At 28.4% G+C, this 144,179-nt stretch overlaps 8 protein-coding genes and 2 long non-coding RNA genes across 20 annotated transcripts; 4 read left to right on the forward strand and 6 right to left on the reverse strand.

Moving 5' to 3' along the window:
- Window positions 1–2,644: 2,644 nt before the first annotated feature.
- Window positions 2,645–4,239, forward strand: LOC132951166 (uncharacterized). The gene is made up of 5 exons (XR_009665308.1): window positions 2,645–2,813; window positions 3,300–3,406; window positions 3,746–3,787; window positions 3,903–3,983; window positions 4,070–4,239. It is a non-coding gene; the product is annotated as an uncharacterized LOC132951166 (long non-coding RNA).
- A 2,895-nt stretch (window positions 4,240–7,134) lies between these two features.
- LOC132951239 (uncharacterized) lies at window positions 7,135–8,755 on the forward strand. The gene is made up of 5 exons (XR_009665312.1): window positions 7,135–7,329; window positions 7,816–7,922; window positions 8,262–8,303; window positions 8,419–8,499; window positions 8,586–8,755. It is a non-coding gene; the product is annotated as an uncharacterized LOC132951239 (long non-coding RNA).
- A 6,380-nt stretch (window positions 8,756–15,135) lies between these two features.
- Window positions 15,136–27,742, reverse strand: LOC132950298 (uncharacterized). 4 transcript variants are annotated; one of them, XM_061021692.1, is made up of 4 exons: window positions 27,589–27,742; window positions 26,736–26,855; window positions 24,837–25,089; window positions 15,136–15,903 (listed from the first exon to the last, which is right to left on the reverse strand). In XM_061021692.1, the coding sequence occupies exons 3-4, from the start codon at window positions 25,077–25,079 to the stop codon at window positions 15,523–15,525; spliced, it is 624 nt and encodes a 207-aa protein (XP_060877675.1). In that variant the 5' UTR covers window positions 25,080–25,089; window positions 26,736–26,855; window positions 27,589–27,742; the 3' UTR covers window positions 15,136–15,522. The 4 variants fall into 4 exon arrangements, with proteins under 4 accessions (XP_060877675.1, XP_060877676.1, XP_060877677.1 ...); XM_061021693.1 differs by lacking the exon at window positions 27,589–27,742 and adding an exon at window positions 26,962–27,056; XM_061021694.1 differs by lacking the exons at window positions 26,736–26,855; window positions 27,589–27,742 and adding an exon at window positions 25,819–25,960.
- A 3,464-nt stretch (window positions 27,743–31,206) lies between these two features.
- On the reverse strand, window positions 31,207–40,416 carry LOC132950297 (protein halfway). 2 transcript variants are annotated; one of them, XM_061021690.1, is made up of 9 exons: window positions 40,122–40,416; window positions 37,899–38,111; window positions 37,264–37,590; window positions 37,020–37,195; window positions 35,122–35,292; window positions 34,875–35,033; window positions 33,995–34,102; window positions 33,388–33,465; window positions 31,207–32,303 (listed from the first exon to the last, which is right to left on the reverse strand). In XM_061021690.1, the coding sequence occupies exons 2-9, from the start codon at window positions 38,107–38,109 to the stop codon at window positions 32,097–32,099; spliced, it is 1,437 nt and encodes a 478-aa protein (XP_060877673.1). In that variant the 5' UTR covers window positions 38,110–38,111; window positions 40,122–40,416; the 3' UTR covers window positions 31,207–32,096. The 2 variants fall into 2 exon arrangements, with proteins under 2 accessions (XP_060877673.1, XP_060877674.1); XM_061021691.1 differs by lacking the exon at window positions 40,122–40,416 and adding an exon at window positions 39,665–39,843.
- A 5,824-nt stretch (window positions 40,417–46,240) lies between these two features.
- LOC132950079 (alpha-tocopherol transfer protein-like) lies at window positions 46,241–57,092 on the forward strand. The gene is made up of 6 exons (XM_061021299.1): window positions 46,241–46,545; window positions 53,149–53,302; window positions 54,435–54,687; window positions 55,850–55,960; window positions 56,328–56,430; window positions 56,590–57,092. Exons 1-6 carry the CDS (start codon window positions 46,404–46,406, stop codon window positions 56,727–56,729), a joined length of 903 nt encoding a protein of 300 aa, XP_060877282.1. The 5' UTR covers window positions 46,241–46,403; the 3' UTR covers window positions 56,730–57,092.
- Window positions 57,093–57,556: 464 nt separating this feature from the next.
- LOC132950080 (uncharacterized) lies at window positions 57,557–61,439 on the reverse strand. Its single transcript, XM_061021300.1, has 4 exons — window positions 61,244–61,439; window positions 60,659–61,151; window positions 58,506–58,699; window positions 57,557–57,964 (listed from the first exon to the last, which is right to left on the reverse strand). Exons 2-4 carry the CDS (start codon window positions 60,959–60,961, stop codon window positions 57,847–57,849), a joined length of 615 nt encoding a protein of 204 aa, XP_060877283.1. The 5' UTR covers window positions 60,962–61,151; window positions 61,244–61,439; the 3' UTR covers window positions 57,557–57,846.
- Window positions 61,440–61,566: 127 nt separating this feature from the next.
- On the forward strand, window positions 61,567–67,106 carry LOC132950078 (proton-coupled zinc antiporter SLC30A9, mitochondrial). 2 transcript variants are annotated; one of them, XM_061021297.1, is made up of 3 exons: window positions 61,567–61,895; window positions 62,745–62,835; window positions 64,754–67,106. In XM_061021297.1, exon 3 carries the CDS (start codon window positions 64,761–64,763, stop codon window positions 66,402–66,404), a length of 1,644 nt encoding a protein of 547 aa, XP_060877280.1. In that variant the 5' UTR covers window positions 61,567–61,895; window positions 62,745–62,835; window positions 64,754–64,760; the 3' UTR covers window positions 66,405–67,106. The 2 variants fall into 2 exon arrangements, with proteins under 2 accessions (XP_060877280.1, XP_060877281.1); XM_061021298.1 differs by having other exon boundaries at window positions 62,745–62,826.
- A 4,404-nt stretch (window positions 67,107–71,510) lies between these two features.
- On the reverse strand, window positions 71,511–82,354 carry LOC132951036 (facilitated trehalose transporter Tret1-2 homolog). Of its 4 annotated transcripts, XM_061022719.1 has the most exons (4): window positions 82,145–82,352; window positions 73,902–74,046; window positions 73,101–73,215; window positions 71,511–72,960 (listed from the first exon to the last, which is right to left on the reverse strand). In XM_061022719.1, the coding sequence occupies exons 2-4, from the start codon at window positions 74,001–74,003 to the stop codon at window positions 71,687–71,689; spliced, it is 1,491 nt and encodes a 496-aa protein (XP_060878702.1). In that variant the 5' UTR covers window positions 74,004–74,046; window positions 82,145–82,352; the 3' UTR covers window positions 71,511–71,686. The 4 variants fall into 4 exon arrangements, with proteins under 4 accessions (XP_060878702.1, XP_060878705.1, XP_060878703.1 ...); XM_061022722.1 differs by lacking the exon at window positions 73,902–74,046 and having other exon boundaries at window positions 73,106–73,215; window positions 82,145–82,354; XM_061022720.1 differs by lacking the exon at window positions 73,902–74,046 and having other exon boundaries at window positions 82,145–82,353.
- Window positions 82,355–86,082: 3,728 nt separating this feature from the next.
- Window positions 86,083–106,330, reverse strand: LOC132950313 (uncharacterized). Of its 3 annotated transcripts, XM_061021714.1 has the most exons (30): window positions 105,932–106,330; window positions 105,544–105,823; window positions 105,363–105,476; window positions 104,968–105,051; window positions 104,677–104,879; window positions 104,423–104,591; window positions 104,158–104,336; window positions 102,573–102,813; window positions 102,306–102,515; window positions 101,360–101,545; window positions 100,660–100,833; window positions 100,457–100,592; window positions 100,191–100,385; window positions 99,873–100,116; window positions 93,429–93,586; window positions 93,237–93,346; window positions 93,045–93,171; window positions 91,197–91,399; window positions 90,965–91,122; window positions 90,783–90,876; window positions 90,624–90,714; window positions 90,417–90,549; window positions 89,716–89,885; window positions 89,451–89,645; window positions 87,782–88,002; window positions 87,500–87,704; window positions 87,032–87,225; window positions 86,810–86,944; window positions 86,602–86,722; window positions 86,083–86,530 (listed from the first exon to the last, which is right to left on the reverse strand). In XM_061021714.1, exons 1-30 carry the CDS (start codon window positions 105,937–105,939, stop codon window positions 86,298–86,300), a joined length of 4,971 nt encoding a protein of 1,656 aa, XP_060877697.1. In that variant the 5' UTR covers window positions 105,940–106,330; the 3' UTR covers window positions 86,083–86,297. The 3 variants fall into 3 exon arrangements, with proteins under 3 accessions (XP_060877697.1, XP_060877698.1, XP_060877699.1); XM_061021715.1 differs by lacking the exon at window positions 105,932–106,330 and having other exon boundaries at window positions 105,169–105,476; window positions 105,544–105,560; XM_061021716.1 differs by lacking the exons at window positions 105,544–105,823; window positions 105,932–106,330 and adding an exon at window positions 105,169–105,225 and having other exon boundaries at window positions 105,363–105,451.
- On the reverse strand, window positions 94,680–96,040 carry LOC132950314 (probable enoyl-CoA hydratase, mitochondrial). The gene has a single exon (XM_061021718.1). It carries the CDS (start codon window positions 95,674–95,676, stop codon window positions 94,798–94,800), a length of 879 nt encoding a protein of 292 aa, XP_060877701.1. The 5' UTR covers window positions 95,677–96,040; the 3' UTR covers window positions 94,680–94,797.
- Window positions 106,331–144,179: the final 37,849 nt, after the last annotated feature.

The following is a 144,179-nucleotide window of genomic DNA, read 5'->3' on the forward strand; positions in this document are numbered from 1 at the left end:
AAAAAAATAAGACAATTTTTTTTAAAAAATAAATACTCAAAATCAAGCATACATACTTTGCGCAATGCTATTGTCCCATTTGTTCATGTCTAACGTAAGTCCATGGGGCTAACCTAGGACGGTGTAAAACAACAAGTATGAGAGGTCAGAAACTGATATAGGCTCTTTTTCCTATCTCGGATGTTTGTGGGGACAACAGGTTAGAGATAACAATACAATTGGTGTAGTAGATGCAGGTGTGACACCAAGGACATATTTTGAGGGAGGGGCCAAGGCTCCTAGTAAAAAACGTACAAAAAAAAACATGTATAATCTATGTGTAAATGTGATTATAATTAATATAAATTTATCTATGAGCATTTATATTAAGTCACCGGTACCTACTACGTCTGGACTGTGAAACAAAAGCAATCATTGCTATTTCAATATCGCACACACGAATAGGTACTCAATATTTATGATATGAACTATTTGATTAAAACTTACATAAATGTATATAATTTTTGTTGTATTGATGATTAAATTATAAAAATAAAGAAACTATAATCACCTATACACTATCACCTATTCACCCCACTCCCTAGAACCTCCCTTAAGTGGACGGCCGAAGGAACGGTGTGATGGTTACCAGCCGGATAGCAAGTGCGGTAGCTGTTGCACCAATTCTATGCGAGGGCCTACCCAACGCTCGTGATCTCAACGGTTTAAGGAATGCACACACTCCCCCGATTTTGAGTTTGAAGCTGTGATAATTTGTAAGCAAGAGGTATAAAGCAAGAGTATATTATGTATGTAGATTGTAGGAACATTAACTGGTAGAAGTATTAAAGAGTTATTTGGAGTATTGAAAAGAAGAAATCTGAATATTTGGCGTATAAGGAAACCAAGTGAAAGGAATATAAAGCAAAAGAAATTGGGGAGGGGTATATGATAATATATTCAGGTAAGATTACTACGATGAATAGAGGATTTATTCAATCTCTATCCATTCGTACCTCATTATAGTCGCAATCACCCCATTGACAGGCTAATGCGTCTGGCAAATGAGTCAACCCCCTTTTCGTAGGTTAGTTCTGGTTACCAACACTGCTACATATTATCCAAATGATACTATGTTCTGTGAATTATTTCGAAACAATTGCCTAAAAAAAAAATAAGCTATTGTAATAATAAGTATTTCAAAAATTACTTTTACCTTTGTAAAATTGCCCTAACAGGCGTTAATTAATAATAATAATATTATATTTTCTTTTGCGTACAATATTTAATTAGTACCTAATATTAATTAGAATAATACTATAAATGTATGGTGAAAAATAAGAGCCCCAAAAAAATTCAAAAATAAACACAAATATCATTGAGAAACATGGTATTAATTCATAGGCGTTTGCCGAGATTTATATTGTTATAAAGTTACTATACAAAGTTTAAATAAAAAAAAATGGTGGGTAAGTGGATGTCACTCTGCTGTACAGTAGATTACAAGTGGGTCACTGTAATGGATGGTGTTAAATTTGAGTTCAATTAATATCATTGTATAAGAAAAACGATTCTGAGCGAAAACGGACATTCAGCCTATGGTATTACTAATATATTTGATGATATTATTGTGAATAAAGTAATTTATATATAACCTATTTACGTGGAACCTTGTTTTAAATTTTCAATCCTTAGCTATAAAATTTGAATATTTTATAAATTTTTTACTACAAAATAATTATTAAATTTGAAATTTGAAACATTTTGTCAAAATTCGAACTTTAAATCCTTATAAAAAAATTGTGCCTACGTATTTTTAATATTTTTCAACTGCTATTGTAAAAATATATCAGGAGCCTGGCATTACATTTTTACGCTTTTTTACCCGACAAATAAAACTTTATTGATATTTATTGAAAAATAAACTAAAAAAATTGAAAACTGAAAATGTCCGTAAACAGCTCAAAAAGATTCAAAATATTTTCAAAATTGTATGGTGTATAGAAAATGCTAATATAAACATTCAGTAAAATTTTCATGTATCTACAGTTATTCGTTTTTGAATAACAATAAAATAACCAAACCGCTACATGAGAAATCGAGTGAATATCCAATCTTGTGAAAATATGAACTTCAAACGCTCGTAAAAATTTAATTTGACTTTCTTATAGACATTTTTTTTTTTGATAAAGGTATATAATCTTATAAGGAATCTTGTATTACATTTTAAAATCTTAGATTTAAAAAGAAAAATTGTTATGAATTCTTAACTCAAAATAATTTGCTAATTTTCGTGATTTTTTCGTATTTTGTCAATATTTGAACTTTAAATGCTTATAAATAAAAACTGTGACTAAGGATTCTTAATTTTTTTCAAATGTCATTGTAACAATATAGTAGGAGCCTTGCATTAAATTTTCAAGCTTTTTCACCCAACAAATAAAATTTTATTGATATTTATAAAAAAAAAAAAAACTAAAAAAAAATGGAACTAAAAATTATAGAAAAATTTGTTTTAGAATTGTTAAGCATGAGCATTCAAAATGGCATTATTTAGTGAGTAAATGCAAACAATTCATATTTACACTTTAATAAATATTATTGGTTATAATGAAAAAAATCAATAATAGTATACAAAGTAGTGTTGGGTATGAGTAGGGATGTTCGATTGTTTCGACCAATGCTACAGTCGTTTAATCGATTATTTTTTTTTAAAGAAGTCGCCACATAATATAACCGATTAATCGAAATACGACTGTACATTGTAAAATACTAAAATGTATTAGGTAATGTATTAGGTAATACTAAAAACATAAATAATTTCAGGTATAAAGGTAAATAAAGTATTTTTTATACGATTAATATTTTTATTTTAGTGTTTTAATATTTTAAGTATAAACATAGATTCACAATAATTAAGATTTTCCAAGATGACTCACGAGTCGCGGTCGAATAGATATTAAGATATACATTATAATATTATATATTATATTTATTGCTATAATTATACTATGGTTTAAAAATTGCATTCTGCCTAGGTACCTTACCTACATGATCATATTTTCCAAACCAAACATTGATTATTGCATAGAAATATTTTATGCATGTATATAATAATGGTTTAGTACATTATTATTGACTACATTTTAGTAATGCATTTATTAATAATGAAATATATTATTTTATTTAAACTACATATTGAGTTAATTTGTCGCAAAGTTAGTTATGCATTACATCATATTGTATTAAGTATTTTTAACCTTATTACTATTAGTTAGGTAAATGAAGTCATAAAAATTTATTTTTTATTTGTTTTATAGAAACTAATACCAAATCGAAATACTTATCATGTTCAAGTTTACATGGCTTTATGTTCTTTTCATATTAGCAATGTTTGTGTCTTCATCATTTTGTATGGACATATTTAGTAAGTATTGATACATAATTTTGACGATGAAAAAATCTGGAATTATATGTATATGTAACTCGAGGACTTAGGACTTCCCATTTTTTTTCATTTTGTAAAAATAACCAACACCGTCTCAGTATAAATTAAATCAATGTACCTATATACTTACTACGTACTGTGAATTAGGCTTTGTTTTTCATAAATAACAAGAAGTCTACCGATAGGTTATTAATAATTCAGGCACTGTATGACGGATATCAATAAACGACTTTTTTAAAAACTTCATTGCTAAATCTGTGTATAACACCAATATAACACCTACCAATACTACATTGAACCCAAAATGTTAATTTTCAGAAGCCCAAACGTCGTTGAATATGGTCAACAAATATTCCAATAGTAAGCAAATTCTTTATATAATTCATCCATTTAATATAATGAAGTAGTACATAATTGTATTGATACATAATCATAATGTTTTATATTGTATTATTTTAAATTACATTATTTTCAGATTTTCAACCGATTTTACAAATTGAAGATAAAAGTATATTACATGAATCAGCAGCCGTATAAATAATTATGTAATAATAAGGTTAAACAAATTATTTTCTATTTAGATAATACCATGTCATAAGTGATTTAATTATATATTTACTTAGAAAAAAAATATATTTACAGATACCGTAAATTTTTAATTTACCTCTTATGGAAAAATCAAATCAATGGATGTACGGTGTACCTAATAGAAAAGTTAATTCAACACAACGATATTAATAATGTTCTGTAATAGAATTATAAAAAAATATATATTTACCCAAAAATAAACTTGATTAATAATTATTATGAAATGTTTATTGCATCTTTATTATATCAAATAAAATTGTACTTATTCAATATACATTCTTAAGATGATAAAATAAAGGCAATATAATTATTAGAATATTTCGATACTTAAACGTTGGTTCTAGACTTCTGGTATTGTTAAAAATTACACAACTGTATTATAGCCTATACGCCCTACAAAATACAACCCATTTTGCTAACTACCAAAACAACTAACTGCCATATTTTTGTTTTCAAACAAAATGTGTAGATGTAAATTCAAATGAAAAAAAAATAGTAAAATAAAAAAATAAGACAATTTTTTTTAAAAAATAAATACTCAAAATCAAGCATACATACTTTGCGCAATGCTATTGTCCCATTTGTTCATGTCTAACGTAAGTCCATGGGGCTAACCTAGGACGGTGTAAAACAACAAGTATGAGAGGTCAGAAACTGATATAGGCTCTTTTTCCTATCTCGGATGTTTGTGGGGACAACAGGTTAGAGATAACAATACAATTGGTGTAGTAGATGCAGGTGTGACACCAAGGACATATTTTGAGGGAGGGGCCAAGGCTCCTAGTAAAAAACGTACAAAAAAAAACATGTATAATCTATGTGTAAATGTGATTATAATTAATATAAATTTATCTATGAGCATTTATATTAAGTCACCGGTACCTACTACGTCTGGACTGTGAAACAAAAGCAATCATTGCTATTTCAATATCGCACACACGAATAGGTACTCAATATTTATGATATGAACTATTTGATTAAAACTTACATAAATGTATATAATTTTTGTTGTATTGATGATTAAATTATAAAAATAAAGAAACTATAATCACCTATACACTATCACCTATTCACCCCACTCCCTAGAACCTCCCTTAAGTGGACGGCCGAAGGAACGGTGTGATGGTTACCAGCCGGATAGCAAGTGCGGTAGCTGTTGCACCAATTCTATGCGAGGGCCTACCCAACGCTCGTGATCTCAACGGTTTAAGGAATGCACACACTCCCCCGATTTTGAGTTTGAAGCTGTGATAATTTGTAAGCAAGAGGTATAAAGCAAGAGTATATTATGTATGTAGATTGTAGGAACATTAACTGGTAGAAGTATTAAAGAGTTATTTGGAGTATTGAAAAGAAGAAATCTGAATATTTGGCGTATAAGGAAACCAAGTGAAAGGAATATAAAGCAAAAGAAATTGGGGAGGGGTATATGATAATATATTCAGGTAAGATTACTACGATGAATAGAGGATTTATTCAATCTCTATCCATTCGTACCTCATTATAGTCGCAATCACCCCATTGACAGGCTAATGCGTCTGGCAAATGAGTCAACCCCCTTTTCGTAGGTTAGTTCTGGTTACCAACACTGCTACATATTATCCAAATGATACTATGTTCTGTGAATTATTTCGAAACAATTGCCTAAAAAAAAAATAAGCTATTGTAATAATAAGTATTTCAAAAATTACTTTTACCTTTGTAAAATTGCCCTAACAGGCGTTAATTAATAATAATAATATTATATTTTCTTTTGCGTACAATATTTAATTAGTACCTAATATTAATTAGAATAATACTATAAATGTATGGTGAAAAATAAGAGCCCCAAAAAAATTCAAAAATAAACACAAATATCATTGAGAAACATGGTATTAATTCATAGGCGTTTGCCGAGATTTATATTGTTATAAAGTTACTATACAAAGTTTAAATAAAAAAAAATGGTGGGTAAGTGGATGTCACTCTGCTGTACAGTAGATTACAAGTGGGTCACTGTAATGGATGGTGTTAAATTTGAGTTCAATTAATATCATTGTATAAGAAAAACGATTCTGAGCGAAAACGGACATTCAGCCTATGGTATTACTAATATATTTGATGATATTATTGTGAATAAAGTAATTTATATATAACCTATTTACGTGGAACCTTGTTTTAAATTTTCAATCCTTAGCTATAAAATTTGAATATTTTATAAATTTTTTACTACAAAATAATTATTAAATTTGAAATTTGAAACATTTTGTCAAAATTCGAACTTTAAATCCTTATAAAAAAATTGTGCCTACGTATTTTTAATATTTTTCAACTGCTATTGTAAAAATATATCAGGAGCCTGGCATTACATTTTTACGCTTTTTTACCCGACAAATAAAACTTTATTGATATTTATTGAAAAATAAACTAAAAAAATTGAAAACTGAAAATGTCCGTAAACAGCTCAAAAAGATTCAAAATATTTTCAAAATTGTATGGTGTATAGAAAATGCTAATATAAACATTCAGTAAAATTTTCATGTATCTACAGTTATTCGTTTTTGAATAACAATAAAATAACCAAACCGCTACATGAGAAATCGAGTGAATATCCAATCTTGTGAAAATATGAACTTCAAACGCTCGTAAAAATTTAATTTGACTTTCTTATAGACATTTTTTTTTTTGATAAAGGTATATAATCTTATAAGGAATCTTGTATTACATTTTAAAATCTTAGATTTAAAAAGAAAAATTGTTATGAATTCTTAACTCAAAATAATTTGCTAATTTTCGTGATTTTTTCGTATTTTGTCAATATTTGAACTTTAAATGCTTATAAATAAAAACTGTGACTAAGGATTCTTAATTTTTTTCAAATGTCATTGTAACAATATAGTAGGAGCCTTGCATTAAATTTTCAAGCTTTTTCACCCAACAAATAAAATTTTATTGATATTTATAAAAAAAAAAAAACTAAAAAAAAATGGAACTAAAAATTATAGAAAAATTTGTTTTAGAATTGTTAAGCATGAGCATTCAAAATGGCATTATTTAGTGAGTAAATGCAAACAATTCATATTTACACTTTAATAAATATTATTGGTTATAATGAAAAAAATCAATAATAGTATACAAAGTAGTGTTGGGTATGAGTAGGGATGTTCGATTGTTTCGACCAATGCTACAGTCGTTTAATCGATTATTTTTTTTTAAAGAAGTCGCCACATAATATAACCGATTAATCGAAATACGACTGTACATTGTAAAATACTAAAATGTATTAGGTAATGTATTAGGTAATACTAAAAACATAAATAATTTCAGGTATAAAGGTAAATAAAGTATTTTTTATACGATTAATATTTTTATTTTAGTGTTTTAATATTTTAAGTATAAACATAGATTCACAATAATTAAGATTTTCCAAGATGACTCACGAGTCGCGGTCGAATAGATATTAAGATATACATTATAATATTATATATTATATTTATTGCTATAATTATACTATGGTTTAAAAATTGCATTCTGCCTAGGTACCTTACCTACATGATCATATTTTCCAAACCAAACATTGATTATTGCATAGAAATATTTTATGCATGTATATAATAATGGTTTAGTACATTATTATTGACTACATTTTAGTAATGCATTTATTAATAATGAAATATATTATTTTATTTAAACTACATATTGAGTTAATTTGTCGCAAAGTTAGTTATGCATTACATCATATTGTATTAAGTATTTTTAACCTTATTACTATTAGTTAGGTAAATGAAGTCATAAAAATTTATTTTTTATTTGTTTTATAGAAACTAATACCAAATCGAAATACTTATCATGTTCAAGTTTACATGGCTTTATGTTCTTTTCATATTAGCAATGTTTGTGTCTTCATCATTTTGTATGGACATATTTAGTAAGTATTGATACATAATTTTGACGATGAAAAAATCTGGAATTATATGTATATGTAACTCGAGGACATAGGACTTCCCATTTTTTTTCATTTTGTAAAAATAACCAACACCGTCTCAGTATAAATTAAATCAATGTACCTATATACCTACTACGTACTGTGAATTAGGCTTTGTTTTTCATAAATAACAAGAAGTCTACCGATAGGTTATTAATAATTTAGGAACTGTATGACGGATATCAATAAACGACTTTTTTAAAAACTTCATTGCTAAATCTGTGTATAACACAAATATAACACCTACCAATACTACATTGAACCCAAAATGTTAATTTTCAGAAGCCCAAACGTCGTTGAATATGGTCAACAAATATTCTAATAGTAAGCAAATTCTTTATATAATTCATCCATTTAATATAATGAAGTAGTACATAATTGTATTGATACATAATCATAATGTTTTATATTGTATTATTTTAAATTACATTATTTTCAGATTTTCGACCGATTTTACAATTTGAAGATGAAAGTTCATTAGATGAATCAGCATCCGTATAAATAATTATGAAATAATAAGGTTAAACAAATTATATTCTATTTAGATAATACCATGTCATAAGTGATTTAATTATATATTTACTTAGAAAAAAAATATATTTACAGATACCGTAAATTTTTAATTTGCCTCTTATGGAAAAATCAAATCAATGGATGTACGGTGTACCTAATAGAAAAGTTAATTCAACACAACGATATTAATAATGTTCTGTAATAGAATTATAAAAAAATATATATTTACCCAAAAATAAACTTGATTAATAATTATTATGAAATGTTTATTGCATCTTTATTATATCAAATAAAATTGTACTTATTCAATATACATTCTTAAGATGATAAAATAAATGCAATATAATTATTAGAATATTTCGATACTTAAACGTTGGTTCTAGACTTAGAGGATCTACTCAATCTCTATCCATTCGTACCTCATTATAGTCGCAATCACCCCATTGACAGGCTAATGCGTCTGGCAAATGAGTCAACCCCCTTTTCGTAGGTTAGTTCTGGTTACCAACACTGCTACATATTATCCAAATGATACTATGTTCTGTGAATTATTTCGAAACAATTGCCTAAAAAAAAAATAAACTATTGTAATAATAAGTATTTCAAAAATTACTTTTACCTTTGTAAAATTGCCCTAACAGGCGTTAATTAATAATAATAATATTATATTTTCTTTTGCGTACAATATTTAATTAGTACCTAATATTAATTAGAATAATACTATAAATGTATGGTGAAAAATAAGAGCCCCAAAAAAATTCAAGTCTTGTGCCTTGGTGGCCATGCCCCTCTTCCTTAATCCAGGCTTCCGCATGAACATACCAACTGAAATCGTTTAGTTAGTAAATACAAACAATTATGTAAGTGTTGCATAAAAATATATTGGGAATGGTACGTAAAATACTAGGTAGTTGTGTTTGTCTGTGCTCTTGCAGTACCTTGAATAACTCGAACCACACCTATATTCTCTATTAATTGTTAAAAGAACATAAATCATTTGACTATTTGGGGTAAAGGTAAGTAAAAAATTCTGTTGCTTAGAAACATTTAATGGTTTTGTATCTACTAAATTTTAATAATATACTATTTTATTTTATTTGACTTAAACTATTTAACTATTAAGTTGATTTGCCATACTAAAGGAGTTGTGCATTAAGTTGTGAATTTATTACAATATTTTTTCAAAGCTTGTTATTATCTTGGTTTATAATAAGTCATCGAAAAATTAATTTATGTAGGTATTTATTTTATAGAAACTAATAATATCAACAATGATTGGATTTAAGAAAACATGGCTTTACGTTATTTTCGTATCATCGTCGTATGAGATGAATATATTAAGTGAGTATTGATATAATTTTGACGATGAAAAAGTCTTGAGTTACTCTAACTTGGTTTTCTCTGAAAGTAATCTAGAGATCAGGACCTCCTATTTATTCCTTCCAAAAAAATTATCAACACCATCTCAGTATAAATTAAATCATTATACCTACTACTGTTCGGTAGGTATTCCGACCAGTCCAACTTACTTAGGTCGGGTCGACGGGTCACTGGGACAGTTGGACAAGATAACTCCATTTCAGTACCGGTTAGTCTGGTTGGTGCAGTAGAACACACACTACACGACACACTACCTACTCACAATACGATAAAAATAGGTTGATCACGTTACTAAGGTTTCTAAAAAATAAAGTTATGTAATGTGAATCAAGCTATGTAAAAAATAAAAAATAAATTACAATAACATAAAGTCTACCAATAGGTAAGTGTAATAGTCCAGACATTGTATTTTATAATATTATGAATACCAATAAACGAAATTATAAAAACTTCATTACTAAATCTCTGAGTACCTATAAAATCAATTGTATCTAACTTACACCTCCTAATTCAATGTTAAATCCAAATTTTTAATTTTCAAAAGCTCATACGTCGTTGAATATGGTCAGCAAATATACCAATAGTAAGCAAGTTATTTTTACACTACGAACGATCAGCTTTATAAATATTAAATTATGACTTTAATATCTTAATTGTATGTAGGTCTATCTCTATCAATTATATAAATATTACAGTTCAACACTGAGGAAATAATATCAGATAATAATTATTCCATTTATTTTGTATTATAATTATTTAAATAATATCATTACAACAGTCCTTCGTATTTATATTTTAAAACTAATATCCTAAATGAAAAGATTGTTAAGACTATTAAAGATTATTAAGAATTTTTACATAGTTTGTATGCACTTACTAGAAAATTCGCATGTTTAAAATAATGAAATATTACATAATTTTAATACACAGTAATACTTTGTAAATTGTATTTTAGATTCGAATGTATTTAAATTATAATCTTAATGTCTTATATTATACCTATTCAAAATAATTAAACTATTTTCAGATTTTCAATCGATTGTACAACTCTATTTATAGAAATCAACAGCAGTATAAAAATTTAGAAAATAATAAGGTTAAATAAAATATTTTCTAGTTAGATAATAATAATAATATTACCTACATATTATATGTCTTAAGGGGTTTAATTAAATAGTTAGGTACATACCTACTAATTGTTAACACATTTACAGATTCGATTACAATTAAATCAAATAAATTGTTGAAATAGAAAAGTAAATTCAACTCATCAATATTAATGTTCTATAATTTAACTGTAAAAAATATTGATTTACCCAAAAATAAACATGATTAATAATTATCGCCCAATATTTGTTGTATCTTTACTATAGTAAAACAATTGATATACCTATACGGATATACTTATTACTTATGTATTAACGTTAAAGATTGAAGTCAGATTTTATATTTTTTATAAACAAATTTAACTGTTTGAAAATAAGATTATAGCCCGCTTATCTATAAAAACGTGAACGACATGTAGAAGTAAAATGTTATAATAAATAATAATAACCATAATATTTTAAATGAGGAAATCAACGTAAATGGTTGTTGAAATGAATACATTTAGTATTTTGAATGGTGAACGAAAATTGAGACGAATATTAATTATACCGCGGGAGATGTATAGTAATTAGTAGGTAGTATTTTGCCGAGCGAAGATGTGACAAGAATAAAACTCTACAATAGAGAACTATATTCGGGGGCGCCATTTGGGGTATCGCAAGGTATACATTGGCGGCCCTATTTTTCGTCGTATCGTATTGGCCTGCCTTAATTTCATGCTGGCGCCGATGCCCGATTTATCAGTTAAATTGAATTAATTGAAATAATTAATATAAGATAAAGATATTTTATAAATAAACGGATACACATAGATATTCTTAGATATTAAAGATATAGAAAGAAAATGTATATTAATGAATAATGATATTATAATTTTAACAGTGTTATCAGTTATAATATTAATTATTTTTCATCCCTAATAATATGGTTAGAAATATCTCCAACATGGCTACATTTCAATTTTCATTGTTATAACTTATAACTGTGGCCTGGTAAAAAATTTGGCAGCCCTATTTTATAACTGAAATGGCGCCCCTGACTATATTATGGACATTAAGAAATCTTTTAGTAATAAAAGTATAAAACAAAACAGTGTTCGTTGTTTCATTTTTTAGGTATAGAGTCAAAACGTATTCTTAAGACTTCAAACTAAAAATAAAAACATTTTAATTTTGAATTGGCTTAACAATTACCTATATTATTCAAAATGGTATCATTTACCAATTTAACGATAGCTAATTGATAATCTATTGTTAATGTGCTATTACTTAAGAAAAATTTTAGGAATCATAGGAACCTATTGGCTATAATGATTGACAATTGTCCATTGTTCTATAACACTTTTCATACAAATTATTACTTATTATGAATACAGCGTTAAAAATTACTAAAAACCATTTTGAATTTAACTATATTATTATAATAAATTTACAAAATTATCATCTAACGCATGATTGATTTTAATTTATATTATTTTTTTAACTGCTGTAATAGCTTGTACAATAATCAATAATGCATAGATATTATCTATATATATAAAAAATGGTGTGAAAAATGTATGGTAAGTCATCAATTGAGAACGGCTACGCCGATGGAAATTTTTGTTTATAAATGGTTGATATTGGTTATAGGAGAAATAATTAGTAGAAATTAGTGTTTATTATTTTATTGGTTGCAATTGGTTATCGGGCAGATCAGTTACAAGCATGCATCAAATCGAATTTTCGCACATTGCCTACAAAGGTGGCTGAGTTGCACGATCTTTGGCGTTTCTGCAATCCACCGTAGGTGGATTGCCTACTTGATATGCTGTCGCACTTTGTCCGCGATCCGACATAGGGTGTCTGAACCACACTTGCTGCAACGAGTTACACCCAAAAGGAGTTGAACTATCACATTTTTTTAAGAGTTGTCATTTTTTACGGGATCAGCTATAGCTGATAAATATATTTTATTTGATATACAAAATAATTTGTACATAATTCGAAAAATGCAAGACAATGATTTTAATATTTCGATATTTCAAAGTTCTGCAGGTATTGTTCAAATACACACAAATGCCGAACACAACACATTTCTTTAACTATATAAACAACAACCATGTTGTTGTTTTCTAACAAAATGTGTACGTGAATCCATAAGAAAAATATTAAAATAAAAAAAAATATATAAACGAATGATTTTTTAATATTTAAAAAAATTTATCAAAATCGATTGTTCCAATTTTTCATATATATTTTGTACTATATACCTACTGCTATATTTATTCCATTATCTATATTATATGCATAAGTTTTTTTTTTATTCGTCGGATTTTAGTTCAGTTAGGTTAGGTTGGATTAGGATTTTGTGTTAATTGATTATATTAATCCACCGTAGGAGGAAGTAAGTAAAAGCCACAGACTTGGTATACATTTGATACTTAAATTAACGTACAAACAGCCATATATGACATCGGCACCACGATACGATTTTGGCGCTTTCGTACGATACAACTTTGTTTTTCTTATCTCATTTTGGCGCTTATATGTTCCACGGTAAGAAACAACGGGGTTTAGTAAGTTCCCACACAAGACATAGCAGGTAAGCGGGTACATATTATGTAAGTTCCCTCACGGAAAAAAATTACACCCGTACGTAAGTTCCCACACGAAAATTTATTCAGACTTAGGACTTATAACTTAAACGTCGTTGGTCCAAATATATAATAAAAATTAATAATATTAATAATATAATGTGTAGGTGTGGTCCACATATTATTTGTACTTTCGCAAGCGTTTGTAGTAAGACTTGTATCAGAACTAGCACTAGCCTAAATACTAGGGGGGGGAACTATATCAATAACAAAATATCAGATTATAACTCAAAAATAATTACACAGTATGACCATGTGAAGGGTTTGAGCTTTCGCAATAAGCCAAATATGAAATAATATATAATTTAATTTTTTCTATTACTATTATTATAATTATTATAACTATTATTATTTTATACCTATACAAATAATATGTGGACCTACATATTATATTATTAATTTTTATTATATATTTGGACTAGATTCAATTAAAAAGTTGATTGTACTTTTTTTTGCAACACAAAAACAAACACATTTTAACCAAACCAACTACATTTAAGTTGTCAGTCCTAAGTCTGAATAAAGTGGGGAGGAAGTTTGTATTCGGTGTATTTTTTTTCGTGTGGGAACTTAAGTATGCATACCCGGGTGTAATTTTTACCTGCTATATCTAGTGTGGGAACTTACATTCGTTCCAAACAGAACGGGGTCCGCTATCTACCTCATACTATACTGTTGCGAATCTCACGGACGGCGTTGGTAGAGATGGCTGAACATTAAAATATAATATCATTTACACTTAAAAAGACATTTCAAGCATTGTAATAATAAATAGTCATGTTGGTTATATTAATATCCTGGATCCCGGATCAGATAGTTATATATTATATATTATCTATTGTTCCTCTGAACTGCAAGTACACGTAACATTATTGCTATGGAGACACATCAATTTTAGAATATGTTGAACATTTTTAAATTTTAACGAATCAGCATTTTTTATTTAATATACATATTTTAACATATACCAATAACATTTACCAATGCTAATCACATAAATAAAATTATTCCCAAATCAAATAAATTGAGTTATCAATTTTTCAACCAAATTATTTCCATTTTGAATGTCGGTGTAATTGGTAATTTTTTAAAATATACATAACAATAACGTAGTTTAGAAAGAAATGTATAAAAACAAGTACTCTATACTATAATCAAATTATATAGGTAAGTACCTATTTAAAGTAAGTATTCATAAATTGTTGTGGCAAAAGTTAAATAAACATTAATTTATTATTATTTCATAGGTATAATATACTAACCACACTCATCGCTATAGATTTGTCATTTAAAGTCTGGGAAAAAATTGAATTTCAGATATTTTGATTATAATATGTATTTGATTTACTTATGTATTTCAACAACAAAATTAATCACCAACATTATTAGGAAATTGAGAACAAATTTCAAAACTTCCAAATTCTTTTTTAAACAACGATAAGTACTTATACAAATTATTGTATATAAACCACAGTATAACTATAATAATAATAATAATAATAATAAAAATAATAATGAAAATAAAATTAAATAACAATATAATATAATATGATGATATTAGTTAAGTTAACTGGTACCTGGTACCTACTATAAATATTTTTTTAACGATTTTACAAATAATTATTTGACAAATATTAAATGCGGTACCTATGTAATCATAATAACAATAATTTTTATTATTTTATTCTAAATAATCATAATAATTCAGTTAAATAATTTAAGCATTAAAAATATAATAGTTAAGAAAATTCAATTATCTAAATTGTCTGTGTTAAGTACCCTGACAATTCAGATTACCATAATTTTTAGGATTATCTTAGTTAAATCGGTTGTCCTTATAATCCTGCAGATTTTCGTCAAACTCAAATCCTGACACTCTGTATTAGACTCCCAACTATTATTATTTCATTACATTTCAGTTGGATGTTGATCATTGTCCAACGTTATGGTCACACTGGGAATATTTTGGATTGTAGACTTGTGCGACGACGTGCAATCGTCTTGGGTCTGATTTTGTGTGGTTGTGGTCACAGCCGGTATACCTCTGTGAACACTTGACATGGTATCGTTGTACTGGTACTCAACACTGAACACAGTGGGTATTGTTGAGTGACCACTGCTGGTATACCCGCTGCTAGTCGAAGGCAACCACGATTGTGGTTGATAGTAATGGTCGTTTCGCGTCGCTTCCTCGTACGACGGCGGCGGTGTCGGACTGTTCGGGTATGGGAGGTCGGGAGTTTTTAGGACTTGTTGGTTGTTTTCAGAGTTCATTGTCGAGACTTCTCCCTGAAAAATAAAATTACATTTAATATAAGCAAGAAATTAATATCAAAATACAAAGTACTCGCTTTTGCTATTTAGTAGAATAGTAGATTTCAAGGGTAATTGAGTAAGTTACATGCGGGTGCACCTATGCCTGTGCTGCACCTGACATTTCAACCACTACTTTATTTTATTGGTTGAAATCATAAAATTATTCATAACTCTAAGATAGATATTTTATAATTTATATAACTTTGTTATTTTACGATCATAGTCATTTCTGATCATGAACGTAGTTGCTAGTTGCAGTGTTGGTTAGTAAAGTAACGAAAATTACAAATTACTGTAACAAAATTACTATTTCAGTCGCCAGTAACGCTGTAGTAATTTCATTATAGTTTATTTAAATTAACGCAATTGTAACGAAATTTCTATTAAAAGTAATTTCTATGGAGTAACGTGTTATTTTCCACGTTATTAAAATAAGTTATGAAAGTAGAGTGCATGACATAAACTTAGGGTTAGAATATTCGAGAAAAATTAAAAATCTATAAAATGTATTTACTATTCTGAAAGTTTTAGATAATAATGATGAATATTATAAAAGATGCAGAAATTTCACGCATTTTATTCATGCGTATTACATTCAGCTATTATCAATATAGTGTACCTACTTAATCAATGTCTTACATATACTACTATACAATTTATATATAATAATTAATAGTATACCTATTACTTATTATATTCGTTATGGACTGATTTTTGTCGTTAAATTTTGAAAAAGTAACTATTCACGACGCATTACTTTTTGAATGAAAAAGTAACATAACGTGATAAAAATAATGACGGGTAACGCGAATGTAATTTAAATAAAAATATTTTATGTAATGAGTAACGTAATTGAGTTTTTTATCCAAAGTAATTTACCCAACACTGGATAGTATCATAGTTGTTAGCTCGTAGTTCTGATGATCAAGCCAGGATTAAGGGGAAGAAGACTAACAGCGGTATTTATATAATCACGATCACATCTATAATCATCATATGAAGAAAAACCAAGTTCGGAGGAAAGGAAATTACTAGTTAACTAGTTTCAATAATTATATATAATAGTCTAAAGTAAATTATGGTTCGTTGATACTCAGTAAATCTAACTTCGTACACATTCCAGATACCCCTAATATTTGAAAATTAGCCATCTATGCTGCACCTGAAGTAAGATCTTGGGACCGCCTATGGTAAGTTACTGTAATCGCATAGACGTAATAATTAAAGTTTCACGCACTAGGTAAAATTTTAATGTAACCCGAATTCCCACTTAAAAAAATGTGCCACTGATCTATTTAAATACAAAAAGTTTTCAAGAACTTACAAGCTACCAACCCTGTTACTATATACATGTCAAACCTTCTGATTTCTTGATTATAATTTATGATTCATAAAATTATGTTCTAATTTAAGAACTTAATAGAAATAAGTAATAACAAGTGTATTTTGTAAATTATTTGTTTCTATGGCTAATTTTCTAGATGCTGTGCCACTTAGTTTTATTATTTTGTCGGTCAATTTAATATGCTATTAATTTTACAATATTATAAAATTATTAAATTGTATCAAACTTAGTCCAAAACAATGAATACAATAATCAACAATTATAAACTATATTATATGATCACATTTTAAAATATCAAAGTAGTAACTGGTTATAAATTATATTCATAGAATTAAATAAATAGGTACCTAATTTCGAGTGATAATGCCTGCAGATACTGTGATATGAATTATCACACTATATTTAAGTATATAAATTATTAAGTTATCATAATATATTTTGTAAATAACATGACAATAAATATATATATTACAATCTCAAGTATCTATCAATATCTTAAATTCTATAGGAAAATCAGTTCCCCTAATGACTGTCCTCTTTTGCAGAATGACCTTATTTTTTTCTATAATTTATTTTTTTTCGAGATCTATATACCTACCTAAGCTATGTAATTTTGCAAGAACCACACAACTCTTCTCTACTCATATACCCTTAATGAATCTTCACTCAAGCGTGTATATCTTGCGTCAAGGGTCTCGGCTTTTACTTTACCCTAACCACCCCAACCTCTCATTCAAACACCATATAAACATATTCATAACTGTCGGTAAAGCCGTGAAAATCTTAATTTCTCGTGTGGTATCTTTACTTTATCTCTCCCCCGTTTGATCCGTTTTGGAATATGATTTTGGTGTGGCCAGGAATTTTCAATTGCGGGGAATGTTAACACTAATAATACATTTAAATGAATTGTGGTGTAGTAGTACCAAAGGCACAAATAAAGGAATTTATCAGACGATGGTGGGGGGCTATAACACGTAACCTCCCCCCCACTGGGCATTCCACTGATTTCGATGGTTAGTTAGGATGGATGGTCGTATTCCATCCATATTTGACTCGTGATCAACTAGGTACAAGGTCCAGTGGTGTACTTACGAGAGGGGTGAGTCTAAGTGGTCCGGACCTCACCTACCCCTAGCCATTGGTCCATAATGATGAACAATTTTTTTTTTATGTGTTAATATAAAATGATTAGAAATGTAACCCACTGCAGCTTTGAATAAGGAAATTTATGTGAAACCCCTCCCCCCCATGAACAATTATTCCTATATACGCTACTGAGTATTCCAAAAACCCTTATTTATCATGAGTTACTTTTTCTTAAAATCTTCTCTTACCTAATGACTACACAACTATTCGCTCTATTCTATTATTCCTACCCTTGTCTCTCACTGTGTTGATCCAGATACTACTTTTGTTTATTTCCCTCCAGCGACGCAGTTCTCCTCGCATCAATCTGATCCAATGACCCTGCTGAAAAATCCAGCAATTATATTCAAAATGAATACATTAATACTTGATTAATGCCTGTTGCATGCCATAACATTAAATGCACAAGACCGTATAAAAGCAGTCTTAATACTAATAAAAAAAATAATAACAGTTTTAAAAGTGTAGGTTAGTTGTATTACCTAGACCAATCGTCCAATAATATTAGTAAAAAATCAACAACGAAAGTCACAACAGAAATATATACCATAACGGGCCTTAATGCCATGACGAGGAATTAAAATCACATTCATGAATAATTGTGCACATGATTATTATTTTAAGTGACAACTATAAAAAGAAATAATTGTTCGGAAAACATTATAATTAAAAAACGAATTTAAAGGCTATTCAATTAATTTGTTATAAAGATTATTTTCACATACCTACCTAAACATGCGGTAATAAAATACAAACCAATTTTAACGAGTGCTATAATATAAACTCTATAGTCTATTGTCTATAGTAAAATTTACGTTAATTTACGTTTTAGAATTAGAATCAAGAAACGCATTAGATAAATTCTTTAAAATGTCCGACTTTATCATACTTACACTGTAATATAAGGTGCAAAGTGGTCATTATGCTGGGAGAGCCTCACCATAAGTTTTTTTATAAATATTATATTAACATTATTCAACAATATTATATAATCATTAATATCATTGATTATACATAGTACTATGTATAATGATAATAGTAAGTATATAAAATATACTTGGAATTTCAGTTTAATATTTATATAGGCACGGGTTATAATAATTTTAAATTTAAAAATAATAAATAAATTTATTTTTAAGTTTTATTCAATGAATACAAATTATTTATCTTTAATGTTAGAAAATATACTAAAACACTCCTCTTGGAAGCTTTGATGATAATCAATTATCAAATTCAATATAAAAAGGTACATATCCACAACCACTGGTCACGCAAAACAGTGGTCTGTTAACTTTTAACGAGCAAGGAATGTTTGATTTTTAATAATTAATAGTACAATAAGTTTTTTTGCTATTGTCATCAAAACATTTTATATACGATAGTAATTTATAGAAGACATTTTTTCAATACAATTTTTTGCATAGATCTTAAGACTCGTTCAATTTTGCATACCTATGAAAAATTCCTGCACGCGCCTATTTATGAGTTTGCTGTGTCAGTGTAGCGTGTTATCACCTTATATTTTATAATAATGACGTTATATATCAATGTATGACTACATCAATCGGAATCAATATAATATACCTACGCTCGTATGTCACTAAAATTAAATATAAAAGCTGGGAGGGTTTAATAAAGTGTAATGTGTATTACAATACTATTACATTATAATAATATAATATTATTGTTGTGTTATTATGTTATTATAAACAGCAACCTATGTGCAGTCTCATTAATATTATTAAACGTCGTGCATTTATTTTATTGTCTACCTATAATATACAGGCTGTAACAGGAAAACCAGACAAATTAAATAATTTTTGTACTAATCAATATTTTTGATTATTAAATTTTTTAAATATCATTTACAAACGCTTCCACTAAAGTATAATAGATACCTATAACAATTTTTGTTTTTATTTTTTAATACTGTAAGTAAAACAATTTAAATTTGATATAAATTCATTTTTTAAAAACTCAAAATAGTTTAATAGTCAATTTGTAAATGTTGTTTTTAGAAAAATTTAGATTGTAAAAACATTTATTTAACTTATGAAGTTTATTTTTTACAATTTTTTGAAATCTTATTATTTTTGATAAGTTAACTTCATCAAATCGTAAAAAAACGTTTTAAATTTTTTAACTCAAAAAGTATACACTTTTTTAAAATATTTTACGAGCATTTTTAAATAGGTACTTGTTAAAATCTAAATATTCTTTTAAAAAGTTATAACTTTTAAAAAATAATTTAACATTTAAAAAAACCATGATAAATAAACTACTTGACTTAGATAAATGTTTTTATAGTCAATAGTTTTCTAAAATCAAGATTAACAAATTGGCTATTTTAAAGTTTTCAAAAACAATAAAAATAAATAAAAAATAAAAAAAAATGTTAGGTATATTTTATGTGTAACGCATGAGTCAATAATTTGTATATAGACGGAAACATTTTTAAAAATATTGATTAGAACAAAAGTTATGACAAATAATGTTAGATCATCCTGTTACACCCTATATATATAATAATATAAATATAAATTATAATTAATAATATTATAATTCTAAAATGATGGCCATAGAGCTGCAATAATTGTGATTTTTGAAAGTCAACAAAATAAAATACGATCGAAAGAAATATGAAATAAAAATGACAGCTGTGTTTGTCAAATATGCTCTTGCAAACACGATTTGTGTAAATCTACACAAGGTTGCAGCAGTTTCAGCTGTACACAATAAAAGGCGCTATAGGTAATGGTAAAAAACAAAAATTACAAACTATACATTTCATAGAAAACAACGATTCTTACAAAGAATTTTCAAAACATTTTGACAGAAAAACAGTATTACCAACTTATAAACCATTTTTATGAAAATAATTGAATTATTATTCCACAACAATAATATATTATAATATATTTTAATATAACTTATAAGCCTTAGCTACATCAATGAAATTTCAATAATTGTATACTTAATAGGTATTATTTACACTCCGAAGTTGAAAATACAAATTATATACAATATTATATGTACCATGTACGCATTTACAAGCCCTCTATTTCACTCAAATTTAAAATACATAATTTCACGTTATGGACCCTCCTCACACATCGGGATATCTAGAAACGAGAAAGCTGACAAAACAGCCTACGAAGCCACCTCATCTCCATTATCTATGAAAATGAATACGTCATCCTCATTCGAAACGTTTAACATAATCCATAACAAAAAAAATGGAAGACATTTTGGAAAAATTTACCTCTCTCCAATAAATTGAGAAATTTTAAATTGTTTAAAAAAAAATTAAAATATCCTCCTGATACGAATTATCAACTGATCGCATTATCGTTTTTTTCGTTTTTGATTATAACTAGTCGATATAATATTGAAGAGCTTATAGATATCACAAGAGATAATTTTTGAAGAAGGCTCTGATATTGGTACTTAATTAATCTCCTGATACGAAAAGAAGAGAGCAATTGTAACCATTACTCGAGCTAAAATAGGCCTGCCTTACCTAACAAATGTATATCTCATCAGGAAGGAACCAGCACCAGTACTATACAATACCTCTTATAATGTAACTCTAACAATAGAACATAATATAGTCATCAACTGCCCCAAACACACCGAATCCAGCAAGATTCTCAATAACCATATCACACTTCACCAATCACCAACCCTTAGATGAAGAGAACATCGTCACAAATCACACGCAGTGCATTTTTTCCGCTGTACAAACCTTTGTCATAAATTGTAAATTACGTATTTGTATTAGGTAAGTGTTTGTATTTTATTTATTTGTATTGAGTTTTAATGTATACCACTACCTCTTTGTTTAAATATTAAGTTAATGTAGACTGAAAAACTATATAGTTGAAGCCTTTTACCATTACCGAATATATAAAAAAAAATGTATAATTATTAAAATATAAAACTATCATATAAAACTTATTAACCCCGTAAGTATGACCAATGACCATATTATATTATGATTTACTGTACATCATGACGTATGCAATTTACGAGTAAGTTTATACTTTTATATCAGAAAAGTTACAGATAATACATTTTCCTTATTATCTCTAAAAAGAAATAAATGGTATCGTATTTTTGTCGCAAACGATTAATATATTTTAGTTCAATCGGACGAAAATCTGTTTTTAAAAATACGAAAAAAACTTTATAGGTAACAGCAAGGTCATTGACGTAATTTTTATATCAAATATAGGTATATAAATCTTATTTGATGATTAGGATTAATTAAGTACCAATATCAGAGCCTTCTTCAAAAACTATCTCTCGTGATATCTATAAGCTCTTCAATATTATATCGACTAGTTATAATCAAAAACGAAAAAAACGATAATGTGATCAGTTGATAATTAAAATGCTTTCGATGTCTGATAATGTAATATAATATTTTTACCAAAATAAATCGTTTAATAATTCAACTAAACTGTTACAAGTATTTATGTAGTATTATAATTAATAATATCATTATGTATTTAAAACGGTAGTCAGAAAAAAAGCCATAAAAAAGCCACGGAAAAAAAAGTCAAATAAAAATTAATAAATATATAATAAAATTACCTATTAAATAATTATTTTTAATTTTGAACATCGTTGTTCATAAAATTAAAGATTGGGAAAAAAATCCAATTTATTTATTTAAAAATTTCAGTTGTTGTCAATTATATTATTAATTTTATAATAATAGCAATAGTATTCGATCGTAATGATGTGTTTTTAATTTTTTTGTATGTCTGTCGTCGCCTTTTGGGGCAGTAAAAGATTTACACCTATAGATATGTATAATATTATACTAATATTATCTATGTATATACTTTGTACTGAGTGATTCTTTTTAAAATGTACATGTTGCACTGTTGCAGTATGAACTACATAATATGTATTATATATTATAGTAAATTATATTATACTTACTGACTTATTAATTAACCAAAAAGACGGTTAGCGGTCAGCCTAAGATATTTTATATTTTATTTATATTGTTATTATTAATACGGTAGACGGTTAAGTTGAATTATTATCATTTGTTTATAATAATATGATGTATATAATACATTTTTTAAAAATTTGAAACTGAAAATGATTTTGTAGAAAACCGATGTTGCTTAAAAATTTCCGTTTTTTCTTGGTTATTTTTTTTTTGGTTTTTTCTCTTGCTTTTGAAAACTACTAGGAATTTTAAATTTTGACATCCTTAATTCACCTACCCACTTCCACTATTCACTTTCCAATCAAACAAGAAACTGAAGTTGAAAAACCTTTTTTATTGCCCCCTAACAGGCACACAAAAAAAAATAAAAAGCACATTACATCCATAGAATACTATTGCTATTATTATAAAATGAATAATATAATTGACAACAACAACTGACATTTTGAAATAAATAAATTGGATTTTTTTTCTTAAACTTTAATTTTATGATCAACTATGTTCAAAATTAAAAATAATAATTATATATTTTTTTATATTTATTAATTTTTATTTAACTTTTTTTTCGTGGCTTTTTTTTTGGTGGCTTTTTTTTCCTATATTCATTTAAAACAATATATATGCGAAGGAGAAAAGTTCATGCATGCTATTTGATAGACATGTGTTTCTAGTTCAAATTTATAGTCAATTTATTAGATGATTGGTAGGTACTGCGTTTAAGTCTAATATATTATAAGTGATATTGATTTTTTAATGAAATGAGACAGTAATAATTATTATTATTATAATACTATTTAATAATCAACAATTCGTAAACGTTTAACGCTTTAAACATTTTAATTGCGTCCTAGTAATTTTTTTTATATTTTACCGCGATTTCTACTTTTTTTTAAAAACATGCAATTATTTACCTATAGTTCAATATTAAAATTTAAAAAATGCCGGTACTGAATATAATTATTTTTATGAGTTTCATGTTGAGATTCACAGCGAAATTAGTCGACGGCCGACTCAAAAATTCAGTGAATTCAGTGAATTCTCCTAAAAAAAAATGTCTTATCATCCAACTACGCTTAGCCTCCCGAACAAAAAAATGTACTGCAGGCTACACAGTACTGAAATGATTGATGAAATTCAGATGTATAAATACGGTTTATAATGTATAATATTATTGTATTACCGTATGTGCTGCATAATATACCTACCTATACTAGGTAGAGTGTATAGTCCGTGATAAACAGGAATAAAAACCAGTAACCACCTGTACGATATAGGCGCAGTATGTGGTATATAATATTATATGATGAATACCCTTGAAATACTTTTGCATAATATTACGTACGGTTTACTGTTTAGCCAGTATTTACTATATTATACATTGGCATGTCAGCTAGAACTGACATACAAATCGATTTTATAACACGTATTGTATTTAATCATACTCACGACTTGATTCGAAGCAATTACGCTGGTGCTGAACTTCAAAACGAGAACGGTTGTGTAGTAGACGGCCGGCAACAGTACTAACGTGACGATGATCAGTGGTACGACATGTACTGAAAACTTGGAGAAATGAAACACCGATAACAGCACCAGTAGAACGATTATGAATGCGATTATGTATTTCTTCAGGTGGTTAATCACAGACAGCAACTCGTCGATGTTACCTCGATAAACTGCGTCAACCATGGCAGCGGTTCTGTAAAGGAAAAAAAAATAAATGCATAATATTATATTTAAGTACAATTATAATATTTTATACTACAGGTACGATGGATAAAACGGATCGATAAAATTTGTGTTTCAATAACAAATAATGTGACGGCCACGTCGTATGTCGATATGATATTTACTGTACCAGCTATTATAGGTATTATTATAACAGTATTAAAATATGTATACAATATTTTAATTTTTAATGAAACAAAATATTGTGCTAGTTGTGCGAAAAATTGTTGAGTGTAATCAACCAAATATAAATCATTTTTTTACATCATATTAATTATAATGCGTTTACTTTCTTTTTATTATTATTATTACTATTCAACTGTCTATATAGAACGTTATCGAATGTCGGCGCGCCCATGTACAATACGACTCCTATTGTCTTATAATATAATATAAAACATTTTTTCTCGAGTAAGTATACGTTAAATGTAATACTTTTATAATTTTTTTTTAATACCGATCAGAGATCTGGTACCTATACTTATTTTACTTCGCTCGCCTCGTTGATGCGGTGTTATATAGAAATTTAATAATATCTAAGATGATAAATCACGGCAATCGAAAAACGATTTCGGGTTGAGCAGTTCAAACAATAACACTGGCAGGTGACATTTCTTCAAAAATATTCGACGGTCGTCCGTGTTTTTTTTTCTAACTTTTGAGTAAAATTGAGAAGTTACAACTCCAATAATGCACCTACCATTTAGAAAATAATTTTATTGTTTTCATTGAATATGTTATACATGAAATAATTTACGAGCACTTCATACATCCGAAAACAGTGTTCACGAAAAGATACAATATAGGAACCTATATAGGAATAAAAAAAAACATCACTAACTAGCATTCTTCGCTTCACTCAGAATCTATGAAAATAGAGAGCCGTAAACGTCAGTAAATATTTGCACTGTAGATAAACAGATAATACGATATATTATATTATTACAGAGAGTGGAACTGCTATTTAATTTTCTATTTAATAAACGTTGTCTAATATGTCTTACACCAGCGTCAACAGCAATTGCATCATTATTATTATAATCATATTATATTGATACATTCAACAGTAGGTGTATTATATTATAAAACATTTGATAATATTATTATTATATATAATATTATTAACATATTAGAATATAGTTGTAACGACAATTAATAATATAATCATTTAATATACGTACATCGCGTGCATGTAGCAGTATAAAAATAATGATTCATAAAAAAAAATTTTTTCCATTATTGAGTATAATTTATTTAAATCGATTAAAACGGTCATCATGCGCGCGTTATCTGCAATTATTACGCTTATATTCACAATAGTCTATTGCGCAAGACTTCTAATTTAACACATGCGGATAATGGGTATACCTACAATACCTAATAATATATTGACTGTTGTACACTGGCCGCCTAAAGGTTAGATAGGTAAACGTTATTATTACTATATATTATAACATATTATACACTGCGTATACGTAGTTGACAAATAACAGCTCGCGTGTAGGTAATAGGCTTAGACATAATATTCACGTGCGAAACGCGAACGTTTTTGGGGATCTAAGAGAGATGGACTTTAGGGGAAAATAATAATCATAAATTATGCATGGATATACTTACCATTGTTGTAACTGTAATAAACGAATAACGTGTATGTGTACGTTGTGCGCTCGCGAAGAGGGCAGGTTTGAATCCCTGCACAAGCGAGCGAGTGTCTGCAGTGTAGTGTGTTTAATGAACCTATAAAGTAACATATTATTATATTACGATAACTCGCCTATTTAGTAGTGTTACAATAGTATGTATAAAATAATGTACGAATAGATATTATAATATAATGACTAACGAGGATTCAAATTTAATACGTCTGATTTAATCATCTATATCGTTAAGTCTCGTTAACAAATCTTGTAGCCGAGTAATATAAGTCACGGGCTATTATTTTTATAATACTGTTATTGAAATACACACACACACACACACACAACACACACGTACACACACCTACACACACACACACACACATGAACTAAACGTACTCCCATACATACATACATACATACATACATACATACAATAATACAACACTCGACTAGGTACGGCTATTTACCAGATGATAAAAACCGTGTATTTACTCTAGAGATACTATTGTAAAACGGCGACAACCAAGTAGGTACTCCAGATAATAATAGACGATAACCACGGAGAATTATCATTACCATAATTCATAGTAATCATCGTCATCATCATTGTAATATTAACTGTATATAATATTATACAGCTATAAAACACATTACGCAAACGGTGTATAGGGTGTTCGCGCTGTTGTCGGAAAACGCTTATTATTATTATGATGATGTATAGTCGTATAGATCAGTGAAACTGTGGTCCACGAATTATTATTAAATTTTATTAATGTTAGATTAAGTTATTTTTATTACAGGGTTCGCAATCATTTTTATTTTTTACTTACCTCGAGTGGTCCGGCGGTGAAGAAACATTTTGGGTACCTAACGCTGATGTAGATTATTCGTGTCGATCGACAGTAATACGGCCGAGACACGCGTGGCACTCTGTGCGAATATTGTATGACATCGAGAAATAACTCAAATAGGTATTCTTCTTATGAAATCGAAAAATATATCGGTTTCGACTTTGAATCGCTGCCGGATTAACTGGGTATAGATAGACTGCACTACGTTGGAACGTGCAGACCACAACATTGAACATTGCGTACTTATAAAGATAAAAAAAAAATTTACTTTGTTAAATTTTTGAAAAAATGTAGGTGTTTAGGCCTTGTTAAACGAGTTTTGATAACCGTCCGGTGGTATAGAATATAATATATAGGTACATATTTGATTTAATATTATTTGGATATAGTGGATACTGTACTGGGTACCTATATGATAATTGCTGGCGCCTATACGCCCAACCTGTAACCCAGTAACACCCCAATTATTGCACAATACTCGTTTAAACTTTTCAAGGTATATATTTTATTTGACTGAATAAACACGTTTATATAATATTATAGGTACCGGCGCGGTTACTCAGTGGGGTTTTAAAATTTAATTAGGAATTACGGGAAAAAAAATAAAAATGTAATAGGTATACTTTTAGTTACGTAATATTGTACCATGTTATGAAAACTTGAGTTTTAATTAGTTCAATAAGAATATAATATCTAAGTTAAAATACATATACTGCCGTACTGGTATATACTTATACTACTCGTATATACTCGTATTACTATATATATATACCCGTAAGGGAAAAATTAGTAAAATGATTCAAATACTTTTTAAGAAATCAAATATCAACCTATTTTAAATACTTTTGAAAAAATCAACTGTAAAAAGTATCTTAAATACTTTCTGAAGTGGGCATTAGAGTCAGAAAATATATTCTATACAAAAATGTTTAATATCACAAGTTGTCTAGGAGCAACTATACCTAATATTGTATACATACAATAAGATAGTACCTATATTTTTAAAAACAATTATTAGTGTCATTAGTGAATAGTGAATATTTAATACGGTACCTGGGCACTTTGATGTATAATGCACGTAATAATACACGAAGTCACGAAATGCGTATTTTGACTTTTGAGTGACTATAAAAAAAATAGTTTTTATGAGTAATGTATTAATAGTTATACAAAATGATTCGGTGTAAAATACTCTATAAAATTAATGTCAATCATGAAAAAACCTAAAAAAATAAACGGTTAAGTTGATTTAGAAAGTAAAATGAAATTTTGTCTAAAAAATTTGAAAATATTTGAAAGTATCTATAAATACTTTTTACCGAGTTATTCAAGTACGTATAGGTATGCTTTTCAAATTTCAAAATAATAGTTTCTGTATACTTGAATACCTACTTATAAAAAGTATCTTATCACATATTTTCACAAGACAGGGGAATAGGCTAATGGGGATAATGGGACATCCCCCATATAGGCACCAGTGCACCACACACTTTAATTTATGTTTCATTTTCAACTATTAGGTAGGAATTAGGCGTATAGCTAACGTTTTGAATAACTCCTACTCAAATGGTGTGAACAATGAAACAACATTCTTCAGGGACATTCTTCAATAAATAATAAGACTTACTATCTGTAATTCAAAAATCTAAATGCATTATGGGTAGTACCTAATTATAATAAATGTATAAACATATCAAATTATATACCTATTATGAGTTAAGGGTTGAAAATATACCTAACTCAAAATTGCTCATAACTTTTTCTTACTGAAATTAAAAAAAAGCTTAAAGTGTAAGGCCATATTCATTTTGTGATGAGTATTTGAAGTTCAAATTATTATGAATTTAGAATGCCTATTTACGAAAATAAAGATTTTTACTAAAACGCTAAGGCCAATGTTTGCATGTATAATATAGTAGGTACTGATACAAATATTTTCTATACCTACATACACCTACCTATACACATGATCGATCTGAGTATTATTATTTAATCATTTAAATCAATGGTACCTAAATTGGTATTCATATAAAATTAATTAATTACGCGCCGCCTCCCTTTTAATTGAGACTGGAGTCAGGATAGGCACCTACATTTACACTCTACAGCTTTATCTCTCTGTCTTATGACAAGTCGCAACAATTGTCATCATTTATCAGTAATATGGACAGAGAGGCGGACTTGGAGTTTTGACGATCTGGTAAAGGTTCGATAATAACCATGTAACCTATAACTTGGTTTTAAGTATGAAAAAAATTTTAAACCGTGGTGTGGTTGGTCTTACCACTAACAAAACAACCCATCTAAACGCAGATTCCACGTACAGGTACCTCAGCTGTTGGGCATTTTATTAGGTGTACATATGCAAGTCATTTTCCATCTGTATTCTATACTTGTATAGTAGGTAATCTAGATGGATGTGACAATAGAACATCTTAAACATATTCTATAGTTCTATCCGAATACTGTCTTGCCGATTGTATACCTAACTCATTTAAATCGAAACTCATTGAATAATGTGAATAAGTGCATTTTTAGAATAATTATTAATGTAGGCCCTACATAAGTAGGTATAGGTACTTATGGTTTTATAAACACAAAACTACCCCTAACACACTGTCAAAAATAAAAATTTATTGGATTCATTCAAATAACATATTGTATAGGTGTTAAGATAATGGTGTGGAAATTATTTTTTTTAAATTATACTTGACAGATACTCGTGAAGTTCACGACGTGAACTGGGTATAGTAGGTGGCTTGGTAAAATGGCTACCTACTACTAATATTAATAATAATTAATAAGTAATAATTTGTATCACTTTTGATACGTAATTACTAATTCAAGATTTAGGTAAATGCAAAATACTTACAAATTTGAAAGTATTTTTAAAAATATTGACAACGATTTTAAATAGCACGGCATGCACACCTACTACAGACGCCTCTGCTTTGACTTTCACAGTTTCACTAGACTTTTAGTTCTCTTTTTTTTTGTCATATATTATTACCTACTTTTTTTTTAGATTGAAAATCGATATTATTATTAATTTTAAATTACCGATTACCATTAGTAAAAAAAGCGAACAAGGGGAAGAACTCGCCAGCGGTGGTTATACATAGTAAAGAAATATATTTCAGATACCGATGAGTCAGAGCGACCGGAGGATGCAATGGAACGAACTACTAAGTGTATGGAGAAGTTTGGTTGAAGCGTGCAAAAGGTTAATGGCCTAATGCCTAATGCTTAATGGCCTATTGGCCTGTTAGGATTAAAAAAAAAATATATTAAAAATATTCCAGTGTTCCATAATAGTCCATTCAATAAATCCGGTGATTGATGAATCGGGCTACGTATGAGGTAGGTACTCGAACACGATGCCATACCAAAGATACCAAGAATACACTAATTTAACACATGAGTATTGGGTATGATGAAAATATGTTGAATTCGTCAGTGTTCCGTCGACCGTGACGATAAGTATGTTACATGTAGGTACCTCACTCAACACTCATCAGTCATCATATTATTATTATTGTGATCATTTGTTTACTCAAGGTATCGCCCGTCGCACGTGTTTAAAGTTGTAAGCCACTGAACGTTTTAATTAATTTATTAAAATGAATTTACATTACCTATTACACATTTCCGTATTTTACGTTATTACTTATTACATTATATTTTATTACAGAGTAATCTGATGCACCACGCGTCCACGCACACACACACAAGTTAGGTAATAGATAAAATCGAAAACGTACCTAAAATAATGATAAATAATGACAAAAGTACTATCTAATAATATTTAAAGCATAACATATTTTTAGTTTTTATTTCACGCATTGAAATATTATACATAAAAAGTAATTTAATATTGTAAAGGTATCTATTTCGTTACAAGTTGACTTTTATTAATAAAAATATGGTTACAATAAAATATATAAAACAAACAAAAAGAATCTATTAATTAATAATGCAATCACAGCCTGTAAATAAAAATATATCAAATTACATGTAAACATTTAACATAAAATATAATATAACACACGGTAGCCCACTAAAGAGATTTTTAAGTTACAATTACAGAGAATTTTATCAATCTGCTAATTTATTAATATCTTTGGTGTGAACCCCACTGCGTACATAAATATAAAATAAGATCTGAACTTGTTTAAGTAATTTAAAACATTTACAATTTTGATAAGTCTCTTTGAACATTTTAATTTGATCAACCATACTAAAAATGAATAATAATAAAAATAATTTTTGTTCGAAAAACATCTCAAACAGTAATTAAATTATATAAATAAAATAATCTTATATAATAAATAATATATCAAGGCACAATGTTTAAGGCACTAAGGTAACTTATTGTTAGCATATGTAGCGTTTGTATATGTTATTAATAGCTCATAATAAAACAGTCTTCTTATAGATTACTAACGTGTATTACAATATTTTTTTTAAGCCCATGAAGCAATACTTCATTACTCAAATATCCAGTCACAAGGGAGCTTTGGCATTTTGGATGCAGGCCATGGCAAATATCCAGCCGTTTTGAATACCCAATAATCATATGAAACTTTTCCAATCAACAGAAAAAGTACCGACAATTCAGCAATAATCACATAATACATATAGTGTGTCCAATCAGCTTTTTTAATGCACACTAATTGTTGATCCAAGTCTATTACCTATGAATTATTCAATACAAATATTAACTAATTGAATTTATATTCTTTCATGACTAATAAGCAAGGCTGGGAAAGTTAATGATTTTTTTTAACCCAGTTAAGTTAAATTAATATGCACCAATAACAAAAAGTTAGAGTAACTATAGGTTAACTCAGTGAAGTCAAAAGTTAATACACACTTTTTGTTAACTTTTTATTAAGTTAAAAAAAAGTTAATTTGTTTATACAACGCTAGTGTACTTAATTTTTTTCCAACCCAAAACTAAATTATAGGATATAGTGTTTATACTTCATACAGTATTTCCATACAAGTTAGATTCGAATAATATAAATTTTTAACTTCAAACAATTTACGATACATATTTTTTGACATGAAAACGAAATAGACTGAAATATTGAAATATTATAAAATTAAAAACAAAATAATTTAACTTAACTTACTTCTTAAAATGAAAAATTAACTCGTTAATTTCACGTTAATTAAGAAAGAAATTTAGTAAATTAACAGTTAAGTTAATGAAAAGCCATAAGTAACTAGTTAAGTTAAAAAGTTTAAATTAAATTAACTTTTTAACTTAACTTTAACTTTTTAACTTGTTAATGCCCAGCCTTGCTAATAAGACAATCCGAGAAACCAAAAATGATATTAAACCATAGGCGTGTCTATGAGTCATATGTGAAATTACCACTGAAGATATCATATATATTTTTATTGTTTTCTCAGAAATAAATATATTACTGGCTTCTAATTACCTTTGATAAAAACAAATTTTCAATACTTCAAAAATTATTTATATTCCTGCAAACTGTTATAAGGATTTTAACATTTTCAAAAATCTTTGATAATCCAAAATGTATTTACAGTTTTTAAATTTTTTTTACATTAATTTGTTGACAAATACACAGAATATAAAACAACATATACATTTTACATGAGAAGAGAAAAGGCAAAAGAACACCTCTTTTTTAGGTATATTTACCATGCTATCAACTAAATATGGACACGCCTATAAATTAAACACTCGCCACTTCAAATTAATTCAAACACTAGATATTTATAATAATAATTTTAAACTGGATTTACTTTTACTTTGTACTGCATATTACTGCATACAATTTCATTGTAGTCTGGAATATGCATATGATTTGTTAATAACCATATCTGAAATTACAAAAACTTAAATCAATTCAGATTTCTTTCATAACATTCATAATAAAGATGAAATAATGGATGATAATTTTATTTTATTTACATAGTTCATACCTATTGGCTACACAATAATATTAAAATTAAAAATAAATAAATTTTAAAGTAGGAATTTATAGTAATGAATTGAGTTTTTTAATATCCAATAAATTAGCTATATTATAATAATTGAATAGTGAATACCATTAACTATAATTCATAAGATAAATAGCATATTATTTTTTAAATAAATATACAATTTAAATAAATTTAGCACCATGAAACAGCTATGTTGTAAAACCAATTAAGTTAGCTGAATATTATATTTAAAAATTATAAGTTACGATCAACATAATTGATATAATATTGTAATAAAATATCTTGAACAATGAAAAAATAAATTAATAATGAAATCTAAAATAAATTTTACATTTTTATTTAAATATTTAACACTATCATCATCATGACAAATTGCATTTCCATTTTTTTATAAATTATAACAAACCTTTAATGATTTTGCAGTACTGCAGTCACATTGAAGTTCATTTCCACCCAAGTTCACAATATGTCCCTCAAATCTAGTAAAGGAATTTTGAAGTATATACATAGGCAACTAAAAAATAATAATAGGCAATGACTATAACAATGTATATATTGAAATAAAAAAAAAACAGTGGATGTCGCTCTATTGTATAGTAGGTTTTAAGTATTGAGTAGGTCACAGTAATGAATTTGATAAATTTTAATTCAATGATAAATATTAAATAATATAAAAACGATTCTGAACAGACTATTAGCCTCTACGTCTAAGAATATTTTACAATTTATTTATATTACTGTAAGTATAATGTTGAACTAGTTTTTGCCAATAACATAGCATATATTTATTTTTAAATTATTATTATATCAAATATTGTTGTTATTTTTTAGGTATATTATACTGTAGTTAAGTAGAACAGTATAAATAACTTAAAGATAGAATAAATATTTTGAAAATTTCATTGTGAATAGAAAATAATAATAAATGCAATTTAAAAAAAGTTTTAAGGAAATATTGTTATTTATTTATTATATTTATATAATTAAAATGTTGTACTTAAAATATCTATAAAAATGTGTCAATGAATTTAAATATATTTAGATTCCTCTAAAAAACTGAAGGAAATTTTCTTATTTTTTGAATAGGAATAAAAAGAGAACTATATACACAATTTGCTACCAGAAACCACCACTTAACGTTCAAGATTAAAGCTTTTTTATTGCTCCTGATGTCAGACATAAAAAACTAACACACTTAATTGTATAACTAATAAACTCATCACTCAAAATTCAAAATCAGTAAGTTAATTAATAAATTATTATTATTATTATAAAACTATACTCACTGTCTTCAATTGATTTAGTTTCAAACTCAAAACAGCATAGTTTTCTATAAAAGTTGAACCTTCCAATGACAAAAGGTTGGATATTTTATTTTCATCAGCATAAAAAAATCTCAATGTTTTGTATGTTTGATCTGTTACCAATACATCTATATTAGTAATCTATAAAAAACAATGGTTATCTATAAAACAATAACGCTCAAAAATATAATATTAATGTTAAATATTTGCAATTTTTTATGTTTTTTACATTATTATTAGTGACATTTAATAGCACAGTGTTTTCTGGCAGGTTTTCTGGTAAACTTGATAATTGTTTATTTGAACAATCTACTTCTACAGTATGCCGTGTCTTTGTTTCTTGTATCATTTCTATGCCATGCCATTTACAACTACAATTCCACGGACAGTCTTCATATAGCTAAATTATTAACAGAAATTAAATAGGTAATTGTTATATTCTGTTGACTACAAATGTAAAATCAAGATAATTATTGTTGACAGTTTCAAATTGTTCTTCTCAGTATAACAGAAAAAAAACACTTTGTCAAACTATGTGTAAATAACAGTTAAGTAAAAAAAAAAAAATAGATCTTTAAGCACTACCTATACAGATGTGATATCATAAATATATGCTAAGTAAATTGAATTAAAGTACACATATTTTGTTTCAATTATTTATTTACTTGGTGAGAAATTATTTTAATTATTTTGAGTAGAAATGTACATTATAATATTTTAAATTATAATGAACTTCTAATGTCTTTTGTTTATTTTGTTCACGTTACTTTGTGTGCCGTGTGACCCGTGTCATATAAAGTATATAGTTTCTTGCCAAGTAAATAAATTATTGAAACAAAATAAGTGTACTTTAATTAAATTTACTTCGCATTAATTTATGATATCACATATTTATAGAGTTTAAATATATTTTTTTTTTACTTATCTGTTTTTTACACGGAGTTTGATGAAGTGTTTTTGTAGTGATATCACCAATTTTTTAGAAAATTGTCAAGACAACAATGTTTTTGGGGAATTTATTTTATCACAAATTTTCTTTTTTTATGCAATAAGTATTTTTCTTTATTTTTTATTCTTTGTTTGTACACTTTAGTTGGCTGCATATTTATAATTAAATAATACTAATATATTATCGTACGGGAGGTGTGAACACAGTAAGAAACTAATAACTAACAACAGTAATAACACACTAATACACTAATAATAGTAATAATTACAATTCAACAAATTACATTAAATACAATTTAATAAATATGTAAAGTCGTGAAATAGCAATAATGAAATGTGTTGTAATTTTCTCTAACCCTTACGTGCACAAAATGGAGTGGCGGAACCAGTAAGCACAACTCGAGATGCAAGCGCCGTGATTCCAGATTTCATTATGTTTTCTTTAATAACTTAATTTCTAACCGTATGATTTTGATGATTTTTGCAAAAGGATCATCTGTACAATTTGTCTGATTTTTTCCAATTTACTAGGCATTAATTGATTCAGTAGATAATTAGTTAGGTCCGGTTAAAAAAAAACCCCAAAATGTACACTGTTTAAATGGGCCACTCCTGCTTCAAGATAATATACACTGCCGTGCCGCCACTATATTTTTTTTTCTTAGCTCACGCAACGACCTTGGCGCTGGATTCTACAATATCTCCTATATTAGCAACTTATTATGTTATTATTTTTATTCAGTGCTTGTATATACTCGGGCCACCGAGAGAGCACTACTCGTTGGCGCATCCAAATGACAGAGCTCCGCGTTCTCGTAAAAATTTCTCCCACTCTACCCCTTAGTCGCCGCCGTAAATTATCCCACTCGCTACGTGCCGGCGGTGGCGGTGGCCAGAGTTGGTGGCGGCCAGCTTATGGGTAGATTTAGAAGTAAGAATGCGCGAGATCGGACGAGTATAGGTCGCCGCCCAGTAGCAGTTTCTCGGTGGCCCGAGTATAGTGTAACTTTATTTCAATTATAGCTGAACCAAATTAAAATTAAACAACAAATTGTAAAAATTGAGCATATTGTGTAACATCCACTAGATTTAAAATTTCTTGTAAATTATATTGGGCACCTGGGCTATAAAAAAAAAATTATGTTTTCAATTAAATAATAGTTTAAGAACAAACGTTACCTTGTTAATAATTTCCACTTGATTTAATGCAACCTTTTCAGTAGAATTAAACCAATGAAATGACAGCGATGACATACAAAATGTTTCATTATATTTTTTAAAGTACAATTTATACTTGGCATTTCTTGATCTTTCCATAATATCTAGAAGACTGGCACAATGAATCTTTATGTTATCTAAAAATAGTTGACAAATAAATGATTAGTAAATAATTTCAGTTTTCATATGAGTTTAATGTAATTACTTGAAACATCCAGCCAAAACATTGGCACTTGACTTTTTATGGTAGGTAAACTTGATATATTTACATTGGAAAAATCTAACATAGCTAACATTTTAAGATTTTCCAATGCTAGAGGATCTTGCCATTCTGTACCAAAAGCATTGTTCGATAAATTTAAGCAAGTGATTTGATGCATGTACTCCAAACGACCAAGTAGTCGGTTAATATAACTATTTGTTATTGAAAATGAGAGCAAACGGCTTAATTCCGGTGAAAATTTTCCAAAATTAAAATTGTCAGCTGTCATATTGTAAATGTGTAAGGCTGTGATTGTTGATAATTTAGCACCTAAAATATTTAGAAATAAATAATTATCTATATACTATACTCAACAGATTTAACATAGGTACTACAAGTGAACATTGATGTGAAATGAGTCAAGCCTTGAGGAAGGTATGTCACACATTTTGTATGAAGACTACATTTTAAAATTCAGATATTTTAAATAAAAATTAGAAATCCTTAATCCTGAATAATTATGTTTTTTTCACTATAATATAAAATAATTAATACAAACAACTCAAATGAGTATTAATTTTAATTCAAGTGCATTAAAAATAGTGTAACTAGTAATAATTTGTTTTTTACGAATATACCTGAACACTCAAAGTTTTTTATCAAATCTTCATTTGACTGAACTTGGCAGCAAAATAATGCTGAATCACCAGTTTTCACGCATTTACATTTATTTTGTAATGGACAAGATTCCGCAGGCTGGTTGTAACATGGTGGTAATTCATTACATTGAATTGTTGTTACATAAGTGTAGAAAATAAATAGTATTAGAAATAAACTTCTTTTACTCATATCTGAAACAGTTGTTAAGTAAGTTAGCAACTTATTAAAACCTAAAAATCAATATAGATACATATATGTTTCAACCATTTTGTTCGGGTCTCATTAATAATGTTATTTATGAATTATGGGTTCATAGTTGTTTACTTGTTATAAATTATATTGACATTTAAATTTAGCATTTAGAGAACTAGAACACCTTTATCAGCAGTACCTACCAAGTTATTTATTAGTTTATTCTTTACCTATTCTATTGATATAAGTACTACTATGTAGGTAGGTATTGAGATCACTAATAAGTAGAGACCGGAACTTGATAACCTAAAAATATTTAAAAAATACATACAAAAAAAAAAATGTTAAATAACTTATAAATATCAAAAAATGACTTAAAAAATTACCACAAAAATACCCAAAATATGTTTTACAAAAAAAATTGTTTTATATAATTCATTATCATAAATCGTAATTATTATAGGTGCTAGCTCCTTAAAAACTTTTAATCCCAAAGTCAGAAGTAGTCTTTAAAAATATTTTTTTTGCAGTTTGAAATAAGTTGATAGACTTTTGAGAAATTTTTTCTGATTCATCAGGCCTAAAATAGTATCTGCCTACAGTTTATTAAATAATCGTAGATTGCGACAACAAACGATAAAGATAATGAACATTGATAATCGACAATCTAATGGAAACTGAATGTGATACAATAAAGTGTAACTTTCAACAAAAAAATGCAAATATATGTAAAAAAAGAACAAATATTATTAAAATGCGCCAAAAATACTAAAAAATAACCTTAAAGCAATAAATTCCCTAAAAATGCAAAATAAAAATTGTACCATTAAATTCTATATTCCATGAACCAAATTTCTATAAAGATTAAAGATGAGCCTCGAATGTAATTAGAAAAAAAGATGCAAATGCAGCAAGTTCCGTGCCCTACTAATAAGTAATAACTATACTTATACTTTGAACAGTATAACACTAGGAACTATGTAGATAAAACCAAAATAGTCACCCATAAGTTTTTTACTACCTATTCATACTGAGGGAAGTTCTAGAGAAGTAATTTGTTTGTTTTTAAACAACGTAAGTTATAATTATCTGTGATTATTTTTAATATAAATACTATATATCACTTACCCCTAAAAACCAAAACTTCTCATAGGTACATAATTATATACCTAACTAGAAAAAAATAAAACTAAAGTAATTTTTTGATTTACCATAATATAATAATAAAAGGTATAATCCGATTAGGTAAGTACCTAGATAAAGGTTAAAATAGGACGGTTTTTTATATTTTTATAGATAGGTACCTATTATTTTAAAATCCTAATGTATACCCAGATACCTAGTACAATTAACTACCTATTAACTATTGTCTATAATTTAAATTTCAAAGTATTTTTAAATTATTCATGTTTCTAATTGAAGTTATTAAAATGGTCGTAGGTACCTACCTACCTAATATTAAATATTTGTAAAATGTAATAAGAGTAAACATAGCAACAATGAATACAATAAATAAAAAGGTATATTGCAATATACTTAATCTACTATTTACCTAGTTAGAGGAATGCAGGTACTATTAAATATGCAAGTTTATATAGGTAGACCTAAATATTTGTTACAACCAACTGAATTATTATAAATCTATCAATAAAAAGAAAAAGAAATGATAAGTGCATTCAACTAGTGTTCTAACATCCGTTATTTGTAAGAAATTAACAATATGAGCTATACCGTTTGCACTACACACAAGTCTGTAACTAAACTATAGTTTAGATAATATTTATGGTAACATCTGATCAATTATTGTGTTTTCTTGTTTAAAATTGATTTATGAAACTAATAAAAAACAGTTTATATCACATTAATGGTTAACAATTGGTCAATATATCAGTAAAAAATAACCTTCAACCACTTCAGCCACCTTGTTGACAAAATATAATAAGTAATAACCGGTAAGTAATAACAATAACAGAAGCAATGACTAATTGTAACATAATTATATTTCTTACCTAAATACCAAGTTGCGCTGATTTATCTTAATTATAATTAAACACCAACATATTATTTCTTAAACTAAATCAGTCGTTGTCATGTAAAAAGTAATATAATATTATAGTAGGTAATATATAAATTATAATTTACTTTTAAAAATATAATTAACACTAACAGCAAAATACAACAAATTGTAATAACAATAACAAAACAATATAAACAAAAACGAAAAAAATGTTTAAACAACAATATTATTTAATAATATTGGGTACGAGGTACCCAGTGGCCAGTCTATTCACTTGTACCCACATAGTATTTGGTTATCATTGATTGTACACGGTTTGTTTTATCAATAAATGTATCGAACATTCAAAGTACAGTGTAGACATTATAATAACAATTCATAAAATATAATAATAACTACATTATTATTCATTAATTAAAATTATTATTTATTTATATTAGAATATAAACGCCAAACGACTATTAAAAATATAATGGTCAATGACTAAGATAATATGATAAACTTAATACAAACAGTATGTATTATATATATATTTTTTTAAATTAATTTATTACGGATTCGACATTATAGTCATTAGCCGGGAACAAAAACATATTTACATGTTATTTACAATCATCATAATATTTAAATAAAGGTAATACAGTTCAACGGAAATGGTAATAATAGTGTAAGTAATAGAACATATTTTAAGTAACTATTTAAATTCTATTGTATAGATTGGTTATTTTAAGGAATGTTATTAAACAGTTAAAATTGTCTATACTTAAAATATCTTTTAATGTTAGATGTGGAAAAATTTTTTTTCTTCAGTTAGATTTGGGCATTCTAGGAGGAGGTGTTTTATGGATATAAGTGAGTTGTTGCAGAGTTCGCAGGTTGGTCTCGGTTCTCTTCTCATTAAGTGGACGTGGGTTATATTTGTGTGGCCAATTTTTATTCGTGTCCATATCACTTGTTGTCGTCTTGTACTTAACGGAGAAGTCGGGTTTTTTGTCAAAAAAAGGTTTTATTTGGTATAACTTGTTATTCTGTTCCTGGTCCCAGAGTCGTTGGTGAGCCTTATTGCTACGTTCTAAGGCGGTTCGAGCAGTGTACTTAAAATATGAGAGTTCTATTTTGGGGGTATTGTTGTTGGTGGAGGCTTCTTTAGCTGCTACATCAGCTTTTCCATTTCCTGGTATGTTTTTGTGGGCGGGTATCCATATGAAGAATACCGAACGAGGGACAAGGAAAGAGGCTCTTTCTTCTATGTTTTTTGTTTTCCATTTTTGAGGACTTCAATCTTTAGTAGATACATAGGTACATTAATACATTTTAATATGTAATAACTCAGAACTACTATCTAATTTGAATTTTGATTTAGAATTTATAGATACATCAAAACTCAAAAATATCAAAAAAATCACAAGCTTAATAATTTACAGTTAAATAATGTCTTCTTTTAAAAAATAAGCTTAAAGACACCTTTTAATGGTATAAAAATCTAAATAATTGAAAATAATATTATATATTATGGTACGTAATAGTATATAGGTATAGCGTATATAGGTACTTACAAATATTACAAAAATCAAAATTTTATTAAACTCATTATTAAAGAAAAAAAGCAGGTAAGTGCATGTCACTCTGCTGTAAAGCGTAGGTTACAGTCACTGTAATGAATGGTGTATTGGTGTTAATTATTGTTAAATTTGAATTTAATGATAATATTATGATATCATTATATACGAAAAACGGTTCTGAGCGGAGATGGGTTGTCAGCCTAGGATATTTTATTATATTTAGGTATATTATATTGTTATTATTAATACGTGGTATCCGGTTAAGTCGAATTATTATTATTTGTTTATTATCCCATATTTGTATATACTAATATACTTTAGAAGTTTAAAACTTTCAAGTACCCACGAATAGTATTTAACACAAAACTATAATAATTCTTCTTCGGTTATGAACTACTTACGTGGAACCTTGTTTTAAATTTCTGATGCTTAGCTGTAAAAGTTGAACATTTGATAAATTTTTAATATTTTTCAATTACTATTTTAATAATTGTATTCGATGTTGACGCTTTTTGACCCATAAAATAAAATTTTATAGACATGAATAGAAAAAAAAAACTAAACAAATTTAAAATATCCATAAACAGCTCATAGCGAGTCGAAATATTTTGAAAATGTTATCAAGTTATATAGGAATTGATAAAATAAACATAATATGGTGTAAATTCAAGTATCTACGGTCATTTTCTTAGAGTTAAACACCAAAAACCAAAATCATTTGAAAACTGTTTTTGCGTAAAAATTCCGATTTTTCCCGGCGCTCTTAATAACAACTGGGAAAGGTTAGATTTACTTTCCAATCGGATAAGATACTGAAGTTGAAAATCGAAGTATTATTTTGACTACTATTATCATGAACACAGATACAAACAAAACATACATTATTGTAAAATCAATACATTAATCACCAGGGGCGGAGTGGGAACCAAATCCAGGCCGGGAGTTTAAAATTTATCCAGGCCACCCATCAAAATTTTTTTTCTCGCTACGCTCGAATTTCGTTTTTCCATTCACCTATTTCATAACTATTATATAAGTAGATTTAATTCTAGTGCAATTTATAACTTGAAAAAAAAATTTATTTTTTTCAATGAGTTAAGTTAATTTTTTTTTTTTTTGTTAACTTTTAAATTTAACTGAAGCCTGAAGGCAATTTAATTGAATTAACTTAACTAGCCAGACTTAATTATTTTCATTAAATTGCCCACCTTTTATTAATATACTACTAATACCTGAATGTCTGAAAAATAACATGTGTAGGCATAGTTTAATAGTTGAAACCAACGAAATATTAATAATTAATAATTATACATTGTGTTTTCATGGTTTAGGTATTGTAGGTATAAGGTAATAAGTAATAAATAAATACATAAATTATAAACAATATTATAAAAATTAAAAATGGTTTATACATTTATAATAATAATTTAAATAATAGTTTAGATTTCTCACCAACTGCATCTATGATAATATTATTATCAATTTCCATGAGAATTTTATTTTCAATGGCCATTAGCATAAAAGACTCAAGATGTTGATTGGTCATTGAATTTCTCAGCCTGTTTTTTAAATATTTCAATGTTGAGAATGACCTTTCACAAGCAACTTGCGTAACAGGGAGGGTTAAAATATATTGATATGCTATAGGTAGTTAATGTCGGGTAAGCATTTGCAAATAAATTATATTTAATTAAAACATTATAACAACATATTACACAGTTCTTAGGTAGGTGTACCTTTTAGAAAAAATTAATCTAATTGATAACATTTTTCAGCACATTTTGCAAGTAATTTTTTGTTTTTTTCGCGATCTCTTTCTGCCCCTCCTTTCCTTTTTTTATTCATAATTACAATATAATATTGTACGATCAATAATATAAAATCTTAAATTGTCATTAGAGAGCAAACAAATTAACATGTTAACAACAACTGGATTAATAAAAGGAAAAACGTGGATAAACGACACTGTCGACACGCTCAACACCAAGTGATTAGTGTACAAATATCAAACACTAATGACTAATTTGTTTGGGTTTATTACAGATATTATTTATAAAAATAACAATGACCAAAGTAAAGGGACCAATAATACAAAATTAATATGTATTATCATTTATCATTAATATTGATTATATTATTATAAATACTAGTATTTTAGACATTATTAGTATTATTAGTTATTATTAGCCATTAGGCATTGGCGCATTGCTATATTCGTCGCCACTCTGCAGTCCTACTACAGTCTACAGATAAAGGGTACAGATAAACAACTTGTCGGTTCAACAGGTGGAAATGCGTCAAATCTGGGTGTCATTTTATAAAAATAACCAGCCTATATCAATATAATATTGCTTTAATTTTATTTAATGTCTATATTTATGTACCAAATATTTTGTAATTTTATATCCAAAGCTTTCTCATACGAGTATACGATTGTACAATGTACGAGGCTATTACAATGTTCTATTATTACATTAATAATATTTGTAATACAATAGTTTAATAGACACACATTTTTGACACATTTAGCATTTAGCATTAACTAATATTTTGTAAATTAAATTAAATTTAAAAAAAAAAATCTAACAAAATGGCCAGGCCACCAGGCCATAGTATGGTCCAGGCCATCTGGAAAATTCCCATTTCCAGACCGGCCACTCCGCCCCTGTTAATCACCCCGCTCATTAATTTAAAGGATTGAATCTCAGAACTGATGCTGATCACCTGATTTACATTTTTATAATAATTTTCAAATTAATTTTGCTCTATAAATAACTAAAACGATGCCATTTAGTTAGGGTCCTTGCACAGTGGCGTCATTGGGGGGGGGGGGGGGCAAGGTGGGCATTTGCCCCTGTCTGATTTTAAAAGCAGCCCTATGGGCCGGTGTCCAGTTGTTGCCGTTTTACCATTATTATATTTTATTAGTGCAAAAACGTGCCTATAATAATGTTATAATAATATTTTTAGTCAAACATTTGCTGTCTGGGAATTTTATAATATTTTCAGAAAATATTATAGTATGTACTAAGAAATTATTGTCACAATGATACATTTTTACTAATTGATAGTTCGAATATATTTAGACGTATGCGGGGACGTACACATTGTATGTATGTATTTATGTATGTTTGTTTGTGTGAGTGTGTTTTGTGAAGGAAAATGAACAGTTAGTATCATAATCTCGTATAGTTTAATTTCTAAAATCTAAAATGATTACAAATTATAAAAACAACAACCGATTGACGCTCTTATTATTTATCATTGATCACGGACTTCATAACTTGCGACAGTCGTGTATGATTCAACTATTCTGCGTATTGTGTCAATTTAGTTGAGTACCTAAATTAAAATTAATTTTTTTCGTGACGCATGTTTACATTAATCTTTTAATTTGGGAAAAATATGATCTAAAAAAAATAGATGGGTGGTTAAGGGGTGCGACTAAAAATATAAAATTACCGCAAACTGCTCGAAAAGTATTGAAAATAATTTCTAGCAAGTTAATAAACAGATAAAACTTGAGCCGGTAAGCAAGCAATAAAAAAAAAATATATTATAATTTAAGATAATATTAATTTGTAAATATATCATATACTTATATAAGATATATATATATTATATAATATATACTTATATACTTATAATGAATCAGGTAAAATTGATTTATAGATAATGCTGTTAATAGATTTTCAAAAATAAAAAAAAGAAGATATCTTAATAAACTATTAATATTTTTGCGGTTTTTTTTTTACCCATTCGGGCCGGTCTAAACCTTTGCCCCCCTCTATTGAAAACTGAAATGACGCCACTGTCCTTGCATACCAATATTATCTACTTACCATAGTATATATATATATATATATATATTGGGCGTAAACGGCATAGGTAGACCGTTTCAACAAATTTACCCAAAACGTGGTCTATTGGTGCGAATGTAGTATGATTATAATAATTATTTAGATTAACAACCTGCAGACAAATAGCGATTGTAAATCATGAAAATTACAAAGAGAAAAAAACATTTTTAACCATATCTGTAATAAGTTATAACTATAGATGTTAAGATACAGACAGTTCGTAGAAATGGGAAGGAAATGTTGTTTTTTAGGACCCTACATCCAACTGGTACAGTATGATTTTTAACACGGGACTCAACTATAGTAGGTAAGGCATACCTAGTTTATAACACTGAACCCAACTAGTACAGTACGACTTTTAAACCGGACCAAATTAGTATGTGCCGTCCCTGACGTAGGTAAAAATAATTTCAACTCACTCAAACAATATAAAATATAAATTATAGTCGCCCAAACAGACTATTAATTTTTTGTTCAAAATTATTACATTCGCCCAGTTTTTTACAAACTTGAATGTGTAACATAATATGATGTACCTACGAACGATTGGGCACATCATTTGCCCCTCCCCGGTAACGATTAATCTTGGCTTTTTATATAGATCGACAATAACAGGTAGGTTAAATAAGACAAAAAAAAAACTAGAATCGTCTAGAAGGTTGGCGGGTCTATATGATTATGTGGATAGTTGGTATATATAATGTATAAGTGAATGTTTTTAAAACATTACATGCCGCCTACTACTATACAACAGTGTTCGACTCAATACGTTGTTTGAACTGCAACTCTGGCAATTTAAAAAATAAACGAAAATTTTACATAATATAATATATTATTATATTCATATACAATATGTACCTCATACCACCGAATGAGACGCAAATCGCACACATAAAGAATGAAGATTTCTATCAACCATTACACAGACTCGAAGAAGATGTCACTCAGCTCATGGAATGGTTGACCAAACAACCACATTTACCTAATATTACTGGTGAGTTAGTATAACTTAGTTTAAAGTTTTATGTAAATATTAAATTTAATAGTTCTAAAGGCTACAAGACCAGATCCATTAACACAATTTATTAAAAATATAACTTAAATTTGGCTAAACGTATTGAGAAAATAATATTTTTAATAAAACTTCGCAGCACTTTTTTTAGTGTGCAGTACGAGAATGCCAATGTGCAGTTGTACTAACTGCTACTTGTGTCAAATATGGTAATAATGCAACTATAAATATTTTAAATTTCTATATTACTTAGCTATGTTTTTAATGATTATTTAAATACATGCAAACTCCTAGACGTCCCTAGTCATAATAATAATATATACCTATTACCTATACCTATAGTTACTAAAAAAAAACTACTTAACTTTAGTAGCTCGTGGGAACTTACCTTTTTCTAAACTCTGAATCACGCATATAATTATATTAATATAGGTATGTACAATGTACCTATACCTACCCTTATTATAGATGAAATATTCACTAAGTTAGGCTATAATATAGATAATATTAACATCATCATCCTCCTGAAAAATATTATTTCTTTTTCTGTTTTGTGACCATTAAGTTCCAAGCATACAAACCTGAATATATATTAGACTCAGTAGGTAAGGCATTACTCAATATGTTATACATATTAATATATTATACCTAACGATTTTATTATATTTTATATTTTGAACGGAGTGATAAATGTATTAGTTTAACATATGTGTGTTTCTTTTGTGTCTGAAGACACTTTTTATAGTAAAAAACGATATACTCCAATTTTTGAGTGGTAGCAAATTGGATCTAGTTTGCAAGGGAGGGGGGATCGAATATATAGTCCCAGTACTTTTAAAAATAATTGAGAAAAACAATCATTTAGAATTCTGGATGTACAATATAGCTAAGGCTATTAAAATGTTTTACAAATAAGTAGGTCGGTAACCTAAATCAAGTTTTACTTACACCAACCAAAAAATATCTAAAATAAATATGCACAATACGCCTTTATACTGGAGGCTGGCTTCATTATATAGTATATAAGAATTTAATATGATGTTAACCCTAATTTTGTATTGTTTTATTTTTATTATGCAATTGTCAAGCTATCATACTAAAGGCTTTACATAAAAAAAAAATAAATAAAAAAAAGCTGGGTAAGTGGATGTCGCTCAGCTGTACAGTAGGTTACAAGTGGATCACTGTAATGGATGGTGTTAAATTTGAATTCAATGATATAATATCATTGTATGTGAAAAACGATTCTGAGCGAAAACCGTCAGTCAGCCTATGATATTACCAAGTATATTTGATGATATTATTGTGAATAAAGTAATTTATATATAACCTATTTACGTGGAGCCTAAGAGCCTTGTGTTCAATTTACAATCTTTAGTTATAAAAGTTGAACATTTTATAAATTTTCAACTACAAAATAATTATTAAATTATAAATTTGATAAATGTTGTCAAAATTCGATCTTTAAATGCTTATAAAAAAAAATTGTGCTTATGTATTTTTAATATTTTTCAACTGATATTGTATTAATATATCAGGAGCCTTGTATTAAATTTTTACACTTTTTGGCCCAACAGATAAAACTTTATTGATATTTATTGAAAAAAAAACTAAAAAAATTGAAAACTGAAAATGTCCGTAAACAGCTCAAAAAGATTCAAAATATGTTCAAAATTGTATGGTGTATAGAAAATGCTAATATAAACATTCAGTGAAATTTTCAAGTATCTAAATTCGTTCGTTTTTGAATTACAACAAAATAAGGAAATCGCTACATGAAAAATCGAGTGAATATCCAATGTTGTAAAAATTTGAATTTCAAACGCTCATAAAAATTTAATTTGAGTTTCTTATAGACATTTTTTTTTTTGATAAAGGTAGACAAACTTATGAGGAATCTTGTATTAAATTATCAAATCTTAGATAGTTAGATTTAAAAAGAAAAATTTTTACGAATTTTTAACTCAAAATAATTTGCTAATTTTCAAGATTTTTCGATATTTTGTCAATTTATGAACTTTGAATGCTTAGAAAAAAAAACTGTGACTAAGGATTTTTAATATTTTTCATCTGCCTTTGAAATATACTAGGAGCCTTCTATTAAATTTTCAAGCCTTTTTTAGCCAACAAATAAAATTTTATTGATATCTTTAGAAAAAAAACTAAAAAAAAATGGAAAATGAAAATGTCCCTAAACAGTTCAAAATAAATCAAAATATTTTGAAAATGTTATAGTGTATAGAAAATGAAAATATAAGCAACCAGTGAAAATTTCAAGTATTTACGGTCATTTGTTTTAAAGTTACACCAAAAACCAAATTCAATTTTGTGAAAAATCAATTTTGTGTAAAAATTCCCGTTTTTCCTTAATTTTTCTTTTGTTTATCTTGTCGCTTGTGAAAACTATTGGGAAATTTTTACTTTTGACCCCCCCAAAGTACCAACTAGATTCACTTTCCTATCAGAAAAGGTACTGTTGAAGAAAATCGAAGCATTTTTACTGCTCTAAAAGGTGTCCTCAGACACAAAAAAAAAAAAATAAAAAAAAACACACATCATTGTAAAATCAATACATTCATTGCTCCGCTTAGAATCTAAAATATGCACAATTTTATTCGTAGGGATTTGAAACTTTTTGCTATTACGTAGGTATACCTACCTAATATATAATTTAGTTAGATTTACAATACACAAAATAAAATTTGGGGTCCCACCACGGTGGTTGATAGTCTGTTGTACTATAATATTACTTATATAGGTACCTATACCGTACAAAACTCTCAAAAAAAATAAATAATATAATAATAATAACAATAAATTGTTTACAATTAATTTATAGTACCTTACTACTTAACATAGTTAAGAATTGTATTAATAAACATCAATTTGTGCTGTAAAACCATTATTACCTATTTAAATATCAAGTACCTATAGTAGCCTGCAGTAGGGACTATAGGGATTACATGATTTAGATTCAAATAATTGAAAACAGATAGGCAATACAAGTGCTAATAGCAGCACCAAAACATTTTAGTGCCTTAATCGACTAAAATACTAAATCACAACGGTATTCAAAATTACAAGTACCTAACTCGTACGCAGGCTGCAAAGACTGCAAAGTGCAAGTGACAGCGATTGATATGCATATCTGTATTTGATGATTATTGTTTATGCATTATGAACTATGATATTATATACTATAGATATGTAGGCAGTATAGGCTAATAGGCTATGTTTAGATACTAAATAATAATGTAATGCACATTCTGTAGGTATAGCGGAACAGCTGGAGTTTGGTAGCCATAAATACTACCTTTAGATATCATACGAAATGCCCACGACACTGAAATAATGAAGTGAGATACCTTGAACAGACACTTGACAGTTTCCGGGATAATTTATATAGTTCCGCGAAAATAAAAACGAACACATCAGTCTATAGTATCTAAATAGTTGCAAATATAAATCTCAAGTCTGCATGTCCCAAGGGCATTTTTCAGGTTGGCTTCTTTCCTCGTTTTATATACTGCAGTATCTTGTAGTTGGTACCTACAGTAAGTTGTAGTTGTACCTACATACTATATAGGTACTCGTATTAGGTCAAATTTGTTTTTTTATTTTGTTTCATAACATAATATAGTCTGTTATACGAATAGCAATGCATATATTTATATTTTATATATTATTTACCCATAGATCTATTTAGATGGCTTGTAGTTAACCAGCGATGTTATAATAATTCATAAAATTTTAGATACCTAAGGGCTGAAGCAAAATATTATTGTATAATTTATTATATAATAGCATTTAATGGATGTACTAATATATTTATAGTTACCTATTGGCTATTATAGTTAATAATTTCAAAATTGAAAATACCATATTATATTATTTATTATAATAACGTTCCAATAACCCGTTAAAACCACTACATTTTAGATTCTGAGCGGATGGATGAATGTATTGATTCTACAATGATGTGTCTTAATTTTTTTACGTGTCTATGTATAGTGTGCACCGATAAGTAGTCGAAATAATGCTTTTATTTTCAACTTTAACATCTTTTCTGGTGGGAAAGCGAATGTGAATCTAGTTGGTGTATTCGGGAGGACAAATTTAAAAATCCCAGTTATTTTCAGAAGTGTCAGGAAAAACAACAAAAATAAATTAAAGTAAAACTGGAATTTTTACTCAAAATTGGTTTTTGACAAAATCGATTTTGGTTTTTGGTGTAACACTAACTCTAAAAAAAAAATGATCGTAGATACATAAAATGTTCAATGAATGTTAATATTAACATTTTTTATACAACATACAATTTTCAAAGTATTTTGACTCATGTTGAGCTATTTATAAGCATATGAAATTTTCGATATATTAGCTTTTATAATTAATGTCGATAAAACAATGTTCGCTCGATTGAAAATCTTAAAAATGTAATACAAGGTTCCTCATAAGTTATTGTTGGTGGAAATTGAAAAAAAAGTTAAACGTAAATCCACAATAATTTTTAAAGTTAGAATTTTAACAAAATTCACGAAAATGAACTAATTATTTTGAGTTAGAAATTGATAAAAATTTTCTTTTTATATTTAAGATTTAAAAATTGATTACAAGATTCCTCATAAGTTTGTCTACCAGAAAGTCAAATTATATTTTTATGGTCATTTCAAGTTAGACAATGCCAATGGATATTCACCCGTAAATTAACAAATGGAACGATTTTCTTATTTTCTTATAATTTAAAAACGAATAACCGTAGATACTTGATATTTGAATTGATACATTTTGAGGACTGCACACAAAAAAATAAAATTGTTGGTCTGTCTACAGTTTTTAAAATTAAATCTGAAATTCGAAAATTTTTGAAATTATTCTTTGGTCTTCCATTTTTAAAACCAGATGAAGTTAATAACTGTTTTTATGAAGACTTAACGATCGAAGAATAGATAATTTATTTAATTATTTTGAAAAAAATTATATTCTGCTAGAAAGTAAATTTCAACAGTCAATATGGGCAAAGTTCTCAAACTTATTAATGAGGTTTCATCAAAATTGAATGGGCTGTTTTATTCATCGTAGGTATCATAACATTTTTCAATTTGTACAAGTATTCAAAAATATTTAAACTGACATTTATATTAAAGGTAGAGGGCTAGTGCCTAGCACATTAGTATGCTACACCATTAGTTATTACATAAATATTATATTCATTCAAGTTTGAACTTTTTATATGCATTAAATGTATTATTTTTGTTTCTGCAGACTGTAATAACGAAACATGAAACGAGTTTTTCAGGATCATATTTCCTCATATAAAAAGTAGATATACCTATATATGTTATAGGTATACTTCGTAGCTATATATTTATGTATAGCTCCCTACGTTAAATGTTCTTTTTAAATAACATAAACCAAGATAACCTTGATAAAATCTATATGGCTATATATATGGCTTATGGGTAAAACATATTACGTTTAATGTTTATACGTTTACATTATTTGAATTCAATTTACGGAAAGTGAACAAGTGACTACTACATACATTAAACTAAATTATAAAATTTATAAATCTCATCAAAGTTTTTGAGTGGGTGTTTTTCCCTTGTGGGTAATGAAAAGTATATTTCAAGTCCTTCACTCAAAAAAATATAAACTATTGTTAAAAGCAGTTAAATAAAAAAGTGACTTCTGGAACTTAATACATGAATTATAAGGTCAACGACAATATTTTTAATATTCTATATTATATTGGTTACTAATATTATAGTAGGTAGAACTATAGCCAACTAGGTACATATATCGTACAACGACAATTTTTGCATTATAATATATGAATACCTTGAAGCTTGAGTAATGGGTTGTACTTGTACAAGTGTATAGGTACTAACATTTACAAGAATATCTAGTTTTACTGTATTTTGAAAAGTTATTAAGAGGACGTCGCACCCGCATAATATGTTGTCTCCGTCTTACACATGTCACACGTGTACCTACGACATATCAAATTTTACGCTCAGCAGATCACGGTTAGCCCCGTTAATTTTAAAATTAAAGTAAATTGACATCTTATAGAATTTAAAGGTATTATCTAGGGCATTTCATCAGCGTTTTGTTATATTTCAACTTTAAAGTGAATTATGAGTATTTTAAAAATGTAAATTATTATGCAGGTGCGACGTCCTCTTAATTAAGCTCTAAATTAATTTACTTAAAAATATATTGATATTTGAAGAATAAACTACATGACTTAGATAAATGTTTTTATCATAAAAATTTTTCTTAGAATCAGATTTACAGATTAGCTGATTTGAATCAATTTTTATATCATACGTTTAGCGCAAGTGACTATAATTAATTATATATATAAAAAATTTTAATATTGATTATTAAAACAAAAGTTATTTTATCTGTCAGATCTTCCTGTTACACCCTGTTTACTATGATATACCAATACCATAGCCTATAGGGTTATATGTAGGTATAATAATAATTTGTATGGATTTATACCTATTATAAAATTATTATAAAGTTATTATAAAAAAAAACTATAGCTAATCGTATACATTTATTTAAATTTTGCAGATAGAAAATGGTTAGCGCATTTTATAACTGGATGCAAGTATAATTTGCAAAGATCAAAGCAAGTTATTGATTCATATTTCGTAGCACGGGCAGAATTTCCAGAATTTTTTGGCTCTTTTACTAGAGAACAGCTAAAAGAAGCTACTAAACAAGGGTAACTACCAAGTCAACTTAAAATATTTTTACTATTTACACCATTGCATAGGCGCAAATAGGGGAGGCTTTATGGGCTAAGCATCTTTAATCTAATACCTCCAAATTCAAATTTCAATATAGCTGTCCAAACATTTCCTAAATTTTTTTTAAGCTTTTTTAATGTTATTATAGTAGGACTTCGCAACCCCTAAATCTCAAACGCTGTTTGCTCCCATGATTTACACAATTTATTTACTTAATTCTCAAACCGACTGTCCTGACTATATTGAACCAAATCTTCTTGAACGTCTGCTCTCGTGTACTATAATACTCGTGTATCACAAACATTTTAAACACCTACATATACACGGCATTACAGTGGCGTCACCAGAGGGGTCTGAGGGGGCTGCAGCCCCTCCCGAAATGTTAAGAAAATTTGTTTAGTTAGGTATATAAAATGTTGATGTATTATATTATATCCTATTAAAAAGAAAATTCATTACTATTTTTATTATTTTTTTCTACATGTTAAACTTATGGAAAAAACCTAGGTCAACCACCACAGTTTAAAAGTTGATCAATACAGAGGGTATTCACCCCCCCCCCCTCAAAACTACTATGAACCCCTCTCCGCCTAAATTTTTTTTTGTGTACGTGCTTACATATTATCAATAAAAAAAATATATAATATCTAGGCGTTAATACAGTATAAACCAGTAATGATTATTTTATTTTTATTAAATACGGGCTATGCCCAAAGTGGCAAAGTACAGTAATTTTTAGATAAATCATAAATGTATATAATATAATGTATAAAACAACAAGTCAGTGGAAGTGAAACGTAACGGATAATTTAAAATTAATAATTATATTGCTGATTCATGCATATCTGAAATATTTTAAAAGTTCTTGTTACTTTAGTGGTAATTATTAAATTAGGTACCTTAAGTCTATATCTCACTGAATTCTGATTTCTAGACTCCATCCCAAATTTGATTTGTTTTATTAGAAACTATGGGTAACAAGGTATATCAATACGTATTGGTATAGCACCACGACTGATTTTAGCAACTATTTTCTATATTAGATATTATCTATATGAATGTTAGTAATTATAGTAATTACCTATCAAACGTTTTACACTTTTACAGATCTGTGTGTTTGTTTCCGAAACTGACGCCGGAGGGTAACCGAATTTTCTGTACCACGACCCGTCAATCGTCGGACGATGAAAAATACGACGTCATGCTGTTTTGTCAAGTGTCTATTGCCATTCTGGACTTGCAGCTCAAATCGGAGCCCATGTACGGCAACATTATTCTGTACGACCTGAAACACATTCGACTGGCTCAATTCATGGCCTTCACGCCCACCTTAACAAAAAATCTGTTGAGATGTTGCATTGTGAGTACAACCGTTGTACCAATTAGCCTATAGGTATCGATCTTATTAATACACTCTTTTTAAAAAAAAAATGGGCGGAAACTTACCGTTCATAAGATACGGCAAATTGACCTTTGACATACCATGAGTGGTTTAAGGTTTTGCATATAGTATAATATATACCTAGGTAGACAGTCGAGGAATATTTTCAATTTTAACTGACAAAGTGGGCGTGTGACCCAGCCCCAAAATACTAGGCAAAATATCGAAAAACATCTAATTTCCAACACTTTTGAACGGTAGGTAAGCACATTTTTGAATTCAGCATACAAAAACACACATTTTGAAGAAGAAAAAAAGAGTGTCTGGTAAGTGGTAGAGTACCTAGATTTGATTCGTGCCTAAATTATGTAAGTATTTAACCTATACTTGCGTAGCCAATTTTCTTTAAGGTTACCTAAAATATGTATACCTAATACCTAAAACCATCAGGAACGTAGGTATTTAGAAATAAATAATGGTGGTAAATAAATTATCTATTATACTTAGTATATTATATTTTATTGTTAATAAAGTAATTTAATAAAAAAAAATCCAACGGGTGGAAATTCGCAAACTCGCGGACTTCAAAAGTATGCAACTTTGAAACGAAGTCCGACCAACAAATTCTGATTGCATCACTGATTGTTCTTTACTCATTGAAGTATAAAGGTTTTCAAAATCTAACTGCATTTATGCTACAAAATAGTAGTTATATCTTACAAATAACTTTTTATGGAGGGCGGCCAAATATGTAGCCCCAGGGCGCAAAATATTTAAAAAATACCGCCCTGGCAAGTATGTAATCATACAATACATTTAAAAAACAAATAAATAATCACTTAAAAAATATGCACTTTCTTTAAAAATAGGTACAATATAGTCACTATACTCATCTGTATAGTTACTAGTCACCATCGTAGTTATGTATATAGGTATGGACGTATGGTCATAGGTGGGGGGCCTTTGTCACTGCCACTGCCTACTGTAGACTGTAGAGTGTCATAAGTTCAAATAATTATTGGTCGGAGTCATCCTGTGTTCCTGTAGGCTGTAACATAATAATTTATATGGGTATATACTATATATCCAACTATATTATATATTTATATTATGTATAAACAAAATTATTTACCATTTACAGGATTCGTTCCCACTGCGAGTAAAAACGGTCCACTACATAAACCCGCCCAAGTTCATGAGTCGCCTCATCACGTTCTTCAAGCTATTTGTCTCAAACAAAATCAGAGACAGAGTAAGTTTGGATCACTATAGTCTATGATGCTATATTATTTAAATATAAATAAAGCACAAAAACATAAAGTATGGCTCCAACTAGTCTAACACGCCTAAGACCATACACGCGTATATTATAACCATACTTCACCAAGAGATGTAGTATTTACATTAATACTTACGTACTTAGATTCCCTTGATTATCATTGATTACTAACATTTTTCACAAAAATATAAAATTGCCTATTCTTACCACATTTTACATACAAAATAAGTAAATTGTTTTTACCAAAATGTTAATCAATCCTAAGGTCTAAACTGCCACATAATAAGGTATAAACATCGTACAAATTAAGATCTCATATTTTTTTTTACTTGTTTTATAGATATTTGTACATGATTCACTGGAAGATTTGTACCAGTATATTCCAAAAGACGTATTGCCAGACTTATACGGCGGCACTGGTGGAAATCTGGAAAAATATGAAGGTGAGGTATACCAAATATAGTATGTTCATGTATATTGTTGTGGCATCAGTAGGTACCTTTGTATCGAGCAATTTATAGGAACACAGAACATACGATAATATTAATTTGTATACCTGAGATTTTTGGTATTGTTGTTTAAAAATGATTTTATCCTTGTAGAGGATATGTTAGAACTTTTGATGGCTAACAAAGAATGGTTGGAAGCACGACCAAAAGCCGACTTGTCAAGACGACCAGAACATACAAAAGCAGATGAATTGGACATGAATGGTACATTCAAAAAATTACAGATTGACTGAATTTTCACTCTAAAACATATTGGTTAGGAATAGAATAGAATAATAGATAGTGATTATTAATATTATTCGTAATTTATTATAAATATACAGTATTGTTTTTATTATTATTTTTACGTGGAAAAAAATTATATTTAACCAAATATTTAAAATCATTTGAAATATATTGAAACATGTGAAATATAAAACTGTTGCAGAATAATGTATAAAAATAAATCTTTGATATCTAGTTAAAAAAAATAAATTGTCTTATACAACATACACAATATACTATTACCAAATTACAGTGGTAGCATTGATTATAAATACTATTGATCGCTCACTGGCCCATATCTACGAGACGTGAAATATTAACAATAAATGGATGTGGCCATTAAGAAGCGCTGTAGTCGACCATTAATTTCTTATGGGTGATGACAACACTCCATAACAACTACATCCATTTTTCATCAATATTTTGCTTCGCGTAAATACGGGCCAGTGGTGGTAGTATTCAAAAGTAAAATAATGAGATAGTGCCCACTGCCCACCCATTACTAGTAATCACGGTTATCTTCACGTGTAGATAAACGTGCTAGTAATTTAGTAATTACTAAACTGATGAGACTAATATAATTGCATTAAGAAATAAGTGAGCATGGACCCAGAATCATTCTGTATTATGATGTTAATACTTAGTAGATTTATAAAAGTATTATAAAATAACATCAAAATATGGTTAACATTGAGTTAATACTTATGTTATTATTACATGGCAGAATTCAATCATACATCTTGAGTCTATTAATAATTAAAAGTGGACACAACAATATTAATTTCTATTCAACAAATAATTTGTCAAAATATTTATTAGTTACCAAAAAAGAAAACAACCATAATAGTAAATATTTGTAACAAATAAATTATGTTTATGAATACAAAAATATAATTGCCATGATTTCTAATTATATTGGAAAGGAACATAAATTTAAATATTTAAAAATTAAAATAGACAGTAAAAAAATAATACTTAAAATGTGTTATGCAAAAACAACATAGCCAGTATACAGTCAGTATACTTGTAATATCTAGTTTTCTGCAAAAAATACCATTTTGTGCAGTACTCTTTTAGAATTAATACTTATATTAAGCTTCCATAATTTGCATTTTCTTTATTTAAATTGATTGTTGGTTGCTGATTTTCATTATTTGTTGTTTCACAACTGTTAGATTCACTTTTCCCATTCACTGATTTATTACTGTAAACAATCAACCATCTGAATTAGTGCAATTTAAATAATAAAGTATTAAAAATATGGAATAAAAATTGTTTTCAACATATTCATCAAGGCAGCAAATAAAATAAACCATAAAATCTCTAAATAAATAATTTAATTAAGTAATTGTTATGCTGTAAAGGATTTAAAATGTAGTAAGACACAAGAACTTTGCGCCCATATTAAGACTTAAAAAATAGAAATCTGAAACCCATATTGATAAAATAGAACACACAAATTAACCACTAAAATCTGAATAAAATCTTCAGGTAACCGTTCCCAAATAATAAAGAAATTTTAAATAGATAATTAAATGATACTTTTATTAACGCTAGCACAAAATTAATAAAAGATACTTGAACAAATAAATCTTTCAAGTAGCCGTGTTAAAGATTTGTTTATACCTCGGTTTAAACAATTATTAACTCACTAAATAAATTTAAAACATAATAAAATATCTAATATGAAGGATACACTTTGATAAATTTACAATTGTTATGAATTTATTTGTTTGATAAATTACCTTTCAGTGTCAATATTTTGATTTCTTCTGTAAGCAAATCGCCTACGCAACGACGGTGGTGTATCAATGGCAAAAGGGCTGTACATCTTGGTGGGCGTTCTCCCCAACAAACACTTAGACCGGGTTCTGGGCGTATTGGGAGTAAGAGGCGACTCATCCAATTTAAAACGACGTCTAGTTGATGGTCGTAATTTCTGAAATATGATAAAGCTTGTTAGTTTGATCAACCAGATTAATAATAAGGTTCATATAGTATGACAATGAGCTCAGCAAGCACACTATTACAAGCCTACTGGTACACAATCAATTAGTAATAAATAATATTGAATAAAAACAGAAAACCGTATTAATGTATGCAACTACTTTATTTTAAACCATTATAATGAAATAATGATAATAACTATTAAATATTGAATAAAATAAGTATAATTCCAATAATCCAATAAAATATTTTAAGTCCAAATACCTACCTAAAAATGTTACTCAAATATTTTAGGTCCTCGAATAATATTAATGTGACAACTGGTGTGAAGGTCCTTGGACCCTGATACCAAATAAGCGAGCAAATAAGTATTTTACTTAATTGGCTCTGAGTTCTGCAAGACTGGGCCTGCCGATAGAGACCAGGACATGGACACTCTTGACCAGCAGACACCAGAAGTATAGTCATATACTATTATGGTCTATGATTAGAATACTATTTACAAAACATCACTGCTAAGTATGGAAAATTGAAATTTAATTAAATCAGATAATATATTATTTTTATATTATTATAATGTAAAATATGTAAGTTAGGCCTATTAATCTAAACTGTAAATAGTTGAAAAATATTGCACTTTTACAAATTTGGTTATATTTCTGTTTTACCGGATACTAATTTTTTTGTTTTAACGTATGTAGTTAAGCATGCTTAACAATGTCGACGATGGGCGGTCGGACTTCAAAACTAAGTAAGGTAGTTTTACATAATAAGTTGAGGGATGATTTCAATTTTAATTATCAGAGCGAGCGACCATGCCGGATGTATAAGAATATACTATAAATTTCAGTGCTGCTCGGATATGCGGTCTACAATCATATAATATGTAGTCCGCATATCCGAGCAGCAATAAAAAAAACCAATAAAAGATAAAATTGGCCCAAATATAATTTACTGTATACGATATAGTTTTGTATTTTCCACTGTACCTATATTTATTGTTAGGTACTACAAGATAAAAGTATTGATACACAACAGTATAATGTAGTGAACCTATTTAATAAGTTTGTTGGTAACCTAACAGTCTTCGATCATTCGTGTTCTGTATAGTTATTAGTGTTCATCATGCAATAAAAGACTTTATTGGACCGTCACCAATAGTGAAGAAAATGGTACTGCGTAATTAAGGAGCATGATATATTAGACACTGCCAAAGAAACATTACCATGCCATAAGTATGGTAGTTAAATGGTAAATGCTAGAAAACGCGATCGCGGGGATGAATTTTGTCTTGTTCTTCTGTGCAAAAAAAGTCGTTAGAACTCGTGCAGTGAACCGCAAGGGAAAAAGTTTTTACTGAGGTTTTTTCATTATGAGGACTTGAACAACAAGTCTAATAGTTAACTGAAACTGACAAAAATCTTTGAATTTGTTTTTTTTCGTATCGGACATACCTTTGAGGACAACAGCCACCTTAAGAGGACGCCTTACTCTGTCTTACAAGTGCGTAATATAGCAAATTTTACGCTCAGCAGATCACATTTAGCTTCGTTAGTTTAAAAATTAAAGTGAATTGACCTCTTATACAGTTTAAAGATAAGATTATTAACTAGGCAATCTCATGGGCTTTTTATTATATTTTAATTTTAAAGCGAGTTATGAGTATTTTAAAATTGTAAATTGTTTGCACATCTTAAAATACTAGGTAACCTATTTATGTCTATGATTGAATCACCTTGTATTGATATACATTATATATAATCTATTTTCATGTTATATATCCATTTTAAGTATAGGTAATCTATATTAATGGATATTTTAATTAAATTTTAAAATTAAAATTGTTTTATATGAACCATCCCGCGAACCATGTTTAACACAGCCAACCCTGGCATCACAATAACAACAAAAACATAATCAATTTAAAGTTTTAACACTAGCCACAATATACCTGCGCGGCCACTTTGAATCCAGTCCTGAGTTTGTTCATCGACCTGAATACCGAGCTGACACTGCGCCTGAGTGTGTCGCGCTTCTTAGCCACCGTGTTGACAGCCACTTGCCATACTTGAGAGTTGCAGTTCCGCGCCCGGGGGCTGTTCCGCACAGACTTCCTGGTCAACGAATATGGACACTCTTCATCGAACCTGTCGCGTATCTGTCGCTGTAGGTCAGACTCGACGATGCACTCGGTGAGTGCACCTGGCTCGTAACACTCTCCACTACCGATGAAACTTAACCGCCGGCGCATCATGACGACAGAAATGAGTATCTTTCGATGCCGGTATACTGCCGTTGGTAAAGGATGAAAAATAAATCGGAACCGAAAGATCCGAAAGGCGGACGCGACGAGAAACGAACGGGTGTACAGAACTACAGGACACACAGGTCACGACGAACTGGTGTCGGCCGCCGGGCTCGTGTAATGTGTTACGCACTTAGCACTAAACAGTAAACAATAAACAGTTATCACTTGTAATTGTGCATGCTCGGTAGTGTTGTTGTAAACTTGTAACTTGTAGTAGTTACTACTTACTACTCAGTTGCTGAACTTGTTCTTGACACCGCAGGGCGCAGACCGTAATAAACTATAGATATAGGAGGCACAGAGCTCCAACTACAATCTGAATTATGAGTTCGGTATTCGGTAGTTCGGCGGTGGTCGTAAACCGTTAAAATTCAAAACAATCCAATGCGATGTCGTAGGCGTGTGGAACAATAGTGAATAGATAACTGTGATCGTGTTTTTATGGTTACCGGGTCCTAAACGCTTTATGAGCGAAACGTAAACCACAGAGTTTTTAATTCTTATCACTGTTTGATAACAATAATATTTTTATTTTTTATTATCATCACACTATCGTAGAGCAATGAATAATTGAGTATTTGAGACCGAGTTCAGACTGTTCAGAGTATTGACTATTGAGCGAGAAAACTGAAAAGTGAAATGTAAGACATTTGCTCAATACGTACGCTAATTGCAGTTTAGTATTAATCGTTTCGTTTCGAAATTATTATAATATAATAATACGGCGGTCAGCCAAGTACCAATTGTTGGCCGTCATAATGTTTACTAGTGCGAAGGTCGATGGTATTTGTTCTACAAAACTATACATTTGGCATATTTAGTAGACAAAGAAGACGAGAGAATCTTGAGACTATGATAACTTAGCTTATCATACATATTGGTAAGTAAATCATAATATATAATATTAAATAATACATAATATTATTTTTCGTATTTGTGTGACCATCTTGTACCTAATACTGTATCAATTAACTACCTCAGATAGTCTTTTTGACGATCTAGAAGAACCAAATAAGCTTTAGAAGTGTTTAGTTACCTACATAATTCTCTAATCTTTTTAGTAATATACTAACATAGGTAGTACCCATTTATTTTCTACAGGCACATCACACATTAGTATATTACTAGCAAAAATTTGATTTATTTGTTAATTTAGAAATATATCAGAATTTTAACTAGATAAATGTACAAAAATATTTACCTCACAATTCAGTACTATACTTCTCTACTTCTCTTGTACCTACAACTTTTATAATTTAATTAAAGTACCTATAAAAATTGATCTTGTCATCCATATATGATTAATACCAACTGTAAATTATAATTATTATGTCATACATTTTAGAATGTTTTTTATTTATTAACCTAGTTTAAAAGTTCTTGTTATTATTCTCATTCAAAATGTATAATATATTTAATTTATTCTTTGAAGCATTATTTTATATTATCTACCTACCTATTTCTAATCAAAAGTTATTCACACTTATATTTAATTTTTTACTACTAAATTCATTATTTTAATCATATTTGGCTTGGTGCTAGTCACACATTAGTAACAATTTAACCTGCTAACTATATTTATATTCCAAACTGTTGATTTTATTATTTGAATCCAATACAAAACCCATAACATTTTTTTTCTAAAAACTTTTTGTACCTACATTAAGAATTTTACTACATCTATTACTTATTAATATTATTACACAATTTAATACATACTTTTTTGTAGATTATCTCCTTGGAGCAATATTGGTCTACATTGGAAATCTGGAACAACGTCTATCAAAAATTATATTTTGTTACTAAAATCGGTAAATTAGGTATAAAAAATAATTTTTTTTTTTGTACACTTACTTAACATACATTGTACCTATATAATAGCTGTATAGAAATATATAATCCGAAAGCTTGTTCAAATTTTCAGTACTTCCGGCTTATCTAGACTATCGTAATATTTCCAAGATTACCTATTATCGAGTACGGTCATTTATTAAATAACAAAGTTTATATTTGTATTATATTTTTGACCTTTAATTAACCAGATAAAAAATGCTAATATAAACATTCAGTGAAATTTTCAAGTATCTACAGTCATATGTTATTACAACAAAATAAGAAAAACATTACATGAGAAATCGAGTAAATATCAAATGTTGTAAAAATATGAATTTCAAACGCTCATAAAAATTTAATTTGACTTTCTTGTAGACATTTTTTTCTTGATAAAGGTAGACAAACTTATGGATAATCTTGGTTTACATTTTAAAATCTTAAATTTAAAAAGAAAAATTTTTATGAATTCTCAACTCAAAATAATTTGCTAATTTTTTTGATTTTTCCGTATTTTGTCGAGATTTGAACTTAAAATGCTTATAAATAAAAACTGTGACCAAGGATTTTTAATATTTTTCAAACATCATAGCAATAATATAGTAGAAGCCTTGTATTAAATTTTCAATCTTTTTTCCCAACAAATAAAGTTTTATTGACATCCATATAAAAAAATACTAATAAAATTGGAAACTGAAAATGTTCCTAAACAGTTCAAAACAAATTAAAATATTTTTAAAATTTTATTGTGTATAGAAAATGCAAAAATAAACAACCAGTGAAAATTTCATGTATATACGTTCATTTATTTTAGAGTTACACCAAAAACCAAAATCGATTTTCTCAAAAACAGATTCTGCGTAAAAATTCCCATTTTTTCTTTTGTTTTTCACAGCGCTTTTGAAAACTACTGGGAAATTTTTACTTTTAACTCCCAAAAGTACCAACTAGATTCACTTTCCTATCAGAAAAGATACTGTTGAAGAAATCTAATCATTTTTACTGTCCTAAAAAGTGATTACAGATACAAAAATAAAAAAACACAGATCATTATAAAATCAATACATTCATCGTTCAACTCAGAATCTAAAATATTTTAGAAATTTCAAACAAAAATTAAATAATTTAAACCAAAAAAAAAAAAAAATAATTCAGTTACTAATTTTTAATATCCATTAGACTTCTATAAAATGGATGGTTTGCAAAGTTTTGTCGCCAAACAAATTCAGTTGTATAGGAATCCAGATGATGGCAAGCTGTTCCCTTCTGTTTTTTGTTTCACCATTTTGCTGATCCCCAAAGGTGTTCAATTTTTTGGGTGTGTGCTCCTGTGGTTAGGTCTTATGTATGTAGAAATAAATACCAACATAAATTGTTAATGGTCTGATGACATGATACAGATTACAATGCGGGAATGTACATTTATAAATAGATTCCTATACGGAGGTAGTCGAGATAAACAAGATGATTCTAACAGGTAATCTTGGATATATTTGGGTATTCAAGATAGCACGTAAGTACCGAATTTTCAAATTAATATTGTCAACATTTAAGCTATACCTAATAATAATTGAAAAATAGATTCTGATTTTAATTGCATCTTTGTATACAAATTTGTTTAAAATAATTGAAGAGAATTTTAAATTAACTTAAAACAATAAAGTTAGGTAAAAACCCAATTTTCCTAAAATTCTTAGCTAATATTTAATTTGTTGAATGTAATTTCAATGTGTATATAAGGTAGTCCGAGATATTTTTCTAATTATCCCATTTATTTAATATAAGAAAATGGAAACAAACTGTCCCACTTTATATCCTTACAAAAATATATTTATATATTACATTAATATTTATAAATACACTGTTCTGGTCTGGAATATATTTTTATTTTATTATTTTTAATTGTAGAAATAAAATGACGCTGTTCTACAAAAATCTTGGAGTGCCTTGCAAATGCATCATATCATCAATGAAAAGTGATGGTATACTAATTCGCAAGTTATCGCGATATGTTTCTCGATACCAACCGCATGAGATTTCTATTGCAAAAAACCAATTATGGCCAATTCGATGTTTTTCTTCCATTAATGATGATAGTAATGATGATATAAAAGCAAAACCAGAAGAAAAAGATCCATTAATGAAAAGTGTTCCAGTTAAAAAGGTGTTGGATAAAGTCAGCTTTGAAAAAAATGTTGATAAAGTCCAAAGACCTGAAAAATCTGTTGATCGAAATTATATTACTGCTCGGCGAGCAATGACTGAGTTCATGTTGAAATCAACTGATCTAGAAGGCCTTAAAACTATCAAACGGCGATCTCCATTTGATGATGAGCCTCCTATAAATGTTTATTGGCGAAAAGATGTTGTAGCCAAAGCATCTGAAGTTTGGGGGTCTCAAGAAGGTTTAGTGACTCAACTAATTAAGAGAGAAATTGAGAGAAAAAAAAAACAACAAACAATGTTTACAATTAAAGCTCATAGAAGAAGTAACCGTCGACAGACCTTAAATAAAAATGATCTCAAAACACAAAAATCATCAGGACTATTTGGTGACTCTGGTCGTGTTGTCTTGACAGCTGTTTTCATAAATGGTATGAATACGATTTTCAAAGGTCTGGCTTGGTCTTATACTGGAAGTCACAGCATGTTCTCGGAATGTATACATTCAATGGCTGATACAATTAATCAAGTCATTCTTGCATTTGGTATTTATAAATCTGTCCAAATAGCAGATTCATATCACCCGTATGGGTATTCAAATATGAAATATGTTGCTTCTTTAATATCTGGAGTAGGAATCTTTTGTATTGGCTCTGGACTTTCAATTTATCATGGTGTAACAGGACTTATTCATGCTGAACCATTAGATTCTCTATTTTGGGCATATTTTGTACTTGGAGGCTCATTTATATCTGAAGGAGCAACATTAGCAGTTGCTATCAATAACATAAAAAAATGTTCCAAAGAAGCAAAGATTTCTTTCTTACAATATGTGTTACGAGGTCATGATCCTACTGTCAATGTTGTGTTATTAGAAGATTGTGCTGCTGTATTATCTATTGGAGTTGCTGCTGTATGTATGTCATTAACTTCATACTTGAATACTCCTATACCAGATGCTGTTGGATCATTACTCGTTGGTGGCATTTTGGGCACAGTTGCTTCCTTCATTATTTACACAAACACATCAGCTATAGTTGGCCGTTCCATTAGTCTAACATATTTAAACAAAATCAATGCTGAATTGGAGTCCGATGTTATGATAAGGGCTATACACGATGTCAAAGGCATTGATATGGGAAACAGTTTGATTAGATATAAGGCTGAGTTGGATTTCGATGGAAGAGAACTGGCTAAACAATACCTAGATAGACTTGATCCTGAAGCATTGATGGCTGAAGTGAGTGCAATTGAAAATGCAGATTGTGCTGAGGCATTCTTATTGAAACACAGTGAAAATATAATCGATATGATAGGTGGAGAGATCGATAGAATTGAATGGCAACTAAGGTCCAAATTTCCAGAAATAAGGCACTGTGACTTAGAAATACTTTAGATATTTCCTTTCTCTTATTTAATTAATACACTATCCACATAAATTCAACTGCTGACTGCTGAAGCTTATGATCAAATAGGTTTTTGCATAACATGGAAAAATATGATCTTGTTTTACATGTTCATTTTAAACTTATTATTAGTTGTTATAATAAACTTAAATGTATGCAATATAATTTCGCTAACTTATATACAATATAAATGTATGTACCTATGTACTTTTTTTATGAGTTAGTGTTTATTACACACCCAATTGTTAAATATGAGAGCTGAGAGAAAATTATTTATATTAAAAATAAAATAAGATGATTAAACCGAAGTTAAAAGAATGATATTGGTAATTTATGGGTGTTAAATATGGAGAAATTAAGTCAGTGTCAAAAGCAAAATGATTTTACAAATAATTAATTCTTTAAATTGAATATTGTTAGTAAACAACTTCTAATGTGTATCATTCTGCATCTAAACTGTGATTGCTTGTATAGCTATAATATAAATGTTAACATATTTTAACTAAGACTTTTCATTTTAATTAAACCCTATTATATAATATAATAAAATAAAATGTATTTACACAGTAATGTGTACCTATTTTATGTATATTAACTTTATTTATCTTAATATTAGAACTTTTTATTTATAGTTTATATTAAATATTACAAAACAAAATATACTACATAATAGATTAAATGTGTTTTATTTTATACTATTAAATAAAAATTACTTAGCATATCAAATATTCTATTTTGACACCCCCCTAATGTCAGCAACTGCAAGTACAATTCGACAATTTTCTTCAACAGTCCAATATTTTCTGATAAGAAAGTGAATATAGTTGGTTGGTACTTTGAGGGGGTCAAAAGTAAAAAATTCCAAAAAGTATTCAAATCGCTGTGAAAAACAAAAGAAAAATTAGGGAAAACGGGAATTTTTACGGAAAATCGGTATTTGACAAATAAACGTAGATATATGAAATTTTTCCTAGTTGTTTAATGTTTATATTAGCATTTTTTACACGATAACATTTTCAGTTTCAGTTTTATTTAGTTTTTTTTTCTATGAATTAAAAATAAGTATTTTATGTTCAAATTTGGATGGAACTACATATTAAATAACCAAGAATAACGATTTTAGTTATTTTGTTGTAATTTTATAATATTAATTCAACTTATCGGCTACCTATACCGTATTAAGAATAAGTAATAACAATATAAATCTACACTAACAAACCGTCACAGCTCAGAATCGTTTTTCGTATACAATGATATTAATATATTATTATACAGTCGAGTCTCAATAACTCGAATTTTTTTTCTGTCCCTAGGAAATTCCTATACACTCAATGCAATGTTCTGTAACTAGAAAAATACATAAGTCGAATTAATTTCTATCTCCCTTGACATTCGAGTTATCGAGACTCGACTGTATATTTATATCATTGAATTCAAATTTAATACCTACCATTATAAAGTAACCCACTTGTAACCTAATTTACAGCAGAGCGACATTCACATACCTACCTTTTTTTAAATTACAACACTCAGTTTTAATTTTATCTTTGAAAGCAGAATATTTAGATACATAAAAGTCGAATTTTGGAGTTAGGTTAGGTTAGTTGCCTAGTTACTAACCTAAAACCTTACCTTATTAGTTATTAATTAAAAATGTATGTTGTAGTTATAGCTTAGGTTAGTAGTGTAGGTTTCTAACTTAACCTATTTTAATCATGTTCTTAAATGTATTGTATATTTATTAAGAAAGTATTATGCATTTATGTTCTTAAAATATCATTATATATGCATTACAAACTAATTCCCCAATATATGATAAATAAAAATAATATTTTTTGATTCAGTAGAATATGAATCAAATTTTTTTCTAGGTCAGCATTAAAATGAATGAATAGAAAAAAAAATATGCAATTTCATAACTGTTTGATCCCTATAATTATTACTATAGGAAAATTTAATTATTATAATATTAAGTACCTACCTATACAGTCGGCAGGTTTGAGATTTATCCTTGAAAGTCAGCAATATAGACTCCAAACCCCCTAAAAATAAACTCTAGGATCGCCCGTGATCCACCATCAGTGTTGGGAATTATCTAGATAAGATATTTTGAAATAAATTATCTTTTAAAGTATCTAAATAATTATGTTACGAATTATCTAATGTTTAGCTTAGATAAAAAATGGGCTTATCTAGATAAATATTATAGTGCCCCTACAAAATTATAAAACCAATACTAAAATTCTAATATAATATAAATTATTTATAAAATTAGAAGAATAATTATTTCTTGTTATTATTGCCAACGACAATATTACGATAATACGAGAACCTGCATACGAATTGCGTCCCGTGGCAAAAATTCCTTCCGAATTGCGTCTCGGGGTTTTTGGGGGTCATACTAATTGCGCCCCGATTTTTTTTTAACTTTTATAGGTACCAATATTGAGTATTGTATATTATAAAAACTAAACAATATTTCCCTTCCCATTTGTATACAGACTTAGGACTGTCTGTAGTAATAGTTACTGCTACAGGTATGTTAAAAATATTGTTTTTGTATTTTGTCATAAAATTGTAACTGTATAAAAAATATTATTGTTATTGGTGAAAAATATATTGTTTTTTTTTTTTTTTGAAATTTTAATTTTATTAAAATATTATAGTACCGGTAAAAATTTAAAAGATAACTTTTTTATGAATTCATACCTATTAGTATACTAATTTTTTTTAATTGAAAATCAGCCATTACTCGTTTTAAAAATTGTTCTTTATTAATTATCGAGGTTGTGCGGTTGTTTAAGTGAATGCTACGTTGTTTTACATAAATATCAGTTTGTAACCTCTTCATAGTATCGATAAATTGAAAAATGTGAGGATGTGCATTATAAAACATCGCGTTGAGCTTAGAATGAAAAGCTTCACAACTATTTGTAGTTATCATAGTAGTAGCCGAGTATTCTGCCCATATATACCAATAATTTCGCCTTTTAAGATATCACAGGTAATGGGGACGCAATTCAGACATGCTCAAGAAAAACCCGGGACGCAATTAGTATTATAACTTTTTATACCTTTTTATTCGGGACAAGCAGCGCACTATACAACTAGCCATAATAAGCATATTAAAATTAATTAGTTATAGGTTTATTACCATTTATTTAAAAATAAATTAAAATTAACTTCGTAGAACTGTATTTTAAAGGCTCAATTCGTTGTTATTATAAATGTATTGTTGTATTTATCTGTATATCTAGATAAATTACATTTATGTTATCTTTATTTTTATCTAGATGATGTTTTATTAAAATTATCTTATCTTATCTAGATATTTTTTTAGTTATCTATTCCCAACCCTGTCCACCACCCACGAGAGAACAGGCCATTTCTGTGCATAATAATATATCGTAGGTGTTCCCCTCTTCAGATGACCTGACGATAGTCTGCTGCGAGGTGGGGATGCTCAGCGTAGGCCGCCCGTTCTTTCATGGGATAGTCGGATAGATTATAGTATCTAACCTTTAATAATAGAGTGAATGCTAGTGAATTGACCTAGCTATATCATCAAACTTCAAGGTAAGAATATTATTATCTGTGTTTTCACTTGGGTTATTTACAATACATTCATTTTTAAACAGTAGGTATGAGTATGTAAAATACTATAAAATTGTTTATTAAGTACTCGCCTAGAAATTAAAATATCGTAAAAAACACAGGTAATTTTCTTACCAGTGGTGTAAGTATGGGAATGCGGATGCACTAGCGCCTAGGATCAGGGCTTAAATTAAAAATAATAGTACTGTTTACCGTTATATGGATATTAAACGTTATGATCAAATGACTGTTTAACGTTAGAAAGAATTCAAACGTTATTAAATTCGTGCGTTTAAACGTTATAAAAATGTTAATGTTATTCAACTTAAGTGTATAAACGTTTTACAAATTTAAACGTTATTAAGCGTTTGGCGTTATCTGATGGATATAGCTTGTTTCTTACACAAAACCGAGTGATTGAAAAATAAAATATTACAAAAACAACCATAATATATATTTCACTGATAGTTATAATTTTATGAATATTTATTTTTTTCAGGCAATTATATGTTTCAATTGTTTATCGTTTCTGTTTCGTTATCCGTTATCCGTTTTCAATCGTTTATCGTTTACAGATATGTTATCCGTTATCGATTTCAATCGTTTTTTGAATTGTTTAACGTTATATTCATAACGTTATAAAAACGTTTTTTTTTGTCATTAGAAAAAAATTATTTTTAGTTTGAAATTCGAAAAAAAAGTAATTTGAGTTGAATCTAGATTGTACTTTTTAGAGGTAAAAATTGAAAATTCTCCGGAACTAAAAAACTCTAATATCCATAAATACTTTATATTTTCATAAATTGTTTATTTTATCATTTTCCATCGATGATATAATTTTCAATTTCTATATTATAAATACTATAGAAGAATAGAACGCTCACTGGCCCGTATTTATACGTGACGCGAAATATTGACGAAAAATGGATGAGGCTGTTATGGAGCGCTGTCGTCGCCCATAAGAAACTATACGATTTAGATAGGTAGATAAATCTTAAATTAGATTTAAGAAGAAAAATTTTCATGAACTTCCTACTCAAAATAATTTTCAAATGTTTGTTCATTTTACGTATTTTTTCAAAATTTAAACTTTAAATGCTTTTTAAAAATTATTTGAATCTCATTATTGAGAAACCTGCCGAATGCACCAACCAGATTCATTATTTCCTATTAAACAAGCGATACTGTTAAAGAAAATTGAAGAAGTGTTACTGCCCCAAACGGTGAACACATCGCTGTGAAATCAGTACATTCAACGCTCCGCTCAGAATCTAAAATTAAAGTTTTTTAATTTTTGCTATATGACGGAATAAGTTCCGTCGATGAAGGTTTATGTAGGTATCCATTTCACGAAATATAATCCATATTGAGTAATTAGGTACATGAAGTTGAAAAACCGCAGCTCCATTTCGTGAAATGTATGCAAACGTTGTCCATTTCATGAAACGTACCTACTGTAACGCGATATAGATGGGACATATAGATGAACAAATGCACATTAATATATATTACTTAGGTATTATAATTATATTATAATTTATATTCAATATTAATCGTCACGAACGTAAAAAAGAAAAAAAGAAATCACATAATATTATATTTATAACGATAATATAATGAAAAATGAGATCCTCGAAAATCAAAATATTATAATATATGTACACCCATCGTGCACCGTTCAAATGACCTCGTCCGCGATGCTAAAGCTCCCCTTACGATAACTTTCGCCGTCACAACCGCTGACCGACTTCTTCCGCAGGAATTCGTCGCTGATCTGCTTGATGGTCTTGCCCCGAGTGTCCGGTACGATCACCGCAACGAACACGAGCGTAAGCAGCGCCAGCGCCCCGTACACCGCGAACACGCCCGGGCCCAACGATATGCGCAGGTACGGGTACGACTTGATGGCGACGAAGTTGAACACGGACGACATGCACGCGACGATCGAACCAGCCACACCTGCCACGTCGGTGGGGAATACTTCGCCGAGCATGGCGTACGGAATGGGCCGCAGTCCCAGCCCGTTCATGGTCATGTTGAGCAGCACACAACTGATGACCACCACGTTGGTGACGAACGCGTCGCCGCCATCGTAGAATTGCAGGAACAAGGCCAGCAGCACCATGGAGGCGGCGTAGCCGGCGCACGACACGTACGACAGCTGTTTGAAACCGGACCGGGTGAGGAGCACGGACAGCACGACCATGGCTGCCAGGTTGGTGAACCCCGCAAGCAGCGTCACCACGTAGTTGTTGACGGTCACGCCGAGACCACCCAGCAGTTGGATCATGTACGCGGTCAGTACGAACGAACCACACGCTTGCTGAAAGAACAGGAACGTCGTCATTATCGCCATCGGCTTGTAGACGTCCGGCTCGGCCAGCCTGTCCACGATCCGGGACCGGATGCGCACGGCGGCGGCTGTGTCTCCGTCTAGTGACATGGCCCGGGACGTTTGTAGTATGGGCTGGGCAATGCGCAACACCCGCTGAGAGAACTCTGCGTCACCGCGGCGGCCCTGTCCGAACAGCCACGGCGGGCTCTCGGGAATGAGCAAGCCGATGAATATGAACGCGGCGAACGACACGAAAGCCGCCACGTAAGCGACCACGTACGCGGGCATTAGCGTGCCCAGCAGGTACGTGAGGAACATGCCGAAGTTGAGCATGATGGACGTCATTATCGTGAAGCACCCGCGCAGCCCGGTGTAGTTGACCGTGATGCACTCGGCCGCGTACACCGTGGCCGGGGTCGTAGACAGGCCCACTGACATGCCCACTAGCAGTTGGCCCGCGTACAGCACGTACAGGTTGACAGGTTGCCTGGACAACATCAACCAGCCAAGGCAAGACGGTAGGTTGGTCACCATCAGCGCCGTCTTCCGGCCGAGTTTGTCGATTAGCGGCCCGCTCAAAAGGCAACCGATAGGCATCATCGTGGACGGTAAACTAGCTGTACCGAAAACAAACAAGATCGTGTGTTATATTCAGCAATACCGATCGGTGATTGCGATTGCATTTTTGAGCGTATTGTTATATTATGGTACACAATGTACCTACAGTAAAATTATTTAAAAAAATTAAAATAAATACCAAACCATGATTGTTCATCAACTGTTAATGGCAATTGATCTAAAACAATGGCAGAATATCCAAAACTCATGCCCGGCGCCAAACATGGCATTGTTACTACCAGTGCCAGCCATAACTGAAACAAAACAATAAATTGGAAATAAATAAAAATATGTACTTTACTAAATTAAACAATGTGTAATATTATTAATGGTATTACACTATAATATATACCAGTGTCATAGTGAGTTGTGAGTATAAACTAAGTATACCTACTATATAATTCAATTCGAAATAAATAGGTTTTTAACACGATGAGAGAAATTTGGTAGTTATAAATTAAAATCGCAAAACATATTTAAATATAATACATCAAATAAATCATATTGAAGATAGGTACCAACAGGGCCGGATTGGTATGTATCGGCCCATCGAAATTTACACTTCTAAGCGGCCCATTTACATATTCACTGGCTCAAAATTACGTCTAAAATTATTATTAGCTATTATAGGCGGCCAATCGTATTTAAAACATGAATTTATTTTCACTCAATCACTCATACGACTGGCCCAAACTTTAAGCGGCCCACCGAGATTTTCTCGGTAGCTCGCCTAACCAATCCGGCCCTGGGTACCAATAACAACTAATATTGGTACCTTCAATTATGATTAAATGTATTTATATTTAACGTGAATAAAAAATTAAAGTTTATAGTACGCCTAATTAGGTATTTAATAATTAAATAAATAATGGGTAAGGGGTAGTGGGTGTTTGTTTATTTTATAAAAAAATAATTTAATCCATCATTTTACTATACTAACCACTCGGCTTATTTTACTCGTATAATGCAAATGGTGTGGTTTACTGGAGTAATTTTTGTACACATGACTAGTTATTAAGTTGGTTTTTTCATTTGACTCCATGTAATTTGATGTTAGATTCTATTTGAAAGAGTCAGAGAAATATCTGAAAATATAATATACTTTTGTTAACAAACTACAATTAGTATAGGACTGTAAGTACATTTGTATTTTGTACACACATAATACAATATAGGTACATGCATACGATGTATAGTTATTTATACCACAATACAATATATAATATAGGTAATATACAGCTACAAATTACAATAGCTATTGCCTATTTAGTGTTAGATACCTACTATGGTCTAAGTAATAAGAAAAATAATAATTAAAAAAATGGTTTTCAAGTTCCTACACGGCTGAAAGATATTTTTACTATTTTTTTTTTTTAAGACAATATTATCAGTTTGATTACATATAAATAATGTATGTGTTCAATTTTAGTGCAATGATAAATCATTGCATACAAAAGACGGTCTGTCAGCGTATACTACTAAGTATAGCAAAGTAGGTATATTTTACGATAATATATATTTATATAGTAATTATATATTGTATAGTAATTATTTTTTTGCCACGCCTGCATTGAAAGTTTAGTTTTCATCACTTTTCGATGACGGTTGAAACGTATGAATAAGTATGTATGTGTTTTATGATGGAAAAATAACTTTATTTATTAAATGGTAATATAAACATTTAGTGAAAATTTCAAGTATTTTAAGTCATTCGTTTTTGAATTACAACCAAATACGAAAATCAATTTTGTCAAAAACTGGTTTTGAGCAAAAATGTCAGTTCCTCCCTACTTTTTTTTTTGTTTTTAATCAGAAAAGTACTGGGAATTTTCACTAGTAGGTACCAAAAGTATACCAACTCGATTCACTCTCCTACCAGAGAAGATATTGAAGTTGAAAATCCAGGTATTTTTACTGTTCTAAAAGGTGATAACTGACACAAAAAAAAAAACATACCATTCCGTTTAGAATCTAAAATAAAATTGATAATAGATGTGATTGGGTATAATTTTATGAATTATAATTTATGGGTTGTTTTCATCTACGTCCAACACCAATGGATTTAATACTGCGAAAGCTTTTAGAGCACTGAGCAAGAGGACTTGAGAACTGAATTAAACGTAACCCAAATAAAGTAATAATAATAAGTGATCATATAAGTTATAACTACGTCTTATAAATTATGAATATTGATAATAAAATAATGATTACATAACAGTGGATATAACACTATAATACAGTTAAAATATTTAAAGTTAACAATGAACATAATTATGAGTAATTAAACTTAATAATATATTTAAAACGAGTTTATAATGTTATTAATCGTAAATATACAAAGTATTAACTAATAACTATTAACTATTAAGTATGTATATAAATTATAGAGGTAGGTCATAGGTAATTGTGTAGGGTACTATCATCGCTGGTAGCTGAAATAATCATAATCTTTTAAATAATAAGTTCACAAGAAGTCAACATTTTATGACTGGTACGCATAATTTATTCTAGATTTTTTGCGATTGTATAATGCCAATATGCTTACTACAATAATGCCATAAACCATAATGGTAATATAATAAAGCTTTGGTTTCCTCCAAATTGCATGATAATTTTATATTTTTCTCTAGTTTGTTTTAAATTTTAATATTTTAGAATATGATTTTATGAGTTTCGTCACTTAGAATCATCGTCAATCTTGCTCAGGTCGGTCATTCAGTGTTGAGACTTTATCTAGATAAAAAATAACTCATCAATAGATAACTATTGTGCACGATTATAAAGAATAAAATCGTGGTATTGTGATATTTATCTGTTGGTTATCTTAGATGACACATTTCCTTATCTAGATAAATCTATGTGTGTCGATGTAATGCTTAGGATGATGCTACCCATGCATTATCCGTCTTACACACGTACGACATAGCAAATTTTCGTTCACTGGTTTTAATAGTGTGCTGTTAGTTTTGATATTACAGTGATTTGACCTATTATCTATTTAGATAGAAAATAAAATTATCTGTGCTTAAGCGTTGGCTTTTACTCGATATTTTAATTTTCAAGTGAGATATGAGCATTTTTAATTTTTGATATTTTACCTACCCATATCTTGCTTGAAAATGAAAATTTCGAAAAATCGGCAACACTTAAGCACAGATAATGTTTTTACCTAAAAGTTTTATAATATGTCAAATTCACTCTAGTATCAATACTAACAGTACACTATTGAAACTAGTGAACGACAATTTGCTATGTCGTGCGCGTGTGTAAGACGGAGACAACAAATGTATGGATAGCGTCCTCTTAAGCAGTTCCGGCAGCGTCATCGGCAGATAATATGCTTTTATGCGTAATAATAATATAATATAATAATACACAGAAAACTTATTCCAATCAAAAGTGAACCGATAGTTATCGAGTTTACTTTACACAAAAAATGCGCTTACAGCTTTGTAATATATATTAGTATATAATATAAAAAAATGAATGTTTGTCCGTGTGTCCTTATTATGCATTTCCAAACAGCTGGACCGATTATGATGACATTTTTTGTGTGTTTTAGTGGTTCCCAGGATGATTTAGCTTCACAATTATTGGACCAGGTGGGTCCAACCGGGGAAGGAACTCAAACAGGGTTGCTTAGATCTACGATGGACATTTTTGTTTATAAATGGTTGCTTTTGGTATTATATGACAAATAATTAGTAGAAATTAGTATTTATTTATCGTTGGTTGCCATTGGTTAATCGGGCAGATCAGGTACAACTGCTTGTATCAAATCGAATTTTCGAACATTGTCTACCGAAGAGGCTGCGTTTTGTCCGCGATCCGACGTAGACACGCGTAGTCGGATTGCCTATCAGGTTGGCTAAGTTGCACTTACTGCATCGAGTTACACCCAAAAAGAATTCAACAATCATAATATTTTAAGAGTTGCCATTTTTTTTACGGGCAACGAACTGCGCGGGAATAGCTAGTAATTTATAAAAATGACACGACCGATTTTGACGAAAATATTAATTTATTTCAGAGATATCGGGAGAGTTTAGAGAATGGTTTGAACCACGTTTGAAAATATACAAAACTCAGCTATTTGCTATTTTATCCATCCAATCCATCATATAGGTGATAAGCTCATCTTGGTTGAATTTTATTAGTTCACAAAGTGAGGTACCTACACCGACTCCGATTTGCCCGTGAGCTGAGATCGGTATACCAACGATGAGAACAATAATTATTTCAAACAAGATACACCTGTATAATAACACCGTATAGGTATTTTATATGTTATATACGTGTAATATGTATACAATTGTGAGACGTTGTGGATTTAAAGGTTATGTTAAATGAATATTTGCATGACTATACTCACCAGTCCTCCACGAGCTCAGTCTTTCGACGCTAGCCGACAGAGGAGTTGTCAGTAACTTGAACTTTCTCAAGAACCTCATTGACGGCTCTGCCGACGCTCCTACACTCCTTTCCCTGATCAACTTTTGCGTCCCTCCGCGTCGAACCCTTTTGCTATCCCTATGCACGCCCACCAACTACAGCTCAAACAATCCGATTCACCGCATTATGCGCCTTGCTAACGTCCACTCGTCGCTTTCACACGAACTTAAGCACCTGGTCCCGTTCCACTTCCGCTGATTTGTGCTATTTGTATGTGAGATCTAACTTTTATTTTGTGTACTTCGGGCCACGCCCGTATTTAATAAAAATAAATAAATAAATAAATATGTATACGGTACATACGTATCTACTTATTAGTGTTTACTATATTTATATACATATTATACATATAGGTATAAATATACGAGTATATCAATATTTTTCATATTTAAAAACGTAAAATTATAAGAATAATAACATAAATAAAATATTATTATTGTTATACGTACCCATATGAAAATAAATATAAATGCTTCAATAATTTAACTACCTATCTATATCTGCCTCACCTTATGAATATGGTATAGGCACGTGTATATAAATTCAGATGGTGGTAGGTAATTAAAATGTAATCATTTCTTTTTTTTTAAGATAAATAATAGGTTCTATCTAGCCACTAGGTACATAGTGCATAACTAATAACATCAATATACTTGTATGGCTATATACAATTAATGATTATGTTGCTATATTATATTATATATATTAAACAATTTATTGATAAATCAATATTATCTAAGCCTATCTTATAACATTTAATCATTAGGTAAGCATCTATTATACTATTGTTCAAAAAGTAAATAACGACTTAAATCATTTTTTTTTTATTTATACAATTTATTAAACTAGTTTTTTTTTTTTTTATTATTTATAAGGTACCTATATACAATCTGTTCTTTTAGGAACAATAAGAATATGTGATATTTTAAAAAGTTTATAACATGAAAACGTGATGGGAGGAGACACCCAGTGGTTACACTACCCTTGCTTGAATTAAACTAGTTTGATAAATTTGTTTCCTCCATAATACTTATACAAGTTATTGAAACTAGTGTTAGGTACCTGCATATCATCATCATTTTTATAAATTACCTTAAAAAGCTCGTATTCTCAAAATGCAAAATAGGTTTTTGATCTATTCATTAATAAGATCAAACATGATATATTCTTTGTACCGAAAATCCATAAACAGGGTGTATATACTAAATATACATATTGATCAATGTACAATAAATACAACGATCATAAAGGTTATAGTGTTATGTATTTCTTTGTTGTGAATAAAAAAAACTTTTTATTTTTTGATCTTTAAAGCACTTATAGTAGTTAGGTAGCTAATTGTAATGTATGTTAATATAATAGAAAAGTAGCTGAACAGAATTACAGTATACTTTGTAGGTAGTAGGTACTATACCTTCCTGCCTAAGTAAGCACATATCATAATAATGGGTGCAATACGATTGCGCGCGCTAAATTATTTTAACTTCTAAGCAACGTTGCCAAATATATTGGTGCACGGTAAATATTGAAGGAAGAACTTAAGAAAATAGAATTTATGTGTAAGCAATACGAAGGGTACAAAAAAATGAAACGACAGAAAATTTACTTTAAAGTTTTTAGCCATAGTTGGAAATCGGTATCGCGATAATATAATAATATCGGGCTTTGAAATTTACCTTAAAAATATTAAATGTAATTTGTCAACTTTTTTTAATCATTTACTTTTTAATTTATTTATCTATTCGAATATTTAACCATTGTTTATGAATATTTTTTTTTATAAAGTTTTATTTTGTGTTATTTACATATATTTAACGATAAATTATTTTTTATAATAATAAGTATTCTAGTAAATGTATTTAAAAACTTCTTAAATGGATGAATTTGTATCTGTATTTAAATATAAAAATGATTTACGAAATAACTGAAATTTGTCACAAACAATTTGGCAACGTCGCATCACATTTCACGCGCAACGTACGCTTTTGAATGTTCAAAATCATGTTCTTTGTTATTCCGGCACTGCGCGCAATCGTATGCCCAAAAAGGTAAAACGCGCGCAATCCTACTCCACCGATAATAATATACTCAAATTTTTTTTGAAAGAAATTTCATTTGTAAATCTATAATTTGCTTTCAACTTCCTACTAAAACTATTATCATAAATATATTTTACTTGATTTTAGTGTTTACCTTAACAGCTAAAAATTAAAAATATATTGGCATACAAATTATGTAGTAATTACTAATAAGGATTTGATTTTAAATTATAATAGTATGCTGATTCCAATATTATCAATTGTATTTCAACATTCAAGTATGATGTGTTACATAATACATTTTAAATATCAGACATTTGATTGATTAATTAGGAGAATGGCCTTGCAATAATATTATAACAATAATAAAAAACTGTTATCGTTGAGGTTGAATTCTCATTCACGTATGTAACATTGTAACAAAACGTGTTGAGTGTAATTAAAAATAAAAGTAAAAAGGAAGAAATTGATAACAAACTACAATACCTAAAAGTTACTTGTTGGCTTAGACTAAACCGGTTTAAAATTATCCCACATTATCCCGCACCGGGATAATGAACCATGTAAATGATATGGTCCAAACATCCCGGTGCATTATTTTTCACACCGGTTTAGTCTAGCGAATTTCTACATAGACACATTATATGTGGTGCAAATTGTTTATCTCTTATTCTCTTTACCTGGGTGGCTATCCAGGCTAGGGCCTAGGTACTATTGATAATAGCACTAATAGCAGCCATATAGATATAAATACAATACACAATATACTATTACGAACAAAATATAATGTAAATGTAAACTCGGTTCGGCAATACCAGGTAATAAAAAAGTCAATTGAAAATTGTAAATTGCAATCAATTAAATTAAAATATAATTACCTAGATTACTATTATTTTGAAATAACAAAACGAATTGCAGATACATAAAAATTACTTCCACATTGAGAACTTTCATAATTTATTTAATAAAATTAAAAAAAAGAACAAAATACTTTTTGAAGAAGTAGGGCATTCTTATCCTCTAATCGTGGTGTCCTCTAGAGTCAAGATAATGTTAAAAGATTCTTGAAAATAAAAATATGCTTCATCATATAGGTAACTTGAAAATTGAGATTCTGTTTACTTCCTATACCTACATAGTACATATCGAAAAAAACGACTATCTAATAGATACCTACAACCTACATCATTTTAGCATTCCCTATATATTTAAATCTCAATATAGAAACAGTGGCGAGTATCCAGTCCCTAAAATATCCAAATTTTCGTACTACACATATAGTCCCAAATTAGTCAAATCCAAATCATTTCTAGATAAGCACTACTAAGCTGATAATAATAGAAATAGCTACACTCAATAACAGTGAATAATAATAACTATAATACGAGTATAAGACGTAACAACACAAAATATTGTTAACTGTGTGTCTGTGTAGCAGATAATAATTAAAATGTGGTTTGGCAAAAAACCATTCAAATATAAAAAAAAAGTGAAGATATTATAAAATTATACATAATATTATTATAAAGGTTTAATTAGAATAACACACTTTTAAATTTCGTACTACGCGCACACACTGCACTTTTCGTACTACACAAAGTGTGTCGTAGGTACTACACACAATTTTAAGGACGGCTCGATAAAAAATCAGTGTTACTCAAATAATTTAAGGTGAACAACCCCTCATAATACTGTTATACCGACCTATAAAATGTTCTATTTTTCATCTATCAATACCCACCCACCTATATTTAAGGTGTTGCCCGAGCAACTCTTGGACCCTATGTTACACGCCACTGTAAATAGAAATATAGAATAATAATTAATAGACTAGATTTACTTATAGACTATATAAGTGTATACTGTGTACACATAAATACAAATATATAATATTAAAAGTACCTAGATACGATGGAATACCGAAGTACCTATCGAATAACATGTATATACGTATTATAATGTTATCAACATGCAGACAACATAATAAAAAAAAATTGTATAGGTGATACATATAATAAGTAAATAAAAATTTTTAATAATTTAACATTGTAAACAAAATTTGTACATTTTTCATTTTATTATACAAACGGTAAAAATATTAAAGTTTTTTATAATATAGTAAGTAATAAGTACTACCAACACTTAAGTTTTAGATTATTTGAGTCATGACATATTTAAGGTAGGTACACGAGTACGGATTATATATACATAGACCCAATTTATTTATTTGATGAAATATTGACCAATAGTAACAGCGACAATAGACATAGGTTTTGTAATTTTATTATGCGTAGTACAGTTTTATAATATAAATTAATATTCATGTATTTGTTTTTATTTGGTATTATAGGTACCTACCTAAATTATACTATACAAAATATAATTATTATACACATTTATTGTAATCCGGTTCCCATATTAGGAATAACAGCAGCTGTTATACAACTGTTAAACAGCTTATATACAATTATCCGTATACACCTATAGGCTAAAGATACACATTGTATAATACGTATATTAGTATAACATGTATTAGTAATAATTAGTAATCTGTCTCATTTTATCTCAAATACCTATAAGTAAATGTGTTAAAAGAGTATTTCTTATATAAAATAATTAGGTAACACTCAGTAGTTAATACCTACTTATATAGTTTATATGATTTATAAAATTGAAATTAAATAATATTTACCTTGTAAAATAATTGTAATTACCATACTTGATGAAAACCACAAGCTTTTTATTTAACATTTAAGTACATAAAATAAATAATAGTTAAAAACTAAATATCTTGCACTCACATCGACCGTCTAACTAGTACCAGGTAGTACTGCAGACTACGGACTACTGAGACAGTGTCCGAGTGTGTTACACTGTTACTGTGTTATAGCACATGGCAATGGCGTCCAAACAGGCAACTATAGGTCCAGTCATAACGTTTGTTTTGTATAAATTATAAGCAAACAAGTGGGGATTAGTCGAGAGTAAAAGTGCAAAGCTGTAGATAACTGATAAAATATTAATTGGGTAACATTGTAATGGTACAATGTATTATTTATAGGTATACCTTCTTATGTAATATATAAAATATAGATATGTAAAAAAACTAGGTACTTAGTTAGATTGTTTTGTGATAATAGATATACACGGATCACGTGTAAACTTGGCAATATTAAAAAAAAAAAAACATGATAATATCTACATATTTCTCACAAATTGCACAAATTATTTCCTGAAGTCAATAATATCATTGTAATTATAATATTTAACATCATAACCACCAATCAGTACAATTTTACATATTATGCTTTTCGTAATTATAGATTCTTAGTGGAGCAAAATGATGTGTTTTTTTTTCTGTGTGTTTGCTGTCATCTCCTATTATGGGACAAAAAAAATGCTCTGATTTCTACTTCAGTATTTTTAATATTTTATTTATAAACACCCGGTGGGCATAAAGTACAGATATTTAAAGATATTTTCAGAATACATAATAATAAAAACAAGTTACAAGAAGCAAAAAAAAACAAAATGACAAAATGTAGAGCTAAAGACTATGCAAAGATCTATGAATCGTGGACCAAATCGAAAAGAAGATACTACATTTTTAACTCCGAGAGAGAATAAAAAAATATATAAATCATTAAGTTTATTACCTATACGGTTAACACTCGGTGAACCGGCGCAAAAAGACTTAAGTTATGCTTGTAGGTAAGATTTATAGTAGGAATATAAAGTCTAGACATGGACAAAGGTGGACACTGGGCAAGTTAATGAAAATATACAGTATATTTAATTATCTATTTTACTTTACATATGATAGTTAAATATTTAAACTGTTATACACATCTCAATAATTAAAAAATAGGTAATTGGATGTCGCTCTGATGTACAGTAGGTCACAAGTGGGTCACTGTAATGGATGGTGTTAAATTCGAATTAAATGATATAATATCATTGTATAAGAAAAACAGTTAGCCTATGATATTACTAAGTATTGATACATTTTATCAAAATTCGAACTTTAAATGCTTATAAAAAAATTGTGCCTATGTATTTGTAATATTTTTCAACTGCTATTAACAATATATCAGGAGCCTTGCATTAAATTTGCACGCTCTTTTACCCAAAAAATAATATTTAATTGATATTTATAGAAAAAAAAAATTTAAAAAAAATTTAAAACAGCTCAAAAAGAGTCAAAATATTTTCAAAATTGTATGGTGTATAGAAAATGAAAAAATAAACATTCAGTAAAATTCTCATGTATCTATACAGTTATTCGTTTTTGAATTACTACAAAATAACAAAATCGCTACATGAGAAATCGAGTGAATATCCAATCTTGTAAAAATATGAACTTCAAACGCTCATAAAAATTTAATTTCATTTGCTTATAGACATTTTTTTTTTTGATAAAAGTAGACAAACTTATGAGGAATCTTGTATTATATATTTTCAAATCTTAGATTTAAAAAGAACATTTTTTATGAATTCTCAACTCAAAATAAATTCCTAATTTTCGTGATTTTTCCGTATTTTGTCAAGATTTGAACATTAAATGCTTATAAATAAAAACTGTGACTAAGGATTTATAATATTTTTCAAATGTTATTGTAACAATATAGTAGAAGCCTTGTATTAAATTGTTAAGCTTAAGAAAAAATAACTAATAAAATTGAAAACTGAGAATGTCCGATAACAATTCAAAACAAATCAAAATATTTTGAAAATTTTATCGTCTATAGAAAGTGCTAATATAAAAAACCAGAGAAAATTTCATGTATCTACCGGTCATTAGTTTTAGAGAAACACAAAAAAGTAAAATCGATTTTGCGTAAAAATTCCCGTTTTTCCTTAATAATTTTTATGTTGTTTTTCCGGCGCTTTTGAAAACGTTTGGGAATTTTAAAATTTGACCTGCACCAACAATATTCACTTTCACATCAAACAAGATACTGAAGTTGAAAATCGAAGATTATTTCGGCTACTTATCGTGTCCACAAAAAAAAATAAAAAAAACACACTTATAGATAATATCTATTTATACAACAAAACAATTAAACAATTTTAACTTAGTCGATTATCTTAATTCGTGATTTATATGGATACAAAATTAAAATCTGATTAAATACATCAAATTTGTCCAAAGAAGTCGTAGAAAATATTATATGATAAAAAAAAAAACAGAAATATTTGTTGGTTTCTAATTTTTATCGAGTGGGTACCTACATCAATAGAACTTTAAGATAAGTAGGTATATGCTAGGTCAAAGTTTACTGTTTGTCAAAAAAAAACTATAACATTTAGATAAGGTACCAGCCAAATAGCTAGCATTGCAATATGTTGCTAGTCAACAATAAACAGGCGCAGTAGGCAAGGGTTTACAAAATGCACGTGTAAAACAAGGTGCCACGTGCTAAAGTAAAAAATATTTGTGTTTTAAAAACAGAGTATTGTGTAACTTTTGTTTGCATTCTAGCTTAAGAGGACGTTACACCGACATTTGTTGTCTCCGTCTTACAAGTGCGTAACATATAGAAAATTGTACGCTCAGTATTTTAAAATGTACAAACAATTTACAATTTTGAAATACTTATAACTGGCTTGAAAATTAAAATACAATAAAAAGCCCAAGAGATTGCCTAGATAATGATGTTACCTTTAAATTTTATAAGAGGCCGATTCCCTCTAATTTTTAACTTAACGGAGCTAAACGTGTTCTGCTGAGCGTACAATTTGTTATGTTACGCGCGCTTGTAACTTGTAAGTCGGAGACAGCAAATGTCGGTGTAATGTCCTCTTAACATGTTGTTATAAGTACTAAGTGAGTGTACATACTATATAAGTATTATATCATCATTTAAAGCTTTTAATATATTAATTATTTTAATACTTTGCCTAAATTTGTTTAGGTATTCTATAAAATGTCTGAGACATAGGTATACTGTGTCCATCTAGGATTTACCCATTAAGATAATACATTTATCATAAATCTGTTTTTTTTATTAGACTAACATAGGCAAGAACTAAATATATTTTATTTTTTAATTTAATTACATTTTTCGGTAAAAAAGTAAAAAATTTAATTTTTGAAACAATTGAACATTGCCATTTTATATTTCATTTTTCTGAAAATATTGACCTTTCAACATTTTATTTTCATTGATTTTAAGATTTTTAATAATTTTTTTAGTTTATAGGTAAAACAACAAAAAACGGTTTTTATCCGAGCGGCGAGTCTTCTTCTACGGCTTATGGGTATATCCTCACGGAACACTCTGTATATAATGCCAAGGCATTATATGCTAAAATAATTTGCCTAAAATCCACAGGCATTTTATAAAATACCTGCTTAAATAGTAAATACCTAGGTAATAGGTATATGTAATTATTGAATTAGACATATTACCGGTAACATATTATGTTATAGATCATATTATATGCATATTTTGGTGTAATCAATTCAGTAAAATTTTACGACACCAATAAACTTTTTTCGTATTATATATACCTGTAGGCTGTAATTGTTGTTTATTTAGCTAAAAATATATGTAAGTCAGAAGGCACGCTATAACACATAAACATGAGAATCATAATGAAGCATACTATTATTATACTAATGTAAAATAAATTATAAAAAATTAAAACTTTTATTGATAATTCTTAAAAAAAAAAACACTTAAATAATATATTTTTAAATGAACATAAAATAACTTAATGGTAGGTTATATTAAATATATACATTATTATTTTAACATAATGAATCAATTTGATGGGCAAACTTTTAGAACTTTTTGTTTAGCATGGTAATATTTTCATAAAAAAAATGTTTCACGTCCAGTTTAGCCTTTTAAAACTTTATATGTACAGTTCATAATGCTTTTTGTTTCATCACTACATATTACTAAATCAGATAATTTCTCAAAATACCTATCTATACCCCAATGACATAGTTGAAGACGAGCTTTTTGATTGTTGCATGCAATTGACCATATGGCTAAGCTAATATCTTTATAATTTTGGTTTGTAGGGTTTCCAGTTTCTAATAAGGTTTTAATTCCGTCTAAAAATACATCTAGATATGACACAAAATATTTATTTAGATTAATGAATTTCATATTCTAAATTGTATGTATAGTGTATTACCTGATGACAAAATAATTGCACGGTTTTGTCCATTAAAACACAAGTTTCTCAATATGGCTAAAGAATCATTTACATAATTTGATTTTAAGAGATCTACTAAAGTATCCAAAATATTTTCAACCTATGAAAAAAAAATATTCACACAAAATTAAAGAAAACAAGAAATATATTATTATTAAACAATACACCTAAAAATCATGTTTTTTACTTTTAAAAGGTGTATTTGTCCCTCGCTGTAACTTGTGAAAACCAGCAAAAACTTTAAATATTGTTGTTCAATCTTAATTGGAAATTTTTTGTCTTTAAGATTAAGAGTCAATACGACGCTTGGCAATAGTTTACTCTAAAAAAAGTTATATATATATTATATTTAAAAAAAATTATAAAATGTGTATTATTATTAGCATATTAATATACATAAAAATTATACTTTTGTAATTGTTACACGACATTCTTGAGCTTGGCAACAGTTTAAAACTAACAGCAGCGTAATATTCAAAATATCTTCGTTTAAATGAAAATTAGTAGATAATGTAATTACTTCATGAAATAATGAAAATGAAGTACATTTTGTTTTTGGTTCCATTCCAAGTGTACTGCTAGTCATTGTCATTGCACTGCATGCTATAATGTAGGTTTATACATTATATTATAAGTTATAATTTATATTTGTAAATACATCTTTTTTTCTATTAGAAAAAAAACTATTACATTTCTGAAATTTAAATTAGTTTCTAATTATTGTCAAAAATGAAATGTGAAAACTACATAATTCTATGATTTATATATTTTTAATTCTGTTACTTGATAATGTTCTAATGAATTTTGACAAATTAATTGAGGTGTAAATAATTTTTAAACACTTTTAATATGAATCGTATCACATAGAATTACTTACCAGAAGGACATGTAGATGTAAGTGATACAAGCATTTGTAGTGTACACATTAAAATATCTGATTTAGGGTTGGCAACAACAATAGGCCAAAGTTTATGAACTAAATCTGGCAATTCAGCGGAAGCATCTTCTCTAGCGTCATTACATCCATGAAATAAATTGCAACAAAATTTCACAATTTCCAAATACTCATTTTGTAATATTTTCTAAAATAATTAAAATATTTATACATATTATTTTCATTGATCCATGCAAACACAATTATTGATTAATATATACATACTGATTTATGATTTGATTGTTTAGTAACTTGTAGCTGCATAATTTTCAATTTAGAAATGATGAAATGTAATATGTCATTGTCATGCTTCGCTGTTTCATATGTGATTGGGTGTTCAATAAATATGTTTGATAATGCAATTAATAACATTTTTCGTTTTAATTTATGATGCCACTCCAAGAGCAATGTATGAATTAAAATGTTACAAACACGATGAGCAAACTCTAAATAAAATAAAAATAATATTTAGGTATTTTTTTAGAATTTTTTATATAAGTATTCAATACAGTTATTTTTTTGGATTCTGAGCGGAGCAAAAGAATGTATTTATTTAACAATAATGTGTGTTTTAGATTCTGAATGGAACAATGAATGTATTGATTTTACAATGATGTGGGTTTTTTTTTTTTATTTTGTGTCTGTCATCACCTTTTAGGGCAGTAAAAGTGCTTGGATTTTCTTCAACAGTAACTTTTCTGATAGGAAAGTGGGGGGGGGGGGGGGCAAAAGTAAAAATATCCCATATCCCTAAAAATTAAGGAAAAACGGAAATTTTTACGTAAAATCTGTTTTTGAGAAAATCGATTTTGGTTTTTGGTGTGAAATGAACGTATATACATGAAATGTTCACTGGTTGTTTATATTTGCATTTTCTATACACGATACAATTTTAAAAATATTTTGATTTGTTTTGAAATGTTTAGGAACATTTTTAGTTTTCAATTTTTTTAGTTTTTTTTTTCTATAAATATCAATAAAATTTTATTTGTTGGGTAGAAAAGCGTGAAAATTTAATATAAGGCTCCTGATATAACGTTCTAATAGCAGTTGAAAAATATTAAAATACATAGGCACAGTTATTTTTTATAAGCATTTAAAGTTTATAATTTAATAATTATTTTGTAGTTAAAAAATTATAAAATGTTCAACATTTTTAGCTAAGGATTGAAAATTGAAAACAAGGCTCCACATAAATAGGTTATATATAAATTACTTTATTCACAATAATATTATCAAATATACTTGATAATATCATAGGCTGACTGACCGTTATCGCTCAGAATCGTTTTTATTATACAATGATATTATATCATTGAATTCAAATTTAACACCATCCATTAGTGACCCACTTGTAACCTACTGTACAGCAGAGCGAAATCCACTTACCCACCTTTTTTTTATAGATGGTTCCCAACAAATTTTTGTACCTCTACTAAAAATAAAAAGTTCGCTGGAAAGTCACGCTATTTAAAGCCATGCAATATTTTTGATCTTTATTAAATTTTTGTTTAACTAGGTATTAAATTTGATTATTGTTCATGTATGCTAGGCAACACCTTTTTGGTAAATATAATGGATATAACATGTGGTATTTAACATAACAAAAAAATTAACAATACACTTAATTATGATATAAATAAATAAGGGACATAGAAATATGTTAATGAGAAAAAATACAGATACAATAATTAAATAATAATTATTATAAAAAGTTAGTGAGCATAAATAAGTCTTGTAGGTGTAGTTAGAGTAAATATATGTGAACAATTCATAATATTATTACATTGGACTATTATTAGATAATTTAATGGGAAATTCAAATTTTTTAAAGCACAACATACCCGAGTAATTCTAAGATTAAATATAGGCATTAAATGAATATTTTACTTACTTTTAGACAGTTGAGGACATACTAAAGAAACTACATTTAATGCTTCAATACATAAATCTTTATTTTCGGAAGTTACACTAGTTAATAATGCAGTTATTAAATTATTTGTTATAACAAATGTTTTATAATTTGTATACTGTATAACTATTGTTGTCAGTCTAAATAATGATCTCCATACCATTGTTGTACAATAATCTAAAACACAATATTAATATTATAATTTGTCAATTAACTAGATAACTTGTTGTAAAAATGTTCTACTTACCCAAATTAATATTAATCCTTTCATAGATAACATTTAAAGAATTTAATAAATTTTCAAAATTATAATTGCTAACAGGTATAAATAGTGTAAGAACAGAACATATGCGACCACACATCTCCATGATATTAGGGTTTTCAATACTCATAGGAGTCAAATATTTTTTTAAGCACCTGTATTAAATAAGTATGGTTATTAAACAATTTAAAATGTACACATTTATTTTTGTTATGGTGCATAACTACAAACATCTAATAATAAAGGCAGGAGAAAAGTTTACATTGCTAAATTCAATAATTTTATATTAAAGATGATTTTGGGAGTTATGGAAATAGTTTTATAATATAAAATAAAATATATGGATTGAAGAGGACAGGTAATCTGTCTGATTATAGTTGACAATTGAAATAAAATAGATCCTATTAAATTAGAAATGTATGAGAAATTGAGTTGCTAATATGAAAATGTATGATAGAAATAGATAAAATACAGACAAAAAACCATTAAGATTTGAAAAAAACCAAAAATATCTATCGCTTAAATATAATAAATAATGAAAAACATGGGGTATAATAGCTATTAATAAAAAAATAAAAGGTGGAATTGAGGTGTATTGCAATAAACACATTCTAAGTTATGTACAAGAGTTAAACAAATATCAAATATTTAGTAGCTTAATACTATACAAAATATTTAATACATACATGAAAAGTGCTTGTACAAATTGACTATGTTGATCGAGTTCATATAAATTTACTTCTGTTAATGTAAACATATTGAAAAACATGCAGCATATATTGGACACAAGTTTTGGAGATGTCATAAAGTTTTTTTTTTCTGTACAACATTTGTTTTCCATTAATAATTATACTTATTTTAAATTTATAATAACATTTGAATATTTTACCCACCAGGTTTGGTATAGTCGTAGTATGAACACAAATTAATAATTTGAACAAAAGCATCAAAATCCAATTTAATAATGCATTGGTGGCATAAACTCTGAAAGAAATAAAATAATATTATTTCAAACAAATGTATTGTTGATTTGATCAAGCAATAAACATTACTTTAAACTTAGGGAAACAAAATAAATTTGAACAAAATAAAGCTGCTTGCTCGGCAACAACACAATTTTCCAAGCAACTTGATTCACAAAAATAACTAGAAAATAAATTGAAATTGTTATGTATACTATAATAAGCAAGTATATATAATTTTATTAAATGAGATAAAATAACTAAACATGTACTTTAATGCAAGATGAATTAAATTATGTGATACTGGAATATCAATAACTGCCAAGCCAGCTGAAAATTGAAAGACTAGAGCGCGTACTAATAAATCAGTACTGTGTATCATTGACCATGTCCATGTTTCCCAGTCGTACATACACCATACTTCAGAAATCTATAAGTAGAACAATATTTTAATAATATGCATTCAATTTGGGAATACAACAATAAATTGTAATATTATTTTACATTTGGTACTAAAATTGTATGGTGAAGGATGTGGTTCAGGACAATTAAATAACTTCGCTGCAAACTTTTTTCATTCAAGTTATTCATCAGTGTTGTTTTTAACGAAATAAATTGAGATAAATATATTTTCACGAAGTCTTTATCTATATTTTTTGGATTTTCCGTTAATATAGTAAGACACTTCATATTAATTTGTAATAAAACTGAAAAATAATATGTATACTATTAGTATTATGCAAACAAATAATAATTCTTGAGTAGGTACTATTTAATATTAATTTTAGATGTACTTCAATTACTTATTGTTTTCATAACCACAAATATCAATAAAAAAATGTATTGTTTTTATCAAATATTTGAAATTAATGTTGAACAATTTTAGTTATAACAAATATTACACATTATTTTAAAGATAATCATAATTTAGTTCATAAAAAATAAATACCTACAAGTGATAAATAAGAAGAAAAATATAAAAATAAATTACATTTCAGTGTTCTATATTTTTATAATTAAATCTATTTATTTTAAATATACAGTGGGTGATTCACAATAGTATGCTCACTCAGGTTTTTTCTTTAAGTATGCATTTTCAAGTTTGAATTTTTTAGAAGTACTTTATGATCATACTTTCAATAATATTTAGATTCTTATACCTTTTAGGGACGTTTTCTGGTGATATTAACATAATTTTTCCACTTTTTTTTACAGTAAATTGTTAAGCAAATGATTTTTATGAATTTTTTGATTTATAAAAATCAAAATCTAAATGAGTAGTTTCTGAATTATTTAACTTTATGTCCTAAGGACATAGGCACAATTTGGGTTCAATTTATGGGGTTCTAGATTTATGTCGACTAAAATGATTTGTCCCCCCCACACCCCCTCCTCAATTGATACACCTTCACATTAATCTTAATATAAACAATTATCTAACAAAATACATTATGATCTATATTATTGTTCAGATATTATTATTATTATGAAAATAATAAGGTCTTAGAAATAATCTTATTCAAATACCTATGGCATAATATTATAGTCAATAAAAATTTGATGATGTTATCAACAATTTGGGGGTGCTAATATGAATTTTGCAAGTGATTTTGCAAATCGAGCACCCCCCTCCCCCAAAATGGGCCTATGCACAAGGATAATATAGTCCACAATAATAACCTTAATAAGAATTTTAAGGCAATGATAATTTTAAAATTAAAGCAATTCTTTTAATCAATTAACATTTATTTAATGATAAAATTATCTGAGTGTAATGTGCACTAGACTATACTACGGCCCAGGAGAGAGTACTACTCGCTCACGCATCCAAATTAATTAGCGGTGGCTAGAGTTGGCGGCGGCCAGCGTACGGGAAGGTTTTGTGGTAGGAATGTGCGAAAATGGACACGTATGGCCCAGAAGTGCTCTCTCCTGGACCATAGTATAGTAGACGACTAAATAATAGATTTTTATATTTTATGTAAAACTTGAATTATTAAACATAAAATAAAAACGTTAAAAAATCTACTTAACAATTTTTTGCTTTCTGCTTAACAATTTACAGCAAAAAAGGTGTGAAAAAATAATTTTTATCTTGATAGGACACTTCAATGGTATAAAAATCTAAATACTTGAAAATATCTTAAATAAGTATTACTACAATAATATATACCTAAAATACTAAAAATACTATAATACTTAAAATTAAAAAATCAAAATTTAATCAAATTCAGAATTAATGTATAAAGACTAAAGAGGGGATGAGCATTCTCAGTGAATTGCACTGTGTATTTAGATTTACATGGATTTGTGATATTAACAATTAAGATACAGTTCTAAAAATTTAAATACCAATTTCGTTTTTTGAAGATGCCAATCGATCAAATAACAGTTTTGTTAAATTCAAAGTTGAAAAATGACTATAGTTTTTTAAGCAAAGCCAATATACTTCATAAAGTTCGATACAAAATTGATTACACTAGAGAATAAAAATATTAATATTAATTTGAAAAACTATGCATATTATATATATTAATTACAAACCAATTGTTTTGATTTGTCATCTTTTTTAAAATCATCCGCCAAATTATGATGCATAGATTCAGATTTTGTTAATATTTCAGCTACCCAATTTAATTTATTCATTAATACTCCTATAAATATTATACATTAAAAAAATAAAATATTGTATGATAATTAAGGTAATTTATTTTATCTAATTATAAACATACATACTTTTTGTCAATGCAAAATGTAATAGTTTTAAAACAACGATTAATGTTTGTAAATCAGTCAAAAAAATTGGAGGCAATATCAAAAACTTTTTTAACGCATTTTCAAATAGTTCTTCATCTACTTCAAATTGCTCAATGCATACACTTATTTCTAAATATCTGGGAAAATAGTAATATTGTACATTAATTAAATTAATATAGTATTTAGACTTTAGAGCATGTTCTTGAATTATTATAAGGATGATACCAAAATGTATGTTAAATTTGAATACAGTGACGAGCTACACATAAACATTTACATTATTCATATTCTAGTCAGAAATTTATTATTATTATTTGCTACAGCATTGCTATATTATTATTTTAACACTTAATTATTATAAACCTACCTGGCAATTTATTTATTCATTTATTTATTTAATTTAAAGTAATGCCATTGAGTATACTATCTATACTCAATGGTAATGCTTAAACATATATTGTGTTGAGAGAAAAATTATTATTATTATTATTATTATTGTTATTGGTCAATAAAATCCACATAAATTACCAGCACACATTATTCCTTTTTATTATCTTTATTTGATGTTCTCCAAACATATATAATATAATCAAATCGTCAGTCGTGAAGGCACTCCTTATTTTCTAAAAATAAGAGCTGACGGCGGCAACATACAGTTAACTATAAGAATTTAAAGTTGTATAAAATCAAAAAAATAATACGAGAAATTTTTCTACTAATATCGATTTTAGTTAAATTTAAATAATACAATTTTTGTGTGATGAAATATTCATATTTCAATATAATTACACTGTTATTAGTCTTGTAAATTAAAATTTCAAAACAATTTCTTCGTGAGTAGGGTACAACTAAAAAATGTAATTATTTTATTATTCTATACCCTGTTCCAAATAAGAAGCCACAAGCAAACCCGATTTTGCTACCCAAATTCAGACGGGGAATAGGGGGCTATAGCCCAACCACCCATTGACGGTGTTGACCTCAGAATTTTATCAAGATTCATAAAAAAATAAAAGTGTAAATAAAAAACATATTGTATTTTTTGTATTTTTTTTGTGAGGCTTAGCCTCCATACAAAATTCCTGATTACGCCACTGCCCAAATTTGTTGTCTGCTCATTAAGAACAGGGTATATTATAGATATTAATTTTATGAGTAACTAACTAAATTTCTCTCATAATAACAACCACAGTTTTGTTCTTTTTCAAGTTTAGTAGTAATAGTTTGATGTAAAATCTGCACAAAGATAGTAAATATATTTTGTATAAAAAATTAACATTATGTATATTAAAATTTAAATGTAAAAAATAATAGTATAGAACACTATACAATGAAATTACATTTTATATTAATTATTAGAAAAGTTTGGTTTTCTTTTTTCAATGAATGCAGTCATTCCTTCCTTCCGGTCATCGGTTGCAAAAGTTCCATAGAATGACTTCTTCTCAAATTGTAAACCTTGGCTTAAACTTGATTCATATGCATAATTTACAGATTCTTTGCATAATGCAACAATTAAAGGTGAATGTTCACTTATTTTTTCAGCCAATTTAATAGCCTCGTCTACTAACTTTTCTGGTGGGAACACCTTACTAACTAATCCTCTAGATAAAGCTTCGTGAGCCGAAATCTGGTTTCCAGATAAACATACTTCCATTGCAAAGCTTTTACCGCAAGAGCGAATCATACGCTGAGTACCACCGGCTCCGGGAATGGTTCCAATCACAATCTCAGGTTGGCCAAATTTAGCTTTTTCTCCAGCATAGATAATGTCGCACATCATTGCTAATTCACATCCACCACCTAGAGCGAAACCATTTACAGCAGCAATAACTGGTTTCTTGCATTTACTCAGGTTGTCCCATTGTTTGAGTAGACCAATTTTTAGGTTAGTGGAATAAGTCTTGTCAAGCATTTCTTTGATATCAGCACCAGCCGCAAATGCACGTTCACTACCAGTAACAACAATAGCTCCAATTGAATCATCGGCGTCATAAGCAGATACGGCTTCGGTCAGTTCTGTGACCAAACCATCACATAAAGCATTTAAAGCTTTAGGTCTGTTAAGTTTTACCAGGCCAACATTTTGTTTTTCACCAACTTTTTCAGTAATTATATACTCCAAGTTACATGTGGAGAGCTTCATTGAAGTTACGGGTGTTACAATTTTCGATAGTGAAAAAACTAATTTTGATTTACACACTGACGATCTCAAAAAAATTGCCATTTTGAAGAATTTTATATAATAATACCTTAGTTATAAGATTTTTTATTAGATCGAGAGAAATTTTAATATTTCTAGAAATAATCACTTCTTAGGTCTTATAACCTCAACGAACTGCACGTAAAAAATGAATACAATCTATGTAGTCAATGATTAATATTATCTTTCAAAGTCAAACGTTGAACTGTAGAGAGAGAGAGTGAGTAGTTACAACTGACTACAGAGTACAGACTACGTACTCCGAACTTTGGACCGTACTTAAAACAATAAAACTTAATATACCTTATTAGTATACAGTAATGCCTGCCACCAGGTATTGAGGTATGTGCTAAACTTCTAGATAAATACAACAAGGTTAGGTCGTATATTATCTATGACTATTATATACTACAATCTGTATAAACAACCGAACACCGGTTTGACTATAAATTGTAATCACGGTAGTGATTATAATCAGGTAGTATATTAGTATAATATTATTATCTTTATTTTTAATTTTAATATAATATCTATAACTACACCCTAGTACCACAGAACAAGACGTACGCTATAGTAATAATTATAATATGTAATTATGCTACAACCATAGATAAAGGAAATTTATCTATGGCTACAACCCCAGATAATACATACTGGATAGATTTAAAATCTTGAAGCCGATAATATGGTCGGCTCGTTCGCCCCGATGTCGCCATTGGGCATGCGTAACTCCACTGCACATGCGCAAAACATAACCACAACTATGTTACCACGTCACGCGCGTTATCTTTTTAAGGCATGCTCAATGAATTCATCAGGGCCGAACGGGTTGACCAAAATACCAAATCCACAATTGATAGATAAAATATTAAAATATCTATGAATCGTGGACCAAATCGGCTTCAAGCGCAGATTCCGCATGATAATAATGTACGCATAGATCTATCCATTGTGCATTACTGCATTGTATTAAGCTACAACAGTATTGAAATTTAATAAAGTAATCCCCTAAACTCAAAAAAGGTGGACAAGTGGGTGTCGCTCTGCTGTACAGTAGGTTACAAGTGGGTCACTATAATGGATGGTGTTCAATTAGAATTCAATGATATAATATCATAGTAAAAGAAAAACGATTCTGAGCGAAGACGGTCAGTCAGCCTATGATATTATCAAGTATATTTGATGATATTATTGTGAATAAAGTAATTTATATATAACCTATTTACGTGGAGCCTTGTTTTCAATTTTCAATCCTTAGCTAAAAATGTTGAAATTTTATAAATTTTTAACTACAAAATAATTATTAAATTTTGTCAATATTCGAAGGCTTAAATGCTTATAAAAAATATTTTCAAAATTGTATGGTGTATAGAAAATGAAAATATAAACATTCAGTAAAATGTTCATATATTTACAGTTATTCGTTTTTGAATTACAACAAAATAACAAAATCGCTACATGAGAAATTGAGTGAATATCCAATTTTGTAAAAATATGAACTTCAAACGCTCAAAAAAATTTTATTTGATTTGCTTGTAGACATTTTTTTTTGAGGAAGGTAGATAAACTTATGAGGAATCTTGTATAAAATTTTCAAATCTTAGATTTAAATAGAAAACGTTTTATGAATTTCTAACTCAATATAATTTGCATATTTTCGTAAATTTTACGTATTTTGTCAATATTGGAACTTTAAATGCTTACAAAAAAAACTGTGATTATGGAATTTTAATATTTTTCTTGTCTTTGAAACTATTTATTAGGAGCCTTCTATTAAATTTTCAACTTTTTTTTACCCAACAATTAAAATTTTATGAATGTTTATGTAAACAGCTCAAAATAAGTCGAAATATTTTGAAAATATTATGGTGTATAGAAAATGCTAATATGAACAATGTTTTAACCAATAATTTAAGTCAATACGATTGAAAGGTCTGCAATCTACATGTGTGAATAAGTGAATAATTGATTGTCCTCAGAAAAAAAATACTGAATTTAACTTCACTTTAATAATAACAAACAAAATTTAACTCACTGGCATAGGAATACTAATAGAATGACACGAGTATTAATAGTTAATATCAAATTCATGGGTAAATAATTATCAAGTTCAATAATAAAAAGGTGGGAAGTGGATGTCGCTCTGCTGTACAGTAGGTTACAAGTGGGTCACTGTAATAGATGGTGTTAAATTTGAATTCAATGATATAATATTGTATAAGAAAAACGATTCTGGGCGATAACGGTCAGTCAGCCTATGATATTTTCAAGTATATTTGATGATATTATTGTGAATAAAGTAATTTATATTTAACCTGTTTTTTATTTTTTGAACCTTGTTTTAAATTTTCAATCCTTAGCTATAAAAGTTGAACATTTTATAAATTTTCAACTACAAAATACTTATTAAATTATAAATTTGATAAATTTTGTCAAAATTTGAACTTTAAATGCTTATAAAAAAAAATTGTGCCTATGTATTTTTAATATATCAAGTGATATTAGAACGACATATCAGGAGCCTTGCATTAAATTTTCACGCTTTTTTACCCAACAAATAAAATTTTATTGATATGTATGGAAAAAAATACCTTAAAAATGTAAAAGTCTGAAAACTTCTAGAAACGAGATTGAAAATATTATCGTGTATAGAAAATGCTAATATAAACATTCAGTGAAATTTTCAAGTATCTACAAGCAACCTTTTTTTAAGTGCAACAAAATAAGAAAATCGTTACATGAGAAATCGAGTGAATATCAAATGTTGTAAAAATATGAATTTCAAACGCTAATAAAAATTTAATTTGACTTTCTTGTAGACATTTTTTTTTTTGATAAAGGTAGACAAACTTATGGATAATCTTGTATTATATATTTTCAAATCTTAGATTTAAAAAGAAATTTTTTTATGAATATCTAACTCAAAATAATTTGCAAATTGACATGAAAGTTGTGAATTAAGCAACCACTCATTAGTGACTCTTGGCTATTGATTAGTTAGATTTTTATGTTTTTTTTTTTTTTTTTTGTCATGAGACGTTAGACATTAAAGTTTTGTAGAAGGCGCAAATTATATTTTTACAATAGCTTTTTAATAACATATAAATCAATATTATGAAGTAAGATATGGAAAAAACAATTTTTTTTTAGCCTATATAGTTGAGTGGCTCCCTAATAAACATTCAGTTGTAATTATATCATGTATCTATTGTCGTTTGTTTTAGAGTTACACCAATAACCAAAATCAATTTTGCGTAAAAATTACTGTTTTTCCTTAATTTTTCTTTTATTTTTTATTATCTTATTTATATTTATTTTACTTTTGAAAACTACTGGAAAATTTTTATTTTTTACCTCCTAAAGTACCAACTAGATTCACTACCCTATCAGAAAAGATACTGTTGAAGAAAATCCAAGTACTTTTACTGTTCTAAAAGGTGATGACAGGCGCAAAAAACAAAATTTTAAAATTTTAAAAAAACATCATTGTAAAATCAGTGCCGGTCAGAATCTAAAATAAAATTGCTGAATTGCTGATAACAAATAAAATTATCGCCAGATCGTGTTACAACAAGATGGATCAAGTCACTGAAGAATCGAGGCTAATTTTTAATACTTTGTTATTTTGTAAAATGTACTTGTATAACACATTAATTATGGTTTCTCACTCTCATTAAATACTAAATGGTAAAAAAATATCTAAATATCTTCATTATTCCCAAAATGTGTATTATGTCACTGTCAAGATTAAAAGCAATAAAACTTCAACATAAAAAAAAATTGCTTTTGTACATTATTGTAAGTTTAAATGATTATAGTTACTATATTATTATACACAAAAAATTAGATAGGTTTCATCACAGTTGTACTAGTTTAGCGCAGTAGTTACATATCTCCTTCACCTCCAGCCTATATTGTAGTTCTCCACTTCTCATTGGTTGATTTTGTTCTATGTTATATATGTAGGTATATGATTGACAGCCAATAAGAAGTGGAGAACTACGATAAAGGTGAAGTAAAGAGCGGAGAATGCGTATCAAAATACTGTGATGATACCTATCTAATTTGTCATGATTATACATAGGTTACAGTTTTTATTAGAAAATGTATATTCATATATAATTTATTATTATGATCATTAAGAATTGTTGCGTATACGTTTAAATAAAAATTATAAGTTATTATAAGTATATGCCATACAAAATAAATGAAATTGTTACCTCTTTAAATCACCAAGAATGGCTAATGCTACTTGATGTGACTGGGCAGCAATTAAGTCAACCAAGCATTTTTTAACTGACCATTTAATACAGGCTTTTCTAAAACGTTGAAAAACATTGTTGAATACATCGTTTTGTGAGTTTGCAGTGAGGCCATTTTCCAAAAACACATCAACACTATCATAATGTTTCAAATGCCATGTTAATATTAAAACTTCCATGCAATTATGGTTCTCTTTAATTCCTAAAATAAATAATAAATAAAATATATTAATTCAAATAAATTTGATGGCAACAATTTTGTGTGGTTAAACTTACTTGAAAATAACATTGTTTCATCAGAATTATTAGTTGTATAAGAGTATTTGTTGAATTTAATAGGAGTATTTATTTTATTCACAACTACTTTTGGTATTTCTCCATAGGAAGTTAAATATTGGTTGAAAATACAATAAAAAAAAATTTGGAACACATACTGTTTTACAAGTGGAACTTCATGGAAATCAGATAGAACTATAATGTATAAAAATGTTTTTAGTATAATTGTATAAATATAAAAGATTATAGTATTAAAATTGATGTACCTGCGATTAATTGAAGTTGTATTTCAATATTCTTTGCTAATGAGTTATGATCACTAATATTTATTTTTTTTTTCTTCGTGAAACATAAAGTTAGTTTTAATAATGCAATTAACAAGCCACGTTCATTAACAAAAAGCTAAAAAATATTTGGTGATATTAATAGATAATTCAAAGCAAAATCATAAATAGTAATCACTCAATACTTTTGATGATTTAAGTAAATTTAATATAATATCCATTCCTCCATTATGAATAAAATGTTGTTGAAGATGATTATGTTCAAGTATTACTGATATTTTGTATAGAGCACATTTAATAGTTTGATGACTTGAACATTCATTAGATATTAAATCTATCATATCATCTAAATCCTTTTTCTAAAAATACACACAATTTTAAATCATACTCAATACTCATATACTTATAATTAAATACAGTGGTGGCTTGTGCCCTATACCAAAAGACTGAATTAAATAAAACTATTTAAGTTAAATTCAAATAATTTATTAATTAAAACATAATATTATGTTGGTCATCGTAATAATAATTTAGTCATACAACAAAAACCAAAAAAAAAGGTATATGGTGAGGATTTTTTCAATTATTATACCTAATAATAGTTCAAATAATTATAATAATTGCAAATTATATCTATTTCTAATGTATAACAATTATTGTACGATTAATATTTATTCAGCTACATGAATTATAGGTACTGGCACAACTATGCAACCAAATTAGAATTAGTAGATAAAAATATATTATTTAAAAATTATTTAATACATTTACAAGGTGTACAGTAATTATAAAATGTTGTTTCCCATCTCTTCTAAATCTCATCAGCCAGCACTATATAATTAACTATAAATTTAAAATAAGAAAATATTCATATAAATTACATACATTATATTCACCAATGGGTTTGTCTACATGTTCATTTACTTCATCAATTTCCATTAAAAAAATATCATTTGGCAGTTTAATGTTTCTATTTAGAGATGTTTTAAAAATCCATGTTATTCTATTATTTGCTTCAACCCGAGATTTTTTATCTTTGCTGAACAACATTGCAACTGTTGAATGAAGTAGCTAAAAATTAAATTTTTTATTTAAATATAATATAATATAAATATGATACATTTTATTATGGTCTTTAAAAATATATACAAATATAAATTAAAAAGTCAAAACTACAAAGGTAGGTACATTATTTGATATTGATTTAAGCGTTACATTTGGAAGATACTTAGAAAAGATACTACAATAAAAATAAACAAGTTACAAAAAATAATAATTTTAAGAAGAAAATTTATTCTTTGAATTAGTTTTTTTTTTGTTTCAGTTAAATAAAAAAACCATTAACATAAAAAAATAAAAATAATAATATATAGGTAGTTATTTATTGGTAGTGAACTCTTTATAGAGAACTCCATTTCAAAAGAGAAAATACATAGCAACCATGGGAGTACTTACAGGAGGGGGGGACATAGGTGTAGCGTGATGAATTTATATAGGGGGGCTATAACCTATTATATTTCTGGTACACAACATATATTCTAAAAATGTAACTGAAATAAATTACGAAATGGAAGGGCTAAACAAAATGCCAGGGGGCTATAGCCCCCTTGGACCCCCCTCCATTCTATGCCTATGAGGGAGGCAGGGCAACCCCCTCATTTTTTGTGCACCGATAGCCCTCCTTCCTTATCCACAACCCCACCCATTGAAAATTCCTGAGAACACTACTGATAACAACTATTTATTAACCTAACTTCATTAATAAATCAAAACAATCATATAAAATAAATATATAACAATAATAATAAAATAATTTATAATTATAACATACTACTAATTTTGAAATAAAGAGTTTCTCCGCTTGATCGGGATCAAACAAATCCAAAACAATTTGGCCCAGACTAGATGTTTGGTCAGCATAACAATATAATACTGGGAAGATAGGAGCTAAATTATTTAAAAAATATTTCCATTGATTATAATTTATTATGTTTTTGTTTTTTATTATCTGTTCTATCATTTCTGATGCTGATTGACATATCTAAATACAATAACTTTATTTTAATTATCAATAGTTTAAAAAATAAAAATAAAATACCTCTTTGTTTGAATTATTACAGCCAAAACATATAATTTCATTCAACACATTAGTACATAGTAAATTGTTTAATAACCGGTCAAATTTTTTTGATTCAAAGTTTAAATGATTAAATATTTTCTTCAGTGTATTATTAAGTGTTAAGTATGTGTGTAATACAACATCTACAGATTTAAATGAAAGCAAACTCAATAAAATGTTGCTGTATTCTTTATGATTATCTGTTGTTTCTGTTAATTTTCTAAAGAAAATAATAAAAAAAAAATATTAAGAAAGTTGTAATGTCTTAGTTATAAATAGCTAATTTAAAATTGTATTATAAGGTAAATGTAATTCCAAAATAAGCAACTTAAATTAAAGTTTAAATGATTATTATTTTTAAATAATATATTTTATTATTTATAATACCTGTAGTCATTTTACTAGTACAATTTTGAAGAAAAAGGTAATTTAAATAATTGATCAAACTAGAATTTTACAAATATTTATTACAATATTCAAAAATGCAGACTAAAATTTTTTTTTTGGTTTCCATCACTGGATGGACTTCTTCCTCATATCATATCAACATTTGAATAAAATATACTATATTGTCATCATAATTTTCTAATAAAAAATAAAGTGTTTTTTTATTTTTAACATCCAAGACTTGAAAATTAAATACAAAATTTTTTATAAAATCCTTTAATTGGAAAAAAAGTTTAACATAAGAAAACATGCATTTTTTAAAAGTAATTGATGATCAAATGTTGACGACATTGGAAAAAAAACATTAAAAAATAATGATTTCTCTTCAAAAAATATATATAATAGAAACTTGAACGTTCTACCCATCTAAAATTTGGTCAAGTCATTTAGAGTCATATTTTTAACTACCTGACGTACATTCTTAAATACTAAAAACCCATTGGCTATTATCCACTTAGCCACCTTTTAATTACCCACTTCGCTATGCCCCTCAGAGTTAAGGCTGTTGAAAGCGAATCATTTTTAAGGTGTCGGATTTAGGTAATATTATATTATATCCATCATGAGTTATGTGTGACTGTGTGTGTAGTGACTGATCATTAGTGTGCGTGATTTTACTTTATGTAATTAAAGATAAACTAAGGCTAAGATTCTTGGAAATCAGTAACGTACATACACCCAGTCACACGTCAGTAAATTTTGCAATCAAAAATGTTTTAACATGGAATTCCCAAAAGCGGAAAAAAATTCACACAGTAACAAAAGCTTGATTTTAATTTTGAAAACATTTGAATTCCTTATTCTATTTTCTAGGTTATGTAGGAAATGGATTTTCGATTTTTTTTGTATTGTATAATTAGAATAGTACCAAATTAATTTTCTTATTTTTTTTTTCGAAATTCACCTTTTTTTTAATTAAAAAAAAAAAATATCAAAAATCCATTTGTTACATAACCTTGAAAAGAGAATAAGGAATTCAAATATGTTTAAAAAATTAGAATAGGACTATTTGTACTAAGTGAATTTTTCTTCCGCTCATTGGTCTAAAATCACTTAAAAACGACAAAAAAATAACCCGCTTTCAACAGCCTTAAATATATGTAGTGTAACCACTTACGCATATTTAATCGTGTTTGTAATAAATTTATCAATTATATTAAATTGTTTATGGAAGCATGTAATAGGTAATGAACTTCTAAATAAATTTGCATATTGTGTAATATCCAAGTTGGAAGTGGATGATAAAATATATGCATCTTCAACCCTTTTGATAATTTGTTGTTCTAACAGTTCTTCCTAAAATAAATAAAATATATTTAAATTACTAGCTATACATAACACGGTAAGGTTTTATTTTAAAATTCTGTTAAATTATAACTTACATTAATAACTTTTTCATACAGTTGGTGGTACAATTCAGGATAAAGATGAATCCAATATGGTTGCTTAAGTATGTCACAAATTATTACTTTAAATTGCTCATTAGGTGAACCAAGTTTTAATATTTCCTTAGCAATAATTAAAAACTTAAGTGAAGATAGAGGTTCATTTCTAAAAAAAATAAGTATGGTGGAATATAAAATAGTATTTTTTTAAATTTGTTGATGCATATTTTAATGTTAACCTTAATACTTACAATAATATATTTTTTATTGTATAGTCAGAAAATACTAAATCTATGTAAAAATTAACGTTACAACTGTTAGATATAGATGTTAAAAGATGCATGCTGGACATAAACAAAGAGAAAGCTCCTTCACTATTAAGGCTAACATGTTTTAATAATACAGGCATCAGTAAAACACAAAATTTGGCAATACCCCAGCGTGAAATTTCATCCTAGAAATATGTGGCATAAATGCATGATTAAGAAAATATTATCAATACAAAAATATTCATACTTGTCATAAAATTATAAAATACTAACATTAGTTGTAGATTCACTATAAGTTCCTCTTATCGAAATATGAGAATTAGAATCATAATTGGAATTAATATTTTCATTGTTTTCCTGAAATAAAAATATTTAAAATCTTCTATAATAAAATTGAACAACAATATAAAATAGATATAGCTATATATTTAAAAGAAAAAAAATATTTAGGTCTATATCGTACAATTTACTTACATAATTTAAACCATAATGAGAATCGAATATTTAGGCACACAAAACCTTTTAAAGGCACTACAAATATAATTTATAATATTTATAAGTTATTTTACATTATAGGTTTGGTTTTAGATTTTATTATAGGTGTAATAAATTTCTATTAGATTGAGCACAGAAATTTGTTTGACATATTGAAAGTTAAATAAACTTACACACAAACCGGTAGTACATTCATGGTGTCTTCTTATTAATTTTTTTACCAAATAAATTAGACATTCTAGTATCAACTCTTTTTCTTTATTTTCATTCAGCCATTTAATTAATTTCTAAAATATTGATTGAACATTTACTACAAATAATATTGATAAATAAATAATCTTAAATTTAAAATACCTGAATAATTAATGGATGCTGTAAAAATATTTCTGTTTGATATTCGCAAAGAATTGTATTTTTGAGCATATTACAAATTTCAGAAACAGATGATTCATTTAAAGAAAAATTGTTTTCATCCAATAGCCATCGGCTGTGTTGACATAACTCAAGAACTTCAGGAAAATACCAATCCATACCATTTGTTTGATCATAAGAAAAATCCGAGTATTCATCCAAATTGCTGCATATATCTTTATAATCATCTGTATCAACCATTAAACCATCACTGGCCCACTCCCTGATAACAAACAAAATTTTATTTTTATACAATCAAACATAACTTGTGTGAAACAATAGAGGTATATTGTAATGTGGGTATTATATTAATTTAATTTTGTATTCTTACGCTGACATTTTGAAGTTTATTGAGTCAAAAACTATTTTACAAAATTATTTTCAATGATTTCTTATAAATTTACAAAATTGCAAAAAATAAATGGCATTAGTACCAACAATAGAATAAACACTCATATATATTATACACTAAAAATTACAAATTATATTAAATCAATATTAAAATGAATAATTAGGTTAATTTAATTTCAAATATAGGTACTAAAACCAACTACATAGTCAACAGTGTATTATGGATATGTATTATCGATACGGATATTATTTAGTATTCAGATATTTAATAATGCTTAATACAACTTTAAACTTAAAACAATATCAAACTAGACGTTAACAAAGACATATTATTTTAATATTTTGATTTGGAATTTGGATAAACTACCGCGGCTATAGAATTTAGATATTATAGTATCAAATATCTATATCTATATGCGTGATTATAAAATTATTTTCAATTTCAGTAACGTATTTTTTCTTATCATAAAACCACAGAATTCTGTGATAAGAGGTCGGTATGCACCACCAGGTGACGTATCACCTAGATCCCCGGTTAACAAGATCACCATGGTTATCTAGATCCACGATTATAAATAACTTATAAGAACTTATAAGCAGACAGCAGTCTCGCACTAAGCCAAATTGCCGCTCCGGGGCAATATAAAATTTAACGCCCAACATTTTTTTCCTGAAAAATATAATATAATTATCCTATAGGCGGAAATCCATTAAAATTTCGACGTACCTAACCTAACCTAACTTGACATCAATGTGAGTTCAGGGGGGCTTTGACCCCACAAAACTAAGAAGGAGAGGACTTGACGGACTTTTGGGGGGCTTAGTTGGCTTAAGTTAGACCCCTCAAACGCCCTCGATTTCACGAGTTTCCCCCTTTTTTTTAATGCTATCACAAACACAGCAAAATATATCTAAGACCGAGTTTTTATACGTTTCTTCATTAGTTTTAAAATATTTAAGAGTAAATACCACGGACTGACGTACTATATTATACCTTAGTCCATGGTAAATACATATACAATTAGCTTATACTTGGAATTATACACATTATATTTACTAAATATTCACATAATTAATTGAGAATTACAATTAAAAACAAAAAATAGTAAATAAAATAAATTTTTATTCAACTTATATTAGTTAAATTCTATTTAAATACGTAAACGAATAGGTACATCCATTCAGAAAATATTCAAAATACATTTCTAATACTTTTAAGAAAAAATATTGAGGAACAATCAATACAAATACTGGGATGTACTTAATTACTTTTTAAGTACTTTTTTCATTTTACTTAATATAAGTCAGGTTGCAAAATTAATTTTGTAGTTAATAATTAAGAATAGTGTAATTCAAGTAGGTATTATTAGAACTTTTTGTACCTCCTTCTTAAATGTAGACTGAAAAATGAAAATAAATAAAACTTGTTCCTAATAATTTTGAAATACCTACTTTATTGTTAGGTAATTACTAATTAGTTAATAAAATTAGAAATCAATTTAATTATTTTACCACGGTAGAAATTATTAATAGGGCACCTATATAACTATTAATTAGATATATTCAATTTTCAAAACTGATTTTAATTGATTAACAACAATAATAAGTATACCTACCTACTGGGTTCCTATAGAGGTCTCAGAAGTCACCGATACATACCTACACTAAGTACTAACACTAATTAATAATAGAAAAACTTGTTATAAAATAAAAAAATTATATAAACAAACAAAATAAATCTTATCTATTCTTGAATTTCATAACCACTGTATTCCTCTAAAAATGTTGTCCCGCAATACAAAAGCGTATCTCAAATTTGGGCTGCCGTATTTTGTATTATTTTATGAGTATACCCAATAATATTTTGCAATAAGTTTTACATATTTATACGCCTTGGGTAGTATGTATACAAAACAATTTTATTAACTTTATTTGAGTATTTACAAATTCAAAATATCGACTTTTGGCCAACTATTTTCATTTTTGAACTACTGTGTGTTCGTATTACAAAGTACGAACAGCAGTCGCTCACTGTCAAGCACTCGCGGAACTCAGAAAGTTTGGTCTTTTCGGCGTTGGTTCACACAGATCACAGATGGCGCTGTACCTTAAGGTACAGGATTTGGTCGCGAATTATCGTCGATCGGCTGCCCTCGAACATTTACCATATTATTTTTTAGGACGATAACAACTGTAAAAATGTAGAAGCTCATTATTTTGAAAGCTATTAACGTTTTTCAAAATAATATTTTACATAGGTAGGTTATCTACCGTAGGTAGTTTTAAGTAAGTTGTTAGTAACTAATGTTTTACTTTTTTAAATTACAACATGCATTTTTAATTCCTTATTCCAAAGCAGAATATTTTATTGAGTACCTCAGTACTTTGAAATATAAAAATTTAATTTTGGAAGAATAGTTTATTAGTTATATTTGAGTATTTTATGTTTAGTTGAGTCGAGCGATACGTGGGTACCAGCAAATGTCGGTCCACTACTCCGCTTGTATACTTAAACATTGAATACTTATATAACTTAGGTATACTTGCCCCAAATTTAATTTTTGTGGATAAAAATACTCAAAATAATATTCTGCTTAGAAATATGAAATTAAAATTAGTTAAAAAATGTGAGTTATAAGTTGTTACTTGTTATTCAAAAGAGCAAAAATACATAGACAAAAATTAAACGAATTAAAACGATAAAAAATAGTAAACTAAATAAATATAATAATAAAAATAAAAAATAGTGGTTGAGTTGCACTTACTGCAGTGAGTTACACCAAAAAGGAGTTGAACAATCACAATTTGTTTAAGAGTTGTCATTTTTTACGGATGGTGCGCAGGATCAGCTATATAAATTAATGTTTGTGTGCAGATCTCTGGGAAGAAGATAGTCTAATTTAAAAATGGTTAAATTTGGTTTTTTTTATTCATCGGATTTTAGTACGGTTAGGTTAGGATAGGATTATGTATTAATTGATTATATTAATTCACCGTATTATATTAAAATAAACTTGGTATAACTTTTATACTTTAGAGTTAAATCATACACTTACGTACAAACAGCACTGGGTCCGTGATCTACCGCAGGTAGATTGCTTCCTGATAATATACTGCTGTGAATCAGAATTTTTATTTCAGACAACAACATACATTTTGAACACCATACACTGAATATTAAATAACGAATTGAACAAAGTTTAAGTCATATAGAGTTGGTACATTTGACGGGAAACGAAGTGCACAGGATCAGCTAGTCTATATATATAAAACTGAAATCAAGCAAAAGAGGAAATCTTTGTTACGGTTTGGCTTTGAAACCTTTCATCCAATTGTCATGCAGTTTTTTTAAATGAAAGAGTATATCACGGAGCAGATTTTAGGCATAAATAAAGTCCGATAATGTTAGTCAATAATTAGTTATCTATACGTATAAAATCCAAATACCACTGACTCACTGATCGCTGTATCTCAAAAACTACTCAACGTACGGACTTGACATTTGGAATAGAGGTTCTTCTCATAATTTCACCGTGCAATAAGAAAAGATTTTCAAAAATGTTGCGTTTTAGTGGAGTAATTAACGATTATAATTATTCACTGCCAATACGTGACAAAATTTCTATCGTAAATCTCAAAATTCCTGTTTGAGCACTTACCGGGGGTGATCACTTCCCTTTTTAAATTAGCTGTCAGTATGACACTCACAAAGAATGTGGCTATAGTTTTATAGTATAGATAAAAATGAATATTTGTGTTTAGATTAGACCTCTGGGAAGAAGATAGGCTAATTTGAAAAGTGTTAAATTTGTTTTTTTTTTATTCATCGGATTTTAGTACGGTTGTGTTAGGCTTTTGTATTAATTGATCATATTAATCCTCCGACGGTAGAATTAAGTAAAAATGACAAACTTTCTACAATTTTGATACAGCACGGGGTCCGCGATCTACCGCAGGTAGATTGCCTACCTGATAATATACTGCTGCGAATCAGAATTTTTATTCCGGGCAACAGAAAATTTAAGATAAATTTTGAACACCATATACCATACACCGAATATTAAATAACGAATTGAACAAAGTTTAAGTCATATAGAATTGGTACATTTAACGGGCAACGAAGTGCCAGCGGGATCAGCTAGTATATTATATATATTAAACGAATATGTTGTATTGTATAACGAGTAACGACCGTAGTTAATATTTAATATAATGTAGGTAAAATAAATATTTTTAAAAACGTAAGTGTTTTCTGAAATAATATAAGTGTCATAAGATAAGTTACACTTAAATTAATTATTTAAATTATTAAATTATTGCTAGTAAGACGTAAGTCGTGATGCAATTTGTTATAATTTATAATGATATGTTGCTTTAAATGTTCACAAAGTACAAAGTAGTTAATTAAACGACATACCTATGTCGGTATGCTTATAAGTTATAATACTATATCAATATATTTCAACCATAATATTACTGAAGTCTTTATAGATGGTCTTCTAAATACAACACCATCGCCGGAATACATTGTTTTGATGATTCATAATTCAATAAAATAGCTATAAAGAATAAATTATATTACTATAGGTACCTAATGTCGAAATGATGAGCAGACGACTGATGAGGTACCTAATTTTGTGCTTAAGGTAGTCGAAAAACATCTTCAATTACATAATTTATGACTTGAGAAGACTTGAAACACGACAGCTTGCAGCAACGGTTATAGACGTTTAAGAAGTAAAATAAAAATATTAAATATTAATCTAATATAGGTATAGTAGTTATTAAGCATGCACGCTTATTGGTAATTGCATAATTATGTTGTTTTATATTTTAGATAATTTAAAAAATGAACAAATAAATATTTGAAAGTTTATGGCTATTTTTTGAGTATCATTAGTCATTACTATACCCATAGCAGGTATTATTACTTTTATTAAACTTCTACATTTAGATAAACAAATGTTAAATATAAACAACTGTTTATATTATTATATTTAATTTATATTCTTTGAAAGAGTCGTGCTCTACCAGTCTACCATTTGCTGTTGTTGTCGGTGGGAGTAGAATTCAGATACATTTAATTAACTAAGAGGCATGTTAAGAATAAATAATTATGCATATTAAAATGGTCACAAGAAATGGACTACACAGCGAAATATTAAAATATCCTCGGATTGTTTATAAGTAACACAAAGAACCCAAAATTATGATCACCAGTAACATATTTTCAACAAATAAAAAGTGGGAAATTAGGTAGTCTCTGCCGTACAGAAGTCGAGTGTACTTCGTCAATAAGTAAATCACTGTAATATAGTAATATATGTGTTAAGTTTGAATTTAATGATAAATCGTAGTAGCATGGGAAAAACGATTCTTAGCGGAGATGGTCACTTTCATACTAACTATACTTATAGACTATAGTGTATTTATAATGGCATATTGTTGTACTACAGTAATTTATTTTACTATTATAGTAGTACCTATAACAGTGGGTTGAATTAATTTTTGCTGAAAACATAGCATATTTTATTATATTGCCAATTATTATAAAATTATATTTAAATCATATACTATTTTTATTTAATTTAAGTCAGTTACCGTACAGTGAGGATAGCTGGTATAAATAGGTAATACATTAACATTGATATTAATATTTTGAAAATGTCATCAATATAAAAATAAATTATGAAAAGTAGTATCTACGGCTCATATTTTTAAAGTAGGTACAACAAAATAACTATGTTCGTTTTATTCGTTCAAGTATCTAGGTATCTAATTACGTCATAATTTTAACTTCTATAGTCAAAATCAAAAATGATTTGCAAGTGTTTGTGGTTTTGCTGGATTTAGTCAAAATTTTAATTTAAAACTATTATAAAGAAAATCGTGCCTATGTATTTTTAATATTTTTTAATTGAATAATTTCAATTTCTTATTGCTATAAGAACCACATAGTTATAGAATCTTATAGGCAGGTAAATTAATAGTTCTCAAACTGTTTGACTGCTCTTAAACATTTTTATCAACACATAAAAATAATAACTACAATTTCAAAAATAGTTATAATATAATATATTGTTTAAATTTCACCGAGTATACGAGTATACCTATAGAAAATAATAATTTAAGTTAAGTTATAATGGAATGCTTCAAGTTTTCTTATATTCTTTTCTTCGAATAATAACTAAATAAAAAAAGTTGGTTGAGGATAATTTATTATTATACATTTGAATATACCTACAGCATCTTTAAAATTTGAAATTCAATCACTTATAAAATTTTTTTGTAACTTTAAATTTTATTTAGAGTAAATACATTTATGACGAATCTTGTATGAAATTACTAAGTCTAAGTAATTGTTCAAAATTAGAATTATTGAGATGTTTTGAAATGTTCGTGGCATTGAGAATTTCCATGAAATTTGAACTTAAAAAGATCAAACACTTTTACTGTTATTGGGTTTTTTATCATATACCTAAATTAAAATAAATTAGGTAGGTACCAACTAGATCCAATTTTCTTACAGAAAATACGCTCAAAGTTGAAAATCTAAGCTTTTGTTTTACTATAATTTGTATACACTGACAAAAAAAAAACCCATGGGTATCATTGTAAAATCAATACATTTATTGCTCCGTTCGGAATCCAAAATATTATAGAATAATAAATAAGATTTATTCGTCGATAAAAATAAAAACACGACGGACGGTTATAGTGTAATTTCAGCTTAACCTCAGGGTTTTATTATTTTGTTATTAATTGTTATTTTAAATTTGGATGTAAATGACACAAAATGGTTAAGCGCACACACAATTTTTTATACAATATTATGACATTACATTGTGAACTCGTATATTTTATGTTGAAGTAATATACGGCCGCGGATACAAAGGGCCAGGGGAGGGGGTCTATGGGGACTGAAGCTTCCCCCATTGGGCATTAGGTACTTAAATATTTCAAAGATTAGGTACCTTCATTGGCTTCATTTTCAGTTTATTAAATAAGGAAAGAAGTTAGCGGAGAAATAGGTAATAGGTGATTCGTAATTTTTTTAATCTAGCCTTCCCTTTTTTTTAATTTCTAGATCCAAGTCTGGTAATATCTACATATCCTCTATACCTATGCAAACACATTTTGTTGATACATTTTTTATGTAATGTTGCAGAGGCTTATTGACTAAAAAACGATAGTTATACCCTTATAATATCATGTGATAGGTACATTATTAATATTTAATTACAAATAAAAAACGTAATTAAATCACTCATTCTAGAACATTTTTTTGTAATAATTCAACTACATAATATTATTATCATAATATGAAATCACATATTATTAACATTAATTTATTTAAAGTCTATACCAATAATAAAATCATTAGCGCCGTATTTGCCATTTGATATCCAGCAATATACATATTTAATAAGGTACCTAAATGGGTAGAAACCTAATAATTAATTATTATTATAATGATGGTATAAACTATAAATTATAGAAAATTGAATGAAATTAATTTTATTCAAAATTAAAATATTCTATTAAATATTTTAACTCATACCTAATATTATTTATGTAAAATTGTATAGTGTGAACATTGAACTAAAGTCATAAAGCCATAAATTTAGTATTTTAATGTGATTTTTATTTGTATGTATGTTTTATAGAAAATAATGTATTCGTCTATGTTTATTAGGTGTATAGTAATATAATTATGATTAGTTTTGCTTGAGTTCTAAAAACTAAATTGCATAAATTAAAAAAGTTTAAAAGTTATGAATATATTAGGAATATTTTAATTTTTATTAACCTACAGGAATTATAACCCTACAAAATATGATTAAATACTAAATACTAATAACGAAGTAATACTGAATTGATATATTAATTTGTGTTTTTTTAAACAAGTTTTTGTTTAAATTTTAAATTAAATTATTGATGATAAAGAAGTCATTTTTAAATTACAAATAGGTAGGTATATAAATGATACATAATTTAGACAGTGATTCATTGTATTAGACATAGTACCTATAACTAATAGGGATATAATATATCAAACTATAATGAAACAGATAACAAAATAATTGGTATTAGAAATATTAACCTATCTACAACTGTTTCAGACTTTTAGTGTCATAAAAACCAATAAAAAATAACAACATTATATAATATTAGTTTATTACTTATAGTTACCTATAGAACTTATAAATTAGTTTTTCATAAGTTTTCAGTTTAAAAATTAAAATATCAAAATTTAAAAATAACAAATAACATTTTTTTTTAAATTTTTCATGGAATCTTAAAGTGACTAAATGTTAAAAAAATTTAGTTGCATCCATGAACTAAGATAGTATACTATACTATAGTATAATAGTATACTATACTATAGTATACTAGATACTATCTTAGTTCATGGTTGCATCTTTAATATCATTGATCATTATAAATTTACATAAATATTCTCTATACTATGTTTTAATCAAGTGCAACAAAATAACCACTATTGATTATATATATATATAAACGACCGTTTTACTCGGGTCTGTCGTAATATATTGTTCAGGTTTTTTTTATTGCAATTTGCATTTTTTTTTGAAAAGTACCTCTAAAATTCCCTGCCATCTGTGCACAGTTTTCAATTGATTGATAGGGCTACATACAACTTTGGGAGTGCTCTTCAACTAAAAAAGTGGTCACATATGTAAGTGAAACCATGAAGAAAAATACGCGTAAAATTATAGGTATACAAACAATAATCATTTCTCGTCATGACTTGACTTAGACACCTAAATAATTGTATTAATATGTAATGTATTTTCATCTTCTCAAAGTTATTATTGAATTTCAAAAGTTTTGAGTGGTTTGATTTTACGGATACAATATTGTTTCAAATACTTAACACAGTGTTTTTTTCAATATGAGTAGCTGTGATATCTATACCGACGTCGATGTGGGTATATAATATATAAATTCACCACGATATTTTTAAGGTAATTGGTTTCGCGCTTAAAAAAAACCTTCAAAGAGATTATTTACATTTAAATAATTCACACACTTTTATAGACTGTTTCTTAGTATTTATTTTCACTATAAGTTCTTTGAAACAGTTCATTTTACGTGAGTCTTAAGCACCATCAAGTGAAAAAAAACTTTATTGCACTTAGTTTTATTGCTCAGTTTAGCATTTCAAAGAATCAAGGTGTACATTACAGTAGATAACTTTTATATTTTATAATTAAAAAGTATTATTCACATTTTTGTAGAATAAGAACGATTCTCATTCTCATTTCTTCAACTTTGCAGTCAACTTTATCTTGAGCTAATAGTAACCGATCTTATTTAACAACTATTACAAATAAGAATACATAAATTACTTATTTTAGCTTGTTGGTTAGACCTCACTATTATTTTTAATTTCAGATTTCTTTATTTTGAAAAAAACTTTATTTATTAATTTTTGTTATTTTTTATATGTATGGTACTTATATCTTTTCTATAATACTACATTTCATAGTAAATTACTAAATACTTTCAATTATATTTAAATATTATTATGATGTTGTTTTTTATCAAAGGAAAAAGAATGTCCATCTTGCCGATCTCTATTGCCTATATACCGGCTAAATTGTTTTGTTATGTATATTGTGTTTATATTTTGTTTTATTGTTGCTTATTAAAAACAGACTTTTATTTTAATTTTCGTTATGAGTGATTAATTCTAATGATGCAAATGCCGCTGGTTCACTGTACTTATCGTTATACACTGACGTCGCTCTTTAATCTTCGTTTTAGATTCCCCAAAATCGCTGGTTTAAACATAGATTAGGCGCCGAACTGCTATTGAAATAATATCCCTTAATGAGGCATAATAATATGGTAATGTAATTCAGCCACAATAAATTGAGTGGCCCAGAATGTATATTATAAGACCGAACACTGTATATTATATTAAATTATTATACCCTATGAGATACAAACTTCGTAGACGTTTATACATTTTATTTTAATAACATAAATATATTACAATTTGCCTAATATACGTAGTATACTAATGTAAAATTGACGTACATTTTTTTCTGGGAATTTTACGGAAAAAAATGTTCGTAAACTTCCAGAAAATGTGGTAAATTTTTATACATTCGGTGACGTAGTTGTATGGACTAACACAAAAACACCTCTCCTGTATCATAAATCTTTAAGACTATAACTATCCAACTACTCAATTTTGTAGCTATATAAATAGAAAATTTTTTAAAAGTTTTAACCGCAAAATAATTTGTATATTTTAAACATGATAAATTTTGTCAAAATTTGAACTTTAAATACTTATAAAAAACTCTGTCTATGTATTTTTAATATTTTTAAACTAATATTGTAATGATGTGTGAGGAGCCTTGTATTAAATGTTGAAGCACTTTAACGAAACGAATAAAACTGAATTTACATTTAGGGGAAAAAAATACCTAAAAAATTGAAAATTGAAGAGTCTGAAAACTTCCAGAAACCGGATTGAAAATTTTATCAAGTATAGAAAATGATAAAATAAACATTTGGTGTAAATTTCAACTATCTACGGTTATTCGTTTTTTAATACAACAAAATAAGAAAATCGCTCCAAGAGAAATCAAGTGAATATCATAATATGTTGTTAAACATTGAACTTCAGAAGCTCATAAAAAATTACTGTGGATTTACGCTCAACTTTTTTTTTTAATTTTCAATATCAACAACTTACGAGGAACCTTGTATTAAATTTTCAAGTTTTTTTATCAAACATTTTTTTTTACCGACATTTGTTTAAAAAAAAACTAATAATGATTGAAAATTTCATATGCCTATAAATAGCTCAACATGAGTCAAAATATTTTGAAAATCTCATGATGAATATAAAATGCTAATATAAGAATTCAGTGAAAATTTCATGCATCTACATTCTACAGTAATATTTTGAAGAGTCAAACCAAAAACCGAAATTGATTTTTTTAAAACGACAGAGAATTTAAAATGTTTAACTCCCCAATGCACCAACAGATTCACTTTCCACTGGTAAAAGATACTGAAATTTAAAATCGAAGTATTATTTCAACTACTTATCATGTAAGTATTCAACACAGACACAGACGAAAAAAAAAACACACATCATTGTAAAATCAATACATCGCTCAGAATCTAAAATAAATTATGATTTTAGAATATTTTAAACTTTATAGGATGGTTTGATTTTTCTTTCTAAATATTATAAAAATCAAAAACATGATGATAAAAGTCATATTTATGTGGCAGAGACGCATTGTGAAGTGTGAAAATCGGTTTGTCAGTGGAACAATTGATAATGAATGTTGATTATGGCTATTGATACCTAATACATAGATAATAATTCAGTCTGATATGAAAATTAGAAATTACAAAATATTACTGTTTTGAAAATACCTATAAGTATATATAATTTAAATTTCTAATACTTATAATCCATAGATGAAAATTAACGTTTTATATTTGAGGGGTACCTACCTCTGTATTTTTTAAACAACAATTTACTGGTAGTGGAAATATTGGTTAATTTACCTTACAGGTAGGTAACAAGTTGCCTTACATGTTTACATGTCTGTACTAATGTATACTTCCATATTATTAATATATTAATGTCATGCCATACAGTTTTATACAAAACCATACGTAAACGTAAGGGTCACATAATATACTTGATAGTTGATATAACAGCACATGATGCCACGACGATGACAATATATCTACACTATAGTGTTGTCATTTTAATTCAATATACCTAGCCTATAGGTGGTTCGACGGTGCCAACTGTTCAACACTATTCTCGTTTACACCACGAAAACTGAACATTATCATCTTACACTAATGAAATACTAGCTGCACTGTCATCGCTCTAATTAATACTATCCATTACATTTAACCCACCTAAAGTGTTGCATGTTGATTGTTTGGTGTACGCGCACGCATTACCTACCTACATGTTCAGTACGCTTTTGATTTATTTACGACGCAGAAATTATAATATTTCTGCGTCCGCGCCCACAGCGGCGTTGTACGTCACGTCAGAAAAATAATGATTGCGTCAAAAATATTGTCTGTATACTGCGAATATTAGGTAGGTAGATCGTTGCAATTATTTATTAGTCGTCGCTGTAACTAAAATTCGATTTTTGACAGTACAGTTGAACGCTGATCTCGCCGTGTCATTCGTAAATACCGACAACGGTATAAGCGAAAACATCGATAATTTATTATTCAATGTAAGTTACAACTACAACTATTCTTCTGAATTTTATACGTTCTGCAGCGATTCGGGGATAATATTTTATTTTCGTATATAATATACTATGACGGCACTTTTATTTTTAAAACTATTGAGTTGGCGCCGAACAGAGATGGCCTGCAGTGGCTTACTGACGATGCGATTAAAATATAAATCCAGACTAAACGTGTGAGACCGAAACGCACGCGATTCGCGTTCATGTGTGTTGGTAATTGGTACTTGGTAACAATTTGATAAATTATATGAAATTATGAACATAAAAATTACATCGTACGAATCGCATACAGACATACAGTCGCTGTATACCGTTACCGCGGTAAGGTATTTAATTTTGTTGGTTTGCCGATTTCAGTCTTGTCAGTTCTCATATTATGGTTGTAATATTACAGAGTTGAAATATTATAGCTCCATCTTCAGATTGCCTTTTCATCAAACTGTATAATATTAATTACATTTATTAATACGATATTATTAGTGAACCGAACTCCAACTAATGCATGGTTAACGATCGTTAGCGACGAGATGTGATGCACTATGGTTCTAGAGAGATTTAAAAAGTTTTTGTATAAGTACATCAATAGATATTATAATATAATAATAATGGTGTATCATTATTGTGAAGATTAAGCAGAGTGCTTATTTAAAAATAAATATATATTTATTATAATATGTGCAACCACAGATAATTAACTACACGAATTACACTATCTACATAATTAAAGATCTAACATATAGGAATTTTCATAAAAAAAAATAAAGATTTTAGTATCATTGTTTTCCATCATAGTGTAATCTGAAGAGGCGATGATGGATTGATTTTCATCGATTAAATAAAGTTTCATGTTCCTAAGTATTTGATGTCATGATATATAAGCTGTTGGTAAAGAAAAATATTAATAAAAAAAACTCGTTAACCAATAAACTCAATGGAGTAAAGAGGCATTATATACATAAGAAATACGTCATTATTCAACGCAATGACGCACTACAACACAATTTTGCTCTTTTTACTACCTATCTAAAATACCAATTTGGTAGTACCAAAGTACTATTTTTAACCTTGAAGGATAAAAAATAATCCAAATCATGGAATTGTCTAGTTCTGTAGATGTCAACCCATCTGGGAAATACTGTTCAAAATTCCAAGTATTTCTTTAGAAATGTGATTCAAAAGACATACAGAAGAGTAGACATTTACTGTGTAGATTGGAAACCACTCATACTTTTGTTTCGTACAATTATGGACGTATAAGGATGTACAACAAAAATGGATTATTTTATATTATCTTTTTACGTTGAAAATCGTCATATTACCGTACTATGCATTGTGAATTATTAAAAACCTTGTTTTAGATTCAAAGCGAACTAAAGAACCCATTATTTAGTCTTACTACTAGGTATGTATAATAGTCATTGTTTAGTTTAATTTTTTTTACAGCTTATTCAGTTACGGAAAGTAGATATATTAATAGTGAATCATTCAAGTAGAATCAAGGATATGAAATAAATAAACACATTTGGTAATTATTACCAAAAGTATTTATTTAGTACGCTGAACTCGGTTCAGATATTATTGTAATTTTCTGGATTTATAAAATATTATTTTACGATATTCAACGATTTTCGTGTACTTGAACACTTGTTGATTGTAAGGCGGAAATGGTAAGCTATCGGAAAAGAAGTTGCCAATTTATTCCTCTGGTGCCACTGAGATTCCGGTTGTACAAGTTTAAAACAATATGTCAAGACCCACGAGTTTGGAGAAATATATTTGGTTTTGTAAATAAATATGCTTGTAAACTAACTTAGTCAATTCAATTTGGCAATAAGTTCTTAAGAAGAACAATTTCATTGTTTTTTTATATTTAGTTTTAATATAATATGGTATAAATTCTACTATGATGCACTCGTACTCGTACATCATTAAATTAACATAATTCATAATTTATATTAATACCTACATATACATTAAATCCTATCCCAACTGTCATAATTGTATTAGTTTTTAATTTTAAACATCGAACAATTACTAAGTATGAATTAATATGATTTATGGTTGTTGGTATTATTTTACATTCGTCTTTAAGAGGACGCTACCCATACATTTGTGGTCTCCGTCTTACACACGCACGACATGGGAAATTGTCTTTCACTAGTTTTAATAGTGTGCTGTTAGTTTTGATACTAGAGTGAATTGACCTATTATACAACTTTTAGGTAAGAATAATATATGTTCTTAAGCGTTGTTGATTTTTCGAAATTTTTATTTTCAAGCAAGATATGGGTTTGTGAAATATCAAAAATTAAATAATAATTTCTTGTTAAGAATAATTTTCAAATGTATTCAGAATACGTAATTAAATACTTGGTGTAATTTGTATTTAAAATACGTATTCAAATACTTTCTTTTAAAAGTATTAAAATATAAATACAAATACCTTTTAAAAGTATTCAAAATACTTACACAAATATTTTTTTTAAGTTCAATAAATGAATAATTTATAATCAATAATTAAATCAATTCAATAACAATAGTTGACTAACCAATACTACCCACACCATGAAGTGCTATTATTGAATAGTTTCTTTTATCAAGCCAACCAAACCCTCTTATGTATCCCTCCATCTATTGTGCTTATTGTAAAAATATTTTATACAGATTGAACAAATTAAAATAAATATGACAAAAAAAACGCTCAATAACATTAATACCAAAACTTGTATTTAAATTATAAACTACTACCACAGTACCACCCATTAAATAAGAAGAAAGATATTTAAAGGATCAAGATAAATACCAATCTAACCAGTGGTTGTCAGTGTCTTGTACTCTTGTATGCCATGGTATAATATGGGAGTGAGGAGTCGTCGGGGGTTACAGTGTTTAGTTATTCTGTTATCTGCTTGTATTTTGGTGAAACCTTATTTATAAATTATGAAAAAGTAGAAAAATGTTAAAATAATATTGTAGAAACAAAATTTAAAATAGTACATTCCAAAATATTAGTAATTGGAATTTGGATTAGACCACGAGAATTAAAAAAAGTATTTAGTATTCTAGAGTAAAAATACAAATAAAAAGTATTTGAAAAGTATTTGAAATATAAAAAAAGTATTTAAATACAAGTATTCGAATACTTAACAAGACTGATTATAGGTCAAATCACTCTAATATCAAAACTAACAGCACACTATTGAAAATAATGAACGAAAATTTGATATGTCGTACGTGTGTAAGACGGAGACAACACATGCATGGGTAGCATCCTCCTATCACAAAACATCATCTCATAAGTCTCCTTGTACGTATAATGCAGTTGATCACTTTTTTTTGTTAATGTACGCAAAAACAATTCGACATTTGCAATGCAAACATTTAAAGAAAATATTATAGCTAGCGTGTATGCTGAAGAGTGAAACCGATCAGTTTAACTAATACATACATTGGGTTAGTTTATTTGTTAATTTACTATAAGTACTATAAGTCCTATACACGGCTATACTTACATGTACCAAATAATAATATTATATTTAAGACTTGTAAGTACATATACTGCCTATAGATATTTGATATTTATATTTGTATAGTAGGTAGGTACTATGTATAAATGTATAGTATTATATTAAAATGTATTGGTATAGTTGTTTTGTTTTTATCATGATTTCGTGGTTTTAATAATTTATTGTTTTTTGTAAAAATAAAAAATAAAGAAAATGGTGTACCATTTTGTTATATTATTGCAGTTCTAAAATCATAAGTCTAAGACTTTAAATATTTTCTATATTATGTTTTATTAATAAACGCTTTATCCTGCATTAATAATAGTATATTCAAACTTAAATTATGGGTTAAACATTTAAATATTAATGTAAGGTAAAATATTCGATATGAATAGGTAGGTAGTTAAAATTAATAAACAGTTTCGTCATTGGCATAGTATTATGTGCAAGGACTAAGGGCGTAAATAAACTTTGATATACATAACACGTACTAATCACTGGGAATGATTCATCACGCACACTGTATGTTTTAATTTTTAAACGATTGTATCTGTGTTTAAGAACAGTTGTAATTAATTTAAAACTTATCAAACTTTAATCACCAAAAATGTTCAAAGAACTTAGTTGTGTAAAACTTGGAATGTATAATATTAATTAAATGCTGCGTATTGATTATCCAAATACCTAACTGAATAAAAGACGTGTATCTTCGTGTCGGGTGTAAATTTATAGAACATGTTACCTTTATACGTAGTTTATACCATTATGACATATTGCAGTATAGCACTTAAGCCGGGTTCACACAACACCGTGTCATGTGATTTCGTATTTTTATGTTTAGACTAAAATACAATAGCAATGATATGAATATTGTACCTGGTGATAACATAATATTATTTTATTTTTCCGCACATAAATGTAACCACACGGCCAAAAGTTGAATATATTCAACTATGTGGTGTCGTTTGGTAAATATGGTATCTGTGATTATTTTACACGTGACGGTGTACACAGAGTACACGTATTTTTGTATTTGTTAACAATCATCATTAAAATTTAGTATATCGATTACTGCTTATTTGAATAATGATTAAACAATTTTATTCGTTAACACGTCGTGTTGGAAAAACGACTTCGTGGTACACTAATAACCGTTATGCTGCGCATTTATTTGTAGTACAGTTGCTTAAATTTGAGTTGCTTATAAAGTGTACGCTAATAGATTAATTTACTTAAGGATTTCGTTTCTGTTTTAATATTATGCCGTTGAAAAATAATCTTTTTATTTTAAAAACTCAATTGTATTGGTGTTTGGTAATTGGGTAATTAGGTAATAAATTTATTGAATCTTGACAATATAATGCGAACAATCAATTGTGATAAAAAAAAAATAATAATTGAATCAAACGTGTACAAAAATCCGGTAAAATTGTCGCTCGATTTCTCTTAATCGAATTTTCGTCGACGTGCTTCCTAAAATCTTGTACCTACTCCATATACCGTACCATGGTTGAAATATACAGGTTATTGCATATAGACTAAGATCATCAGAAACAAAATGGCTGCGTAAAAGAATATGAAAAATATCAATTTTTCTAATCATAAAAAATAAGCTAACAAATTAAAAATTCCACGTATATATACTTGATTATTATTGGCTCCCTTTACGCTGATATTTTTGTTATAATCATCAAATATTTGATTTAGGGGTATAAATGCAACTAAAACCTTGTATATTTCAACCACGGACCGTACCTATAATTTTTTTCGTAAATTACAACCCAATCGATAATATCCCGTTATCGCCGGACGACTATCAATAATAATAATAATAATAATAATAATAATAATTGTCGTATCTGATTTGTGTCAGCTTTTTACAAAACGAGGTATCTGGGTACCATATACCATGATTCGACGCGGCGACGAAGCGTCTATGCCAATATACCTGCAGGCTGCAGCTATACTTACGCACTTGTCACGTGACAGGACGTGATTATGATGTGATCGACGAGGTGGTCGGCAAGGACCGGATCGATCACCCTTCAGCACGATTTAAGATAGTACTATCTTAAATCATGCATTCGTGCCCTGCAGGCTGCTCTGTCTCGCACGATCTCGTCTGGAAGTCTACGTAAATGCGTTGTTCAGGACCTACCTATAACACTATAATAATTTATCGCAAAAGTCTCGCCTCGAAACCGGAAATCGATGTGGCTTGGCGGCGGACACCGATCGAGATCTGTTTTCCCGGGCTAAGGCGCACACTAGACGACAATATAATAATAATATTTTATATACACGCGCAGCGTTCATCGGGAGACATGCATCATCGTACTCGTTGTGGATTTCATTATATTATTGACGACATATACATAATACATACTGTAGGCATATTATTATTATATTATGTAGTGTTATATGGCGGCGCAAATTTTCTAAAGCGTCCGTAAAAGCCATATTTTTCTCGTGTGTGCGTTTGGCACATGGATTTAGTCATCAAGTGTCAAATAATAATAATAAAAATATATATACTATTTTCCGTACGAGTCCGTACGATAAAAGTAGGGTTCATAAATGCAATAGTTTACTATAAAACTCGAGGCCAATAATTGAAGTAATGCCGACTAAATTGAGTCATTCCCCTCTGTATCCATTTCACTCTTTTTCTTTCTTTTTTCTTCTTCTTTTCTTCTTTTTTTTCTACTCTTCCCTTCCCCGGGCACCGACGGTTTTTACTGTCACTAAAACGCGACGCCAATTCTTTTTCCTCCAAATTGTATTTTTAATAGTTATATTACCTTTGGCGTTCCGCCGAGAACTTCGGTTGATTCTCCCTTTGATGTCAATTTAAAAGAAGGCTATATGATAGTTAACTTTAAACGAAATAATAACGGTAATTACTGTACTAAATGTTATTGTTATTTTACGGACATTTTTATGAAATAAATGATAAAACGAGAAAAGGATATTAGTGTCCATCGATCTTATCAACCGCAGTAGTAATACGATGCATCTTAAACAGTTTATAATTATTTTATCATATATTAAAAATAGCTTTCGACACAAACGCACGGTAGTATGTATTCGCCGTGGTTATTCGGTTCGATATTACTTTTATTTTACTTGAGTTGCCGAAACGTAAGATGTACAGTTCACTATCAGGGGTGAATAAATCTTATAGTTCGACAATATTGAATATAGAAATAATACTACCAGAGAAACCTCAGAGATCGACGGCGTTGATGGTGCTGGCGGTGCTGGTGTCTGTTTCTTTTTCTGGCGGTGGTGGTGGTGGAGGTGGTGTTAAGAAAGTCTACACGCAGCGTGAAACATATAGCGCAGAAGATACGGTACCGGAGCGCTAGTTCTCGTGTCCTCTGGAGGTTTATGCGTAGACCGCATTCGGGATGCATTTTATTTTTTCAGGGGGATGAGTGGCACGGCAGTCGGCCAGGGGTGACATACCCTTTGGATTTATGTGCTACCGACTACTAAACACATAAATCTGCAGTGCGATAAAACCGTAGTAGAGCCGTTCGAGAAGAGAGTGTACACGGTAAACGCTGCTGTAATTAAATGCTTTTTTGGTCACAATATTTATTCCGCCACTATACAACTGATAGCAGCCGCAGTGCTGTGAGGAAAAAGAACCCGTCTTCGTTTTTTTTCACTCCCCACACATGAACTCTGCCAATCCCATTGCTATTTCGACGATCGCCAGAATTGGAAACCTATTCATTTGACACAAATGTGTTCATAAATAAGAAACGTTTAAACGACTGTCGGCGAGGAATAAATACTTTTACTAGATGGGTACACGCGATAAAATTAATATGAATATCATCGGCGTTCTATGAAAACAGATGAGTTGAAACCATATTATGTATTTGAATTTGAGTTTTTACTACTATTGTATCCTAATAAAAATGTTTTTGAATCAACTCCGTACGCGTAACTATATCTCCATTTAACTATAATTATTATTCCTTAATGGTATATTTAGTGCAATACTGTAATCGTGAGGCACCTACCTATTCAATTTTAATAATAATATATTTTAAATTATTTATTTTCTTAATTTCAATGAAACATGATAGGTATGGTGTTGGATGGAATTGTATGGTAATTAAATTATTAATTTTCTAAAATACAAAAATCAGAATATTCTAATATTCATGAAAATTGTAACAATAATAGTAACTATATTTGTTTAAATTAAATCATAAAAAACATTCAGACTGTCGGGAACGTTCTTGAAAATTACAAAATAAGAATGTTGACTTGAAAAAATAATTTAAATCTAAATAGTTCCTATATATAGTGTATTGTACTGATACTACTCATCGTAATAATCTATTATTCTATATTTCTATACAATTGGCTGTATCTTATATTATTCAATGTACATACATTAATAGGTATTAGGTACCTACGCATTACGCATAATATTATATAGCTGTATTATAATCTGAGCTAAATTAGGTCTATGATGTACTTCACGGAATCGATAATCATGTCATAGATCACGCGACGTTTATATTTCGCAGTGAACATTCAAATGCCTATAATTTAAGAACAACGAATAAATATGGTCGAACAATGGCGAATCTAAACACGGGCCGTGCGTGAAAGAAACATCGGTATTATATCTGTATAACTTTAATAGTATTATGATTGTGTACGATATACGCGTGTTTCACATAATAATAATATAATACTATTATCATTACTGTTATTACTTTTGGGCTTAAAATTCGGTCGTACACCATTTCACCGCCGTCGCCAGCCGCGTTCAGCCGCTCGTTTTACTACCCTCTGTAATACCGTCTACATTACCGTAAAAGCGTATATCGCGTGATGCGTCACAACAACTGTTCCCTGCCAGTTATTCGATACTATGCCGTGCGAGCACATCCCCCCCAAAAACGACACGACATTGTCGCCGTGCACTTAGATATCCGATTTTTACGCGTAAAACGTTCGGTGTTTCTTTTTTTGGTCTTCGGACGAATTTTCGTCACGACACTGCGATGAATTTTACGCATGGATGATTGATTCAGGTTATTGCTGCAGTTTGAAAATAAACACCGACGGGGAGGCATAAACTCCAAATGCCATAATATAATATTATTATGATCGCACACTGCAGTGATGTTTGCTGCTTTTCCCGTTTACTTGAACACGGGAAAACGATAAACGCCCGTGGTCTAGCTGGTTACTCTGTATCTTATTATACATATAGCGATGAGGATGTTCGCATAATATATTTACAATATTTAGGGCGCAACATCGACGATCCAGCCACATCTGCCCGTGGTCTATCATTCGTTATTATTATTACTATAGTGTTATTAAACTATATTACATCTGTATGACGAGATCCATGTTTTGAAAATATCATCGGTGGGAAAATTGATCGCGAATAATTAATAATATTCAATTATATTTTTATAATAAATTTACATTAAATTGTATGTTTAATTATATTGTAATTAATTTGGAATCATAATATTACATTTTGTATGCGTAGGGCCCAACACATTTTACGAATTCAACATAACGTAGTTTGTGATGTTTAAAACATTTTTTCGTGGTGATTGACGTTTGAAATTTGCTTTTTATTGTTCATTTTGGTACTTGACGTTGACGTATTTTAAATCTAGCCGGTATAATAACGGTCAAGAATAATAATGTGTAAGTTTTAAAATGTATTCCAACTCCGTTAGACAGTAGAAATATACATTTAAATTGACATTTTGTCGGGAAATAAACTGAATTAAATATGTGAAAAACTTTATTTTGTATACCTTTGGTAATATACCTAGTTATTTATTCGCAAGAAAAGAAAAAAGTTAATAACAAGAACCATATTCGCATAATATAGTGTTTATACGCTGATGAAAGCGAGGATGAAAATGTTCGTAAAAATATGGTATTTGCACTATCATTCAATTCCATTATAAAATTGTACTTGGTATATCTGCGAGTGTCGGCCATTTATGAAAAACCATGGTCTGACTAGTAACAACTCACAATATGAATGCTTTTATTATTACACTTATATACAAATTCTTGTCACGAAACTTACTCTATTCGAGAGTAATTTTTGTAATTTATTTAAAAAAATAAAAACATACGCATAATAATATATACACAGTACACACCTATAAAAAATGTCCAGTCATAAACTTTTTATCATTATCATATTATAGATGTTGTTTTATATTCCCCAATGTTATTTACCGGGAACGGAAGCGGTAGTTCCTCATTATTGAACTGCGAAATTTGACGTTTTTCACGTGCAACTGGGGAATAAATCATATCTAACCACGACTAAAAAAGGGAGATTGCCACCATTTTGTTTTTATTATAATTTACATTCGTTTTTGAAATATTGTTGCATAATAAAGTAATAGCTGTCAATACACACAACATATTATTATGTATTGTATACTGTGTTTTTATCATGAAGTTATATACTAATGTAAACAAATATGTTCAATGCAGTACCTATATAATTCAGATAGGTATAATATTATTATTGTTATAACAAATTACAAATTTTAATTAAGAGCTAATTGGATTTTTGTAGGGCAAAAAAATACATAGTTCATATTTTTAAAAAGAAATTGTTGATTTGAAAGAATTGGGTTGTGTGAATTGCGTCACATTTTCTTAAAAACTAGGGGGAATTCGTATCCGTTGTATTTTACGTATATACAATGAACAAATTTCTGTTTGCCCTGAATGGTATGTGTTTTGTATTGGTCTGTGAAACGCATTGTTATTCTATTATATTATTGTGTCTGTGATATATTTTCAAAGGTGTTCTTTTACAAGAGTGTTTGTAAGATCATTTCAGAAAAACTTTGAACTGTAACAATCGTGCGGAAGCTTTTTTTCTCACTTATTGGCGCGCGAGTTACTAACTTCTTTTACGATCATGCACATAAACTATGGTCAAAACACCACTTTCTACTAGGTACACGACGTGTCGTTTTGATTCAAGGGCTGGATGGTATATTAAGAGAGATGTAATATAAAATAAACGCTCAAATTGGATTGTCGAGCGCTAGAAAAAAATAAAGGAAAAATAAGAGTAGTTACAAGACAAAAATAATCGTTTTCCCGGTTACAGTTTTATAATAGGTTACGGTCGACCACGATGTCAACAATATTCTTCTTTGGCCGAGTGAATGGATAAAACTCTTTTCAGACTCTTTTGTCAATAGTGTGTCATCGCCGACCGGCCGTAACTGCCGCCCGGCTGAGTAAAATGTTTACAACGCAATATTGTAAAGCAAATTCTGCGTTTGACATTTAACACTCAATATTTTGGTTTAAGCTACTGACGGAGGTATTGGAACAATTAACTGGATTTATATTAATATATTATTTTCACGAGATAATTAGTAACTATTTCTGTTACGGAAATATTTCCGTTATTTTAAAATAACGCATCATACTCAAATATTAGTATATTTCTCTAACTCGACGAACGTTATTGTTAATATGTTAATTTAATTATTTTAAATATAATATATTTTCGACAGAATATTATGCCTATGATCACGGGAACTGTGAGTTAAAGTTATAATTATGAATATAATATATAAGGTCAGGAATATATTATTATATTGTTTTTAAATTAATTTTTTTTATGAATAATACATTTTTATTTTATGGTTGTACGTGGTGAATTTAAATCATCTGACCACGCCTAGTTAAATAATATGCAAATCGTAAAACAGAATGCTCATAAACAAACAAAACCATACAATACATTGATAAAGTAGGTATAGGTACCTAACGAAATATAATCCCGAATATGATATAGTGTTATTTATAAGGAATATCCATGTCACATATTTTATAAGCAACGCAAATGTATCGTTATGCTCTGCATATAAATAAAATAAAATTATTAGTTTCATATTAACAATATAAATATTTTTCATTTATTTGTTGGATTGTTAAGCCATTCATGGTGTATATTGTGAATTTCAAAAATAATAATTATACAAATAAGCTCGACCCAACCACCAATAAGTAAGAATCAATTAATTATTATTTTTACTATTTTTTTTTGCTTTAAAATGTATCTTACCTAAATTGTAATAATTAATATAATATGTGGGTAAAATTATAAGCATAATATATAAATTGTAATGCGATTGTAAAAATGAAATATAATACAATACAATAAGTATTTTATTATTTCTTCACTATAACAGTATATAGAGCCTTAGAGGTTATTACTTTCGTTTTACGAAGTCAAATATTTTCATTGTGAATGAAGGTAAATATTATTTTGTTTACTATTGAAAATTATTTTATAGGAATTTTTTACTCCCATCTACATCCCAGTTTAATATAATAATCTCGTAACAAACTAAACTTTTGTATTCAAATTGAATATATAACACGTTCATTCAGAACACACACTTCTAACAATGTATAATAATATAGGTAATGTACCAAAAGAAAATAAATATATTTTTTAAATTAATACATACTTACTTCAAGTTATGGCTGTATGGTTACATATTTTAAATAGCAGGTTTTTTTATCACATATACTGGGTTTATTATAAAATTGTAATACAATATTTCAATATAAAATTTATAATAAAAATTTGCATAAACGTAACAAGTTACAATAATAATTTTTGGAATCATGCTAAATATTATTTTAAATAAATATAAATATTCTTTGAAAGTATAAATCGATAATTGATGGTAGTTTGAATGTTTTCTAAAAAGATTTTTAGTATGTGTTTCAATCGACAAATTCTATTTGATTTTAGTGCACAATAACACTGTTCTTAAGAACGTTTTCAAAAAGTTCTTAACAGTGTTATTCGAAAAGTTTTTCATCATAGTGCAGTAATGTATTATTAGTTAAATGAAAAATTCAACTAGAGTAGGTATTATTTTATGCTGTTAGTATAAGAACTCGCAAACTAGTTAACATTTTAATTTTACCATAAACTTTGTAGAATAAATTATTTTGAGTTTTCATCATCGGGTGCGAAGTTTGTTCTGAGTAAACGTCATAAAGATAAAATTGGATTTAAAAATTAGGTTACCTACTTAATAGAAGAATTGATTTAATTTGGTTAACTTACAATAATTTTAATGTAAACAGTTTCGCATTGTAAATAGTTTGAATAATTAATTATGCGTACATTTTATGAAATCAATACATACATAAAACAAACATTGTATACATTTTAACAAGTATCTTAATAGTTGAGTATATTATTATTATATGGTAATCTATATCTATCGGTACAAATATAATATTATAACACATTGAGGTTATATATTATACGTTTACAATATACACCTATGAATAGCCCAGGTGGATATGGCAGTTGTAGCCACTTATACGATACTAATCATTGGAACTTCGATAAAAAGAGAGGGCTATCAGTCTATAACTTTTTTGGTTTTCACTAAGTAGGTACTCATATATTTTTATCAATCTATAAGCTGTTTTTGAAATACACCTATTGTTTCTAATGTTCTTTAATTAGAAAATTATTTAATCATGAAGAAACTTGAAGATTTTACATGCATGTTGAGTGTTTCTGACTTGTTAAAAATGTGTTGTATCCATATAATTTCTTTCGGAGGTGGGGTGGCATAATTAGGGATGAAAGTTATAATTGAAGCTTTAGTCGTAGAGCGTCAAAAATGTTAATACGTCTCGGGATGAGAGCCTCTCAATCCAATATTAATTGAATAATACACTTGGTACACAATAGTTTTTACACAATTTGTTTCTAAACATACTTATGGAAAATATATTGTTAATTTAAACACGTCAAAGTTAATTATATAAATAAGTTTATACTACAATACTAACGTTTTGTATTAAATATTAACTAAATACATTTATTAGTATATGACAATATTAATAATAACACTAGAAAATAACGATTGCCGTGAAACCAAAATAAGCCTAAATGATAATCAGTATAGGTAAAATAAAGATAGATCGATTGTGGCTCGGTGCGGTACAGTGGCTGAAATCAATCACGCGACGTGATTGAGAGTAAGCAACTATCGCTGCCACTAGTTCTCGGATGGGTGATCACCCGGGTTCGTTGTGAACAAAAACCTTGCCACACATACACGTGTTCCTAACCGACTGTACCAACCCTGCCAACCTTACAGACCAAGAACCTCAGTCGTCGAAGCCTTAAACCTGATAAAAAAAAACATAGATAAGAATAAAATACCCAACATACAGAATATTTAGGTATTAGCTGACAGTTTTATACAGTTATTTAAATTTTAAATAGTAGATATTCAATGATAACTAATCAGTAATCACTATAGTTATAAATAGATTCACAAAAAAATAACCAACTATTCAAGTGAATAAAAATTGTTTATAATTTCAGAATTTAATTTATTTGGATATAATAGGTAACTAATAAATAATAAATAATAATACGGTACATTAAAAATAATCTGGAACTATCTTTCTACTATAAATCACCATACATAAGACAATTCTTGATCCCAATCCAGTAATAATCCTATGACCATAATCTTTAAAGTTATTGGGTATTTCAAATCCTAATCAAAGGCTTATGTCTCAATAAACTGAAAAAGCAATACATCACGATTACCATTGTATGAAGATTTATGTGAACATCTGACTAATGTTTTCGTATACGCTCTATATTATTATTATTGTTAATGATTCTGATTAGAAATGTTGGTTATATATTATTATTAAAATATTACTTTTTTTTTCGTATTATCGAGGACCGGGGAGAGAACCATGATTTGCATTACAGTATTAAAATATTACTTAGGTAGATATATAATTATTATTAATATAACCATGAAATATGGGTCAATACTTTATATGGGTCATTTAAGATGTTTATTTTTTCAAATTATATTTTTGATTAGATTCTTTTTAATATAAACATTAGACAATAGTCCCTGCAATCAAAACCTAAGCTATAATCCTATAATATGGGGGACGGGGTGGCCAAGCGGATTAAGGCGCTGGTTCGAACCCGGCCGCGGGTTACATTTTTCTTCATGGTGTCCGGAGAGAAGTGCCGCCACCCCGGGCATGGCAGATACCTACGGGTGCCCACTAAAAAAATCTGCCAAACCAAAAACACGTGTTTACAAACCTACAATTCCCTCTCCTACAAACAAACACGAACAGATAATAGCCATAGTTGCCGGGCTTCGTGATAAATTAAAAAAAAATCCTATAATATTATTGAAAATAAGTATAATTAGTGTAAGACCTAACAAGTCAACAGAAGCGTAGGAGTTTATATTTAAATTATATATTTTAGTACAAAACTTAAATTACTGATCAGGATGACCTACTAACAGGCATTTTAGGATAACTTTAAAAAGAAGCCTGAGAAGTTATTCTGCTTATAATAGTTAATGTCGACGTATACCGTAGAATGGTGTAATTAGGTTCATGGAATAAATTTCTTGAAATTAGTCTAAATATTTAGAAATTGTAATTGTATAAAGTAAATGATAATCTAGGTATGATAACAAACAGTTTAACTTTCTCTGATAAACATTTTATTGAATAACACCATAATAATTCGAATAAAAATTGATCTAAATATTCAATTTTTTCAACACTTGAACTTGAGGTAGGTTCTTATTAAAACCAATTGTGCATATAGCATAATATGCATTATTTTTAATATTTTTTTTAATTGCGATAAGATGTAAGATTCTCTATTTTTTAGATTTTTAGAATTCTGTAAAATATTATTGATTTTTAATTATAAAATAATTTACAAATTTTCGTGATTGTAAAAATTTGATCTCAAACGCTTTGGTGAAAAATGTGCATAAAATGTATTTTCAATATTTTTAAATTGCTTTATTTACAATTTATGTAGGATTCTGTATCACATTGTTGAGGTTTTAGACCAAGCTTAAATATTTTTATCAATACTTCTAACTATATAGAAACCACACCATTGCCAATAAATAATATATATTATAATATACTGTATAGATAATATATTCATAGACTTTTAAGGACAGTCAATTTATTATTGATTAAGTATAATTTATATGCACAAAACTTAATATTTTCAGATTTTAATCTGTGTATTAATCATAAAATATAATATTATTTATTACATTTTTGTAAAACAAAAACCTAATTTTTAATTTTCTTTATCATTGCGATGTTAACGTTTTTATTTTTTTAATTTTATTTTTGGTTAATACTAGCTGTATTAAACAACGTGGCCTGGGGATAAATAAAACGAAGATGGGCAATTCTAGCTGCACCTGCGGCAGATAATAAGTAACTTTTTTATCTTACGTGTTAATTGCAATCGGAAATAAACGTAATATGCGGGTAAGCCACCCTAATCAAATGGTTCAAACTATTATCTAAAATTCTATACCTTCCTTGAATCGCAAAAGTCGGACTAGTATATTTTGATCCTAGGTACAAACCGCAGACTTAAACAACAGACTTTACATTGTATATTATAATAGTTGTAGGTATTCTAATACTCTTAAGGCCCACGCGGGATCTCAAATAATATGTGTGCAGAATTGGTGTTAATTGGTTTTAAATGTAGATTTTCATGCCCGTCATAGGTATTAGAGATATTATAATTCGACTAATAATATCTGTATTAGCCGACTATATATTATAACCTATCCGTCGAACGTTTAAATTTTGCATTAGTTGAAATATTCTCAATATTGATTTTCGTTAGAATCTGTCGAGATTTTTTTAGTTTATAAATCCTAAATATACACTTTGTCTCTTATATATCTATATGCAATAGTAGTTACTTAATTTTATATCTATATAATATAGAATAATTTTACTAGCCTAAATGACAAAATATAATACAATACAGACAATTATTATATCCAATAATAATAATAATAACTAGTTTATTGTCTGTAACCAATGACAACCCTATAATATATAAACAAAAATAAGTTATAGGAAAGCTCACTCTGTGTTAAATTGCCAGTTTCTAAACGCACTTTAATACAACGTAATTAATAATTTTTCCAAGTACAATGTATGTACTGTAACTACATGGACAATAAATAAATACCTTAATATCAACAATCGTAACTGATGGACACAACGGGGAGATAAGGTGTTTTAAATATATTATGTTTAGAAACCTAAAACATTCGACTTTCGTGTGAACTAAAATGCATGTCCCCGCATCTTATATAGCGACCTATATGGGTTGAATACTGCGAACCTTCCCTGAGTCTCAAAGAATCTATTGATGTATCTTTTATTGAAAATGGACCAGTAGTTTTTGAATCTATAGAGGACAAAAAAAGAAACAAACAAACATTAATTTATATATTATTAATATAAAATATAGATTGTATTGCAAAATAACTTTCTGAAAATGTTGATACCTATATCGAATACCCATCCAACTGTTTATTACTTAAGTATTTTAAATTTTGATGAACGGTGAATATACAATTTGATGTGTATTTCTTCTGTTGCTCACATCTATATTTTATACTTTAAGTGTTTATGAATAATGAATTCATGAATTAATATTGAATGCATTTTAAACACCAACAATCAACATTTTCAGTAAAAGGTTTTAAATATTTAGACATATATATATTTGACAATGGTAACTAAACATTTAATAAAAAAAAAGATGAGGTCACAAATACTTTAACTTTCATAAAACAAAACAAAAGAAACACTGCAAAGTTGACCGAAAAGTGAGCTTTAACATGATAACAATTACACTGTTTATATAAATACTAAAGTTAATACCATAAATCGTTCTAGTAGATCAGTTTTGGATGTCAACGTTCAGTATGCAGTGTTCGGACTTATTTAGATAAATTTATCTAGATAATTATTGGTTCATCTTTTATCTTATATAGATAAATAGTTACAAGGTATTTAAACGTTCATCTTAGATAATTTTTTACTTATCTAAATGAATTCATCTAGATACATTTTTTATTGATAAAAATCGTGAAATTGTAAAAACGCATTTAAATATTTATACAGATTCTCAAACCAAGTTTATGGTTTATAAATAATGTAATTATTTTTATTTATATCATCATTATTACTATTATGTTCCTAGTGTGCAACTAAAAATACCTAAATTTAAAACCCATTAAAAAAAAAAGTTGTATCTTTTTTTTTATCTTTATCTTTATCTAGATAAAAAACTACTTATCTAATCCAAACACTGTCAGTATGTATCAAAAGTTAAAATTTAATGGAAGTGAAAATAATATAATATACTTGTTGAGAATTTGAGAGGAATATTAATTGTTATGACACAATATAGAAATATTGTATTAGTAAAATTAACACATTGACAAATACATTTTTAACAACACAATATTTTAGTTTCTTCACTTTCGTTCGATCAGCAGCAGACTAGGTAATAGGCATCATTGCAATACTGTTTCCACTTCATTTCTGCAGCGGTCGTGCATAATTGTGTAATTAGTATTGTTTTGATTTTCACCATAGTATAATATAATTAATTTAATATTTTCATAGACACAATAATTAATAACTTTTTAATTTTATGATCAAAATGTTATATCGATGCGGACTCGGGTTGCAGTCGTTAGTTCAGTTATCAAACGTCTATTTCAGGCCTATCTACATTTTATCCACAACTGTCAATCCACGGTAACCGATTCCGACTCGAATGCCTACTAATAACGAAGTCGCCACTGCACGGTAACCGCTGGACTGATATAATAGTGAATATATTATAATAATATATAATATTTTTAAAATTTTTTTTTTTGAACTTAAACCCGGCGACCAAGGTCATTGGTCATCTATTGTAGGGGTTATGAACTGTGATAGGGACTAGGGGTAAGGTTGATACGGTAGGTTGTTTTTACGATTGTTTTACGGTTTTTACGATATGTATCAAACACGTGTATGTGTGGCAAGGTTTTTTTAACTACTATGAACCAGGGTGGTCACCCATCCAGGAGCTAGTAGCTGTGGCCGTTACTTACTACCAGTCGCATTCCGTGACTGGTAGCAGCCAACGCGCCACGCCAAGCCCCAATATACAATATTAAATTGGTTGTTCTCCGTCAGTTGTGTTTAATATTATAAAAAAATTGATTTAAGTCATTCCTGTGTTTAAGTATTAGATTATATGGTCATATATTTAAATCTGCATTACAATAATATAATATGCATCATCATTAAGCTGCATAGATACGATAAGAACCTATTTAATTTATTTATCAATCAATATTGTGTCGCCTGACACTTACTACCAAGTCCTTCATGCGGAACGGACAGCGTCATTAAAATAAAAAACAAACAAACAAACACAAATGATAAAAATTTTCTATATATACCTATTATGTATAAAACGATCAATTAACCACTCAGATTTTTTTTTGTATTTCAAAACATTATAAAATAATAATATGTTACTCCTATAATTACCCATCAAAAATAAAAACTGATTAACACGAAGACAAAAGAAAATCATTAACATAATCTGAAACTCTTTTCGTTTGTTCAATAAACGTTTGTTGGTTCTTATTCAAAAACACAATGTTATATTTATGTTTACTAGCTGCGCAATTTGCCCGACCGTCAGATTCCCAAGTGCTATAAGTTGAACATAGACAATTCAAATCTTACAAATATCATGTATACTGCGATGTAACTTCTTAATTTCTAACACAAAGGAAGATATTATTTTCATTGTGGAATTTAACTGAAATTAGTTTTTATTTAATTTTAAACATGTACCACTGCAGTTTATAATAATATATGAAATGTTTTTGAATTTTATTCATTTTCAGGATTCTTTATTTTCGTTAGCGTTAACAGTGAGTGATTTACAGCGGAATCGAACCAACTTCCTCGTAAATTGGCCAGTAGGATTTAAATATTTAGGCAATACTCAAAAAGATTTACTGTACTATTCAAAAGGAAAGTGGTATTGTGGAAACCTCTAATAACGACCTTCTGTAATAAATAATTATTCAATTATTTTCTCCTTTCACAAGGCGAGGATAAGCCATTCAATGTTTTTTAACCCCCTCCCCTTCCAACACGAAAAAAGAATAAAAATAAAATAAACAAATAGAAAAATATACATGCATATAAATTCAGGAGGGTCATAAATTAACCAGATAAAGTAGAAAGAGAACAACACAAAAAAATTCGCAAGAGCCACAAAGCCACCCGTTAAAAAGGACTTCAAAACCTCTAAATAACAAGTAGCAAACCCTTAATTCTACTTACTAACAGCGACATTTATACGTTTTTGAGGCCCACGAGAAAAATATGGTTACTTATCACGATTTTGGAACAATACAGAGACATATTTTCACAAAATATTACATTACAATATTGTTGTAAGAATAATACAAGAGTGCTAATATTACCGTGATAATAATAGTAATAATAATAATAATAATAACAATAGTAATAATAATAACAATAGTAATAATAATAATAATAATAATAATTAATAATAATTAATAATAATATATATTAATATATATGCCAAGCATCAAAATTATCCACCCAAACGTTAAACGTAAAACGCGTTTAACATATTTTATGTTGTTTAAAAAAAAAAATAACAAAACTCAGGTTGATTAAAAAATGTATCAAAATAAATATTTATTTAATTTTTATTCATTTGATGTAAATATTATAACGATAAAGTCATAATAATATTATCATTCCACATAAAAGTGTACGTTATGTTAATTTAATAGTAATCGTTATTTTTGTTTAATATAATACCTACCAAATAGGGTTTAACGGTAATATAAATTACTCTACGCATATTCGAATACATATATTGTACACCTAACAAAATAAAATTATATTATTATGGTATTTTATTTAAAAAAATAAATAATGTGGCAACGTTCAATTCGATATTTTTAGTTTGATAAAAATATAATCGGAATAGGTTACTTTAAAGATTTATTGAAAATCATTCTAATTAACAATAATTTTTCAGTCGAGTTCTATGGTATTGGTATTTATAAATTATATAATTTAACCAAGGGGGGGGGGGGGTTGGCGATATTTACATGCGGAGATCTGAAATATTACGTAATATTTTATTAATTTTACTCGGTAGAAACTCAAAAGTATCAAACGATAGTATGGTTTATTGTAATACTATATATCGACTATCATAATTTTATTTTATAATATTATTTGTACGCCTCACGTCTTGTCAACCGGTCATATTGTTCTGACCGACTTAGGTGCATAATGTGTGCACCCATATTAGTAATTACTGCAAACGAATGACGCATAACCCTATTTAGGAACAAGGGGTAGGATGGAATGAAAAACGTTATTAATTTTTAACCGTTTTATATTTTTGGTACTTATCTATATAATATATGTGAGGTTGTGGGGGTAGAGGAGGCGATAATGACATGCGGAGATCAGGAATATAACACATTATTATTTTACTCGGGAGAAGGTATAAAACGACAATATGATTTATTTTAATATTATTGTAATTTTATTTTATAATAATATTATTTGTACGCGTCACGTCTTGTCAACCGGCCATATTGTTTTGACCCGATTATGTGCGTAGTTCGCGTATTATAATAATAATTATACTGTAAACGAATGGCACATTACCAAATAGGTATATATTATAATAGAAGTGTAGGAACGGGACGGAACGAAAAACATTATTAATTTTAACTGTCACAACCGATTTTTGCACTCGCCGTCAAATGCTCGCAGCCCTCCCCTCGGCGAATTCGGTCGGCTCTCAGCCAGAAACGTCTTGTGTTTGTCATGCTTAATGAGTTTAATATGCTGTGTTTACACCTATTTCTCCGTCAAGTTTACGGACGACCCTCCCCCCACGTGTGTGTATACAAAACCGTACGGCTCAATATTAGATTATTTGCTTTCAGCAGCCCTCCGCCACATATTTACCTCTGCTTGTGACTGCTTGCGAACGGTATATAATATGTGTATAGTACGCGTATTGACGTCATCGCAGGGAGCGATATTACTATCGAATGAGAGACATACTTAACAATATCGGTCTGAGCGACGACTTCGGCTCCGTCACGTCGTCGTTCGGTGATTGCTGCTGCTGTTGCTGTTTTCTGGAGAGCCGAAACACTCGTTAAATAACATAAATCTCAACCGTGGTATAGGTATACGACGTTACCTACGCGTCAAACCCTATTTCGGGGTTTCGTGACAAATGCCGTTTTAATGTTGTTGTTGTTGTTGTTCAGCTCCTGTGCAAAGTCCTGTCGAAATTACATCTGTAACGATATTATAATATACCTTTGTTATACCTATAATAATACAATGTGCGGGTAGATATCCATACGATATTTTATTGTCGATTATGAACGTTAGTTTGAATGTGTATTAGGTGTTTTGTTACGACCATATAATATCGTTTTATCACCGTTATCGTTCATAGATCGTATAATAATTACTCGATACTTGCGTGTAGAGTGTCTATATAGAGCGCACACAATGCACTCGTAAACAATATCATCCCTGCCTACAAAATAAATACTCTGACCGTTGCGGCGGCAGAACGTCATAAAAATGTCGAATGAACGGTCGAAATCGAGTGTTTAATAATATAATTACGGTAGCCGGTAGCTATTTTGTACAAGAAGGCGTTTGTTTGACGAGGGGTAAAAAATAAGGCTAGGGTCAAAAGAGAGACAGAAAAAAAAAAATTAAATAAAATGTTCAATAGGCCGATGAAACTGTTTACACGTGAACTAGAATAACGTAGTTGCTTTCTGAATAAGAGCGTTATCGTGTAGAATAATGGAAGTTTATAACGTTTTGACCCTAGGCATATACATTGGGGGAGGGGGGGAGGAGTAGAATTTTTCCTGGTTCCCCCCTCTTTGTACCGTTCGTTGTTTTTCTCTCTACACGTTCGCAAAAAGCCGACTGGGTAATTAAATTACCACCAAAAATCCCGCAGTCATTATCTTTAATTTTGCTTGATATGCGGCCAAAGAGAAAATGGTTTCATCCGTTACCCCTCTGGCGTGATGCTTGTATATATGTATAATAATATACACGTTTTATTTTTTACCTTCAGTAACAAAAAAAAAAAAAAAATGAAATGAAACGAGAAAAAGGGGGAAAAGGTGAAACGAAAAAAAAAAGAAAAAAGAAACTGTATAATCCAATGGTTCAAAATACCGTGCATAATGCGTTGGCGATTCATCAGACTAATCAGCGCTTATTTAAATGCGAACGGCAATGATTTCTGCACGTCGAATAATAGATGTTATTCGACCAATTAAAATCGCTACGGGACGCGTCGAGAATCGTTTTAAATGTTTAATTACCGCTAACGAACTCGGACAATCAGGAAGACTCAGTCATTACAACTTCGCACTGGAAACTGTAGTGTTTATTAACGATATCATTGACTGTGAACCGACATCAATATTATTTTAACGCCAATATTTAACGTCTTTGACTGACTAAATTTTTTTCAAATTCAAAAAGCACTCCGTTTCCGTTTTTTTTTCAAATGCGAATGCCATACCGTTTTTTTTACTGTAAATCATTAAGTGGATAATTTATCTGAAAATTTCAACCTATAAAAATTATAACAAGTTGTTTTTCAATTATTGAAATGCTTATACTAAGGATAATGGTCTTTAAAAAATTGTTTTACAAAAATTTAAATAGATGTAACACTGGACTATAGCATTTATTATAATTGGAAAATTTTTACAAATTATAAATGTCGATAGATGAATATGAATTATTAAACAATTTAAATCAGCATATTCCCTATATTATTATTCAAACTCATTACTATTTGGATCTATTTTGCTTAGTACACAAAATTAAATAACTCAAAAACTCTTCGTTCGAATTTTGATATTGATACGTTGACATTATCAGATATATTATGATCTGCTAAATAATTTGTAGTAGAAAAATGAAGTTCTCATTTGAAAAAATTAATTTTTCATTATATCCACATAGTCACTCTTTAGGTAGGTAGTACAAAAAAATTTCAAGAATTTGAAAATATGGCATTTTGAATAAGAAAAGGGCTGGGCATACTTGGTGAATAACGCTGTATATTATACCTATCGGCTATACCAGTCTGTAAATGTATTTTTTTTTGTAAATTTGTATATAATAAATCTAAAATATAATTCAAATTGTAGTGACAATATAACGTAAATTGTGTTAATGTGTAAAATAATATTATGAATTGTGATACATATAATACATTAATACGTGTGTAATATAATATCTCGGGATATTATAATCAATTTAATTAAAATTGCCAGTAATATTTGAATTATATACACCATATACTCATATGTACAATTCAACATTTACAGATATAAGAGGGTATAATATGTTATTTAATTTGACATTAGTATATTAATTGAGTTAGTTACATTATATTGCACTTAGCAGAAACAATATAATACCGAGCATGAAACTATGCACAAGCGACAGTTTAAATACAATGTTTTTAGTTGATTTTTTAATTATTATATTATATAATATGATATACATAATATATATAGTCATAGTGGGTTATGGTAATTTTTTTTAATTTTGGTTATTATTGATCAACTATGTTGAAGACAGTTATTTTGATTAAATATTTATCATTCTAACCGAAAATGTAATAATCATGTTATCAAAAAAGTGAAAAGATTAATTATAATTCATGGAGTCATAAAAGCGAATAATGTCATAAACGTAAAATAATTTTAGATTAATATAAACTATAACGTTAATACCGTCAGAAGAGATTAATTTAATACTAATACGTGAAGGAAAAAAAACAAACATGAATAAGCATTTTTTTTTTTTTAAATATGAGAATAAAAATTATTGATCTACATAATATATATTTATGAATTTAATAAACTAGAATATTAATTGTTCTTAGTATAATGATTATCAATAATAAAATGTTTATTTTTACATAAAATTAATATAATAACTATATATATGTATTTATTATATATTAAGCTTAAAAACCTTAAAACTAATATTTTTTAATTATAACTGAACATTTTAATAATTATTCAAAAATTTGAGAAAAAAAAATGTGAAGTATTTTGGTTCGAATTACAATATACTTAAACATTTTTATTGCAAGCTCTTAAAATATTGTGTTTTCGTTGTTATTAATTATACATTTGTTTTGTCTGAATTTATAATAATTGTCGGTGTTGTTTATTTTGATTTTTATACAAGGTTTTACACAATAAATTAATATCATTCGAAAAAAGTCTAATAATACATTTTTCAATTATTTATCACTTTTAACATCTAGGTACTGCACCATTGGAGCAAAAAGCGAAAAACCAAAATTATTATTACTGTCGATCTTTATTCTTGTGCAGATTTTGTGTATACCATTTATTTTTTCTTGCAACTGTGACTTCTAGCTATCGAGACGACAGACGTAAGTATAGCCTAGGGTCATAAAAATAATAATCACCGAATATTATTTCCGGTTCACATTTTGACCGGTTACCATGGTTACAACACGTTTTCCGTGTAATTCTATCCAACGTCATACTTTAACCATAACATCGCCACAGCTCTCTCGTCAGAACATCGGCGGCGTCTTCGATATCATATTATAAGTGTTCATATTATAATATATTATACGTTACCGTTCTACAGAAACTCTCTGATCACGGCAACAGTACCGGACCGATTTACTGGAAAGTCCACTTCATCACCAGATCGCAATTATTATTATTCTATCAGACTGTAATATTATTTTTCACGAAGTGCCCACGAGGTTTTCGCGGTAAAATCGTCGAGCTCGAGTCCTACGTAAAGCTGCACGTACGGAGTACACGACGAAGTCGTGTGATTACCAAAGTATATTATGATATTATTATATGATACCATATCCACACACGAATACATCGCGAATCGCACGCGTCATAATATTGTCGTCGACATATTATTTTCGACAGACAAAATAGGCATCGAGCCCGGAGAAGAGCAGCTGATATTGAACCGCGACCGCGGTATGCGAGAAGACGACGATAGCGAAATGTTATTTTGATCGAACGCGAGCGGAGGAGAAGAGGTCGTGATGGGGCGCGCGCGCGGCGGGGCGCAGATTGAGTTTTCGGCGGACGCGGATCGGTGACGGGCCGGGAAAAATCGAGAGACACCCTGTCAGTGAAAGCGGCGGCAGCAGCAGCAGCAACAGCAGCAGCAGCAGCAGCAGCGGGAAGATTGATTGCGTGAAAATTGTTGCAAAGGGGATGGCTGCTGCGTCGTTTCTATATATTACACCGCCGTTGGGTTGCGCGCATGACGCGGACACTGCGTAGGTACTACCGGCGGCCGGGGGGGGGGGGGGGCAGGAGCGGCGCGAGAGTGAGAGTCCCTCTTATATACA

The sequence above is a fragment of the Metopolophium dirhodum genome, chromosome 8 (genome assembly GCF_019925205.1).
Source record: "Metopolophium dirhodum isolate CAU chromosome 8, ASM1992520v1, whole genome shotgun sequence".
Taxonomy (NCBI): Eukaryota; Metazoa; Arthropoda; class Insecta; order Hemiptera; family Aphididae; genus Metopolophium; species Metopolophium dirhodum.

Excerpts from the sequence above, each read along its gene's own strand:
- LOC132950297 (XM_061021690.1), bottom strand. The coding sequence starts at position 38,109 with ATGAGTAAAAGAAGTTTATTTCTAATACTATTTATTTTCTACACTTAT. Across the intron at positions 35,293-37,019 it reads AAGTGGAAATTATTAACAAG|CTATATGAAGACTGTCCGTG; the intron begins GTAACGTTTGTT and ends TTAATAATTTAG. Across the intron at positions 34,103-34,874 it reads AACTAAATCAATTGAAGACA|TTGCCTATGTATATACTTCA; the intron begins GTGAGTATAGTT and ends ATTATTTTTTAG.
- LOC132950313 (XM_061021714.1), bottom strand. Across the intron at positions 100,386-100,456 it reads ACAACTTCAATTAATCGCAG|TTCTATCTGATTTCCATGAA; the intron begins GTACATCAATTT and ends TATACATTATAG. Across the intron at positions 87,705-87,781 it reads AACAATCAAATCATAAATCA|AAAATATTACAAAATGAGTA; the intron begins GTATGTATATAT and ends TAATTATTTTAG.
- LOC132950314 (XM_061021718.1), bottom strand. The coding sequence starts at position 95,676 with ATGGCAATTTTTTTGAGATCGTCAGTGTGTAAATCAAAATTAGTTTTT.
- LOC132950080 (XM_061021300.1), bottom strand. The coding sequence starts at position 60,961 with ATGATGCGCCGGCGGTTAAGTTTCATCGGTAGTGGAGAGTGTTACGAG. Across the intron at positions 58,700-60,658 it reads GATTCAAAGTGGCCGCGCAG|AAATTACGACCATCAACTAG; the intron begins GTATATTGTGGC and ends ATCATATTTCAG. Across the intron at positions 57,965-58,505 it reads CAAAATATTGACACTGAAAG|TAATAAATCAGTGAATGGGA; the intron begins GTAATTTATCAA and ends GATTGTTTACAG.
- LOC132950298 (XM_061021692.1), bottom strand. The coding sequence starts at position 25,079 with ATGGTTGACGCAGTTTATCGAGGTAACATCGACGAGTTGCTGTCTGTG. Across the intron at positions 15,904-24,836 it reads TAATTGCTTCGAATCAAGTC|GGAGAAGTCTCGACAATGAA; the intron begins GTGAGTATGATT and ends TTTATTTTTCAG.
- LOC132951036 (XM_061022719.1), bottom strand. The coding sequence starts at position 74,003 with ATGGAGTCAAATGAAAAAACCAACTTAATAACTAGTCATGTGTACAAA. Across the intron at positions 73,216-73,901 it reads CGAGTAAAATAAGCCGAGTG|TTATGGCTGGCACTGGTAGT; the intron begins GTTAGTATAGTA and ends GTTTTGTTTCAG. Across the intron at positions 72,961-73,100 it reads TGATGAACAATCATGGTTTG|CTAGTTTACCGTCCACGATG; the intron begins GTATTTATTTTA and ends TTTTCGGTACAG.
- LOC132950079 (XM_061021299.1), top strand. The coding sequence starts at position 46,404 with ATGTACCTCATACCACCGAATGAGACGCAAATCGCACACATAAAGAAT. Across the intron at positions 53,303-54,434 it reads AAAGAAGCTACTAAACAAGG|ATCTGTGTGTTTGTTTCCGA; the intron begins GTAACTACCAAG and ends ACACTTTTACAG. Across the intron at positions 55,961-56,327 it reads CAAACAAAATCAGAGACAGA|ATATTTGTACATGATTCACT; the intron begins GTAAGTTTGGAT and ends CTTGTTTTATAG.
- LOC132950078 (XM_061021297.1), top strand. The coding sequence starts at position 64,761 with ATGACGCTGTTCTACAAAAATCTTGGAGTGCCTTGCAAATGCATCATA.